The sequence below is a fragment of the Scyliorhinus torazame genome, chromosome 8 (assembly GCF_047496885.1).
Source record: "Scyliorhinus torazame isolate Kashiwa2021f chromosome 8, sScyTor2.1, whole genome shotgun sequence".
In the NCBI taxonomy this organism is placed as follows: Eukaryota; Metazoa; Chordata; class Chondrichthyes; order Carcharhiniformes; family Scyliorhinidae; genus Scyliorhinus; species Scyliorhinus torazame.
Window position 1 is genome coordinate 6,968,578 of NC_092714.1, and position 144,179 is coordinate 7,112,756.

A 144,179-nucleotide genomic window follows, 5' to 3' on the forward strand; every position below is an offset into this window, starting at 1 on the left:
TAAAGAGATGACAGTGGATAGACAATGGCAAACATTCAAGGAATGCAGGGGGGAACTACAGCCCTGTTCATTCCTGTCTGGCACAAAAGCAAAGTGGGTAAGAGGGCCAATCCATACCTTACAAAGGAAATTAGAAATAGTATCCGATACAAGGAAGAAGCATACAGATTGGCCAAGAAAAATAATGGCCGGGATTTTGCAGAAAGGCTCGAAGGGCCAAATGGTGTCGTCCTGCTTCGATTTTGTAAGTTTCTATGTAAGTGTAAGTTGTTGTGTGGGTTAATTATTAGAGATTGATCACTTGTGATTAGTCAACATCTCCAACATCATTACATCATGTGACAACTAGGATTGCATCTTCTACCTTTTATAATCTGTATCATCAAAAATAACTGTGTCCCCTTTCCTTCAAAAAAGAAAGACGTAACTGATAAGAAATAAATTTGAATTAAAATATAAAGTATCGATCCCACAAAGAGAAAATGAAAACATGATAATGTTGTTTATCGACTCCTGTGACCCATTTTAATTCTTTGCAGATCCCAATTGCCACAAAAGACCTAAAATTTACCAGCAGACAACACAGGCCCTCATTCCAGGACTACCTGGCATAGACAGTGAAGCAAACTATATCGATTTTGGTCTTTTGTCATCTAACAATCCGTCTGCCCCTGCGAGGAAAGAGAATCAACAATGAGCGAGGACTCGGAATAGTACACTTCGGTACGGCCATGAAAGGGAAACAGCATCATTCAGTGGCCACACAGAGAGCTACAGTTGTGGGCATGAAAAGCAAACAAAGTGAAAAGAATGTTGAAAATAAGGCAACTTGATCTTTTGATCCTTTGAAATAACAGGCTCCTGGTGAGTGTGTATCTATTGTATTGGCTTCATTGCTGTTCTACTTACTAACTGGGAAATTTGCCATTAATCTGCAACAAGGAAATAAATAAATATTGACATGTTCACTGTTCATCCCTTAATTACATAAAATCCTGAGGGTTGATTTGTGACCTCTTTGTTATTTCTGTATCAGTCAGCTGTTGATAACTCCTTCTTGGAGTTAATCCAAACCTTCAAACCTACTGTTTCGTAAGTATTTGTTGCAGATTATCAACACTTTGCTCTGAAACCATTTAGGGCAGAATTCTCCCATCTGGGATGAAGTCCCTTGCGGGGGCGGGATGGGGACGGTGGGTAAATACACCATAGCTTCCGGCCCTGTTAATTATGCAATCAGGTGTTTTGTGCCGCATTCTGTGAGGGGCAGGCTTGACGGTGTGTTATCCACCACCGTACCCAGGCGAAAAGGCTCCCGGAATCCCGAGTGTCGGTGCCATTTGCCAAGATGTCAGGCAGGGAAGGCCAGGGTCATGCTTCTTTGTTCAATATAACACCTCCCCGGGCATCCTCCTCAATCATGTCGAAGTCAGGAGGGATGTTCTGTACCCAGGAGATGGGAGGAGGAGGCCCAGCAGAGACACAAACCTGGCATCAGCGCAGGCGGCTGATACTATCAGTGACCATGGGGTGCACAGGAGGTTGGCAACTCAGTACCATAGGAACATGAACAAGCTCATTCTCTCCACCAGGTCAAGTCCCGTCCATGGTCGCACAGTGCACACAGACTCCGAAATGTCAGCATCCAAGGACAACTGGTAATGGCGTGTCCTGCCTCACAGCCCCATGTCAGTGCATTCACACTTCAGTGGCGTAACCACTGTGCCCTCTTCACCCTTCAGCAGGCATTCAACACTGCATGGAGGGAGGGTGAGGGGAAAATGCAGGGGGTGGGAACCCAGCGATAGGGCCGACAGAACGATCAGTCCATTAGCACATGCATTTTTGGTTCCTACCTTGTACTCTGCACTCTTGAGGGAACCAGCTCACGATCTCTACCGTATTTGTGCCAGTGATGACTAACCTTGCGAAAGTGGGCTGCCTTACAAGGTGGAAATAATGAATGTTGAGAAATGCAATGGTCCAACCTGTATAACATGCAAAGCCGCCTAAATGTACTCTTCAGTGACCAGAAGAAGCTCTGGCATAACTGGGGGCAGCAAGAGAAGAATGGAGGGGTCTGTCACACCCCAGGCCCCTCACTGAGTTTGAGGAAAGGGCCTCTGAGCTCAGCGGAGTTGAGCAGATGATGGGGAGATGGGCCTTGGCCAGCCATGTAAAAAGGGTTCCTCCAGTGTATGAGGACTTGGGGTCGATGCGCCTCCATATTGGAGGCAGTCGATGCTGTCACTTGCACTCTCATTTATCACCCGCAAGTGCCTCCAGTCGATGAGGTCTGCATGGGTTTCCTCCGGGTGCTCCGGTTTCCTCCCACAAGTCCCAAAAGACGTGCTGTTAGGCGATTTGGACATTCTGAATTCTCCCTCTGTGTACCCGAACAGGCTCCAGAATGTGGCAACTAGGGGCTACGTCAGACTCCTATTTATTGACTGCAGCTTTGCCTTCAACAGCATAATCCCAGCCAAGATCAAACCTCCAAAACCTAGGACTTGGCTCCTCACTCTGCAACTGAATCCTCAACTTTCTGACCCATAGAGCACAATCAGTAAGAATAAACAACAACACCATCTCCACGAGAGTCCTCAATATCGGGGCCCCGCAAGGCTGCATACTTAGCCCCCTACTACACTCCCTATACACACACAACAGCGGAGCAAAATTTGGCTCCAACTCCATCTACAAGTTAGCTGATGACACGACCGTAGTGGGTCGGATCTTGAACAACGATGAGTCCGAATACACGAGGGAGGTAGAGAACCTAGTGGAGTTGTGTAACAACAATAAACTCTCCTTCAATGTCAGCAAAACTAAAGAGCTGGTCATTGACTTCAGGAAGCAAAGTACTGTACACACCCCTGTCTGCATCAATGGAGCCAAGGTGGAGATGGTTGACAGCTTCAAATTCCTAGGAATGCACATCACCAAAAGTCTGTCCTGGCCCACCCACGCGACGCTACAACCAGCAGCGTCTATAGTTTCTCAGGAAACAAAGGTAATTCAGCATGTCCACACTGACTCTTATCAACTTTTACAGATGCACCATAGAAAGCATCCTATCTGGCTGCATCACAGCCTGGTATGGCAACTGCTCGGCCCAGGACCGCAAGAAACTTCAGAGAGTCGTGAACACCGCCCGTCCACCACACGAACCTGCCTCCCATCCATTGACCCCATCTTCACCTCCCGCTACTTGGTGAAAGCGGGCAGCATAATCAAAGACTTCTCCCACCCGGCTTATTCACTCTTCCAACGTCTTCCATCAGGCAAGAGATACAGAAGTCTGAGAACACGCACCAACAGATTCAAAAACAGCTTCTTCCCCACTGTTCCCAGACTCCTAAACAACCCTCTTATGGACTGACCTCATTAATACTACACTGCTGTATTCTTCACCCCGATGCCGGTGTCTATGTATTTGTATTGTATACCTTGTGTTGCCCTATTACGTATTTCTTTTTCATGTACTAAATGATCTGTTTGAGCTGTACGTAGAAAAATACTTTTCACTGTACCTCTGTACACGTGACAATAAACAAATCCAATCCTTTTGGTCTAAAACTATCGCATTACCTCGTCTTTCCAAAGATATTTCCTCAGAAAACTATGTGAACATGTTTTCCACGTCATTCCTACTCTCCTGCCTCACTCCATTATCCTGGAACATATTATATTGCAATAGTGAGGTGCACTCAGCTCACTCTTGTGATTATTTTGCTCAATCTAAATGATCGCCTACTGTGCAACCTTCACCACTGTCGTCCTGTATGACCTCTAAGCCCAGCAATTACTTGTTCTCCAGCTCACCCTTTCAGCTGCAAGCCTTCAAGGCTGAGTACTGGAGCTCTGTGGGATGAAAGATTCAATCTAGACCTCCCCAGTTTGCAATGTATTGCGTTGTCACTCATTATAAAATAAGACTTGCATTTATATCGAAATTTTCGTGACTTTGGAACCTCCCAAACCTTTTCACAGTGTGATGAATGTAGCACTTTCAGATATTATATGTATTTGGTGCAGTAAGGGCCTGGGTAGTGGGTGTAACTGCTGCAGTCCTGTTTTTAAAAATCCTGGTTTGAAAGGCAGTCGGCTTTTTGGATTCAGAGGTCAATTAAAGCATCATAAAAGTTGGGCTAAGAGACCTTCTAACTTATTAGAACATAGAACATAGAACAATACAGCGCAGTACAGGCCCTTCGGCCCACGATGTTGCACCGAAACAAAAGCCATCTAACCTACACTATGCCATTATCATCCATATGTTTATCCAATAAACTTTTAAATGCCCTCAATGTTGGCGAGTTCACTACTGTAGCAGGTAGGGCATTCCACGGCCTCACAACTCTTTGCGTAAAGAACCTACCTCTGACCTCTGTCCTATATCTATTACCCCTCAGTTTAAAGTTATGTCCCCTCGTGCCAGCCATATCCATCTGCGGGAGAAGGCTCTCACTGTCCACCCTATCCAACCCCCTGATCCTTTTGTATGCCTCTATTAAGTCTCCTCTTAACCTTCTTCTCTCCAACGAAAACAACCTCAAGTCCATCAGCCTTTCCTCATAAGATTTTCCCTCCATACCAGGCAACATCCTGGTAAATCTCCTCTGCACCCGCTCCAAAGCCTCCACGTCCTTCCTATAATGCGGTGACCAGGACTGTACGCAATACTCCAAATGCGGCCGTACCAGAGTTCTGTACAGCTGCAACATGACCTCCCGACTCCGGAACTCGATCCCTCTACCAATAAAGGCCAACACTCCATAGGCCTTCTTCACAACCCTATCAACCTGGGTGGCAACTTTCAGGGATCTATGTACATGGACACCTAGATCCCTCTGCTCATCCACACTTTCAAGAACTTTACCATTAGCCAAATATTCCGCATTCCTGTTATTCCTTCCAAAGTGAATCACCTCACACTTCTCTACATTAAACTCCATTTGCCACCTCTCAGCCCAGCTCTGCAGCTTATCTATATCCCTCTGTAACCTGCTACATCCTTCCACACTATCGACAACACCACCGACTTTAGTATCGTCTGCAAATTTACTCACCCACCCTTCTGCGCCTTCCTCTAGGTCATTGATAAAAATGACAAACAGCAACGGCCCCAGAACAGATCCTTGTGGTACTCCACTTGTGACTGTACTCCATTCTGAACATTTCCCATCAACCACCACCCTCTGTCTTCTTTCAGCTAGCCAATTTCTGATCCACATCTCTAAATCACCCTCAATCCCCAGCCTCCGTATTTTTTGCAATAGCCTACCGTGGGGAACCTTATCAAACGCTTTGCTGAAATCCATATACATCACACCAACTGCTCTACCCTCGTCTACCTGTTCAGTCACCTTCTCAAAGAACTCAATAAGGTTTGTGAGGCATGACCTACCCTTCACAAAGCCATGCTGACTATCCCTGGTCATATTATTCCTATCTAGATGATTATAAATCTTGTCTCTTATAATCCCCTCCAAGACTTTACCCACCACAGACGTGAGGCTCACCGGTCTATAGTTGCCGGGGTTGTCTCTGCTCCCCTTTTTGAACAAAGGGACCACATTTGCTGTCCTCCAGTCCTCTGGCACTATTCCTGTAGCCAATGATGACATAAAAATCAAAGCCAAAGGTCCAGCAATCTCTTCCCTGGCCTCCCAGAGAATCCGAGGATAAATCCCATCAGGTCCCGGGGACTTATCTATTTTCAGCCTGTCCAGAATTGCCAACACCTCTTCCCTACGTACCTCAATGCCATCTATTCTATTAGCCTGGGGCTCAGCATTCTCCTCCACAACATTATCTTTTTCCTGAGTGAATACTGACGAAAAATATTCATTTAGTATCTCGCCTATCTCTTCAGACTCCACACACAATTTCCCATCCCTGTCCTTGACTGGTCCTACTCTTTCCCTAATCATTCGCTTATTCCTGACATACCTATAGAAAGCTTTTGGGTTTTCCTTGATCCTTCCTGCCAAATACTTCTCATGTCCCCTCCTTGCTCGTCTTAGCTCTCTCTTTAGATCCTTCCTCGCTACCTTGTAACTATCCATCGCCCCAACCGAAACTTCACACTTCATCTTCACATCGGCCTCCTTCTTCCTCTTAACAAGAGATTCCACTTCCTTGGTAAACCACGGTTCCCTCGCTCGACGCCTTCCTCCCTGTCTGACCGGTACATACTTATCAAGAACACGCAGTAGCTGATCCTTGAACAAGCCCCACTTATCCAGTGTGCCCAACACTTGCAGCCTACTTCTCCACCTTATCCCCCCCAAGTCACGTCTAATGGCATCATAATTGCCCTTCCCCCAGCTATAACTCTTGCCCTGCGGTGTATACTTATCCCTTTCCATCATTAACGTAAACGTCACCGAATTGTGGTCACTGTCCCCAAAGTGCTCTCCTACCTCCAAATCCAACACCTGGCCTGGTTCATTACCCAAAACCAAATCCAACGTGGCCTCGCCTCTTGTTGGCCTGTCAACATATTGTTTCAGGAAACCCTCCTGCACACACTGTACAAAAAACGACCCATCTATTGTACTCGAACTATATCTTTTCCAGTCAATATTTGGAAAGTTAAAGTCTCCCATAATAACTACCCTGTTACTTTCGCTCATATCCAGAATCATCTTCGCCATCCTTTCCTCTACATCCCTAGAACTATTAGGAGGCCTATAAAAAACTCCCAACAGGGTGACCTCTCCTTTCATGTTTCTAACTTCAGCCCATACTACCTCGGAAGAAGAGTCCCATCTAGCATCCTCTCCACCACCGTAATACTGCTCTTGACTAGCAGCGCCACACCTCCCCCTCTTTTGCCTCCTTCTCTGAGCTTACTAAAACACCTAAACCCCGGAACCTGCAACATCCATTCCTGTCCCTGCTCTATCCATGTCTCCAAAATGGCCACAACATCGAAGTCCCAGGTACCAACCCATGCTGCCAATTCCCCTACCTTGTTTCGTATACTCCTGGCTTTGAAGTAGACACACTTCAAACCACCTACCTGAACACTGGCCCCCTCCTACGACGTCAAATCTGTGCTCCTGACCTCTATACTCTCATTCTCCCTTACCCTAAAACTACAATCCAGGTTCCCATGCCCCTGCTGCATTAGTTTAAACCCCCCCAAAGAGCACTAACAAATCTCCCCCCCAGGATATTTGTGCCCCTCAGGTTCAGATGTAGACCATCCTGTCTGTAGAGGTCCCACCTTCCCCAGAAAGAGCCCCAGTTATCCAGAAATCTGAATCCCTCCCGCCTGCACCATCCCTGTAGCCACGTGTTTAAATGCTCTCTCTCCCTATTCCTCATCTCACTATCACGTGGCACGGGCAACAACCCAGAGATAACAACTCTGTTTGTTCTAGTTCTGAGCTTCCATCCTAGCTCCCTGAAAGCCTGTCCCCTTTCCTACCTATGTCGTTAGTGCCAATGTGGACCACGACTTGGGGCTGCTCCCCCTCCCCCCTAAGGACCCGGAAAACACGATCCGAGACATCACGTACCCTTGCACCTGGGAGGCAACATACCAAACGTGAGTCTCTCACGCTCCCACAAAATCTCCTATCTGTGCCCCTGACTATAGAGTCCCCAATTACTAATGCTCTGCTCCTTTCCCCCCTTCCCTTCTGAGCAACAGGGACAGACTCCGTGCCAGAGGCCCGTACCCCATGGCTTACCCCTGGTAAGTCCCCCCCCCCACAAGTATCCAAAGCGGTATACTTGTTTCTCAGGGGAACGACCGCAGGGGATCCCTGCACTGACTGCTTTTTCCCAGTCCCTCTTACAGTTACCCACCTATCTCCAATCTTTGGTGTAACTAATTCCCTGAAGCTGCTATCTATGACCCCTTCTGCCTCCCGAATGATCCGAAGTTCTTCCAACTCCAGCTCCAGTTCCCTAACTCGGTCTTGGAGGAGCTGGAGATGGCAGCACTTCCTGCAGGTAAAATCAGCAGGGACACTAACTGCTTGTTAGTGTTGAGAGAGTGATGCCCACTTAGTCATGGTTGACACCAGCAATTGATTAGTTGCCAATTGTAACTTTCCTTGTTATACATTTGCATATGAAGTCACCAGAGTCCCAGATGACCATAGGGTGAATCCCCCTTTTGAGGGGGAAAGTTGATGCATGTGATTCATCTATGGGGTGTGGGCATTGCTGGCTGGGCCCCAGCATTTATTGCCCATCCCTGAGGGCACTTAAGTGTCAACCACATTGTTGTGGATCTGCTGTCACATGTCGGCCAGGTAAGGATGATAGATTTTCTTCCCTAAAGGACACTGATGAACCAGATGGGTTTTTACAATCGTTTCATGGTCATCTTTGGACTTTTATTTCCAGATTTTTTTTTTAATTGAATTCAAATTTCATCATCGGCCCTGGTGAGATTCGAACTCGAGCATGACTGGATTACAAGTCCAGCGATAATACCACTCCATCACTGCCTCCCCTGTTCCACTGTCCTCGGAATTCACTTATACCAACCTTGGACTTGTAGCCATCTGGGATGGCCACTTACAACCAGGAACAGGGAAGGTCGCAAAGCATAGCGGAAAAATGGACAATGCGAGATTCAGGCAGGCTCAGAGCCTGAATGTATATTTGCGAGTGAGGAATCCAGACGGTATCGAAACCCCCAACCGATTAGCATTTTGATGGCCCATCTCCGCCAGACGAAGGACTGATACTTGAGCGGCCGATACAACCCCAGACATTTCGGCGCCACTCCCTGTACTCGGGAAGCGTAAACAACAGGGTCAATGACTGCTTAGGGCAAGTCCAGCCATCAAGGCACCCGCCCCTTTATTGGTTCGAATCGAACACAGTGATCAGGAGTTACCCAATTAGTGGGGTCCAAACTGAAGGACTGTCCAAATAGCGCAAAACCCCCAAGGATAAAAAGAGAGACCACCATGTGGTTGGCCTCTCTTGGACCCGGCGCCCCGGCAACATCTACTTCCAAGCGCAGCACCACCAGAAGCAAGTTCAAGTTCAACGACGGATGAGTCTAGCTGAGCAACAGTTATTTCTATAGACCCGATAGACCCAGAATCAAACAACAGCCACTGCTCCTCTGATCTAAGCCGGGTGCCCGAAGTTAAGTACAGGTTGTCATAGTCGATAGATGTAGTTTAATAGTCGTGTTTATGTTGCATGACTAATTGTGTGTAAACAAAGTACCATTAATATTGAACTAACTAACTGGTGTTTGGCTCGTTGATCGATATCCGGTTGAACCTTGTGGTGGTATAATTTGATACCTGACGACTCAGAGCAATACAATATAGATACCCAAAGAAAGGAGGGCAACCTCACTGACTGCCACATTTACAGTCAGTAAAAAAGGCAACAGACTAAATCTGTTAACCTGCCCATTTCACTGTCAAAGAACAAAGAACAAAGAAATGTACAGCACAGGAACAGGCCCTTCGGCCCTCCAAGCCCGTGCCGACCATGCTGCCCGACTAAACTACAATCTTCTACACTTCCTGGGTCCCTATCCCTCTATTCCCAACCTATTCATGTATTTGTCAAGATGCCCCTTAAATGTCATTATCGTCCCTACTTCCACCACCTCCTCCAGTAGCGAGTTCCAGGCACCCACTACCCTCTGTGTAAAAGGGTAAGAGGATGAAGTCAGATGAAGGATGAGGATGAAGTAGGATGAAGTGGACGAGTAAGAGGATGAAGCAGAATACTTTCACACATCTTCCTGCCATTAATTCAGTCCAAAGCCATGGAGGGCACTATCCAGCTCTCCGATAACTGCCCGTGTGAATCACCTGCCCATCCTTTTTGAAGCCAGAATTAAACAGACTGGGGTCTAAGCAAGCTCCGTACAACTGAAGCTTGATTTCCTCCTCTTTGTATTCAGTCTGGATTTACAATGATAGCATTCTATTCACATAAGCTTCACTCTCCAAACTCATTGATGAAGTGCGGGGCATATCGGTGAGATTTCTGAAGAAATCTGGCTCCTCGAATACGGTTCTCCCGGGAGTGTTCGCACTTTTAAGAAAAAAAAGGGTGCAACATTTGAAAAACAAGCTTCATTCTTTTTCTCATCAATGTTTAAAAAGTGAATAGAATTCATTCCAGTATTAGAAGCGCAACTTATTTAAGATAAATAGATTGCTGTGTGAAATTCAGACACTGGAATATATTTAACAAAACTAATGTTGGTCCAGGATAGAAATATTACCAATTTATTCAGATGTTGCACAGTGTTTTAATGCTGAATATATTCCCACTTGACTTTGGTTTATTTATGTTGAGAACTGAATGAAACTAGTACCACAGAACAAGTTGAACAGGACTATTTTGACAAAATGCTTTTGAACATGGATATACACATGCACAGACATTCAGTATACACCAGGGAACTTAGAAAATTTCACTTCAGTCTGGTATTGTGCAGCTGATGCATCACAGTGTCAGCTCCTCCACAGCAAGAGTACACACTGGGGAAAAGACAACTTTTCATTCCCACCTGGTAATATACTGCACATGTATATCTCATTGTCAGCTCCTGTACCTATACAGTATACAGCAGGTAATAGAGAATGATTCACTCCAAGTCTAGCACTGTGCAGTCACGTATGTGCCTTCATTGGCTCTGGTATGTGTACAATATCCACATGAGGTGGCCAAAATAGGATCATGTGTATCTAAGTTATATTCACAACAAGTTAAGATAAGAGACAGGTGGAGGGTTTATGAACACAGGTCGCTGCTACAGGTGGACCCTTGTTTGCACATGTTAATTCTCATAAGTATATTCAGTTCCTAACATTTTCCATTCACAAGAGGCTCGTAGCTGGCAATGCTAATTTGTAAATCTACCCAACAAAACCATAGTTGGTTTGTGGGGAATGTTTGCACTGATTAGAATTGTGCATATGTGTTTATCCAACATTCCACACATAGTGAGAAAGATACCTGTAGAATAAATCACTCCCCCACTCCCCCCTCCCCATCAGTGGTCAGTACAAGACCTAAACTGGGATGACCTGCATATGTTAGCATAGCATTAGCATATCCACATGTCATTAGCATACCATTACCACATTGAGGACTCCATTACTGACAGTGATGTGCTACCTAGGTCATTTCCTGTCCTAGGTCGACCAAAGGAGACTCCCTAGGCTAAAGGATCTGTCAACGTGATAAGCCAAAGATGAATCAGTTGCCACTTTCTAACTGAAAATAGGTGGAAATTCATTGCATTAATATTTATTGCCGGTGCTTCTATCCATATTTCCTGCTGTTGGTTTTGATAACAGGAAGCAGCTAGGTCCTTGGGGGGGGGGGGGGGGGGGGGGAGAAATTATATCCCTCTGTGACCCTCCCCACCCTCACATTGCTGTTCTTCATATTCATCGTAAAATCCAAATTTGTCCAATCCCAGGGGATTTGCCCACAATCCGTGTTCAGTGGAGTTTTTGTGATATCCAAGCCAGCCCCATTCCTGTATAGAACAATATGCCGACACAGACAGTAGCTTCAGATATTAAATTGCTGCGGCGCAGTGGACAGCCCTGTTACTTCCCAGCGCCAGGGACCCGGGTTCGATTCCCGGCTTGGGTCACTGTCTGTGTGCAGTCTGCACGTTCTCCCCGTGTCTGTGTGGGTTCCTTCCGGGTGCTCCGGTTTCCTCCCACAAGTCCCGAAAGAAGTGCTGTTAGGTGAATTGGACATTCTGAATTCTCCCTCTGTGTACCCGAACAGGCACCGGAATGTGGCGACTAGGGGTTTTTCACAGTAACTTCATTGCAGTGTTAATGTAAGCCTACTTGTGACAATAAAGATTATTATTATTATTATTAAATGAAAAAACAGTAAAGCAGTAAATGTGTGAAAAAGTCTTTATTCAATTTGTTCACATCTTAAAACGGCCTGACCTTGTAAAAAGCCAATACTTTGCATTGAAAAATGTTGGGAAATAGTTCCGGAAAAAACAAGTCTTTTTCTGTTTAGTGTGCTGTGATTCCGTCCATCCTGTGGCGAATGCGCTCAGACAGAGTTCCTGTCTTTGCACACTGCGGGGTGAAACACCAAACCATCTCCATGGTCTTTGTGCCACTGGGTCAGAAAACAGACATTCACCTGACTCTTCAGGGCCATCAGCCTCCTTGGGCCCCTTGGTTGGAAATCACATTGCAGCTACGATGGCATCATCTATCCTGCAATGCCCAACTCCCTCCAGCTCCTCGTCACTTTCCATGGTTGTCTCTGCTGTAATTTACATGCCAGGTGAGAGAAAAGTGCCTTGCCCCCAGGTTGGTTGTCCTCGCCCTGCTCACCCTCTTTCTCAACCTCTTGAGCAGTTGTAGCGTGTTTGAACCCGGCAGCGGCCTCAGTCACCATCTCCACACCTTCTTCTTCATGAACATAGTGTATTGATGGACGCCCAGTGCAGCCCCACCCAGCTGCCCAGAGCAGCCCCACCCAGCTGCCCAGAGCAGCCCCACCCAGCTGCCGAGAGCAGCCCCACCCAGCTGCCCAGAGCAGCCCCACCCAGCTGCCCAGAGCAGCCCCACCCAGCTGCCCAGAGCAGCCCAGCTGACTGCCCCAGAGCAGCCCCACCCAGCTGCCCAGAGCAGCCCACCCAGCTGCCCAGAGCAGCCCCACCCAGCTGCCCAGCCCACTCAGCTGCCCAGAGCAGCCCCACCCAACTGCCCCTAGTCCCTGCAAGTCTTTTGCCTAAACACTCTTTGGAGAGATTACCCACTCTCAGTCACTATTGGTCCCTCAGGCCATGTGACCCTCTTCTGCTGTGTTGCCCTGAAAGGGACAACCGCCACCAATCACCACAATGGTCTCGAGAACAGTTGGATTGTACTCCTGCTTCTTATCGATGGCCTCGCAAATCTGAGACCAGCTGCTGTTGGTAATGGGTTTTCAGGCTCCAAATCACCCCTGGTCCATTGGCTGAAGCTTGACTGTGATGTTTGAAGGCAGGAACATCAGATTGACGCCCGTGCTGCCAGCGATGTCGGGCTGTGCAGGGCTGGTGTCAGTAACAATGGCAATCCCCGTTTTCTTTCGCTGATATAGCTTTATCCACTTTCCTGATCCATGCCTCAAAGATGCTGGAGGCAACCCAGGGATGTGTTAGTCCCATACTGCGTGGGCATTGTCGTCACATTCACAAAGCACTGAGGCGTCTTGGAATTTCCTATCACAAGAAGAGGCAGTATTTTGGTCCCATCCATGGTGGCGAAGACCATGCGCGACCTGTTACTTGCTCCGTTTTTCCCGATTATATGTTTCACTTTTAAACAAGTGAGATCAGACAGTAACACCATCTGTTGGTTCGTCTTCTCAAAGAATACACTTGGGTCTCCTATTGGATCAAACACCTCAACTGTCTTGGCGATGTCGGTCAGTTGTGCCACAGTGCATGGAGGATGTTTTAGCATTCTGGCCATTTCGCCGGCTAGTGGTGAGCAGATTCATAGGGATGGGAAAATTCTCTGGGGACTCCGATGGTTCTGTCGCCTGGAACAAGGGCAGGGACTCCCACCCATTGTCAGAGTTGGCATATTCGTGGTCTTCCTCCTCTATCTCTTCCCACTCTGCCGCTGGGTCACTAACCCCTGATTCCATTTTAAATGCTCACATTATCTCCTTTTTCATAGATAATTGTGATTTTAATTTTTCAATCTCGCGCAGGCACTTTGAATGGTCTGCTGTGCGGGCTGTATTCTCGTTCCTTTACTGTAGCCTGCAGATTGCTGCATTTCTCTGTTAATTCTTCTCCGTTAATCCTTCTGCTGTCAGTTGAGCTGCATCTCGATCTCGGATCACGTGCTGCTCTTTATGATGCAGCTTCTCGCATTGAGCCCGGAACTGGCTCCTACGTAGAAGGCAGGCTGGCGCGGTTCCTCTGCTCCCGCACCTCCAACTCACCTTTCAACTTCTCTATCTGCTCCTTAGTGTCACCTAATTCCTGTTCAAATTTTAAACTCTCCACCTCTTCCACAGAGCCGCTCCATGCAACTAACGATCGCAATCGCTTTACTCAGGTTCGACACCCAACTCTTTATGGGCGTGGGTTCCAAAAATTATTCAATTTGGATCCCAGATCCGATATTGGGGTCTTACGTAATTCTACCCATTTGAGCTATTTCTTGTTTCGGTATTCCCTCAGATTCTTCCTAATAGTCATGGTTTGCCATTTCTAACACTCTCTCTCTCTCCATCTCTCTCTCTAGGGGTTGTCACAGGTGTGTGGGAATCGGCCGGGGTAGGGGTCTGGCTTTCACTAAATTCCCTCACACAGAGTTTACCCAACTCCTTTCACTGCCATATTTCTGACTACGTAGTTTGTTCACCTCATGTTACAGAAACCTGGGGCGGGACTCTCCGTAATCGGCGCGATGTCCACCGAATTCTCCACATCTTGAGGGGCCGAGCCCTCACCTTGAGGGGCTAGGCCCGCGCCGGAGTGATTTCCGCCCCGCCAGCTGGTGGGAAAGGCCTTTGTTGCCCCGCCAGCCGGCGCAGAAATGACTTTGCCGGGTGGTGCGGGAGCGTTAGCGGCCGCTCACGGCATCCCCGTGCATGCGCAGTGGAGGGGGTCTCTTCCGCCTCCGCCATGGTGGAGACCGTGGCGAAGGCGGAAGGAAAAGAGTGCCCCCACGGCACAGGCCCGCCCGCGGATCGGTGGGCCCCGATCGCGGGCCAGGCCACCGTGGGGGCACCCCCAGGGGCCAGATCGCCCCGCGCCCCCCCCCCACCAGGACCCCGGAGCCCGCCCACGCCGCCTGCTCCCGCCGGTAAGATAGGTGGTTTAATCCACGCCGGCGGGAGAGGGTTGACAGCGGCGGGACTTCGGCCCATCGCGGGCCGGAGAATCGCCGGGGGATTCCCGCCGACCGGCGCGATTCCCGCCCCCGCCGAATCTCCGGTGGCGGAGAATTCGCGACACGGCGGGGGCGGGGTTCACGCAGCCCCCGGCGATTCTCTGACCCGGTGGGGGGTCGGAGAATCGCGCCCCTGGTTTATGGCCCAATTTACTGGTCATTTCGGTGTTTGAGACTCACACTGAACAAGGGCTATTTGAACAACATACCAGAGGCATTCTCAGCATCACTGACACGCAGCAGTGTTGGGAGAGGAGATGGGATTTGGAGGAATGGCGCAAGGTCTTGTACAGCAGCTTGAACAAGCAGAAATTGAATCTCAAACCACAAAAATAGGGATTCTGACAGGTGAAACAAATAACTTTGAAGTAACAATTTAAAGGAAGAGGAAGAGAGATGGAACCATGGAGAGGTTTAAGGAGTGAATTCCGGAGTTTAGGATTGAGGTAGGCACGGCCATCAGTGGTGGAGGGATTCAAATCAGAGGTGTGGAGAGTACAGAATTGACGGAGCAGAGGAATCTCAGAGGATTGTCGGGGCTGGAATGGAATTCACAGATAAGGAGGGAGGAAGGCCGTGCGGGAATTTGAAAACGAGGATGAGAATTTTAAACTTGAGGCTTTACCAGGCCAGGAACCAATCAGCAAGCTCAGAAGGTAAAGTCTAAACCAGCATGAGCTGTTACCAATGCAACATGTTGGGATCCCAGGAGAATGAACAAGACCAGCTCAACCAGCCAAGGTCAGACCAATACCAACGTGGAAAAATAAAATCCTAGAAGGATCACAAACCTTTGCAGAAATTAAGAGAGTTGTCTTCAGTTTAATTGTGTTTTGTACTGTGAGAAACATCGGGACAGGCTATGTTATATTTGTGTTCCCTTGCCATTAAATCATTGAGTTTGGCTGACATGACTGCAGTCGTCTGCGCAGATTAGCCTTTCCCACCTCCTTTGGGAAAATGTAACAAAATCTTTTAAAAACAAAAGCAACAACATTCTGTTTAATTTCAGGTGACCTTTCACTACATCTTCTGCTCAATTAATCTAAGATCCCTTCAGAGACTCCAAATATTTTCACATCATCTTTACGTTCGTAGTAGTTTTCACAACAGACCCTTTTGAACATGGAGCTGAACATGGGGGCGGGATGTGTAAAATTAGCTGCCACGTCTCCTTTGAAGCTTTGCCAGTGCTGGGGGAGTCATTGAAAGGCCTCCTTGCTCATGGGCCAATTGAGGCCTTGAGAGACTTGACCGGCCCCATCGCTGCTGGGCTTTTGCCCACGTTGGTGGCAGGTCAAGGTGGGGATGGGTGGTTAATATCTTTTCGGGTCCCCTTATGCCCATTGGAGGCTCGCCCTAAGTTATCCCCATCCTGCATTTCTCCTCCCATCCAGACAAAGACAGTTACATGGGCAGGTTGGGTATAGAGGGATATGGGCCAAATGCGGGCAAGTGGGACTAGCTTAGTGATAGAAATTGGGCAGCATGGACAAGCTGGGCCGAAGGGCCTGTTTCCATGCTGTAAATGTCATGATATGCACTCATGAACATAATGAGATACAGGCAGGCAGTGACAGACACCCAGTACAGCCAATCAACACACAGGACAGAACACAACCAATCACCAGGCAGAACACTAGAGGGGGGTATCCCACTACAAAACACACAAAGCATCAGCACTCTGCCTCTGTAGTGACAGTCAGGGTGTATATATCAGTCAGCACCTTCTACACGTGGCTGACATCTAGTCTGGTCTAGTTAGTTATAGTGAGCACACTTAGATTAGTAGAGTGTCAAACCCACAGCAAGCTGTGTGCACTGCTCCAGAAGTTCAATAAAACGTATTGAACCAATGTCTAAGTTTGGAGTCTACTTTCCAGTACAACTGCATCCAGTTGCAGTCCGTGTTACCCCAGGGTGAATAAAACGACATGGTACCAGGAGCCTACTTTATCTAAGTGGTTTACCTTGAGTGATTCAGTGACGACCAGCGAGTGCCTTCCAGCAGCCTGGAGAAGATCCAGGCCCCTCCACAGCTCCGGATCTCCGGAATCCCGGCGCCAACTGGCGGATCTTCAAGCAGAGGTTCCTTCTTTACATTGAGGCCTCGGGCCTCGAGGATGCGTCTGATGCCAGAAACATTGCGCTGCTCCTATCAACTGTGGGGGACCAGGCCATCCAAATCTTCAATTCGCTCACTTCTGCCGACGGCGAGGACAAGACCAAATTCAAGACCGTTTTAGCTAAATTCGACAGTCACTGTGAAGTCGAAACGAACGAGAGCTTTGAGCGCTATGTCTTCTAGCAACGCCTTCAGGGTAAGGATGAGTCTTTCCAATCCTTTCTAACTCATCTCCGTATATTAGCGCAATCCTGAAACTACGGTGACATCGCTGATTCCCTCATCAGGGATCAGATCGTGTTTGGGGTCCACTCCGACTCTTTGTGGGAGCAACTCCTCAAAATTAAAAACATGACCCTGCCAGTAGCCATCGAGACGTGTAAAGTTCATGAACAGGCGAGACATCGGTACTCCCGTTGCAAATCGGCAGAACAGGGACAACTTGCCTCCCACGAGGCAGAGAGTGTCCAGGCAATCGCCCGGATGCGGTGCCTCAGTATCGATGAAGGCGGCCATTTCACGCGCTTTTGCCGGAGTCCCACGCATGCGCATCACAGACGGGAGAACGAAGCGGCCGAAGACCACACTGTGCGAACGTCGGCTGACCGCACTGCGCATGTGCGACGACGCACGGAGCGTAACAACGTCAATGTCATGACGTGCCCGAACTGCGGCACCGCCCACTTAAAGCGGCAATGCCCTGCAAAAGGCAGGCGATGTTTCAATTGTGGGAAGCCTGAACATTATGCAACCTTGTGCAGGTCTGCACCACCGGTCAAGGGCCAGCGATCCCATTTCCAACGCAAACGCGTTCGATGTGTACAGCAAGGTCCACTGGATTCTGATCCTGGTAGCACTACGGATCCAGAGGACGACTGCCCGGAGTCCCCCTATCGTGTGGGCATCATCACTACATGTGAATATGCCTCCTCAAATTCAGCAAGACGCCTATCTATCCTCAACGTGGATTCTGCGGACGAATAGCGAGCTGTCATACACGTTAACTAACGCAGCATCCGGTTCAAGCTGGACACTGGTGCTTCAGCCAATCTCATCTCTCAAGCTGATTTTGACCGCATTAAAAAGCAACCCAAAATCCTTCCGCCAGCCTGCCAGCTCCTTGATTATAATGGCAATGCCATAACTGCATTAGGATCTTGTCATCTGTTTGTCTCCAACAAGACCATCAATGCCACACTGCGATTCGAAATCGCCAGGCCTGATAAGGCATCCCTGCTCGGTGCCGATGCATGCAAGCTACTCAACCTCACACAGCGAGTCCATGCCATGTCTTCTTCCAATGTGGATCTTCAGGCTGACATTGATGACATCCTGGCGCAACACCCGGATGTGTTCAGTGGAATGGGTATGTTGCCATACCGCTACAAGATCCTACTCAGGCCTGATGCCACGCCTGTAATCCATGCACCACGCCGGGTGCCGGCTTCTCTGAAGGAACATTTAAAGGCACAGCTACAGGAGCCCCAAGACCAGGGCATTATCTCTAAAGTGACGGAACCGACTGACTGGGTCAGCTCGATGGTCTGTGTGAAGAAGCCTTCAGGAGAGTTGCGGATATGCATAGATCCCAAAGATCTTAACCGGAACTTAATGCGGGAACACTACCCGATCCCGAAGCGGGAGGAACTGATCAGTGAGATGGCACACGCCAAATTCTTCACGAAGCTAGATGCATCACGTGGTTTCTGGCAGATACAATTGGACAAGTCCAGCAGGAAGCTCTGCACGTTCGGTACACTTTTCGGAAGGTACTGTTATAACCGGATGCCGTTCGGCATTGTTTCAGCCTCTGAAATCTTCCACAGGATCATGGAGCAGATGATGGAGGGCATTGAGGGTGCGCGTGTCTATGTAGATGATGTAATCATATGGTCCATGACCCACGAGGAACACATATCTCGACTCAAACAAGTCTTTTGACGTGTCCATGCAAACGGCCTCAAGTTGAACAAGGCCAAATGCTCCTTTGGCATGTCAACCATCAAGTTTTTGGGTGACCAGATATCCCAGCAGGAGGTGCAACCAGATTCGGACAAAGTCAAGGCCATTAATGCCATGAAGACCCCGGAAGACAAGAAGGCAGTACTACGCTTCCTCGGTATGGTAAACTGCTTGGGAAAGTTCATTCCCAACTTGGCCTCACACACCACGGCTCTCAGGCATCTGGTGAAGAAGTCCACTGCATTCCAGTGGCTACCCACACATCAAGCAGAGAGGCTCGAGCTAAAGGCAAAGCTCACCACTGCTCCGGTACTAGCATTTTCTGACCCGGACAGAGAGACAAAAGTCTCCACAGACGCAAGCCAGGACGGCATTGGTGCAGTGCTCCTCCAGAAGGATGACTACTCGTCCTGGGCTCCAGTGGCTATGCGTCAAGGGCCATGACTCCTACTGAGCAGAGGTATGCTCAGATAGAAAAAGAGTGCCTGGGCCTCCTAACCGGCATTGTAAAGTTCCATGACTACGTCTACGGTCTACCTACATTCACAGTGGAGACTGACCACAGACCCTTGGTCCATATCATTCATAAGGACTTGTCAAGGACGACCTGACAGTCGTCGAGGGGATCCTCCTCAAGCTAGATCATATTGTTATTCCTCGCAGCCTGCAGAGCTTAGTGCTCAAACAAATCGACGAGGGACACCTAGGTGTCGAAAAGTGTCGGCGCAGGGCCCGGCAGGCTGTCTATTGGCCTGGAATCAACCAGGACATATCCAACATGGTCCGCAATTGTGCGACCTGCCAGCGCTTCCAGCCTGCTCAAACTTAAGAAACACTCCAGCAACACGAGATCATGACCCCCCTCCGTGGTCCAAGGTGGGAATCAACCTTTTTCACACCAATGGGCGTGACTATGTGCTCATCATAGATTACTTCTCAAGTTACCCGGAAGTTGTGAAGCTGTCAGACCTCACATCAAGGACAGTCATCAAGGCCTGCAAGGAGACATTTGCCAGGCATGATATTCCACTCACTGCCATGAGTGACAATGGTCCCTGCTTCCACAGCCAAGAGTGGTCCAATTTCGCCAAGTCGCACCAATTCAACCACATTACCTCAAGCCCACACTACCCGCAGTCCAATGGGAAGGTCGAAGCAACTGCTCTGCAAGGTTGCGGATTCTGCTTCTGACTTCAACCTTGCGCTGCTGGCGTACAGGGCAACCCCTCTGTCCACCGGTATGTCTCCGGCACAACTCCTCATGAATAGAGATCTGCGAACGACTGTTCTGGCCATACACTTACCAGACCTGGATCATCCCCCAGTGCTGCAAAAGCTGACATACGGTGCTCATGCTACCGATTTGCCTGTGCTCTCTCCGGAAGATGCTGCTCGGATCAAGCTACCTGATGGAGGCTGGTCAGCTCCAGCTGTTGTCGTTCGACAGGCTGCTCCCAGGTCGTTTGTGATTCGCATGACTGATGGATCTATTGTCAGGCGCAACAGGAGGGCACTACGCAAACTTGCCTGCCCACCACCAAATCTCACCTTTCCAGATGTTGTTATTCCTCCTCCGGACACCTCGCACCACGAGGCCACCAATCTGGCAGCAAACCCGCCTGTCAAGGCGCTGTCGTCCCCACCTCTGCCTCTCAGGCGGTCGACAAGGATCTGACGCCAGCCCCAAAGATTGGACTTACAGACATTTATCTTGTAGATATTGTTCTGTATCTGCACGCTAGGCACCTTTCATGTACATATTCATTCACTTGCCATTTAATGTAAATAGTTATACATGTACATACAGTCGCATATGCTCTGAGCAACCAACACATTTTTTTTTTAAAGGGGGGAAGTCACGATGCACTCGTGCACATAATGAGATACAGACAGGCAGTGACACACACCCAGTACAGCCAATCAACTCACATAACAGAACACAACCAATCACCAGGCAGAACACTAGAGGGGTGTTTCCCACTATAAAACACACGAGGCATCAGCACTCTGCCTCTTTCCACTGGTGACAACTGTAGTGACAGTCAGGGTGTATATATCAGTTAGCACCTTCTACACGTGGCTCAGAGCTAGTCTGGTCTAGTTAGTGATAGTTAGCACACTTAGATTAGTAGAGTGTCAAACCCACAGCAAGCTGTGTGCACTGCTCCAGAAGTTCAATAAAACGTATTGAACTAACGTCTAAGTTTGGTGTCTACTTTACAGTACAACTGCATCCAGTTGCAGTCCGTGTTACCCCAGGGTGAATAATACGACAGTAAACATCTATGACTCTATGACCATGCCCACACTGGCCCCCACACCCTCGCCAGGGCCTGCCAATCCAATGAGACTCTGGACTGAAAATTAGGCTCCATTGCAGCTCACTGCCTTGCTGCCGGCCTGATTGTGCCCACTGCGCCTGTCAACACTGCTGGCACCAAGAGCTTCCGGCCATCTGGCTGGCTAATTAAAAGTCCAACAGTCATGCAGCAGGTGAGCTTGGCTTGCCGCTAACATTTATGCCAGGATTTGGCGGGCATCCCACTCCGATGTAAAATTCAGCCGCAGAATGATACAAGGTCTGCTTTCAATGAAACACTCACCTTCGATGTTACCTCGACCCCTTTGTGTACAACACTCAATCTGTAAGGGGCTTGAATAACCTGCTTGATAAAGGGGATGGGAACAGTGCTGAAATGCCATACAATCCTTAAAGTAATTATGGAGTGATTTCATAGAATCATAGACTGATACATTATTGAAAAGGGTTATTCAGGTCATTGTGCCTTTGGTTTCGATATCCAATTAGGCTATTCTCCTGCTGTTTCTCCATGATCAACATTCCCTCTAGTGTTTTTTGGAGTGAATGGGCAATTTATTTGAGTGCACAACCCCTTTTAATATTTCACCTGGACATCCATGTGCAGTAACTTAAAAAGGCTAAATTGTGCGTAACCTGGGGATGGATTTTCAAGTTGATGCACAGCACAGAGGGAACATTGCCCATCGATGTATTACCTTTCCCTTCAAGTATTCATCCAATTCTTTTTTGAACGTTACTAATGCACTGTTTCCACTGGCCTCTCAGGAAGTCCATTGCAGATCACAACAACTTTTGCTGTGTCTAAAAAATGTTTTCTCATGACAAATTTGGTCCTTTAGCCAATCACTCCAAATGTGTATCCTCAAGTTACTGACCCTTCTGCAATGTCAGTTTCTCCCATTGTTACGAGTGGGATGGGAGCAGCGCACAGTTATTTCTAGATCCACTACTCTGCAGGTAGCAACATCAATACAAATATTGAATCCACTCACCAAAATGGCCAATTGTTTACCCTCACTGCCATTAGACCCAGAATAAATGAGACTTTAACCCGGCCTCTTTCAATAAACTGGGAACGATTGATTTATTATAAAACAAAGAATCTTTATCGAAAACTGGTTCAGATACAATTTGTAATCTGGAAATGTAACAATGTTCCCCTTTAAATCCCAACACACACACACACACACACACACACACCTAGGATGGAATAAAGAGAAAGGGAAAAAACTTTCAGATCAATGGAAAAACTTTATGAAAAAGGATAATGTTTGAAGGGTTTTGACGCTGTCAATTGGGTGGCCCATGAAGGCAGATCTCTGGTCACAGTAGTTGATTGGAATTGTTTTCGAAAAGAGTGTCAGTGTGAAGGCGAATAGATCAGGATCAATGTCCTTGGGATCTCTCTCTCTCTCTCTCTCTCACTCTCACTTGTTTCAGCTTCTGAGGCTACCAAGCACAGACGAGTTACTGAGATGAGGATTCCCGGCTGGATACTGAATGTCAACCACGGGAGGGACAGAATGAATTGGGCAACCTTCAACTTTTCAGTTTATTTCCAAAACTGAGTCCCATAAAGAGCCCAAAAGGCATCTGAGTCAGGTGATCTCCAGAAAACCACCAAGGCCCTCACGGCCTGAAAACAGTAGTTTTTTTTCCTCCAGAAATTAAAGTTCAAGCAAAAAAAAAATTCTTATCTCCTCAGGTGCCTTGCTGGTCATTCAGCTGAAGTCATGTGACCAACCAATTAAAAAATAAACAGAGGGTGGATTCTCTTCCCCTTCCACAGCTCGTTGTGTAGTGGCAGAGGGCCATTCGCCAGTGGCCGGAGGTGCCACCTTCTGGACCCTTCCGTTGTCAACAGGGTTTCTTGTTGATCGTACACCTCGCTGCCAGGAATTCCTTGCCTGGGGTGTGCTGTTGGTGGGATAGTAAGATCCCACCAGCGTGGAAGGTCGGAAAATCCTGCCCATATAGTTTTCAACATCTGTATTTATTATGTTATTTACTGTAAAAACCATTCAGAATTTTCAACACCTTTATTCAATTTTCCCGTAATGTGTTCTCAAAATACTTCACAGCAAATGTAGTCACAGGACAAGCTGCAGCCAGTCTGTGCATAGTAAGGTCCCACTGTCGATTTGCCATCATGACCTGGTCATCTATTTTCGTAAAGTTGAATGAGGGATAAATATTGGCCTCGGGCACACAAAACAATTTTCCACTAAGATGTAGTTATGTTCATTTCCCATTACTGAAGCTGTCAAAAAAAGGAAACAAATATATAACTTTGTCACAACTACAGGCTGAGCTCTTTCTGAAGCCTGCTGTTCCAAAGCTTGAATTTTATATTATTTGATGGGATGTGGACTTCGCTGGCTAGGCCAGCATTTATTGCCCATCCCTAATTGCCCTCAGGAAGGCGGTGGTGAGCTGCTTTCTTGAATTGCTGCAGTCCATGTAGTGTAGGTACACCCACTGTGCTGTTATGGAGGAACTTCCTGGATTTCTTTTTCCCAGCGAAAGTGAAGGAATGGTGATATATTTCCAAGTCAGGGTGGTGAGTGACCTGAAGGGTGAACTTTAAAATAACATAATATTTTATTAATGTATTTGAACATTTTTATAATAGTAACATAAACAATGACATTAACATGGTAAAATAAATATTTCCCAACCCCCCCAGCCCAATCTTCACGCACCTCAACCATAAATCAACAATCCACCCCCACCCCCCCTTTGGAATTCTGCTTCTGCTGACATTTTAATTTTCCCCGAGAAAGTCGACGAACGGCCGCCACCTCCGGGGGAACCCAACCATTGACCCCCCTCTCAGGGCAAACTTTATTTTCTCGAGACTGAGAAACCCAGCCATGTAACTGACCCAGGTCTCCACACTCGGGGGCTTCGAGTCCCTCCACATTAACAAGATCCGTCTCCGGGCTACCTGGGAAGCAAAGGCCAAGACGTCGGCCTCTTTCGCCCCCTTAACTCCCGAATCTTCCGACACTCCAAAGATCGCCACCTCCGGACTCAGCACCACCCGTGTTTTTAGTACCGTGGACATTGCCTTAGCGAAACCCTGCCAAAATCCTCTAAGCTTCGGGCATGCCCAAAACATGTGGACGTGATTGCTGGGCTTCCCGCGCACCTCGCACACCTGGCCTCTACCCCAAAAATCCTCTACCCATTGTCTGGCATCTTTGAATCTGTCTATATATATATTTCTGGAACATACCTCTTCATTCACCTGAGGAAGGAGCAGCGCTCCGAAAGCTAGTGTTTGAAACAAACCTGTTGGACTTTAACCTGGTGTTGTAAGACTTCGTACTGTGCTCACCCCAGTCCAACGCCGGCATCTCCACACCAAAAAACATGCTCATCCTAGCCACTGTCATATGTGCCCGGTGGGCTACCTTAAATTGTATCAGGCTAAGCCTGGTGCATGATGAGGAAGTATTAACCCTGCTTAGGGCATCTGCCCACAGACCTGCCTCTATCTCTCCTCCTTGCTCGTTCTCCCACTTGCCCTTAAGCTCCTCCACCGGAGTTTCCTCTGCCTCCGAATGCGCCTGATAAATATCCGATACCTTCCCCTCTCCCACCCAGGTACTGGAAACTACTCTATCCTGTATCCCCCGTGGCGGCAGCAGCGGAAAGGCCGGCACCTGTTTTCTCAGGAAATCTCGCACCTGCAAATACCTGAAACCGTTCCCTGCTGGCAATTTAAATTTAACCTCCAAGGCTTTAAAGCTGGGAAAGCTCCCGTCTATAAATAGATCCCCCATCCTTCCGATTCCTGCCCTCTGCCAACTCCGGAACCCGCCATCTAGCCTACCCGGTACAAACCTGTGGTTGTTATAAATCGGGGTCCAAATCGATGCTCCCTCCACTCTCTTATATCTCCTCCACTGCCCCCAGATCCTCAGAGCCGCCACTACCACTGGAGAATCGGGCCGGCGAGAACGGCAGAGGTGCCGTTACTAATGCTCCCAGACTGGTGTCTTTGCATGACGCCGCCTCCATCCGCTCCCATGCCGACCCCTCCTCCATTACCCACTTCCTGATCATGGCTATATTAGCCGCCCAGTAGTAATTGCAGAAGTTCGGCAGCGCCAACCCACCCTCCCCCCGACAGCGCTCGAGCAACACTTTCTTCACTCGCAGGATTTTACTCGCCCACATAAAGCCCGAAATAACCTTATTCACCCGCTTGAAAATGGCCTTAGGGATGAAGATGGGGAGGCACTGAAAGACAAATCTGGGGAGGATCGTCATTTTCACAGTCTGTACCCTCCCCGCCAGTGACAGTGGGAGCATATCCCATCTCTTAAAGTCCCCTTCCATTTGTTCTACCAACCGGGATAGGTTTAACTTGAGCAGAGCCTCCCATTTCCGGGCCACCTGGATTCCCAGATATCGAAAGCTCTTCCCAACCATTCTAAGTGGCAGCTCTCCCAGTCTCTTCTCCTGTCCTCTTGCCTGGATCGCAAACATCTCGCTTTTCCCCATGTTCAATTTATACCCCGAAAAATTGCCAAATTCCCCCAAAATTCGCATTACTTCCCCCATCCCCTCTGTTATGGGTTAGAGAACCCCAAAGTGTATCATGGAGTTCACCTGACCCACAATTTTTAATAGATTGTGGTATGGGGAGCACAAGGCCCAGTCTACAGGTGTGGTACAGCAGAAATGGAAACGTATTTTTTAAAGCAAAACAATGTTTATTCTATGAACTCAAGTTAACCTTTTTAAAACATACAGTGAACATCGTAGCAACCATCAATTCAAATACAACGCCCAAAGAATACAACACTAAGTAATCCTTAATAACTTCCCAAACAACATCCAGAAGACAAAAGAAACACCTTTTAACAGAAGCACATTAGGCTTACATTCGCTACTGAGAACGTTTAGAATTCTGAATTCACCAAATGATCAAGAGATAGTCTTTTGATGGCAGAGAGATCAACAGTACACCTGCTCTATCTGGCTTCAGCTCCAACACTGAAAACAAAACTAAAACACACCCTGCAGCAAACAGCCTAAAACGAAAGTAAAAAGCTGACAGACAGCCCAGCTCCATCCACTCTCTGACATCACTGTAGTAGTAAACACCCATTTCCTAAAGGTACTCTCACTACAGATATTTATATATACACCCATTTATAAGCACCCATTTCTTAAAGGAACTCTCACATGACATCGCCAATGGGTCTGCTATGTAGAAGAGCAAGTCATCTGCGTAGAGCGAGACCCGGTGCTCCACCCCCAGGAACCAGCCCTTTCCAGTTCCTAGAGGCTCTTAACACCATGGCCAATGGCTCTATGGCCAGAGCAAACAGTAATGGGGAGAGGGGGAACCCTTGCCTCATCCCTCGGTGTAATTTAAAATACCCCCACCTCACCCGGTTTGTACGCACAAATGCTGCTGATGCCTGATAGAGTCAATAAAGCCCTCACCAAACCCAAACCTTCCCAGTGTCTCCCACAGGTAATCCCACTCCACACGATCAAAAGCCTTCTCCGCATCCATCGCTACCACCACCTCCGCCTCCTCCGCCTCCTCTCTGTCTGAGGGCATCATAATAACATTTAAAAGCCTTCGAACATTGGCCGTGAGTTGCCTGCCCTTAACAAATCCCGTCTGGTCTTCCCCTATCACCCCCGGGACACAGTCCTCTGTCCTTGTGGCCAGTATCTTAGCCAGCAGTTTGGCATCCACATTCAGTGGAGAAATTGGCCTGTATGACCTGCATTGCTCCGGATCCTTCTCCCGTTTCAGGATCAATGAAATCGAGGCCTGTGACATAGTTGGGGGGGAGGACTCCATTCTCTCTTGCTTCATTAAATGTCCTCACCAGCAGTAGGCTCAATATCTCTGAAAACTTCTTATAGAATTCCACCAGGTAGCCGTCAGGCCCCGGGGCCTTGCCCGACTGCATGTCCTCCAGCCCCTTGATTATTTCCTCAATCTCAATTGGGGCAACCAGCCCCTCCACCAGGTCCTCCTCCACCTTCGGGAACCTTAACTGATCCAGAAATTGCCTCATCCCCTCCACCCCAGCCGGGGGTTCCGACTCATATAATTTACTGTAAAAGTCCTTAAACACCTCGTTCACTCCCGCTGGGCCCAGGACAGTATTCCCTTCTCTACTCATTATTTGACCTATCTCCCTGGCCGCCTCTCTTTTCCTGAGCTGGTGCGCCAACATTCTGCTTGCCTTTTCCCCGTACTCATAGATCACCCCCATTGCCTTCCTCAACTGTTCCACTGCTTTCCCTGTGGTCAACAGCCCAAATTCCACCTGTAACCTTCGCCGCTCCCTCAGCGTCCAGGGCCTCCGAGTATCTCCTGTCCACCTGGAGTATCTCCTCCACTAATCTATCCCTCTCAGCCCGTTCCACCTTTTCTCTGTGGGCCCGTATCGAGATTAATTCCCCTCTGACCACTGCCTTCAGAGCTTCCCAAACCGTTGCGGCAGAGACCTCCCCCGTATCATTTGTTTCCAGGTAGTTCTGGATGGACTTGTTAACTTGCCCACAGATCGCTTTGTCCACTAGCAACCCCACATCCAGTCTCCACAGCGGGCGTTGCCCTCTCTCCACACTAACCCGTAGATCCACCCAGTGTGGGGCATGATCCGACACTGCAATTGCCGAGTACTCCGTATCCACCACCCCCGGTATTAGCGCCCTGCTCAGAACAAAAAAGTCGATGTGAGTGTATACCTTGTGGACATGTGAAAAAAAGGAAAACTCCTTCGTCCTCGGCCGTGCAAACCTCTATGGGTCTACTCTCCCCATCTGTTCCATAAAACCCTTCAATTCCTTTGCCGTAGCCGGCCTCCTCCCTGTCCTGGATTTTGACCGGTCCAATTCCGGATCAATGACTGTGTTGAAGTCCCCCCCCATGATCAGGTTATGTGACTCTAAGTCTGGGATCTTATCTAACACCCGCCTCATAAATTCGACGTCGTCCCAATTTGGAGCATATACGTTCACGAGTACCACCCGCACCCCCTCCAGCTGCCCACTCACCATTATGTACCTACCCCCCTGTGTCTGACATGATTCTCCCTGACTCGAATGCCACTCGTTTGCTGATCAAGATCGCTACCCCCCTGGTCTTTGAGTCCAGTCCTGAGTGGAATACTTGGCTAACCCACCCCTTCCTCAATCTCGTCTGGTCTGTAACCTTTAGGTGTGTCTCTTGTAGCATTGCCACGTCCGTCTTCAGTTCTCTCAAATGTGCGAACACGCGAGTCCTCTTGACCAGCCGATTCAGTCCTCTCACGTTCCATGTGAGTCACCCTTTTTAGGCCAGCCCCGAGCTCGCGCCCTCCGCTTCCTCGAGTCCCCACTCGGGCTGTCGCCGGCCCCGATCTCCCATTTGTCCCCTAGTAACAATTCCTCCCCTGTCGGCAAAGCAGCTCCCCCCCTCCCTCCCCCCCTAGCAATAGCACGAGAAACCCAATCCCCCAAGTCAAGCTCCAGCTTAACATCTGCTCACCCCCACTCGGCGGCTCGCTCACTCTGGGCTTCCTCGCGAGGACTCTGTGTGCTCTGTCCAATTCCAGGGGCCGAGGGAACGCCCCAGACCCCATCAACTTCTCCAACATGTCCGTCACATAAGCCCTCGCATCCGAACCCTCACTGCCTTCAGGGAGGCCAACAATCCTGAGATTCTGCCTCCTGAACGTATTCTCCAAGTCCTCCAGCTTCTCCTGCATCCTCTTCTGGCGATCGCTCATCATCCCCACCTTGCTTTCCAGCACGGTTATATACTCCTCGTGCTCGGACAACTTTTGTTCCACCTCCTGGATCGCTCTCCCGTGGGTTTCCTGATTCTGAACCACCTGATCAATCGAAGCCTTAATCGGCGTGCTGAAGGGTGAACTTGTGGGTGGTGGGGTCCCAGGTATCTTCTACCCTTGTCCTTCTAGATGGTACCAGTTGTGGATTTGGAATATGCTGCCTAAGGAACCTTGGTGAGTTCCTGTAGTGCATCTTGAGATGGTGCACACGGCTGCCACTGGTCGTCGGTGATGGAGGAAATGAACATTCAAGGTGGTAGATGGGGTCCTGACCAAGTTGTCTGCTTTGTCCTGGATGGTAACGCAATTTCAGGAGGTCGGTTAGCTCTGTTGACTGGATGGCTGGTTCGTGATGCTGAGTGAAGCCAACAGCATGGGTTCAATTCCCGTAGCGGCCGAGGTTAACTCAACCTTCTCAACCTTGCCCCTCGCCTGAGGTGTGGTGATCCTTGGGTTAAATTGCCACCGGTCAGTTCTGAAAGGAGAGCTGCAGCTTCAGGTCCTCTGGGATTGTGGTGATTTTCATTGTGATTTCTGAGCATTGTTGGAGCTGCTCATCCAGGCAGGGGGAGAGTATTCCAACACACTCCTGACTTGTGCCTTGTAGATGGTGGACAGGCTTTGGGGAGTCAGGAGGTGAGTTATTCACTGTAGAATTTCTAGGGCAGATTTTCCTGATTTCTTTGTGTCATCTAATAATAATCTTTATTATTGTCCCAAGTAGGTTTACATTAACACTGCAATGAAGTTACTGTGAAAACCCCCTAGTCACCACACGCCGGCGCCTGTTCGGGTACACGGAGGGAGAATTCAGAATGTCCAATTCACCTAACAAGCACGTCTTTCGGGACTTGTGGGAGGAAACCGGAGCAGGTAGGGAATATACAGTGAATGGTAGAACCCTCAAGAGTATTGAAAGTCAAAGAGATCTAGGTGTACAGGTCCACAGGTCACTGAAAGGGGCAACACAGGTGGAGAAGGTAGTCAAGAAGGCATACGGCATGCTTGCCTTCATTGGCCGGGGCATTGAGTATAAGAATTGGCAAGTCATGTTGCAGCTGTATAGAACCTTAGTTAGGCCACACTTGGAGTATAGTGTTCAATTCTGGTCGCCACACTACCAGAAGGATGTAGAGGCTTTAGAGAGGGTGCAGAAGAGATTTACCAGAATGTTGCCTGGTATGGAGGGCATTAGCTATGAGGAGCGGTTGAATAAACTCGGTTTGTTCTCACTGGAACGAAGGAGGTTGAGGGGAGACCTGATAGAGGTCTACAAAATTATGAGGGGCATAGACAGAGTGGATAGTCAGAGGCTTTTCCCCAGGGTAGAGGGGTCAATTACTAGGGGGCATAGGTTTAAGGTGAGAGGGGCAAGGTTTAGAGTAGATGTATGAGGCAAGTTTTTTACACAGAGGGTAGTGGGTGCCTGGAACTCACTGCCGGAGGAGGTAGTGGAAGCAGGGACGATAGTGACATTTAAGGGGCATCTTGACAAATACATGAATAGGATGGGAATAGAGGGATACGGACCCAGGAAGTGTAGAAGATTGTAGTTTAGTTGGGCAGCATGGTTGGCACGGGCTTGGAGGGCCGAAGGGCCTGTTCCTGTGCTGTACATTTCTTTGTTCTTGTTCTTTGTTCACCTGGAGTAAATCCACACAAACACGGGGAGAACGTGCAGACTCCGGACAGACAGTGACCCAAGCGGGAATTGAACCTGGGTCCCTGGGGATGGGTTGGGGTGGGAGGGGAGTGGGGGAAGCAGAGGGGGGGGGGGAAGTAAGTGGGGGAAGCGCGGGGTGGGGGGGTGGGGGAACGGAAGGACTGCAACCAGCGGAATATTTTTCTCCCTGATTTTCATTGACTCCAGGTTTGCTCGGGCTCCTTGATGCCACATTCAGTTAAACGCTGTCTTGATGTCAAGGGAAGTTACTCTCACCTCACAGGGGCTGGTTTAGCACAGGGCTAAAGAGCCGGCTTTTAAAGCAGACCAAGGCAGGTCAGCAGCACGGTTCAATTCCCGTATCAGCCTCCCCGAGCAGGCGCCAGAATGTGGCGACTAGGGGCTTTTCACAATAACTTCATTTGAAGCCTACTTGTGACAATAAGCGATTTTCATTTCATTTCTTGAGTTCAGTTCTTTTGTCAATGATCGGACCAAAGCTGCCATGATGGTATTTGAACCTGTGACTCTCAAGCATTAGCCTGGGCCTCTGGATTATTAGTTTAGTGACATTACCAGTATGGCAGCTTCAAACTGAATCTGGTGTATCTCTAATTGTCTTTTCATCTATTGTAACTTGTAATCTTTTGCAGCTGACAAAAATTGGCCGTGTAGTTGACAGTGAAGAAGTTAGCTATTGACTCCAGAATAATATCAATGGTTCAGCTGAGTGAGCAGAGAAGTGGTAAATGGAATTCAATCTGGAAACGTGTGAGCTACTGGAGTGGGGAGGGCAAACAAAGCAAGAGAGCACTCAAGAAACGGGAGGATATTGAGAGGGGTTGAGGAATTGCGAGACCTGGGAGTTCGTGTCCACAGATCCCTGAAGGTAGCAGGACCGGAAGACAAAATGGTCAAGAAACTTATGGAATACTTTCCCTCATTGGACAAAGTATGCAATACAAAGGCAGCGATGTAATGCTGGAACTGTATAAAGCACTGGTTCAGTCACATTTGGAGTTTTATGTAGAGTTTTGGTCAATACAATACAGGAAGGACATCATTGCCGTGGAGAGAGTGCAGAGGAGATTTACAAGAATGTTACCAGGGCTCGAAAATTGCAGCAATGAGGGGAGGTTGCATTGGGCGAGGGTTGTTTTCCTTAGAGGCTGAGGGGTGACCTGATTGAGGTGTTGATAATTATGTTGGGACTACTTCTCCTAGCAAAGGGGTCAATTACCAAGGAGCATAGATTAAAGGTGATTGGTAGAGGGATCAGAGGTGGCATGAGGAGATGTCTTTTGATCCAGAGGGTGGTGGGGGTTTGGAATTCACTGCCTGAATTCCTGGTTAAGGCAGAAATGCTCAGCTCAGCTGGATCCGCATCTGAAGTGCTGGAACCTGCATGGCTGTGGTCCAGCTTCTGCAAAGTAGGATTAAAATGAGAGGTTAGTTTGTTTATCTCTTTTTCAGCTGGCTCAGACACGAGGGGCTGAATGGCCTCTTTCGGCACCGTAACGTTTCTTTGGTTCGATGAATATTAATCACACCCATCCTGGTTTGTAGATGGGTATCCTTGTCAATCATCCTGTGCACACACTGTGGTCTCGAAGACAGCACCTAATAAGAGGTTTACAATTCAAAATGGAGGAAGACCTGTTGCTCTTAACTTTAGCCTTAGTTTAATTGCTCTGTTCTATCACCTTTGCTCTTGAGTCGCCAGGTATCTTTCTGATACCGCCACGTGGTTCAAGTCTGAGTAATGATCAATAATCCAACACACCGCTTAGTAAGAGTTAAATCAACGCACATTTATTATATACAGTAATCAATACTCATGCATAAATTCTACTTCTAAGCTACTTCCTACAACTAACAGGCCAATACTTAACTTGGAAATGGCCTACCAGGTCAGGAAAATGAATGGCCTTTCGCTTGGGTTCTGAGCCTGCGGGATTCGAAGCTGGTACAGATCGATAGCTAGGAGCGCCTATCTCGTAGCGAGCGTTGAAGTAAGACTTACGATTTGAGCGGCTGTTGCAGAAGGTCAGCAGAAGGGGTTGCAGAAGGGTGGCAGAGAGGAGAAGGGTCGATTTGAACTTGGACTCTATTCTTATAGTCACCAGGGTTTCCCGCCTTTTGGGGCAGACCCTGTACCTGGTTCCAAGTGATTGGACTTCGTCCCAATCACTTTGTTCGATATTCTCCAATGCTGGAGCGATTCCTTGGTCGATGGGCGATTTTGGGGTGGTCCTTCACCTCTCTTTGTGTTGGCTCCTGTTGGCGCCGAAAAGTCTGGGTTGGCTTTGTATGTCTAATTTTTTGCACATTGTTCCCGGGGATTGCTAATTAATATTCAGATGGCTGGTGTGTTTTTGTGCTGATGGTTGCAGGTATCGATTCTGTCTGGCCTCCCCAGAGGCGAATACACAGTTTTACCTGCAGCTGCTTGTTTGAGTCCTGTTGGCTGATTTTCCCATCAGCCTTTTCCGTTCGCCATTTTAAATCGGGGTTGGCCATTCTAAGTCGGGGGTTAGCTATTTTAACCGGCTACAGACCCCTTCCTTCCCACCAACCCAATTCCAATTACAGTATTCAAGGAAAGCATTCTAGAGACTAAAAGCTGGTATGTTCTCAGGGCGTAATGACCTTAGCTTTTTAAGGAGATAGCTGCAGGGATAGTGAAAGCTCTGCCAATGATGTTCAAAAGTTTCATAGATTCTGGAATGGTCCCAGCAAATTGTAAGTTAACAAATGTTACACTGCTTTTCAAGAAGGGAGGGAGAGAGGGAACCAATTTACCTGACATCAGTTGTTGGGAAAATGCTGGAATATATTGAGGAAGTCCTAACAATGTACGGAGAAAAACACAGTATAATTAGAGCCGGTCAAATTATTTTACTAAAGGGAAATCCTGCTTGATAAATTTATTCGAGTTTTTGAGGGTATAACTAGCAGGGTAGATAAAGGAGAGCCAGTGTATTTCTAATAGATGTTGGATAGGTGCCACACCAAAGGTTAACAGGAAAAATAAGAGATCATGTAGTTGGGAGTAATATATCAGCAAGGGTAGAGGATTGGTAATGATAGAAAGCAGAGAGTTGAGATAAATGGGGCAACAGCAGGTTGGGCAGCTGTAACTAGTGGATCAGTGCTGGGGCCTCAGCTACTTCCATCTGTATTAATGACTCAGATGAAAAGGCAGAGAGTAATGTAGCAAAGTTTGCTGACAGGACAAAGCTAGGTGAGAAATGAAGATGTGAGGAAGACAAGAAGAGGCTGAAAAGTGGTACAGACAGAATAATGAGTGGGCAACAAGATGGCAGAGTATCATGTGGGCAAGTGCCAAGTTATTCACTTGGATTGCAAAAGTAGAGAGGTGGAATTTTTTTTTAAAGTGTGAAATTTGAACATTGTGATGTTCCCAGAGATTTACTGTATTTACACAACGAACACAGAACGTTTGTATGCAGTTACAGCAAGCAATTAGGAAGGAAAATGACATACTGACCTTTACTTCAAAGGGATTGGAATACAAGAATAAATAAGTGTTACTGCAATTATATCGGATTCTGGCGAAAACACACCCAGTTCTAGCCTCCCTGACTAAGTGAGGATATACTTACATTGTAGTGAAGGTTCACAAGATTGTTTTCTGGGATCAGAGGGTTATTCGACGATGAGGGGCAAAGTAAAATGGTCTCTGCTGTCTGAGGTTCCGAAGAATAAGCGGTGACCTCATTCAGAAGGAGCATGACAGGGACAGGGTGAACACTGAGAGGCTGCCGCCCCGACGGGGGAAACTAGAACACGGAAACACAGTTTCAGAGTTGATTAATGAATGCTGAGATGAGGAGAAATCTCACTACTCAAAGGGTTGTAAATCCTTGGCATTGCCCATCTAAGTCGGCTGCGGTTGCTTCTTTGTTGAGTATATTTAAGGCTAAGGTAGACTTTTGGTCTCTCAGAGAATCAAAGGATACGAGGAGTCAGGAAAGTGATTCTGAAGCAGAGGATGATCATAGTGAATGGTATAGTGGGTCAAGGGGCAGTATAGATTATTCCTGTTTCTTATGGTCTTATAGAGGTTGTTCATCGTCAGTTGTTCCAAAAAGAATGAGCCTGCGCTTTTCACAACCTCTGGTTCATAGTCAATAAGGCACAGATAGAAATGTAATTGCTGTTGTAATACGGGAAAGGTGTCACTCAATTTGGACACAGCAAGCTCCCACAAACAGCAACGTGATAATGATCAGATTCTCTGTTTTCATAAAGTTGTGTGAGGGTTAAATATTGGCCAGGGCACCAGGCAGAACCGTTCTCTTCTGCGAAACAGAGCACTCGGCCATGGGGGCACCATACAGTTCACAGCATCACTCAATTCACTTGTCCAAAGCACAGGCTTTGCTTCACCCAGCACAGAAGAGTTTGGTTCTGTTTTAAATGAGGCTGTGTTGGGCTGTAACAGTCGGAACAGCAGCAGGAGATTGGATCAGATGCAGGGAAAGGGAAAACTACATTTGAGATCTTGGGTTTGGACATCAGGAGACCTGCTTTTAAGAGGTGAATAATTCCTGTGCAGCTAAAATTGTTGGAATCATTGGAATTACATCAAATTGCCTCCAGTAAGTATAAATGAGAGATTTTTGGCAGACAATATTGGGAGCCAACATGGGTGGTTGGAGTTATGATTGTCCATGATCTCATTGAAAGGGAGAACAGGCTAAATGGCCGACTTCTGGGCTTATGTTCTTTACCTTTGCTGTTTGGCCTTTGTCATTCTTACTTTTTCCTGAGGAGAGGAAGATGAGAAACCTCAGCAACACGCTGCTCTTTTGAGTCATATTTCTGTATTGAATTGGAACACTGTGGTTCATACTGAAAGATGTTCCAGGGACATCTGGGGCGGGATTCTCCCCTTCTCAGCGGGGCGGGGGGACCCGGCGGGATAGAATGGCGGGAACCACTCCGGCGTCGGGCCGCCCCAAAGGTCCGGATGTCTCCGCACCTTTAGAGGCCAAGCCCTCACCGTGAGGGGCTAGACCCGCGCCGGAGTGGTTTCCGCTCCGCCGGCTGGCGTGGAAGGCCTTTGGCGCCTCACCAGCTGGGGCCGAAAGGACTTCGCCGGCCTGCATAAGTCCACGCATGCGCGGGAGTGTCAGCGGCTGCTGACATCGTCCCCGCGCATGCGCAGGGGAGGGGTTCTCTTCCGCCTCCGCCATGGTGAAGACCATGGCGAAGGCGGAAGAAAAAGAGCGCCCCCAAGGCACAGGCCCGCCCGCGGATCGGTGGGCCCCGATTGTGGGCCAGGCCACCGTGGGGGCACCTCCCGGGGCCAGATCGCCCCCCCCCCAGGACCCCGGAGCCCACCCGCGCCGCCTGCTCCTGCCAGCAAGGTAGGTGGTTGAATCCACGCTGGCGGGAGAAGGTTGACAGTGGCGGGACTTCGGCCCATCGCGGGCGGGAAAATCGCCGGGGGTGGGCCCGCTGACCGGCGCGGCGCGATTCCCGCCCCCACCGAATCTCTGGTGGCGGAGAATTCGGGACACGGTGGGGGCGGGATTCACGCCAGCCCCCGGCGATTCTCCGACCCGGCGGGGCGTCGGAGAATCCCGCTCCTGGAGTTGAACTATCCGTGAAAGATGTTGTAAGACCAGCAATCGAACCTTTCGTACCAGCTGCCGCAGAGACCGTGGGTGTCGACAGGAATTCGCCCGGCTGGCGATGGCTTAGGGAGAGGTGTTGATTGGGACTTCAATGAACTCACTACAACCATCAGTTCTGCTCTTGGTCGGGGAATGTCCAGTAACAGGAGGGGGCGGCCGGAGACAAATGGGCCACGTACAGACCCCCCTCCAGTGACTGCACTTACACCAGAGTGCAGGAAGACTCGTGTGAGAGGACGTTACACTCCCAACTTGGAGGCTCCAACTGACAAAACACCAAGTTCCAATTTATTTACAGCCGCACATCAGCAAATCACTTCGTATAGTTCTATCACTGGAGAAGCACATAGGAGGTCATGGGATCACGTTGTAAAGCATTTCCACCACAAACTATCATCAAAAGAGAACATGTCACTGTCACACTTCCAGATTATTCCAAAATCTTTTTTAATGATACAAATGACATAAAGTACTGTGCTTTGAAATTAAGTGAGTTCAGAACTCATTTGGTAGACTTAAAACAGGCAGGATTTAGGGAAAGATCTGGGCTTGAATTTTCTGCCCATTGGGCGTGCACACTCTGCGGGATAAGACATAGGAGCAGAATTAGGCCACTCGGCCCATTCAATCCTGGCTGATATTTCTATCATCCCCATTCTCCTGCCTTCTCCACATAACCCCAATCCCCTTATTAATCAAGAACCTATCTATCTCTGTCTTAAAGACACTCAGTGATTTGGCCTCCACAGCCTTCTGCGGCAAAGAGTTCCACAGATTCACCACCCTCTGGCTGAATGAATTCCTCCTCATCTCTGTTTTAAAGGATCGTCCCTTTAGTCTGAGATTGTGTCCTCTGCTTCTAGTTTTTCCTGCGAGTGGAAACATTCTCTCCATGTCCACTCTATCCAGGCCTCGCAGTATCTTTTATGTTTCAATACGATCCCCTCTCATCCTTCTAAACTCCGAGTACAGACCCAGAGTCCTCAACCGTTCCTCATACGACAAGCTCTTCATTCCAGGGATCATTCTTGTGAACCTCCTCTGGCCCCTTTCCAAGACCAGCACATCCTTCCTTCGATACGGGGCCCAAAACTGCTCACAATACTCCAAATGGGGTCTGACCACAGCCTTATACAACCTCAGACATACATCCCTGGCCTTGTACTCTAGCCCTCTTGACATGAATGCTAACATTGCATTTGCCTTGCTGTTGAGCGTGCACACTCTGCGGATCGGAAGTGGACATTGGGCTGTGATCGGCCCCGGAACTTAATACCTGATGAGTGAACAATGACGTGGGGACACACGCCTAATGTCTTTTTATGTGATTCCTGTGTTTCTGGCCGGGCGCACATCTTCCTGAGCAGCCTAACATTCTGACCCTGATTATACTGAGTTGGGAGAATAGAATTCCGACAGTGCAGAAGGAGGCTGTTCGGCCCATCGAGTTTGCACTGCCCCCTGAAAGAGCACCCTACCTAGGCCCAGTCCCCTGCCCTATCCCCTAATCTGCATATCTTTGGATACTAAGGGCAATTTATCACGGCCAATCCACCTAACTTGCACATCTTTGCACTGTGGGAGGAAACCGGAGCACCCAGAGGAAACCCACGCAGACACAGGGAGAACACGCAAACTCCACACGGACAGGCACCCGAGGCCAGAATTGAACCCGGGTCCCTGGAGCTATGAAGTAGCAGTGCGAACCACTGTGCCACCGTGCTGACCCGGGTCCCTGGCGCTGTGAGGCAGCAGTGCGAACCACTGTGCCACCGTGCTGACCCGGGTCCCTGGCGCTGTGAGGCAGCAGTGCGAACCACTGTGCCACCGTGCTGACACGGGTCCCTGGCGCTGTGAGGCAGCAGTGCGAACCACTGTGCCACCGTGCTGACACGGGTCCCTGGCGCTGTGAGGCAGCAGTGCGAACCACTGTGCCACCGTGCTGACACGGGTCCCTGGCGCTGTGAGGCAGCAGTGCGAACCACTGTGCCACCGTGCTGCCCTAAATGTTCTTTCAGTGTAGGATATTCACGTGTAACTGGAATGGGATATTTTGGCAATTCAAAAGATGTGAATGAGAAAGTAACTGAATTGCAGTTGTTAAGGGCTTGGTAAAGATGTTTTGAGCACTGCTGCATCACGACGCCGAGGACCCGGGTTCGATCCCGGCTCCGGGTCACCTTCCATGGGGAGTTTGCACATTCTCCCCGTGTCTGCGTGGGTCCCACCTCCACAATCCAAAGATGTGCAGGGTAGGTGGATTGGCCGAGCTAAATTGCCCCTTAATTGGACAAAAAAAGAATTGGGTCCTTTAAATTTATTTAAAAAAAGATGTTGTGGAGGACTTCCGGTAAAGCTCTGTATGGGGAAGATGTGCACGGGCACAGCTCCCACTAAAGAACTAAACTTTCAGGGGTTTTTTGTTTGTTTGTTTAGTCCTGGGGATATTTTTATTCTTGTTTTTTAAAAAAAAGAAAGAACCCACTCAGCTCTCCCTCGAAGGTACGAACCAGGAGGAAAAAAGTGGCAGGGAACGGACCGACAGTAAGCCGAAGCCCATGGGAGAAATAAGTGTGCGAGAGGAGCCAGAGAATATTTTTTTAAAGGTGCGGGAGGAACCGGAGCCGGAGGCTCAGAAGTGGCTGAGGAGAGTCGCGTCTTCGAACAGAACTAGCGCCTTAGAGCGCGAGCCTGCGAGCCTTCCTGACCGAGCCCCCCTCCCCGCGCACAGCAGAACGTGGGTGGCAGAAGAGAAGCCCAGGAGGCGGAGTATAACTGTGTGTGCTCTCCGAGCAGCAGCCATTTCGTAAGCTGCTGTAGGAGGCCACACATCTCTGTGTAATAAAGCCTCGATTACATTCTACTCTCGTCTCGTCGTAATTGATAGTGCATCAATTTATTACACAGAGATGTAGTCAGAACCTATGCCCGTAGCGAACACGTCTCTCATCAGTAGGTTCGAATGTTCAGTGGCCGAAACGGCCTGGCAGTCACAGTCTCTGACCAGGGCGAGCAGGGTACGCCAGAAATCTCCACAGACTCACCGGGAAGTTGGTGCCGCGTGGATAGGAGGTGCCTGGCTTAGATCTTGATGATCTGCTGAGCATAATTCTCCTTCAGTAGCGCCATGGCCTCTGCGTAGGTAGGCGCGTCCTTGGACGAGGGGAAAAACGTTGGAGCTCAGCCGCGTGTACAGAATCTAGAGCTTCTGTGCTTCTGAGATTGGGTCTGGCGCAGACCCGATGTAAGCTTCAAAGCAAGCGAGCCAATGTTGGAAGTCCTTTTTGGCGTTGTCTGCTTGAGGATCCATCTCTGAAAAATCTCTGTGTAATAAATTGATGCACTATCAATTACTACAGTCAGACCATCAATCGGTACACACAGCTCGACGCATACTCCTCACACACATATCTGATATGATCAATCAGATTGCACAGTACCGGGTCTTTTCAACAGTGGACCTGAAATCTGCCTACCACCAGCTCCCCATCTGTAAGGTGAACCGCCCATACACTGCGTTTGAAGCAGACGGCCGCCTTTACCATTTCCTTAGGGTTCCCTTTGGCCTCACCAAGGGGTCTCGGTCTTCCAACGGGAGATGGACCGAATGGTTGACCGGTACAGGCTGCGGGCCACTTTCCCGTACCTGGACAACCATCTGCGGACACGACCAGCAGGACCACGACGCTAACCTTTCCAAATTTCTCCACACCGCCACACTCCACAACCTAACTTACAAGGCGAAGTGTGTGTTCAGCACGAACAGATTAGCCATCCTCGGCTATGTGGTCCAGAATGGAGTTCTAGGGCCCGACCCCGATCGCATGCGCCCCCTCGTGAAACGCCCCCTCCCCCACTGCCCCAAGGCCCTCAAACATTGCCTGAGGTTCTTTTCATATTACGCCCAGTGGGTCCCAAACTATGCGGACAAGGCCCGCCCACTCATTCAATCCACCGCTTTCCCACTGACGGCCGAGGCTCACCAGGCCTTTAACCATATCAAGGCCGACATCGCCAAGGCCGCGATGCACGTGGTCGACGAGACGCACCCCTTCCAAGTCGAGAGCGATGCATCAGCCGTCGCTCTGGCCGCCACCCTCAACCAGGCAGGCAGGCCCCTGGCATTCTTTTCCCGCACCCTCCATGCCTCCGAAATTCGGCACTCCTCCATCGAAAAGGAGGCCCAAGCAATCGTTGAAGCTGTGCGACATTGGAGGCATTACCTGGCTGGCAGGAGATTCACTCTCCTCACTGACCAACGGTCGGTTGCCTTCATGTTCAACAACACACAGTGGGGCAAGATCAAAAACGATAAAATCTTGAGGTGGAGGATCGAACTCTCCACCTACAATTACGAGATTTTGTATCGCCCCGGTAAGCTCAACGAGCCCCCCGAGGTACATGTGCCAGCGCACAAGTGGACCGACTCTGGACCCTGCACGACAATCTCTAGCACCCGGGAGTTACCCGCTTTTACTACTTCATTAAGGCCCGCAATCTGTTCTACTCCATCGAGGAAGTCAGGGGTATCACCAGAGATTGCCAGGTCTGCGCAGAGTGTAAACCGCACTTCTACCGGCCAGACCGCGCGTGCCTGATGAAGGCCTCCCGCCCCTTAGAACGCCTCAGCGTGGACTTCAAAGGGCCCCTCCCCTCCACCAACCGCAACACGTACTTTCTTAATGTGGTTGATGAATATTCCCGATTCCCCTTCGCCGTCCCATGCCCCGATATGGCGTCTGCCACCGTCATCAAAGCCCTCAACACCATCTTCGCTCTGTTTGGTTTCCCCGCCTACGTCCACAGCGACCAGGGATCCTCATTTATGAGCGATGAGCTGCGCCAGTACCTGCTCAACAGGGGCATTGCCGCGAGCAGGACGACTAGCTACAACCCCCGGGGAAACAGGCAGGTGGAGCGGGAGAATGGGACGGTCTGGAGGGCCGTCCAGCTGGCCCTACGATCCAGAAATCTCCCGGCCTCCCGCTGGCAGGAGGTCCTCCCCGACGGACCTCACTCCATTCGGTCGCTCCTGTGCACCGCGACCAACGAAACTCCCCATGAACGTCTCCCTGCCTTCCCCAGGAAGTCCACCTCCGGGGTTTCACTCCCAATGTGCCTGGCTCCTCCAGGACCCGTTCTTCTCCGCAAGCACGTGCGACTCCACAAGGCGGACAAGGTTGAGAGGGTACAGCTACTCCATGCAAACCCGCAGTACGCCTACGTAGCGTACCCCGACGGCCGCCAAGACACAGTCTCGCTCAGGGATCTGGCACCAGCTGGGTCCCCACCCCCCCCCCCCCCCCCCCTCTGCCCCGGCACCACCCTCCCTCCCCCAGCACTCACCCCCCGCTCCAGGACAATCCGTCCTCCCCTTGCTCCCACCCGGAGATGAAGAGGATTTCGACACGCTCCCGGAGTCACCGAAGACCAAGCCGACGCCTGAGTCGCCACCAGCACTGCGGCGCTCTCAACGACAGATCAAGGCGCCTGATCGTCTAAATTTGTAACCTTCTCTGTAATTTTAAAACCAATCTGGATGTATATAGTTTTCCACATCCCCACTGGACTCATTTTTAACAGGGGGGTAAATGTGGTAGTCACCACTGTTGTATTATATTGTATAGATGGGTATTACGGTGAGGCCCCTGTACTACAGGTACGGGGGTAGATCCCTGCCTGCTGGCTCCGCCCAGGAGGCGGAGTATAAATGTGTGTGCTCCCCGAACTGCAGCCATTTCGTCAGCTGCTGTAGGAGGCCACACATCTCTGTGTAATAAAGCCTCGATTACATTCTACCCTCCTCTCGTTGTAATTGATAGTGCATCAGGGAGCGGAGCCAGCAGCCAGTGGGGCCAATGAACAGGGGAGAGAGAGAGAGGGGGGGAACACCGCCCCCACCCCCGCAACGGACCGGCAGCGACCACGTGGTGAGCGGCGAGACAAAGAGAGACTCCGGTCCGCACCGGGAAACGACTCTCCCAAACCCTCCTGACCCAGTGAGAAGGAAGAGAAAAAAAAGAGAAGGAGAAGGGGGAAAAATAAAAGTAAATAAATAAAGAGACAAGGAAAGAGAGAAAGAAAGGAAGGGAGGAAGGTAACCAAACACAACAACCCCCCCCCCCACCGAACAAAAAAAAAGGGAAATCCGAAGGCCGAGGCAGTGCCAGCGGGAGCCGAGGAGCGGGGGAAGGGAGAGCAGCCCCAGGGGAAGGGAGAGCAGCCCCAGGGGAAGGGAGAGCAGCCCCAGGGGAAGGGAGAGCAGCCCCAGGGGAAGGGAGAGCAGCCCCAGGGGAAGGGAGAGCAGCCCCAGGGGAAGGGAGAGCAGCCCCAGGGGAAGAACATAGAACATAGAACATAGAACAATACAGCGCAGTACAGGCCCTTCAGCCCACAATGTTGCACCGAAACAAAAGCCATCTAACCTACACTATACCATTATCATCCATATGTTTATCCAATAAACTTTTAAATGCCCTCAATGTTGGCGAGTTCACCACTGTAGCAGGTAGGGCATTCCACGGCCTCACTACTCTTTGCGTAAAGAACCTACCGCTGACCTCTGTCCTATATCTATTACCCCTCAGTTTAAAGTTATGTCCCCTCGTGCCAGCCATATCCATCCGCGGGAGAAGGCTCTCACTGTCCACCCTATCCAACCCCCTGATCATTTTGTATGCCTCTATTAAGTCTCCTCTTAACCTTCTTCTCTCCAACGAAAACAACCTCAAGTCCATCAGCCTTTCCTCATAAGATTTTCCCTCCATACCAGGCAACATCCTGGTAAATCTCCTCTGCACCCGCTCCAAAGCCTCCACGTCCTTCCTATAATGCGGTGACCAGAACTGTACGCAATACTCCAAATGCGGCCGTACCAGAGTTCTGTACAGCTGCAACATGACCTCCCGACTCCGGAACTCAATCCCTCTACCAATAAAGGCCAACACTCCATAGGCCTTCTTCACAACCCTATCAACCTGGGTGGCAACTTTCAGGGATCTATGTACATGGACACCTAGATCCCTCTGCTCATCCACACTTTCAAGAACTTTACCATTAGACAAATATTCCGCATTCCTGTTATTCCTTCCAAAGTGAATCACCTCACACTTCTCTACATTAAACTCCATTTGCCACCTCTCGGCCCAGCTCTGCAGCTTATCTATATCCCTCTGTAATCTGCTACATCCTTCCACACTATCGACAACACCACCGACTTTAGTATCGTCTGCAAATTTACTCACCCACCCTTCTGCGCCTTCCTCTAGGTCATTGATAAAAATGACAAACAGCAACGGCCCCAGAACAGATCCTTGTGGTACTCCACTTGTGACTGTACTCCATTCTGAACATTTCCCATCAACCACCACCCTCTGTCTTCTTTCAGCTAGCCAATTTCTGATCCACATCTCTAAATCACCCTCAATCCCCAGCCTCCGTATTTTTTGCAATAGCCTACCGTGGGGAACCTTATCAAACGCTTTGCTGAAATCCATATACACCACATCAACTGCTCTACCCTCGTCTACCTGTTCAGTCACCTTCTCAAAGAACTCAATAAGGTTTGTGAGGCATGACCTACCCTTCACAAAGCCATGCTGACTATCCCTGATCATATTATTCCTATCTAGATGATTATAAATCTTGTCTCTTATAATCCCCTCCAAGACTTTACCCACTACAGACGTGAGGCTCACCGGCCTATAGTTGCCGGGGTTGTCTCTGCTCCCCTTTTTGAACAAAGGGACCACATTTGCTGTCCTCCAGTCCTCTGGCACTATTCCTGTAGCCAATGATGACATAAAAATCAAAGCCAAAGGTCCAGCAATCTCTTCCCTGGCCTCCCATAGAATCCTAGGATAAATCCCATCAGGTCCCGGGGACTTATCTATTTTCAGCCTGTCCAGAATTGCCAACACCTCTTCCCTACGTACCTCAATGCCATCTATTCTATTAGCCTGGGGCTCAGCATTCTCCTCCACAACATTTCTTTTTCCTGAGTGAATACTGACGAAAAATATTCATTTAGTATCTCGCCTATCTCTTCAGACTCCACACACAATTTCCCATCCCTGTCCTTGACTGGTCCTACTCTTTCCCTAGTCATTCGCTTATTCCTGACATACCTATAGAAAGCTTTTGGGTTTTCCTTGATCCTTCCTGCCAAATACTTCTCATGTCCCCTCCTTGCTCGTCTTAGCTCTCTCTTTAGATCCTTCCTCGCTACCTTGTAACTATCCATCGCCCCAACCGAAACTTCACACTTCATCTTCACATAGGCCTCCTTCTTCCTCTTAACAAGAGATTCCACTTCCTTGGTAAACCACGGTTCCCTCGCTCGACGCCTTCCTCCCTGTCTGACCGGTACATACTTATCAAGAACACGCAGTAGCTGATCCTTGAACAAGCCCCACTTATCCAGTGTGCCCAACACTTGCAGCCTACTTCTCCACCTTATCCCCCCCAAGTCACGTCTAATGGCATCATAATTGCCCTTCCCCCAGCTATAACTCTTGCCCTGCGGTGTATACTTATCCCTTTCCATCATTAACGTAAACGTCACCGAATTGTGGTCACTGTCCCCAAAGTGCTCTCCTACCTCCAAATCCAACACCTGGCCTGGTTCATTACCCAAAACCAAATCCAACGTGGCCTCGCCTCTTGTTGGCCTGTCAACATATTGTTTCAGGAAACCCTCCTGCACACACTGTACAAAAAACGACCCATCTATTGTACTCGAACTATATCTTTTCCAGTCAATATTTGGAAAGTTAAAATCTCCCATAATAACTACCCTGTTACTTTCGCTCATATCCAGAATCATCTTCGCCATCCTTTCCTCTACATCCCTAGAACTATTAGGAGGCCTATAAAAAACTCCCAACAGGGTGACCTCTCCTTTCCTGTTTCTAACTTCAGCCCATACTACCTCGGCAGAAGAGTCCCCATCTAGCATCCTCTCCGCCACCGTAATACTACTGCTCTTGACTAGCAGCGCCACACCTCCCCCTCTTTTGCCTCCTTCTCTGAGCTTACTAAAACACCTAAACCCCGGAACCTGCAACATCCATTCCTGTCCCTGCTCTATCCATGTCTCCGAAATGGCCACAACATCGAAGTCCCAGGTACCAACCCACGCTGCCAGTTCCCCTACCTTGTTTCGTATACTCCTGGCATTGAAGTAGACACACTTCAAACCACCTACCTGAACACCGGCCCCCTCCTGCGATGTCAAATCTGTGCTCCTGACCTCTATACTCTCATTCTCCCTTACCCTAAAACTACAATCCAGGTTCCCATGCCCCTGCTGCATTAGTTTAAACCCCCCCAAAGAGCACTAACAAATCTCCCCCCCAAGATATTTGTGCCCCTCAGGTTCAGATGTAGACCATCCTGTCTGTAGAGGTCCCACCTTCCCCAGAAAGAGCCCCAGTTATCCAAAAATCTGAATCCCTCCCGCCTGCACCATCCCTGTAGCCACGTGTTTAAATGCTCTCTCTCCTTATTCCTCATCTCACTATCACGTGGCACGGGCAACAACCCAGAGATAACAACTCTGTTTGTTCTAGTTCTGAGCTTCCATCCTAGCTCCCTGAAAGCCTGCCTGACATCCTTGTCCCCTTTCCTACTTATGTCGTTGGTGCCAATGTGGACCACGACTTGGGGCTGCTCCCCCTCCCCCCTAAGGACCCGGAAAACACGATCCGAGACATCACGTACCCTTGCACCTGGGAGGCAACATACCAAACGTGAGTCTCTCACGCTCCCACAAAATCTCCTATCTGTGCCCCTGACTATAGAGTCCCCAATTACTAATGCTCTGCTCCTCTCCCCCCTTCCCTTCTGAGCAACAGGGACAGACTCCGTGCCAGAGGCCCGTACCCCATGGCTTACCCCTGGTAAGTCGTCCCCCCCACAAGTATCCAAAGCGGTATACTTGTTTCTCAGGGGTACGACCGCAGGGGATCCCTGCACTGACTGCTTTTTCCCAGTCCCTCTTACAGTTACCCACCTATCTCCAATCTTTGGTGTAACTAATTCCCTGAAGCTGCTATCTATGACCCCTTCTGCCTCCCGAATGATCCGAAGTTCTTCCAACTCCAGCTCCAGTTCCCTAACTCGGTCTTGGAGGAGCTGGAGATGGCAGCACTTCCTGCAGGTAAAATCAGCAGGGACACTAACTGCATCCCTCACCTCAAACATCCTGCAGGAGGAACATTGCACTCCCTTCCCTGCCATTCCTCTAACTTTCTACCAAGATCTGGCTAAAAAATAATAATAATATAATAAAATATGGTACTTACCTCAGACCAATGGGTTTTATTATTAGGTTAGAGGAGGAGGGCGGGTGGGAGACACTACACGTGTAGTGTCTCGGGTTTCCTCTCCACCAGAATTTATTGGGGAGGGTCTTCCCAGACGTCCGCGGGTCGACTTCCTGTTCCCGCCTAAAAAACTAATTTAAAATAAAAAAAAAAAAAAAAATTCTCAGCTCCTGCTGAAATTGACTAACCAGCCAGCTGTTCTCACGCCGCCGAAATCGACTGGCCTGCCCCTGCAAAGACAAGTGCTTTTAAAGGTTGACTTACCTCCCAGCAACCTCCTTCCGCAATGCTCCCGCTGAAACTGACTCACCACTCACCAGCTGTTCTCACGCCGCCGAAATCGACTGGCCTGCCCCTGCAAAGACAAGTGCTTTTAAAGGTTGACTTACCTCCCAGCAACCTCCTTCCGCAATGCTCCCGCTGAAACTGACTCACCACTCACCAGCTGTTCTCACGCCGCCGAAATCGGGAAGGGAGAGCAGCCCCAGGGGAAGGGAGAGCAGCCCCAGGGGAAGGGAGAGCAGCCCCAGGGGAAGGGAGAGCAGCCCCAGGGGAAGGGAGAGCAGCCCCAGTGGAAGGGAGAGCAGCCCCAGGGGAAGGAACAGCAGCGGGGAAAGAAAGAGAGACAGACAGGTGGCTGGAGGAAAGAAAAACACCGAGGTGAAGGGACAGCGAGGCGCCAGCAGCAGCGAGGGGAAGGCGCGTGGGCGGCGGACGCCCAGGCAGGCGGCCCCACAAGACGAGACGGAGGAGCCTGAAAGGGAAAACGATGGCGGACCAAGCAGCGGAGCGTGAGCAGGACGCAGCGACCAGCATAAAGGAGGCGCTCTGGTCGCAGCTCCAAGCAATGATGAAGGAGACGGCGCACAAACTGCATCAGACCATCGAAGGCCTGGAAAGGGAAGTGAAGGAGCAGAGAAAACGATTCTGGAGTTGGCGAGGGCCGCCTGGGACCAGAGCGACAGGGTGATAACCCGAGAATACGAGGTCACAAGGTTAGTAACGGCCCAGGGGAGCCTAAGAGGGAAAATAGGTCCAGACAGCAGCACATTAAATTAGTGGGTCTGCCAGAGGGGATAGAGGGCAGAGACCCAACAGGCTACATCACCCAAATGATGGGCAAGCCAGTGGGAAAGGAGGTATTCCCAAACCCACCGGAAATAGACAGGGCGCACAGGTCGCTCCGACCCAAGCCCAAAGCCGGGGACCAGCCCACAGCAATTATTGCGAAGCTGCCCGGTTCCAAGACCGGACGAGAATCCTGAAGTGGGCCCGGCAGACGAAAGCGAGCGTGTGGGAAGGGAAGACCATAAGGGTGTACCAGGACATTGGGGCGGACCTGGCCAAAAGAAGGGCTGAATTGGGGCTGGTTTAGCGAGGGAAATGGGGGGAGTGGAGCGAGGGCAATGGGGGGAGTGGAGCGAGGGCAATGGGGGGAGTGGAGCGAGGGAAATGGGGGGAGTGGAGTGAGGGAAATGGGGGGAGTGGAATGAGGGAAATGGGGGGGAGTGGAGCGAGGGAAATGGGGGGGAGTGGAGCGAGGGAAATGGGGGGGAGTGGAATGAGGGAAATGGGGGGGAGTGGAGCGAGGGAAATGAGGGGGAGTGGAATGAGGGAAATGGGGGGGAGTGGAGCGAGGGAAATGAGGGGGAGTGGAATGAGGGAAATGGGGGGGAGTGGAGCGAGGGAAATGAGGGGGAGGAAAGGAAACAGGAGGGCAAGACAAGGGCCAGGAGGAGAAAGGTTAAACAGGGCCAGAGCTGGGCAAATACTGGGAGAACCACATTACTAGCGAGGAGGGCCAGCACGGGAGGGCAGGAAGGCAGGAAGGCAGGAGGGCCGCGGCGCCCCTCTTAGGGGAGGGGGGGCGTCTGGCACAAGGAGGCGAGGGGGGGGGCAGAATGGGGGGGGAGAATGCAGAGGGGGGACAAAGGGACAGGGGCTGGGGGGGGAGAGGAGTCTGGGGGAGAACGCAGAACAAAAGAGAAGCAGAGCGAAGGGTGAGATAGTGAATCTGTACAGACGTAGGCCTCGGCGGGCATGGAGCAGGGCGAGGAACCAAGAGAGCGCCGCAAACAGCCACTCGAGAGGGCATCAGGGCGGAGGGAGACCCTGGAGCGCAGGGGCACACCCGTGTGGCGTACACACTGCTGGTGGCCACATTGAGTGCCCCCTGGGCAAAGGGAAACCCCTGAGCGTGGGGTCCGACCCCATGGTGAGAGCGGTGACCCTGACCAGTTTAGACGGCCCCCTAGCAAGGGGAAACCCCGGAGTGCAGGGCCGGATCCACCAGGTAAATATGTGTAATCCCACAGGACCGGGGGGGTCAGAAACCCCCCACCAGGACTGTTACCTGGAATGTAAGGGGACTCAACGGCCCAGTGAAAAGATCCAGTCTTCACCCACCTACGAAGCCCAAAAACCGACATAATCTACCTACAAGAGACGCACCTGAGGGAGAAGGACCGACTGCTGGTAAGGAAGGGCTGGGTGAGACAGACGTACCACTTAGGCTGTGGGACGAGGGCTAGCGGGGTAGCAATATTAATTAGCAAAAGGACAAGGTTTACAGGAACCAAGACAGTTACGGACCCAGGGGGACGGTACGTCATGGTCAGCGGTGTCCTGGAAGGGGCACCGGTCGTACTGGCAAATGTGTACGCTCCCAACTGGGACGACTCAGAATTCATGAAGAAGACCATGGCAGAAATCCCCAACCTTGACACACACCAACTGATTATGGGGGGCGACTTTAACTGCGTGCTGGACCCACTGACCGACCGATCAAACCCCAGAACGGGAAAAATATCTGGCATGGCTAGGGAGCTAGGAGCCTTCATGGAGCAGATGGGGACAGTGGACCCATGGAGGTTCCTGCACCCGGGAGAAAAGGAGTTCTCGTTCTTTTCACAGGTGCACAAGGTATAAACCCGTATCGACTTCGTAGCTGTGGGGAAATCGGTGCTTCCTGGGATCACGGGAACGGACTACTCCGCGATCGTTATCTCTGACTACACTCCCTATTATATGGATGTGAGGTTGGAGACAGGCCATGCCCAGTGCCCCACATGGAGGCTGGACACGGACCTCCTGGCCGACAAGGCTTTCTGCCAAAAAATATCGTAGGTCATCGGCGACTACGTGAGTAACAACCAAAACGGGGAGGTCTCACCCTCCATGTTCTGGGAGGCACTGAAGGCCGTGATCAGAGGAGAGACCATAGCCTACAAGGCAAATAGAGATAGGGAAGAGAGGGTGGCCAGGCAACAGCTAGTGGACTCCATTCTGGAAGTCGACAGAAAATACTCCGAGGCCCCGACTGTACAGCTGCTGGCGGAGAGGAAAAAGCTGCAAATGGACTTTAACCTGCTATCCACCAGGAAAGCAGTGTACCAACTCCACCAGACACGGGGGACCTTCTACGAACACGGAGACAAGGCTGGCCGCCTATTGGCTCACCAGCTGAGAAAGCAGGCAGCCACGAGGGATATAACGCAGGTTAACGATAGCAAAGGCAAACTAGGGAGATAGGGAACAAAAGGGCGGTGAGGGGAATCTGGTTGGGTGATTCGGTCGGGGTGAATAAGGCGTTTAGAGATTTCTACAGCAGGCTGTACAGGTCGGAACCCCCTACGGGGCCGGAGAGGATGAGGCGCTTCTTGGAGGGGCTGAATTTCCCAACGGTGGATGGAGAGCGGGTAGAAGGGCTGGGGGCTCCAATTGAGCTGGAAGAGATAGTGGAGGGTCTGAAGGCCATGCAGGCAGGTAAGGCCCTGGGTCCCAGGCACCCAGTGGAGTTTTATAAAAGGTTCTTGGGGGTACTGGGGCCGGTGTTGTTGAGGATGTTCAATGAGGCGAGGGAAAGAGGGGTGCTGCTCCCGACGATGTCACAGGCAACAATTTCGCTGATTCTTAAGCAGGACAAGAACCCGGAATTGTGTGGGTCCTACAGGCCGATTTCCCTGCCAAGTTGCTGGCCAAAATCTTGTCCTCCAGGATTGAGGACTGTGTTCCAGACGTTATTGGGGAGGACCAGACAGGGTTTGTTAAGGGTAGGCAGTTGGTGGCCAATGTAAGAAAGCTGTTAAATGTGATCATGATGCCCCCAGAAGGTAGGGAGGTTGAGGTAGTGGTGGCAATGGATGCAGAAAAGGCTTTTGATCGGGTAGAATGGGATTATCTGCTCCACCTCCTCCTGCGCAAGGCTAAGCCTAATGCAGCTCAAAGTGGTGCACAGAGCGCACCTGGACCAGAACCCGAATGAGCAGGTTCTTCCCGGAGGTGGAGGACAAATGTGAGCGGTGCCAGGGGGGCCCGGCCAACCACGCCCACGTTTTGGACAGCCTTCTCCGAGGCAATGTCCAAGGTTGTGGGGGTGAGGGTGAAGCCATGCCAAATAGTGACAATCTTCGGGGTGAGCGGAGCAGCCAGACGTACACATGGGGAAGGGGACCAATGCTCTCGCTTTCGCTTTCCTAATCGCGCGCCGGAGAATCCCGCTCGGCTGGCGATCGGCAGCACCACCCACAGCTGCAGACTGGCTCGCTGACCGCTCGGAATTTCTCCTCCTGGAGAAGATTAAGTACGCCACCCGAGGGTCAGAGGAAGGCTTCCTGGATACTTAGCGGCAATTTGTCGGCCTGTTCCAAAACCTGTTCGAGGCCAACAACGAGGAGTAAGCCAGGGAAGAAAAGAAGGTGAAGAACCAAAGGACTGTGCAACCGGAGGGGAGGGGGGGGGGGGGGGGGGGGGGGGCGGGGGTGCAGGGGGGGGGGGGAGAAAAATGGGAAAACCGCAAGAGATGAGGAAGGGTGCTGAAACCAATGGTGGAGGGGGGTGCGAGGAGGAAGGAGGGATATCATAGACCAATCCAGAGGGCAGCAAAATGTATGGACAAGTAGTCAAATGAAGGAAATGAAATGAAAATGAAAATCGCTTATTGTCACAAGTAGGCTTCAAATGGAGTTACTGTGAAAAGCCCCTAGTCACCACATTCCGGCGCCTGTTAACAAACCTCTTTGTAAAATAAAGCAAATTAGCGCGGGCAAGAAAAATGTAATGTATATAAATAACAACTGTTTATAAATATGAGAAAAGCCAATAAAAAGATTTTTTTAAAAAAGATGTTGTGAGGAGAGTTGATTCAATCAGAGGATGCGATTTAGAGGAGACAAACTCGTCAGTGAAAGTTGAGGCGAGTGTCTCTGGCAGCTGGAAACATCTCCTTCAGCCATCAAAATGTCAATCTCCTCTCGCTGTGCCAAGTTGTTTTGTTGTTGGTGTTGTTCCTCTCCCTCTTGTGGGTGCCCCATATTGTTGCCTTATTGGATGCCATCATTGTGTAGCATGCCGTGAATTCCAATCATCCTGAAGACATGGGTGGGTGGCGACTGTCGGATTCCCCCTGAGCTGTCCAGAGTTCTGAATCTGTGAATTAACATTCCTGCAGAATGTTCCGTGCTCAAATGTTGAAAGCACAACGCAAGAGAATTATGGAGGAGTGGAATACTTCTCTCTTTTTTATTCATTCAGGTATTGAATATTACCGGTAAAGCCAGCATTTATTGCCCCGTCATAATTGCCCCAAAAAGAGCTGGTGGACGTCCTCCCTGAGCTGCTGTGACCTGTGAGGTAGGTGCAATGCTTTGATACAATGGTGTGAATTGCTTCGCCACTTTGGAACATAGGAACAGTGGTAAGCCAATTAGCCTCTTGAAACTGTACTGCTTTTCAATGAGATCATGGCTGATTTGTAACTTCACTCCATCCACACTCCTGGTTTGATATTCTTTTATTCTCTTGTCGAGCAAAAACCGATCAATCTTTAATTTAAAATGACTAATTATTATTAAAAGTGTACTGCTTTTGGTGGGGGAGAGTTTAATGTTGCACAGAGTTGAGGTACAAGTTCAACCATGATCTAATTAAAAGGCTCAAGGGGGGTGAATGACCTAATCTTGTTCCTGAGTGAAACAGGTGAAACACTTGCATATTTGAATACATGACGTTTTTGCCTCAGGTTTTTTAATTATTATACATTATGAAAGATTACCAGGATCAACTGCTAAACCTTTCAACACAGGCGAATGTACAGCCGAACCGTGTGTGGCTCAAACACTGTTTCCGCATATTTAATGATACTTGATTGAATGAAGGATGTGTACAAAGAATGTCTGGGTATGGAGTGGCTTGTTTTCTATCTGGGATTCCACTTGGGATTTCCTGCAACAGAAAATGATTCCCCCAAAAGTCCTTCATTTTTAAAAATTTTTATTGGGTCTGTGCTACAAAAAACAAATCAATATAATGGTACCACTGGCAGATGGTATTCCCACAAGGCTAATAGAAATGTTGGGCTCTAAGCTGGCTACTGTGGGCTGATTGACAGCAATAGACCAGGAACAAATTAAATATGGCACCCGTGTCTTTTCAGCACGAGAATGTCTGAGGTGGAGAGACATTGAACAGCGAGAGAGCGGGTCAGAGACAGAAACAAATTAAGAACAAACATCAACTGAATTTCACTCTTCGCTCTGAAATGGAGAGAGGACAAATGAAGAACAAAGGATTTCAGACGTACGTGCAGAGGTAAACCTTTCAGCCCTTCTGTCCTGCTCTGCAAGAGAAGAAATTGTGGGAGAAACATAAAAGGAACAAATACTGAGAAGTTTCCACATTTGGAGCACTGAGCACATTATAAAAAAGATATCGAGATACTGGAGAAAGTACAGAAACTATTCACAAGGATGATATCGGAACAGAGCAGGTGAAACTCTCAGGAAATATCAAACAGGTTGTGGTTCTTTCCTCTTGAAGACTGAGGGTTATTCTGATGGAGATATTCAAGGATATGGGACTGGATTCGCCGATTTTCAGGCTATGTCTGGAGGATCCGTGGCGTTTTACGTCAATAAAATCGACGCTGCTGCAACACTGATGCTCCGATCGGTGAGGGGCGACCAGCCACGCAACGTAAAACTCCCGGCCTCCACAAAATAAACAGCCGGAGAATTGCTGGGTCCGTGGTCGCGCATGCGCACGGCGACGACCTGCAGCGGTCACAGCGTACAACATGGCGGCGTCCGTGAGCGGACCCAACCTGCCAGATAGTGCCCCCCTGGACACCCCCTCACCACCCCTTGGCCACCCCCCACCTGTCCCCCCCCCCCCCCCCCCAGCCAAAGCCCCCTAGCCAGCAGCTCCCACCGACTGTGGCAGCGCTCGACACTGTCCGCAGCCACCACGCAGGGTTCCCGGTCGCTGAGACCATGAGTCAACCCCGTGGTCGAGAACTCGCCCCATCAAGGATGGAGCATCGGGGGAGGGCCTTCAGGTGACGTCCTGAGGCCTTCCCAGTGGCGTGCTGCATGCATCGCGATGACGCCGTTTTAGAGGGGGAGGAGCCAGTAAAACAGACGCCCCCCCCGAGTAAGTCTTAAAAAGGGATTTTCCACCCGATCGGCTATTACAGATTCAGCGTGGGGGAGAATCCCGCACATGGTTGATCAGGTTAACATGGAGTAGATTTTTCCACGTGTGTGTGAGAGCAGAATTAAATATAAGTCGTTACTAATAAATCGTTATTTACCCAGAGAATAGTTAGACAGTGAAGCTTGCTCCAACAGGGAGTCATTGAGGAGGAAGTATTCAAGGCCGAGTTACTTAAATACATGGGGGAGAAAGGAATGAGAAGATATGTTGATAGGGTGAGCTGAGACGGGTTGGGAAGAAGTTTGTGTGGAGTCTGAATGGGCTAAATGGGCTGTTTCTGTGATGCTAATTCCTTGTAAGTAAAAGGGGAGTGAGGTGAAGGGAGGTGAATGGCAAGCAACATAAAATATAATAATGAAGATTTATTTTGCATAGGGTTGGGGAAACTGTTCAAATACTTCCATATTTTTGATGGTGTTTCAATACATTTATACATTTTGTTGATATATAGAAGGCAGCCACGGACAATACAAAGCAAAATGCTGCAGGTGCAGAAAGTCTGAAATAAAGCAAGAGAGTACTGGAGTTACTCAGCTGGGCTGGCAGCATCTGTGGAGAGAAAAACAGAGTTAATGTCATTGACATTTTATCAGAGGACAAAGCTTGAGGGAGGTTAGTGTGGTAAGTATGGAAACTATCGCACTGATAAAAGAGAAAGATAGCGGTTGCCAATTCCTTCAAGAGAGAGCTGATTTTTACATGGGGCACATCATCTTGGACATGAGGTAGAGATTGTACGACAATAATCAGTGACAATAACCACTTCAGTGGTCAGAGGGGAATTTTCCAGTTTTTTTATCGCTTGTTCAAAGGATAAAGGAGTGAAATTATGTGTAGAACCAAAGGAAGTAGGTGAGATCTTTAATGAGTATTTTGCATCAGTATTCACAAAGGAGAGGGACCTGTTGATTGGCAGTGTCTCAGAGGGATGTGTGAAACACTTTAGAACAGGTAATTATCACGAGGGAGGAAGTGTTAGATGTGTTAAAAAGCATTAAGGTAGACAAATCCCCAGGCCAGATCGTATTATTCCCAGATTACTGAGGGTGGCAGGAGATGAAATCGCTGGGCCTCTGACAGAAATCTTTGTGTCCTCATTGGCCACAGGTAAGATCCCAGAGGATTGAAGAATAGCCAATGTTGTACTGTTACTTAAGAAGGGTTGCAAGGATAATCCAGGTAATTATAGGCCAGTGAGCTTAACGTCAGTGATAGTGAAATTGTTGGAAAAGATTCTCAGAGATAGGATAAATGCACATTTGGAAGTGAATGGTCTTATTAGTGACAGACAGCATGGTTTTGTACAAGGGAGGTCATGTCTCACTAATTGAATTGAGTTTTTTGAGGAGGTGACGAAAATGATTGGCGAGGGAAGGGCTGTGGATGTTGTCTACATGGACTTTATTAAAGCATTTAATAAGGTCCCTCATGGCAGGCTGGTGCAAAAGATTAAATCACATGGGGTCAGGGGTGAACTAGCTGGATGGATTCAGAACTGGCTTGGCCATAGAAGACAGAGGGTAGCAGTGGAAGGGTGTTTTTCCGAATGGTCATCTGTAAATAGTGGTGCTCCGCAGGGATCAGTACTGGGACCTCTGTTCTTTGTAACATATATAAATGACTTGGAAGAAAACATAGCGGGTCTGATTAGCAAGTTTACGGATGATACTAAGACTGCAGGAGTTGTGGATAGTGATGAAGATTGTCAGAGAATACAACAGGATATAGATCGGCTGCAAAATGGGGCAGAGAAATGGCAGATGGAATTTAACCCGGGTAAATGTGAGGTGATGCATTTGTTAGATCCAATTCAGGTGGGAGCTATAAAATAAATGGCAGAACCATCAGGAGCAGAGAGACACAGAGAGATCTGGGTGTGCAGGTCCACAGATCCTTTGAAGTGGCAGCACAGACGGAAATGGTGGTAAAGAAAGCATATGGCATGCTTGCCTTCATAGGACGGGGTAGCGAGCATAAAAGCTCGAAAATTATGTTACAATTATATAGAAGGACGGTTTAGGCCAATTCTGGTCACACACACTACCAGAAAAACATGGAGGCTTTGGAGAGAGTATAGAAAAGGTTTAACAGAATGTTGCCTGGTATGGCGGGGATTAGCTATGAGGAGTGATTGAATAAACTGGGATTGTTCTCCTTAGAGGGACAGAGGCTGAGGGGCGGCCTGATCAAAGTTTATAAAATTATTAGCGGTATAGATAGGGTGAACAGTTGGAGGCATTTTCCCAGGGCGGAAATGACAATTACAAGGGGGCACAAGTTCAAGGTGAGAGGGAACAGGTTCAGTGGAGATGTGTGGGGGACGTTTTTTTTTTACACAGAGGGTGGTGGTGGCCTGGAATGCACTGCCAAGTGAGGTGGTTGAGGTAGATACGTTAGCGATCTTTCAAGACTTATCTGGATAGGAACATGAACAGACAGGATATAGGATACTGGCGGCTGGTCGAGATAGGACACGTGTTTGGCCCAGGCATGGAGGGCCGAAGGGCCTGTTCCTGTGCTGTATTGTTGTTTGTTCTTTGTTCCTCTGATTTTCTTTAACCTTGAAATTTATATTTTCACCCCTTCTCGGAGATTACATGGTTTCCTGATGCAGGAAACATATGAGGCAGGTTGGATAAATCATTTCAGCAGGTTTGGCAGCATCTGTAGGGAGAGAAAAGAGCTAATGTTTGAGTCCAGATGACCCTTTGTCAAAGTTGACAGGGTCATCTGGACTCGAAACGTCAGCTCTTTTCTCTCCCGACAGATGCTGCCAGACCTGCTGAGATTTTCCAGCATTTTCTCTTTGGTTTCAGATTCCAGTATCCGCAGTAATTTGCTTTTATCCAGTGGATAGATCAGTTGTTACTTTCCAGTATTTCATTTGTCATAAGTTCATATGAGTCAATAGTCACATGTCCTGTCATGGCAATGATGATGGATAAACCGTGAAGAGCAGTAACACATGGGGAAATGCGACTGTCACCAGGTTGTACTTCATCCATTGAGGATGCAAATACTTCTCATCGTATACACCAGTGGGTAGGTTGGGGAGAACGGCTGAGGAAAATGAATCACTAAGGGCGGGATTCTCCGCTGGCGGGATGCTCTGTTTTGCCGGGGCCCGGGGGTTTCCCGAGGGCGAGGGGCTGCCCCACAACAGGAAACCCCGTTGACCGGCTGGCGTAACGGAGAATCCAGCCCTAAATATTTCTTCCATGTTTCGTGATTTCTTATTATTTACTGACTGTCAGTGGGGTGATCGGAATGGTGGGCTCTCAGACATGGGCATTGGCCGGACTGAATGGTAATTCTGATTTGCTACTTTGAACCACAATCCGTGTTTGTAGCCACCCAACAGAGGAGCTTCAAAATTACATCCAGTGTAGCCGGAGGATTAGTTCAAACACATTAAGATGCTGTGGCTCCTTGGCCCTTGAATGCTAATTAGACTAATATTGACGTGTGGCTCATGAGAGTGTGGTGAAGGATGAGAGAGGAAGATAGATCCACAATGAAGCAAACTTACAAAGAAATAAACCCCTCCAAGGCACAAGCCTGACACCAGAAGATAGACGCCTATCAGCAGAGGGAGGTGGAGACCGTCAGGGCTGAGTTTAAAAAAAATAAATTTAGAGTACCCAATTCGTTTTTTCCAATTAAGGGGCAATTTAGCGTGGCCAATCCACCTACCCTGCACATCTTTAGATTGTAGGGGCGAAACCCACACAAACACAGGGAGAATGTGCAAACTCCACACGGACAGTGACCCAGAGCCGGGATCAAACCTGGGACCTAACCACTGCACCACCGTACTGCCTTGTCAGGGCTGAGTTTACACTAAGTTTGATAATACCATTAGAAAAACCTGTCGTCCAGATTACCTCCCCTGGGTGCACACACGGGGCATTCAAAGGATAAGGAGAAAAATACAAAGTAGGAATTCAGGGAATATTCAACAGCTGACTCTGGGTGTTATGTCAGGAAAATGGTGCCAAATTGGGTACATAGAGTTCAGGTACAGGTAAGCTGTGATCTAATTGAATGGTGGAGTGATCTTGAGGAATGGAATGGTCTTCTCCTGTTCTGCTCTTCTCCTGCAAGTGGACGATGGTGTTAAGGATGACTCAACTGGTGATCTGTTGACTTTAAATTTGAAATATATACATTTTTCATATTTGAAGCTTTCGAATTATCTCATCCACACAAGCATAACGCAATTCCAAACAAAATCTATTTGTAGTGACACTGAGCTGGTTCACAAAAAGGGCGCTGTTTAGTTGAAGGGCTGATCGATGTGACATTTTGGACAACTCTGACACTGAACACGTCTTTCTTTGATACTTGCATGCTGAATTTTGGTCTTCAGGTAGATTGATTCTTGTTGAATTGTCCCATGGCTGTATTCCAGCTGAAATATATACCATCACTTTTCTCCTTGATCCCAGTTCCTGTCAGTCCACTTGGCCTTTCTCACCACAATTACTTTTTAAAAAAATTGTAGCGTATCCAATTCTTTTTTTCCAATTGAGGAGCAGGGTAGTGTGGTCAATCCATCTACCCTGCACATGTTTGGGTTGTGGGGGTGTGGCCCAAGCAGACACGGGGAGAATGTGCAAACTCCACACGGACTGTGACCCGGGGCCGGGAACGAGCCCGGGTCCTCGGAGCCATGAGGCAGCAGTGCTAACCATTGTGCCACCGTGCCACCCTCAATTACCTTTCACTGAGTGGATTTCAATAGTGATTTTTATACACGCCATTTTTAGTAGTCACAGCATCAGGCACAAATAGAGCTATATGTGCAGTAAGGCTTTCTCTACACTGTCCCACCAAAGCTCCCAGGACAGGTACAGCACGGGGTTAGGTACAGAATGAAGGCTCCATCAACATTGCCCCCATCAAAACTTCCAGGACAGGTACAGCACGGGTTTAGATACAGAATGAAGGTTCTCTCTACACTGTCCCCACCAAACACTTCTTGATGAGGGCTCATTGTAGTAAACACTTGCACAGTTGGTAAGAAGGGAGAGAAATTCTCTTGCAATATGGGCCATATCCAAACACATGTCCTCGAAGTGAAAGTGTGAACAACCTCAGTTTGATGATTTCCAAGATTAAAGTTCGGTAATTGCCCTGTAAGAATTCACCTCTAACTTACCTTGGTTTCTGGCATGACAATGTCTCAACTTTGAAATTCAAAGTTGATTTCAAGCCCTTTCATATCCTACAATCTTCTGTGATCTCTGTGCCTTGCCAGTTCTGGGTGTCGTGTTGGGTGTTCTGATGCACAAATGATCCAACACGGCTGTAGATGGTACAACTCTGTTTTATTGTCTAATCAACGGTAACAACTAACTACTGGCTTGGGTACGTGCTTCACCAGCTAACCTGTGGGCCCAGCCCTATCACTATCTTAGTGAGGCACTCAGCACATGGTCTATGTCTGAGTGGCACGCTGTGAGCTCTGTGCTCTGAGCTATCTCCTGGTAGAATGAGCAGGAACTGTGGTGTTCCCTGTTTTATAGTGCGTGTGCTCTCACTGGTGATTGGCTGCAATGTTATGTGTGTGCTGGTTGGTCCAACTGCCTGTCCATCAGTGTGTGTGTGATTGCACCATGATATGCTGATCTGGATATCATGACACTGAGCTTTACCCATCCCTGACTTTAATGACTCCATTACTGGTCTTCAGCTGCCTGGCACTTCAATACTCTCCCTAAACCTTTCCAGCTCTTTACACCTTCAAATATTCCTTAAAACTTTATGGCCCCCCTCAGTGCTCGATGCTACATTCTGTTTGATAATTCTCCTGCGAAACACCTTGGAGCATTTTGTTATGGGGTAGGTGTTATATAAATTCAGGATGTTGTTGTTGAATGGTCTACTGTCTGGGTACCATGTCCAGATACAGCTCCAGACTTCAAAGCAATCACTCCATCTCATCTATGCTATAAATAATGTATTTTAGGATAATGTTTGTTATTTATTAATATATAAATTATTTCTCTAAGTCATGGGTGATGCTGGAGAAATAGTCAATGATTTTTGCCTGTGTCGAGTTGGAAACTCTTTACACTGGGGATTCATCAGCAAGACCAGGCGCAGCCCAGCACAATTTGATCAATTCGACTAACTGAATAATTGATCAAGCAACGCTTCGTTGAAATGCCTGACTAGCAAAAGCTGAGCCATCAGCTTATTGACAGAAGACAGGCAATATCTAATGCAGCACTACATCAGATAGCATGCTAGCCCACCCAGGTTTAATGTTGCTATGCTTATCAGTATTTTCTCTTTCTTATTCTCAGTCACAATTCTAGGTGGCTTCACGGTGAGCCCTTCCTTCAAAATCAAACTGATTCCAGTGACTCTCCAATTAGATACACATCTCAGAGCCAGACAGAATGAGACTTGTCTGTTTCCTTTTCCTCCACTAAATCTTCTGTCCGTTCTCTTTAGAAGATTGTGGGAAGATTAACGAACAAGCTTTTAAAATAAGGAACGTGAGATAGGTTGGAGACATGTTGTCCAGAGGTCAGCGCTGATAAGGTGCATGCCAAATTTACAAAAGGGAAAGCAGCAACAATCTAAACTTGGGTAAACTTCAACATTGACACTGGCTTCAGCTGGGGAATGGACTGACAGGCAGTGCGGTAAATGCTGACTGGGTCAGACAGACTCACATTCACTTTGAGCAATGCTCTCCACTGTGGCGTCAGGGTAGAATTAAGAAGTTCTCAAGGGAGTGATTTTTCACTTTGGTAGCCTAAGAGGGATTGAACCCTTTTGAGAAAGCAGCTGATGTGAAATTGGAATTGGAATTCTGCTCCCCACACCACCCACTCGAAGAACGTAAGGGTTAACTCTATATCTATCACAATCTAGCTTGTTTTTAAAAAATTGTTCTTGGGTCATGGGCATCGCAGGCTGTGCCAGCCCTTATTGCCCATCCCAAATTGCCCTTGAGGGGCAGTGAAGGGTAAACCACATTGTTATGGGTTTGGAGTCACATGTAGGCCAGACCAGGTAAGGAGGGCAGATTTCCTTCCCTAAAGGTCATTAGCGGACCAAGTGGGCTTTCACGACAATTGCTAATGGTTTCATGATCATCATTAGACTTTTAATTCCAGATTTTCTTTTATTGAATAAAATGTCACCATCTGCAGTGATGGGAATTTGAACCCAGGTCCCCAGAACATGGTTGTGATGGTATAACTAAGAGTCTGAAACTGCATTGTGCACTGTTATGCTTTCCATGCCATTAACAGGGAGGCACGGTGGCACAGTGGTTAGCACTGCTGCCTCACAGCTCCAGGGTCCCAGGTTCAATTCTGGCCTCAGGTGACTGTCTGTGTGGAGTTTGCACGTTCTCCCCGTGTGTGCGTGGGTTTCCTCCGGGTGCTCCGGTTTCCTCCCACAGTCCAAAGATGTGCAGGTTAGGTGGATTGGCCATGCTAAATTGCCCTTAGTGTTCAAAAAGGTTAGGTGGGGTTACTGGGTTATGGGGATAGGGTGGATGTGTACATTCCAGATCCTAATCAGTCACTGTGTGAATCTGTCTCCACCATTCCCACAGACAGTACATTCCTCATGCTAACCACTCGCTGTGTGAATCTGTCTCCACCACACTCACAGACAGTACATTCCAGATCCTAACCACTCACTGTGTGAATCTGTCTCCACCACACTCCCAGACAGTACATTCCAGATCCTAACCACTCGCTGTGTGATTCTGTCTCCACCCCACTCCCAGACAGTACATTCCACATGCTAACCACTCACTGTGTGAATCTGTCTCCGCCACTCCCACAGACAGTACAATCCAGATCCTAACCACTCACTGTGTGAATTTGCCTCCACCACACTCTCAGACAGTACATTCTACATCCTAACCACTCGCTGTGTGAATCTGTCTCCACCACACTCACAGACAGTACATTCCAGATCCTAACCACTCACTGTATGAATCTGTCTCCACCACACTCACAGACAGTACATTCCACATCCTAACCACTCACTGTGTGAATCTGTCTCCACCACACCCACAGACAGTACATTCCACATCCTAACCACTCACTGTGTGAATCTGTCTCCACCACACCCACAGACAGTGCATTCCACATCCTAACCACTCACTGTGTGAATCTGTCTCCACCACACCCACAGACAGTACATTCCACATCCTAACCACTCACTGTGTGAATCTGCCTCCACCACACTCTCAGACAGTACATTCCACATCATCATCACTCACTGTGTGAATCTGTCTCCACCACACTCACAGACAGTATATTCCACATCCTAACCACTCACTGTGAATCTGCCTCCACCACACTGTCAGACAGTACATTCCACATCCTCATCACTCACTGTGTGAATCTGTCTCCACCACACTCACAGACAGTATATTCCACATCCTAACCACTCACTGGGAATCTGCCTCCACCACACTATCAGACAGTACATTCCACATCCTCATCACTCACTGTGAATCTGCCTCCACCACACTCTCAGACAGTACATTCTACATCCTAACCACTCGCTGTGTGACTCTGTCTCCACCACACTCACAGACAGTATATTCCACATCCTAACCACTCACTGTGAATCTGCCTCCACCACACTCTCAGGCAGTACATTCCACATCCTCATCACTCACTGTGAATCTGCCTCCAGCACACTCTCAGACAGTACATTCTACATCCTAACCACTCGCTGTGTGAATCTGTCTCCACCACACTCACAGACAGTATATTCCACATCCTAACCACTCACTGTGAATCTGCCTCCACCACACTCACAGATAGGACATTCCACATCCTAACCACTTGCTGTGTGAATCTGTCTCCACCACACTCACAGACAGTATATTCCACATCCTAACCACTCACTGTGAATCTGCCTCCACCACACTCTCAGACAGTACATTCCACATCCTCATCACTCACTGTGAATCTGCCTCCACCACACTCTCAGACAGTACATTCTACATCCTAACCACTCGCTGTGTGAATCTGTCTCCACCACACTCACAGACAGTATATTCCACATCCTAACCACTCACTGTGAATCTGCCTCCACCACACTCTCAGACAGTACATTCCACATCCTCATCACTTACTGTGATTCTGTCTCCACCACACTCTCAGACAGTACATTCTACATCCTAACCACTCGCTGTGTGAATCTGTCTCCACCACAGTCAAAGACAGTACATTCCAGATCCTAACCACTCGCTGTGTGAATCTGTCTCCACCACACTCACAGACAGTACATTCTACATCCTAACCACTCGCTATGTGAATCTGTCTCTACCACACTCACAGACAGTACATTCCACATCCTAACCACTCACTGTGTGAATCTGTCTCCACCACACTCTCAGACAGTACATTCCAGATCCTAACCACTCGCTGTGTGAATCGGTCTCCACCACACTCACAGACAGTACATTCTACATCCTAACCACTCGCTGTGTGAATCTGTCTCCACCACACTCACAGACAGTACATTCCACATCCTAACCACTCACTGTGTGAATCTGTCTCTACCACACTCACAGACAGTACATTCTACATCCTAACCACTCGCTGTGTGAATCTGTCTCCACCACACTCACAGACAGTACATTCCACATCCTAACCACTCACTGTGTGAATCTGTCTCCACCACACTCACAGACAGTACATTCCACATCCTAACCACTCACTGTGTGAATCTGTCTCTACCACACTCACAGACAGTACATTCTACATCCTAACCACTCGCTGTGTGAATCTGTCTCCACCACACTCTCAGACAGTACATTCTACATCCTAACCACTCGCTATGTGAATCTGTCTCTACCACACTCACAGACAGTACATTCTACATCCTAACCACTCGCTGTGTGAATCGGTCTCCACCACACTCACAGACAGTACATTCCAGATCCTAACCACTCGCTGTGTGGATCTGTCTCCACCACACTCACAGACAGTACATTCCACATCCTAACCACTCACTGTGTGAATCTGTCTCCGCCACTCCCACAGACAGTACAATCCAGATCCTAACCACTCACTGTGTGAATCTGTCTCCACCACACTCACAGACAGTACATTCCGCATCCTAACCACTCACTGTAAAGTTAGTCTTTACTTGCTTTGCTCCTTTTGATAATCACCATAAATTTGTGCCGTCTCGTTCTCATTTCCTCTGCCAATGGGAGTAGTTTCCCCTCTGTCCAAACCCTTCATGATTTTGAATTCCTGTCATAAATATCTTCTTATTTCCCATGGCGAGCAGGCGCTGCTTCTCCAAACTACATTCATAACTCAAATTCCTCATTCTTGGAATCATTCTTGTCACTTGATGTTCAGTGCAATTTAATGTCAGAGAGGAGAGGGGGTGGCACAAGGATATTGTCATTGAACTAGTAAGCCAGGGTCACAGAATAATTCCCTGTGATTATTATTACCTGGTCAGAAAAAGGTTCAAATCCTGTCACTGGAGGTGGTGACATCCTAATTTAATAAAAATCTGGAATTGAAAATTTAACAATGTCCATGAAACTTTTCCGATTGTTGTAAAAATCAATTTGGTTCACTAATGTCCTTTAAGGAAGGAAATCTGCCGTCCTTACCTGGTCTGGCCTACATGTGACTCCAGACCCACAGCAATGTGGGTGACTGTTAACTGACCCCTCAAGGGCAATTAGGGATGGGCAATAAATGCTGGCCCAGTCTGCAACGCCCACATCCCATGAACGAATAAAAAACAACTTGGTGGCTATGAATTGATAAACACTTTTAAACAGGAGCTTGTTGAACATCTGGCCAGAAACAAGATTAAGGATTTATGGAGATAGGTGAAGTTTTTCAGGTTTCCGACTAGATTTTATTCCGGTGGGGAAGAAGTTATTGTTCCTCCTTTGGACTCTTCACATGAATGAGCATAAATCCAGGCCCAGGCCTGTATTCTGACTGGGCCTTCACCAAACAGCAGCTGCCACTGTACAGTGTACAGTGCGTGGAAGCGGCTGACTGTGCTCGAGAACGATCTCCGAGACTGCAGGAAGCCATTCCGAGGGCATTGTTTTTAAAAAAGGTATGTGTTTTCTTTTCATTTTACTTGAACCTTTTAATTTATTCTCTGTAAAGGTATTGGAGATAAAGGAAAAATGTTCATTCTCGCTGACAATAAGGTTAATCCATCACGACAAGAAACCATCTGTTCACTTTCCAATGAACCAATGGAAAGGTGGTGCATCTGGAGAATGCACCTGTGGTGGGAGTTCAGGGATGAGGCAGTTCAAGCCGGGGGGGGGGGGGGGGGGCAGGGTTTAGAGAACCCCAAAGTGTAGCATGGAGTTCACCTGACCCACAACTTTTAATAGATTGTGGTATGGGGAGCACACGGCCCACTCTACAGGTGTGGGACAGCAGAAATGGAAAAGTAATTTTTAAAGCAAAACAATGTCGATTCTATGAACTCAAGTTAACCTTTTTAAAACATACAGTGAACATCTTAGCAACCATCAATTCAAATACAACCCCCAAAGAATACAACACTAAGTAATCCTTTAAACTTTCCTTTTAACATCCATACAACTTAAAACACCTTTTACCAGAAGCACATCAGGTTAAAGTCATTTCTGTTATTAGTTTTAAATCACCAGGATCGATTTACAGTCTTTAGATTACAGAGAGAGATTCATACACCTTCTGGCTGTGACCGCAGCTATCCAGATCTGAAAACTAAACTAAAACACACCCTGCAGCCTGCTCAAAAACAAAAGTTAAAAGCTGACAGACAGCCCAGCTCCACCCACTCTGACATCACTGCAGTAATAAACACCCATTTCTTAAAGGTACTCTCACTACAGATATTTATATACACACCCATTTATAAACACCCATTTCTTAAAGGTACTCTCACATGACAGAGGTCAGGTGATGAAACGCCAGAAATGTCCCAACAAGGGCTGGGGGCTAGTCAGGATGTGGCTGGAATAGTGCGACAAGGTCAATATTGCCATTTTACATCAATGGCCAGAGTTAAAACAAACCCCAATGAATCAATTGGCACAAATTAAAGAGGTTATTGATTATCTATAGACTTTGGGGATCATTTTACCTTGCGCGATGGGATTGAGCCAAGTTACGTTGCTGATTAATTTACTTTATTATGACAGTGTAGATTGCTGAGTTTGATTTATTTCAAACTGAAGAGATTTTTGAAGTGATCATAATCGAAGTTTTCAAGGTTACAAAGAAGATTGGCAAAGTCAGCCCAGACAAATTGTTCCCTTCTCGTGAAGTATTCAAATCCCATTTTGAGAGAAGATTTTAACCCTGAGCGATTGGGGGGGCGGGGGGGAGTGGGGTGAGAAAGTTGACCCCAATTTCAGGTATTTGAACTTCCAGGCCAAATTGTGATCTCCCAGGATGCCATGTAGCTGCCAATGGGGTAGATCAGCTCGATTAGTAAAGAGTTGGGGATGGGATTTCAGGAAGATCTTGCTGGGCAGAAGTAGATTGTGGGGGTTAGGAGGATAGACTCTGGGATAGCAGATATCATGATTTCCCTTGAGGGCCCTGAGGAGGATACCCTCTTCCACTGGTCCCTACAAAGTAAATGTCTGATCTACACAGGAAATTCTCTTCATCTTTTCCACCAGCTGCTGGTCCACTTTGACATTCTTCGATAATAGTTTCGAGTTGCAAGTCAACCATGGAACCTGATACATGACTGAGGGATCACAAATGTTGTTCTTATATATTTGGGTGCAGAGAAGGCTCAAGCGGAGACGAATCACTACAGTGCTCTCGGAATAGAGAAATTGCCATTTGGAAAAAGAAACAAGGTCTATCTAATTTGTTTTCTATCACACAGGCATGATGTGACAATGGAATTGTAAACTAATCAGGGAAATTAATCTCTATTAAAAAGTCCACAACATATTAGACAAGAGGTTAGGGAAAACCCTCCTGGCGGTGAGACTGGGGTACCAAAGTCACATGTTCCTCCCAAGCACACACCGCAGGTCACGTCTCAAACTGCTCATCTTTATCCCAAAATATTAATTTCTGAAAGAAATCTAATTTGTATTTGAGTGAATCATTACTAATTGCTTCTAACATTTCCCGAGGGAGCCTGTTTCATAGATTGACCAGTCACACAGTTTAAGCATGGTGAAACTGTTGACAGAGAGAACAAATAGCGGAGTGAATTATTGCAGATTAGTTTTGAAGTTTCCCCCTTTCAAACACAGGCTGTCCTCGTGACATTACTGCTGTGGACAAGGTGAGGACATTTGATGGTTGAAATTATTGGTGCCTTTAGAATACATAAAGTGTGCTCTGTGAAGAAAGTTTATTACGTCAGGTAACTTTCACCCTGTAAGTCCCTCTTCAAAGAAGAACAATAGAAAGAAAGAGAGAGAGAAAGAGAGAAAGAAAGAAAGAGAGAAAGAGAGAAAGAAAGAGAGAAAGAGAGAAAGAAAGAAAGAAAGAAAGAAAGAAAGAAAGAAAAAAAATTGTGTCTACATAGTGCCTCAAAGTACTTCACAGGAACAATTATTAAATGACATTGACACTGAACGACATCAGGATATATTAGGACAGGTGACTAAAAGCTTGGCCAAAGAAATAGGTTTAAGGATTGTCTTAAAGGCAGAAAGGTCCAGGGAGGGAATTCCAGAGCTCCAGCAGTAAAGATATGGCGCCCAATGTCGGATTAAATTCGGGGAGACACAAGTCGCCGGAAATGGAGGAGCGCATAGCTGTCATTCTGGAGGCAGCTGCTGAGATTGGGAGCCAAGACCATGGAGGGATTTGAAAACAATGATAATGTGAAGTTCCTGTGACTCGGAACAGAATGAAAAGTGCACGGGAATCATGGTTTCTTTTACTAAGACATCTTCTTACACTCTCTGGCTAGAATTCTCCGGTCGCTGCGTTTCACTTTCCCCGCTGACAGTGCACTCCTGCTTGTGGTTTTCCTAGTGGGGTGGGGTGGTTACAATGGGAAATCGGGTTAACAAGCAGCAGGAAGATAGAATCCCACTGCCAGCGAATGGTGTGTGGCTGAGAAATAGGTGGCTGGGGGCCGGAGAATCCCACCTTCCTGCTTGCAGACTCCCTCTGCTGGTTCAATTCTGAATGGTAATTTCAAGTGAATAATTTCTGCAACGTTGCACTTTTCATAACACAAATACATTATGGGCAGAATTTTGAGCCCACGTTAGCCCTCAGTGTAATTGGCAATGTGGGCCACGAGAGTCGAGAAACGCGATTCTCGCCGGCAAGATCCCATTTTGTGAGTTTCGCCGGCGCTCGCCCGTGACGTAATGAGGTTCCCGTACAGGAATGTCGGGAACCTCATTTAAATGTATTAGCATCTAATTAGTGAGCTCACTGGGAATTCTATCCACCCTGAATAGGCTGGTGTGATTTACAGTAGCTGTATGAAAGCGAGAACCTGGTGACCTTACCTCCCAAGAAGATGATGGAGGTGAGCGTTCAGATTGCAATTCCCCTCCAGGGTGTCTATTGGAGAGGGGGCACCAGGGAGGATGTGGGTGAATCAGCTAAGTAATTATCGGGGGGCAGTGAGTGAGGTTGAGTCTCAGTTTTTGGGGGTGTTGTGTATTCATTCTGCTTTTAGTTTTTTCTCACAAGACGTTGTGGAATCTGTCTGAGTCGAGTTGAGAAACCACAAGGGACAAGAAACATTCGTAGGGCTGGCATACAGACCATCAAACAGCAGTGGTAATGTTAGCAATAGGTTTAGACAGGAAATCAGAGATGCATGTGATAAAGGAACACCTGTGGTTTATGGGTGACTTTAGTCAACAAATGCGATTGCGCAGAAAATCGGTTCTGACACCGAAATCGTGGCGGCCGGCCGGTTCACGGAAAATCACAATTCTCTCGGTGCCTCGATAGCGGTGTCAATGTGTTCCACACCCCACGTACAGGAAACGCTGTCGGAATATCATTAGTGGGCCTGACCTGGTGTACTCCCGGGCCTCCACGATTCTCCATCTCCATTGGGAGGATGAAGATGTTCTGCACACTGCCTGCGTATCGGGCACGGACGTGCGTGATGAGCATCTGATGATCATACACAAGCTGCATGTCCATCGAGTGGAAACCCTTTCAGTTTGTGTAGAGTGACCTGTCGTCTGCAGATGCTCATAGGGGGACATGCATCCCGTCGATCACTCCCCGGACCTGGAACATGTCGGCGATGGTAGTGAGCCCGCCGCCCGGGCATCCTGGTGAGCTCAGTCCACATTGAAATGGATGTATTGAGCCACCTGGGCATAGAGGGCCTCCATGATGGTATGGATGCACCTGTGCACCGGGGTCTGTGAGGTCCCGGACAGATCCCCACTAGGCGCCTGGAAAGACCCCGTGGTTCAAAGGTTCAGGGCATCCGTCACCTTGACGACCACCGGGAGCGGTCGAGGAGGAGGAAGCTACAGCAGCTGCCCCAGAGGAACAGGAGGCAGCCACTGAAGATGGAGAGCCGGCCGCCCAACAGGCTGAGGCGGAGGAGAAGGTGCAATGAGGCCTCACGTGTACCGGCAGTGCTTGTCATTCGAGGACCTGCCGGACCAGGTAGGCATTCGAAGACTGCAGCTGAGCAGGGGAAAGTGCGCCATTTCTCCCAGATCATGGCACATCTGACACCGCGGGGGAATGTGGGAGGACACCTGCTCTCAGTGAGCATCAAGGTGATGGTCACTTGAACCAGTTTGTCAGCCTCCTGAGTGTCAATCGTGAACCCGGATTGGATTGGATTTGTTTATTGTCACGTGTACCAAGGTATTGTTCTGCGAACAGGCCGGACAGATCATTCCGCACATGAAAAAATACATAGGACAGACATAAAGACACAATGTAAATACATAGACACAGGTATCAGATGAAGCATACAGGAGTGCGTCTGGCAGGTGTTACTCATAGTGCTTACAGCCTCTGCCGCCTGTGCCATGGCGCGGCAAATAGTGGCGGCTGGCAGCCTTCTCCCCGGGTCAGAGTATACAGTCGCCTGCCTCTCCTCTACGGTATCGAGCAGGGTCTCAAGCTCGGCATCCGTAAAATGGAGTGCCGGTCTCCTCGCTGCCATCTTGTTGGCTGGGGTGGTGTGCCGGGAGTGAAGTGAGTATATGCGGTTGGCAGCGCCGACAACATTCTCTCTGGTACACTCGCCGAGACCGACATTTAGAAACTGTATCAGAAAATTGTGTCCTACATTCCACCCCCCCCCCCAACTTAATAAATAATAGCATGTTTCAATAATTTGTCTCCAAAGGGTAAACAATAAACTTAAGTATAACTTGAACATTGAATTTGTAATGATATGTAGAATACCATTTGTGTATAATTTAGTAAGTAAAGATAGATGCCGTATGCATTGACTGTGATTCTAGCACATAGTCACAGAATCTGGACAACAAGCACAGAATACAGTCGCATATCGAGCAGCTCTTGAGTCGACAGCGATTAATAAGAGTTAACCGTAGTTGTTTGTATTTAGCCGTAATATCCAACCGTGATCTTACATCATAAAAACCATTTAATGATTTTGTTAATTAATAAACAATTTCAAAGCCGTATATTCTCTGATCACTTCAACTACAAAGAACTCGCCATGCGTGCATACGGAGAACATTACAGAATTGGTTACATGTTCCAACTTTTGTATCAATTTAACAATGTCAGATAAAAAGAGATGAAAGATTTGTTCACCAAATGAAGATAGCTCCCTCTGGCTGGAATTCGCTGGCCATTCGTTGGTGGGAGGGATCTCTGCTCCTGCGGATGGCGCACTCCCGCTGGTTTCCCGATGATGTGGGGGGAGGGGGAGGATTCAATGGGAAATCCCATTGACAGTGACAGGAGCAGAGAATCCCGCTGACAGCGAGTTGCGCACCGCCTCCCGCTGCGCAGCCACACGCGGCTGGGAGGTGGAGAATACGGCCCTTTGTTACATAATCGCTTAAGCATGGTGGATATTTTCTCTCTCAAATAGGATATTGTCTAATATCAGGTGTGGTCTCATTTAACTCATTTTCGTCATCTGAGATGTTGATGTCAGAATCAGGTCGATGATTAGAAACAGTGTTTCAGGGCATTGCAGAATGACGTGTTTTGTGCGATGGTTGTAAGCCACACTCAGTAATGATCATTGATATCAGGAGTTGTTTTCTTTCCAACATGACCCTCACCTTTACACAAGCACTTTATCTCCTAGTTTTAGTGGTGAAGCTGCGAATTTCAAATTTCACTTTGCAATTACTCTTGTTCCATCCATCTGCGCTCGATCAAGGTGTCACTCTGTAATTGCAAAGAGAGCGATACAGTTCTTGTTTCCGCAATTTGCTTTCAGCTGTAGCTGAGCATATCACGTTTTTCAAGGAGTATGTAAATCTCTCGACTTCTCCACTAGCGCTTGGCTAAGGGGAAATTATTTTTCGATGAATGAGTGCGAGAAAGTTCACAAATTCACTGACCTCATTTTTGTTGATGGGGATCCATCTCACCATTTGAGAGATTCCAAACGAGGTGAAAATCTGGTCAAGCTTTGAGCTTTCTGCTTTCGTTGAAGTAGATGTAACTGGTTCTATGACTGAAAATGTGCTGTCGTTGTCAGTGACAGATGTGTAAAATCAACTCCAGACTTAATCCATGGTTCTGGAAGTAGTTCAGACATCTTCAGAGTATCACAAAGGTGTGACATTGTGATTACTTGCCATGGAAAACATGGATTGATTTTGTGTTTGACCACACAGTCAATTCCTGGACAATTTAAATTACTGTTTTTCGTGCAAAGAATTGGTTGAACCCTCCAGAAAGATTCATACCATCTTATTTTGCATTATTCTCATAAATCACTGTGATGTTCTTGGGATTACAAATAGCCAAACAGTCAGAATGTAAAGTGCTTGAGCATCATGGCTTATTTTATTGAAACAGCTTTTTCAGACTCCCTGTTTCTGCTTGCAGACTCCCTCTGTTGGTACAATTTTGTACAGTGGCTTCAATAAAACAAAATGTACACTTTGCATTTTTCAAAGCATTAATGACAGCTGAGTATCTTAAAATAAAAGATCAATAACTGATGAAGTAAATGTAGTCACTTGGCCGTGTAGTCATGTGTAGGAAATGCAGCAGACAATTTACAAACAACAAGTGTACTTAAACTGCAATTTTTTAGTGATAAAAACAGAAAATGCTGAAAAACTCAGCATATCTGGCAGCATCTGTGCATAGGGAAAACGAGCAAACCTTTCAAATCCAATATGACTTTTTTGGAACTGGAGAGAGGCAGAAATAAGATGGGTTTTGTGCTGTCAAAAGGTCAGCACTGTCTGAAAGCAGAATAGCAGAATGTGTTAAAAGCACAATAAGGTTAACAGTCTGAAAGTGAAAACATGAGAACAACGTTTAGGCTGGCATTGAGGGAAGAAAAGTTCCAAGTGGAGGACAGAGTTCATGGTCTGAAGTTGTTGAACTCAATGATGAGTCCAAAAGACTGGAAATTGCCTAGTCGGAAAATCCGATGCTGACACTCCAGCTTGTGTTGGGTTTCACTGGAACATTGCAACAGGATGAAAACAGAAATGTGGGAATGAGGGCAAGGCAAATGACAGGAAGGTCTGGATCATGCTTGTGGACTGGAGCGACGGTGTTCAGCAAAGTCTTCAGCCAGTCTGTGTTCAATCTCCTCAGTGTCAAAGAGATCACATTGCGAGCAGCGGACACAGTCGACCTAACTGAATGAAGTCCAAGTAAATGTTTAATGATGCTGGTTGGGGAACATACACCAACACCAGCGAGAACTTCTGAATAATGCACTGAGGTTTTTTTTAAATATCTACCTGATATTTTTAACCAGGGGCTGGTTTAGCACTGGGCTAAATCGCTGGCTTTTAAAGCAGACCAAGGCAGGCCAGCAGCACGGTTCGATTCCCGTACCAGCCTCCCCGAACAGGCGCCGGAATGTGGCGACTAGGGGCTTTTCACAGTAACTTCATTGAAGCCCACTCGTGACAATAAGCGATTTTCATTTCATTTCATTTCATATGGCAGCTTACCCAAAGATCGGCACCTCCAGTTTTGCAGCACTCCCTCAGTCTCTCGAGTGGGACCACAACCTCCTGACCTTGATGCAAGACTGCTACCCTGTGAACAATGAATGAAAGACCACCTGTGCTAAAACCAAAACAGCAAGTTGACAATTCCTTTCTTACTGGAGACGCAGTAACACAAAGAGATGTCGACAGACTGTGACAGTGACCTGCTGCTGGCTTGGCTAAAGGCATTGTATTAGCTAAATACAAGGCATTGTATTTCACCTGTGAGCTATTGAGATGCTAGAAAATGCGAAGGCTTCAGATGGGATTAATATTTTATGAGTTTCAACTTCTGTTTTGGAGATTAAAAATTAAATACCTCAACGAATGCCCTGACCCATCACCCGTCTGAGCAGAGTTTGTGTCTTTTGTTTATTGAGATGGTTATAATCAGCTTCATCACAGTACGGGTTTTAATAAGAGCTGAATATGAAGAGGTAGAGCAGGCACGGACGATACAATATAAAATCTTTATTGGCTGGTACACCGTGAGGCTGGGTTGGTCCTGTGAGGAGGATAGATGAGTTCATCATTTCCTTACACCATCCTCTCTCCTGAAACTGCTGAGTCATATGAGGGAAGGGGAGGTGTGAGGGAGGGACAAGGGACAATAGTATGGGGAGGGATTGAGAGAGGGACCATAGAGCCATAGAAAGGGTACAACACAGAAAAAGGTCATTCAGCTCATCATATTGCACCAGCCAACAAAGGGAGAAAGAAAGAAGCTGGCTGTCCAGCAGCTGGTCCGTAGCTTTGCAGGCTACAGAATTTCAGGTGCAGGTCCAGCTACCTTTGAAATAAGTTGACCATTTCTGTCTCAACCACCACTTCAGGCAGTGAATTCTGAATGCCCACCATCCTCTGGGTGAAAAAGTTTTTCCTCTAATCCTTCAACGATTCACCTGAATCCTCAGCTGGGGAAATAAGCCTTTCCTGTCCACCCTCACTCAGCCCCTCACAATTATTAACACCTCACCCCTCAGCTACCTCTGTTCCACGGAAAACAACCCTTGCCCATCCAAACGCTTCACGTAGCTGCAATTTTCAAGCCCTGGTAACATTCTCGTAAATCTCCTCTGGACTCTCTCCAGAGCAATTCTGTCCTTCCTGTAATGTGATGACCAGAACTGTGTGCACAATCGAGCTGTGGCCTAACCATTGTTTTATCCAGTCCCAACGTTCCATCCCTGCCTTTGTATTCTGTACTTGGCCCCATAAAGGAACCCATTCCATATCCTTCCTTACCACCACCTTATCTACTTATCCTGCTACCCTTCAGGGAACTGTGGACATTAACCTCAAGGTCTATCACTTCCTCAACCCCTCTCAATCTCCTCCTGGTTATTGAGTTATTCCTTGTTTTGTTTTCCCTCCCCGAAAGCAATACCTCACACTTTTCCGGATTGAATTCCATTTGTCATTTCTCTGCCCATTCAACCAAATCATTGATAACATTCTGGAGATAACATCTATCCTCTTTGCTATCAACTACAACTGTCATCTGCAAATTTCACAGTCATGCCTCCCACATTTATTCCAAATCGTTAATATATACAACAAATAGCAAGGTCCTCAACATTGAGCTCTGTGGAACACAACTGGAAATAGATTTCCATTCACAACAACATTCATCGACCATTACCTTTTGTTTCCTGTCACTGAATTGATTTTGGATCCAACCTGTCACCTTCCCTGTGCCATTTCACTTTATGACCAGTCCGTCATGTAGGATCTTGTCAAATGACTTACTGAAATCCAAGTAGACAACACCCACTGCAGCACTCTCATCAATCCTATTTCTTACTTCCTCAAAAAACTCTATTAAGTTACTCAGGCACGATCTTCCCCGAACAAAACTATGCTGACAATCCCTGATCAATCTATGCCTTTCTAAGTGACAATTTAAGCAGTTTCTCAGAATGGATTCCGATAATTTGCCCACCACTGAAGTCAGACTGACTGGCTGATCCCTCACACCCTATTTAAATAATGGTACACCATTCACAGACCTCCAACCCTCTGGGACCTCGCCTGAATCTAGTGAGGATTGGAAAATGATGTTCAGAGCATCACTATTTCCTATGTGGCTTCCTTCAACATCCTGGGATAGAATCCAGCTAGCCCTGGTGATTTATCCACCTTCATGGATACCAGTCCCTACAGTACTTCCTTTCTCACTTTGTTTATTGTCTTTAATATTTCACACTCTTCTTTAATAGAATGTCTCTCCGTACTGAAGACAAAGTACTCACTGAGAATCTGCTCACATCTTCTGAATCAATGCACAAGTTACCAGATATATCTCTGATAGGCGCTACCCTTACTCAGTTATTCACTTGCTTTTAATGAAGTGGTAAAACATCTTTGGGTTTTATTTGATTGATCTGCCAAAACTTTTCCTGAACTTTTTGCTTTTCTTATTTCTTTCTGACTTCACCCTGTACTTTCAATAATCCTCATGACTTTCTACGTGTGTTGTGATTGTCATGGGACAAGGAACAAAATGATGGGGAGGGGGGTGAGTTAGGAACAGGACACGGTGGTGCAGTGGTTAGCACTGCTGCCTCACGGTGCCGAAGACCCAGGTTTGATCCTGGCCCTGGGTCACTGTCCGTGTGGAGTTTGCACATTCTCCCCGTGTCTACGTGGGTCTCACCCCCACAACCTAAAGATGTGTAGGATAGGTGGATTGGCCGCACTAAATTGCCCTTTTATTGGAAAAAAAAAATTGGGTGCTCTAAATTTTTATTAAATAAATAAACGGATAGATTGATAGATAGATAAATAGATAAATAAATATAAAAAGATGTATAATTTCTCCAGGATGAGTAACTCACCTCCTGACCCCCCAAAGCCATCTACAAGGCACACGTCAGGAGTGTGATGGAATACTCTCCACTTGCCTGGATGAGCGCAGCTCCAACAACACTCAAGAAACTCGACAGCATCCAGGACAAGGCAGCCACTCGATTGCGCCCCCTTTCACAAATATTCAAACCCTCCACCATTGACGAATAGTAGCAGCCGTGTGTACCATCTACACGATGCACTCCAGTAACTCGCCAAGATTCCTGAGACAGCGCCTTCCAAACCCACGACTGCTGCCATCTAGAAGGACAAGAGCAGCAGATACCTGGGAACCCCACAACCCTCTACATCACACACCACCCTGACTTGGAAATATATCGCCGTTCCTTCAATGTTCCTGGGGCACAATCCTGGAACTCCCTCCCTAACAGCACAGTGGGTGCACCTACACCTCAAGAACTGCAGCGGTTCAAGAAGGCAGCTCACCACCACCTTCTGAAGGGCAACTAGGGATGGGCGATAAATGCTGGGCCTAACCAGCGACGCATTCCATAGGACCAGGAAAAGTCCCAGAGGATTGGAAAATCGCTGTTGTAACCCCCCTGTTCAAAAAGGGAACAAGGAAAAAGATGGAAAATTATAGGCCAATTAGCCTAACCTCGGTTGTTGGCAAGATTCTAGAATCCATTTTTAAGGATGAGGTTTCTAAATTCTTGGAAGTGCAGGGTCGGATTAGGACAAGTCAGCATGGATTTAGTAAGGGGAGGTCGTGCCTGACAAACCTGTTAGAGTTCTTTGAAGAGATAACAAATAGGTTAGACCAAGGAGAGCCAATGGATGTTATCTATCTTGACTTCCAAAAGGCCTTTGATAAGGTGCCTCATGGGAGACTGCTGAGTAAAATAAGGGCCCATGGTATTCGAGGCAAGGTACTAACATGGATTGATGATTGGCTGTCAGGCAGAAGGCAGAGAGTTGGGATAAAAGGTTCTTTTTCGGAATGGCAACCGGTGACGAGTGGTGTCCCGCAGGGTTCAGTGTTGGGGCCACAGCTGTTCTCTTTATATATTAACGATCTAGATGACGGGACTGGGGGCATTCTGGCTAAGTTTGCCGATGATACAAAGATAGGTGGAGGGGCAGGTAGTATGGAGGAGGTGGGGAGGCTGCAGAAAGATTTAGACAGTTTAGGAGAGTGGTCCAAGAAATGGCTGATGAAATTCAACGTGGGCAAGTGCGAGGTCTTGCACTTTGGAAAAAAGAATAGAGGCATGGACTATTTTCTAAACGGTGACAAAATTCATAATGCTGAAGTGCAAAGGGACTTGGGAGTCCTAGTCCAGGATTCTCTAAAGGTAAACTTGCAGGTTGAGTCCGTAATTAAGAAAGCAAATGCAATGTTGTCATTCATCTCAAGAGGCTTGGAATATAAAAGCAGGGATGTACTTCTGAAGCTTTATAAAGCATTAGTTAGGCCCCATTTAGAATACTGTGAGCAATTTTGGGCCCCACACCTCAGGAAGGACATACTGGCACTGGAGCGGGTCCAGCAGAGATTCACACGGATGATCCCAGGAATGGTAGGCCTAACATACGATGAACGTCTGAGGATCCTGGGATTATATTCATTGGAGTTTAGGAGGTTGAGGGGAGATCTAATACAAACTTACAAGATAATGAATGGCTTAGATAGGGTGGATGTAGGGAAGTTGTTTCCATTAGCAGGGGAGACTAGGACCCGGGGGCACAGCCTTAGAATAAAAGGGAGTCACTTTAGAACAGAGATGAGGAGAAATTTCTTCAGCCAGAGAGTGGTGAGTCTGTGGAATTCATTGCCACAGAGGGCGGTGGAGGCTGGGACGTTGAGTGTCTTTAAGACAGAAGTTGATAAATTCTTGATTTCTCAAGGAATTAAGGGCTATGGAGAGAGAGCGGGTAAATGGAGTTGAAATCAGCCATGATTGAATGGTGGAGTGGACTCGATGGGCCGAATGGCCTTACTTCCGCTCCTATGTCTTATGGTCTTATGGTCTTATGGACCATAGACCATATGACATAGGAGCAGAATTAGGCCACTCGGCCCATCGAGTCTGCTCTGCCATTCAATCATGGCTGATATTTTCTCATCCCCATTCTCCTGCCTTCTCCCCATAACCCCTGATCCCCTTATTAATCAAGAACCTACCAATCTCTGTCTTAAAGACACTCAGTGATTTGGCCTCCACAGCCTTCTGAGGCAAAGAGTTCCACAGATTCACAACCCTCTGGCTGAAGAAATTCCTCCTCCATCTCCAACTCCTCAGAAACCGAGTTAGGGAACTGGAGCTGGAGCTGGATGAACTTCGGATCATTCGGGAGGCAGAGGTGGTCATAGATAGTAGCTTCAGGGATGTAGTTACTCCGAAGAATCAAGATAGATGGGTGACGGTGAGAGGGGCTTGGAGGAAGCAGTCAGTACAGGGATCCCCTGTGGTCGTTCCCCTCAGTAACAAGTATACTGTTTTGGATACTGTTGAGGGGGACGACCTACCAGGGGTAAGCCACGGTGAACGGATCTCCAGCACTGAGTCCATCCCTGTTACTCAGAGGGGAAGGAGGGGGAGCAGGAGAGCAATAGTTATTGGGGACTCGATAGTTAGAGGGACAGAGAGACGGTTCTGTGGCAGCGAAAGAGACTCACGGATGGTATGTTGCCTCCCGTGTGCCAGGGTCCGTGACGTCTCGGACCGTGTTTTCAGAATCCTTAAGGGGGAGGGGGAGCAGTCACAAGTCGTGGTATGCGTCGGTACCAACGACATAGGTAAGAGATGGGACGGGGATTTAAAACAGGAATTTAGGGAGCTAGGGTGGAAGCTGAGAGCCAGGACAATCCATGTTGTCATCTCTGGGTTGTTGCCGGTGCCACGTGCTAGTGAGGTGAGGAACAGGGAGAGAGTGCAGATAAACACGTGGCTGCAGGGATGGTGTAGGAGGGAGGGTTTCAGGTACATGGATAATTGGAGCACATTCTGGGGAAGGTGGGATCTGTATAGACAGGACGGTTTGCACCTGAACCAGAGGGGCACCAATATCCTGGGAGGGAAATTTGCTACGGCTCTTCGGGGGGGTTTAAACTAATTTGTCAGGGGGATGGGAAAACGAGCTGTAGTCCAGAAGCCAGTGTTGAGAATCGTGAGGTACTGAGGAGGGTATCAAGGTCGCAGGAGTGTACCGGCAGACAGGAAGGTGGGTTGAAGTGTGTCTACTTCAATGCAAGGAGCATCCAGATTAAGGGGCGAAATTCTCCGGAAACGGCGTGATGTCCGCCGACTGGCGCCTAAAACGGTGCCAATCAGACGGGCATCGCGCCGCCCCAAAGGTGCGGAATGCTCCGCATCTTTGGGGGCCGAGTGTGGAGGTATGTATTAGGGGTCATGTGGGACTGTGAAGCCATGATGCTATTGGCTGACAGATCCCGGGTCCTGGTTGGCTGTTGACAACTGCCTCCGCCCTGAAGGCGGAGTATAAGAACCCGAGCTTCTCCCCGCCGCTTCATTCTGTTGCTGAACTGCTGGGGACAAGTCTTGCTTAATAAAGCCTCATTGACTTCATCACTACTCGTCTCTCTCGTAAGTCATTGTGCGCTACAATTTATTAAGCGAGCTTAAAGGACTATGGAGCTCTGGATCGCCCCGGAATGCCTGCGGATCAGCCCCCACGCAGCGAACTCGGCAGCAGTATTTAAACACTGGCAAGCATGTTTTGAAGGCTACCTCAGAACGGCCCCCGGCCGGATCACAGAAGACCAGAAAATGCAGGTCCTGCATTCGAGGGTAAGCCCGGAAATTTACCCTCTCACAGAAGACGCAGAGGATTTCCCGACGGCGCTCGCATTACTGAAGAGCATCTGCGTTCGCCCCGTGAACCAGGTCTACGCGCGCTACCAACTCGCAACAAGACGGCAAAGTCCCGGAGAATCGCTAGAAGAATTCTACGCCGCGCTGCTAATTTTGGGACGGGGCTGCAGCTGCCCGCCGGTGAACGCGATCGAACACACGGACATGCAAATTCGCGATGCGTTTGTGGCAGGTATGAACTCTCCCCAAATCCGCCAAAGACTTTTAGAAAGAGAGTCGTTAGGACTCTCAGAGGCACGGGCCCTTGCAGCTTCCCTAGATGTGGCCTCGCAAAACGCCCACGCCTACGGCCCCGACCGCGCGGCAGCCCCTTGGGCTCCATGGACCCCCGTCGCGACAAAACCCCCCCCTCACAGGCTTGCGCGGTTAAAGCGCCAGACCATCCCGGGGGGGGGCCCGCTGCTATTTCTGCGGGCAAGCGAAACACCCCCGGCAGCGCTGCCCGGCCCGCGCAGCTATTTGTAAAAGCTGCGGCAAGAAGGGCCATTACGCGGCTGTGTGCCGGTCCCGGGGGGTCGCTGCAATCCCCGGAGAAGAACGAGCCCAGCATAGCCCAAACGCTCCCCAACCCTCCCAGCGCCCCATGTGCGACCCGCGGGCGCCGCCATTTTGGGTCCCGGGCACCACGAGGGGAGGATGGGCGCCGCCATCTTGTGACCCCCCAGCCACGTGCGAGTCATGGGGGCGGCCATTTTGTCCACCCCCGACCACGTGCGATCCATGGGGCGGCCATTTGTCCACCCTGGCCGCGTGCGATTCATGGACGCCACCATCTTGGATGACAACAAAGGACCCCAGCATCGACAGCTCCACGGGGTCCGAAAAAGACGCCGCGACACTACGACCACGACTGGCTTCGGTGACTCTGGATCAATCACGGCCCCGGAAGCTCCAGACGACGACAACAACGGTGCTGATCAACGGACACGAGACATCATGCTTGATCGACTCCGGGAGCACCGAAGGTTTCATCCACCCCGACACGGTAAGACGCTGTTTTCTGACCATCCATCCAAGTACGCAAAAGATTTCCCTAGCTGCAGGATCCCACTCCGTAGAGATCAAAGGGTTCTGCATTGCGAACCTAACGGTGCAAGGGAGGGAGTTTACAAACTACAGGCTCTACGTCCTTCCCCAACTCTGCGCCCCCACATTACTGGGATTAGATTTCCAGTGTCACCTGCAGAGCCTAACATTTCAATTCGGCGGCCCAATACCCCACTCACTATCTGCGGCCTAGCAACTCTCAAGGTTGAACCGCCGTCCTTGTTTGCAAACCTCACCCCGGATTGCAAACCCGTCGCCACTTGGAGCAGACGGTACAGCGCCCAGGACCGGATATTTATTCGGTCTGAAGTCCAGCGGTTGCTGAAGGTAGGCATAATCCAGGCCAGCAATAGTCCCTGGAGAGCCCAGATGGTAGTAGGAAAGACCGGGGAGAAGCAAAGGATGGTCATAGACTATAGCCAGACCATCAACAGGTACACACAGCTAGATGCGTACTCTCTCCCCCGCATATCCGACATGGTAAATCGGATTGCCCAGTATAAGGTTTTCTCCACCGTGGACCTCAAGTCCGCCTACCACCAGCTCCCCATCTGCCCAGGTGACCGCAAGTACACAGCCTTCGAGGCAGACGGGGGTCTATACCACTTCCTAAGGGTCCCATTTGGTGTCACAAACGGGGTCTCGGTCTTCCAACGGGAGATGGACCGAATGGTTGACCAGCACGGGTTGCAGGCCACGTTCCCGTATCTCGACAACGTAACCATCTGCGGCCACGATCAGCAGGACCACGACGCCAACCTCCAAAAATTCCTCCAGACCTCTAACGCCCTGAACCTCACATACAACGAGGAAAAGTGCGTTTTTAGCACAAACCGGTTGGTCATCCCGGGATACGTAGTGCGCAATGGGATAATAGGTCCCGACCCCGAACGCATGCGCCCCCTTATGGAATTTCCCCTCCCCCACTGCTCCAAAGCCCTGAAACGTTGCCTGGGGTTCTTTTCATATTACGCCCAGTGGGTCCCCCAGTATGCAGACAAGGCCCCCCCGCTAATACAGACCACTACCTTCCCCCTGTCGACAGAGGCTCGCCAGGCCTTCAGCCGCATCAAAGCGGATATCGCAAAGGCCACGATGCGCGCCATCGACGAGTCCCTCCCCTTCCAGGTCGAGAGCGACGCATCCAACGTAGCTCTGGCGGCCACCCTTAACCAAGCAGGCAGACCCGTGGCCTTTTTCTCCCGAACCCTCCACGCCTCAGAAATCCGCCACTCCTCAGTGGAAAAGGAATCCCAAGCCATAGTGGAAGCTGTGCGACATTGGAGGCATTACCTGGCCGGCAGGAGATTCACTCTCCTCACCGACCTTCATGTTCGATAATGCACAGCGGGGCAAAATTAAAAATGACAAGATCTTAAGGTGGAGGATCGAGCTCTCCACCTTCAACTATGAGATCTTGTACCGTCCCGGAAAGCTGAACGAGCCGTCCGATGCCAACGCACAAATAGACCGTCTCCAAGCCCTCCACGAGGACCTCTGCCACCCAGGGGATCACTCGGTTCTCCCATTTCATAAAGTCCCGCAACCTCCCCTACTCTGTGGAGGAGGTCCGTACAGTCACCAGGAACTGCCACATCTGCGCGGAGTGCAAACAGCACTTTTTCAGGCCGGATAGAGCCCACCTGATCAAGGCTTCCCGCCCCTTTGAACGCCTCAGTCTGGATTTCAAAGGGCCCCTCCCCTCCACTGACCGCAACGCATACTTCCTGAACGTGGTGGACGAGTACTCTCGTTTCCCCTTCGCCATCCCCTGCCCCGACATGACAGCGGCCACAGTCATCAAAGCCCTTAGCACCATATTCACATTGTTCGGTTGCCCCGCATATATCCATAGCGACAGGGGGTCCTCCTTCATGAGTGACGAGCTGCGCCAGTTCCTGCTCAGCAAGGGCATAGCCTCGAGCAGGACAACCAGCTACAACCCCCGGGGGAACGGGCAAGTAGAGAGGGAGAACGGCACGGTCTGGAAGACCGTCCTGCTGGCCCTATGGTCCAGGGATCTCCCAGTTTCTCCCAGTTTCCCGGTGGCAGGAGGTCCTCCCGGATGCTCACCACTCCATCCGATCGCTGCTGTGTACCACCACTAACCAAACGCCTCATGAGCGCCTCCTTGTCTTCCCCAGGAAGTCCTCCTGGCTGGCGGCCCCAGGGCCCATCTTGCTCCGGAAACATGTGCGGGCGCACAAATCGGACCCGTTGGTCGAGAGGGTTCACCTTCTCCACGCGAACCCGCAGTACGCCTACGTGACGTACCCCGACGGCCGACAGGACACGGTCTCCCTGCGGGACCTGGCACCCACCGGCAACACACACACCCCCCCGACACCGATCATCCCCTCCCTACCACCGGCGCACCCCGCGACCGCCCCCTTCCCGGGAGGATCGGTCCTCCTCCCGTGCCCGCCCAGGAGTGAAACAGGAACGAACACCGAAATGCTCCCGGAGACGACAACGCCTGAACAAGCACCTGCACCACCACCGGGGCTGAGGCGATCGACGAGGAAGACCAGACCGCCCGCTCGACTCGTGGCATCAGCGTGACACCAGGAATGTTGTTGGATTGTAACAAAACATTTTTTTTCTCTTACGAAGATTGTAAATAGTTTCACAAACTTTGTACATAGCCCAGTGTAGGGCTAAAACTGTAGTAACATGCCCGAAATTTTCCTCCCAGGACCAGCCTTGTAAACCCCTACCACCATGCGAACCACCACCCCGCCGAGTTCCTTTTTAACAAGGGGTGAATGTGGTGGTATGTATTAGGGGTCATGTGGGACTGTGAAGCCGTGATGCTATTGGCTGACAGATCCCGGGTCCTGGTTGGCTGTTGACAACTGGCTCCGCCCTGAAGGCGGAGCATAAGAACCCGAGCTTCTCCCCGCCGCTTCATTCTGTTGCTGAACTGCTGGGGACAAGTCTCGCTTAATAAAGCCTCATTGACTTCTTCACTACTTGTCTCTCTCATAAGTCATTGTGTGCTACACCGAGCCCCAACATTGAGGGGCTAGACCGACGCCGGAGGAATCTCCGCCCCGCCAGCTGGCGGAAACGGCCTTTGTTGCCCCGCCAGCTGGCGCGGAAATGACATCTCCGGGCGGCGCATGCGCGGGAGCGTCAGCGGCCGCTGACAGTTTCCCACGCATGCGCAGTGGAGGGAGTCTCTTCCACCTCCGCCATGGTGGAGACCGTGGCGGAGGCGGAAGGGAAAGAGTGCCCCATAAGCCCGCCCGCGGATCGGTGGGCCCCGATCGCGGGCCAGGCCACCGTGGGGGCATCCCCCGGGGTCAGATCACCCCGCACCCCCCCAGGACCCCGGAGCCCGCCCGCACCACCTTGTCCCGCCGGTAAGGTAGGTGATTTAATTTACGCCGGCGGGACAGGCAATTTATCGGCAGGACCATCCGGGCCAGAGAATCGAGCGGGGGGGCCCGCCAACCGGCGCGGCGCGATTCCCGCCCCCGCCGAATATCTGGCGCCGGAGACTTCGGCAACCGGCGGGGGCGGGATTCACGCCAGCCCCCGGCGATTCTCCGACCCGGCGGGGGGTCGGAGAATGTCGCCCAAGGTAGGTGAACTTGGAGCGTGGATTGGTACTTGGGACTACGATGTTGTGGCCATTATGGAGACATGGTTAGAACAGGGACAGGAATGGTTGTTGGAAGTTCCAGGGTATAGATGTTTCAGTAAGAGTAGGGAAGGTGATAAAAGAGGTGGAGGAGTAGCATTGTTAATCAAGGATAGTTTAACGGCTGCAGAAAGGCAGTTCGAAGGGGATCTGCCTACTGAGGTAATATGGGCTGAAGTTAGAAATAGGAAAGGAGCGGTCACGTTGTTAGGAGTTTTCTATAGACCCCCAAATAGTAATAGAGATGTGGAGGAAGAAATTGCAAAACAGATTATGGATAGGTGTGGAGGTCTCAGGGTAGTTGTCATGGGTAACTAACTTTACAAATATTGATTGGAACCTCTACAGGTCGAACAGTTCGGATGGGGCAGTTTTTGTACAGTGTGTGCAGGAGGGTTTCCTCACACAATATGTGGATAGGCCGACAAGAGGGGGGCCACATTGGATTTGGTACTGGGGAATGAACCGGGCCAAGTGTTAGATTTGTTTGTGGGAGAGCACTTTGGAGATAGTGACCATAATTCGGTGTCTTTCACTATTGCAATGGAGAGGGATAGGGCCATACGGCAGGGCAAGGTTTATAATTGGGGGAGGGGTAATTATGATGCGATTAGGCAAGAATTAGGGAGCATAAGATGGGAACAGAAACTGTCAGGGAAAGGCACAAATGAAAAGTGGAGCTTGTTCAAGGAACAAATACTGCGTGTCCTTGATAGGTATGTCCCTGTCAGGCAGGGAGGAAATGGCCGTGTGAGGGAACCAGGGTTCACAAAAGAGATTGAATGTCTTGTCAAGAGGAAAAAGGAAGCGTATGTAAGGATGAGAAAACAAGGTTCTGTTGGGTCACTTGAGGGTTACAAGGTAGCAAGGAATGAGCTAAAAAAAGGGGCTTAGGAGAGCTAGGAGGGGGCATAAGAAGTCCTTGGTGGGTCGGATCAAGGAAAACCCCAAGGCTTTTTACTCTTATGTGAGAAATAAAAGAATGACCAGGGTGAGGTTAGGGCCGGTCAAGGACAGTAGTGGGAACTTGTGCATGGAGTCAGAAGAAATAGGAGAGGCGTTGAATGAATACTTTTCTTCAGTGTTCACCAAGGAGAGGGGCAATGTTTTTGAGGATGAGAATGTGATACAGGCAGGTAGGCTGGAGGAGGTAGATGTTCTGAGGAAGGATGCATTAGCAATTTTGAAAAACCTTAGCGTCGACAAGTCCCCTGGGCTAGATGGGATATATCCAAGGATTCTTTGGGAGGCAAGGGATGAGATTGCAGAGCCTTTGGCTTTGATCTTTGGGTCCTCACAGTCCACGGGGATAATGCCAGAGGACTGGAGAGTGGCGAATGTTGTTCCTCTGTTCAAGAAAGGGAATAGGAATGACCCTGGTAATTATAGGCCTGTTAGTCTTACTTCGGTGGTCGCTAAGTTAATGGAAAAGGTCCTGAAGGATAGGATTTATGACCATTTGGAAAGATGCAGCTTAATCCGGGATAATCAACACGGATTTGTGAAGGGTAGGTCTTGCCTCACAAATTTGATTGAATTCTTTGAGGAGGTAACTAAGTGTGTAGAAGGTAGAGCAGTTGATGTTGTGTACATGGATTTTAGTAAGGCATTTGATAAGGTTCCCCATGGTCGGATTATGAAGAAAGTAAGGAAGTGTGGGATAGAGGGAAATTTGGCCAATTGGATGTAACTGGCTATCACATAGAAGACAGAGGGTGGTGGTGGATGGAAAATTTTCAGACTGGTGACCAGTTACCAGCGGTGTACCACAGGGATCAGTGCTGGGTCCTCTGCTATTTGTGATTTTTATCAATGACTTGGAGGAGGGGGCTGAAGGGTGGGTCAGTAAATTTGCGATTGACACCAAGATTGGTGGAGTAGTGGATGAGGTGGAGGGCTGTTGTAGGCTGCAAAGAGACATTGATAGGATGCAGAGCTGGGCCTAAAAATGGCAGATGGAGTTTAACCCTGATAAGTGCGAGGTGATTCATTTTGGTAGAAAAAATTTATATGCAGATTACAGGGTCAACGGCAGGGTTCTGAGGAATGTGGAGGAACAGAGAGATCTTAGGGTTCATGTCCACAGATCTCTGAAGGTTGCCACTCAAATGGATAGAGCCGTGAAGAAGGCCTACAGTGTGTTAGCATTTATTAACAGGGGGCTTGAGTTTAAGAGCCGCGGGGTTATGCTGCAACTGTACATGTCCTCGGTGAGACCACATTTGGAGTATTGTGTGCAGTTCTGGTCACCTCATTATAGGAAGGATGTGGAAGCATTGGAAAGGGTGCAAAGGAGATTTACCAGGATGCTGCCTGGATTGGAGGATAGGTCTTATGAGGAAAGGTTGAGGGAGCTAAGGCTTTTCTCTTTGGAGTGGAGGAGGATGAGAGGTGACTTAATAGAGGTTTATAAGATGATGAGGGGGATAGATAGAGTGGACGTTCAGAGACTATTTCCTCGGGTGGATGTAGCTGTTACAAGGGGGCATAACTATAAGATTCAGGGTGGGAGATATAGGAGGGATGCCTGGGGTAGGTTCTTTACTCTGAGAGTGGTTAGGGTGTGGAATGGACTGCCTGCTGTGATAGTGGAGTCGGACACTTTAGGAACTTTCAAGCGGCTATTGGATAGGCACATGGAGCACACCAGAATGATAGGGAGTGGGATAGCTTGATCTTGGTTTCGGACTATGCTCGGCACAACATTGAGGGCCGAAGGGCCTGTTCTGTGCTGTACTGTTCTATGTTCTATAGGAATAATATGATCAGGGATAGTCAGCATGGCTTTGTGAAGGGTAGGTCATGCCTCACAAACCTTATCGAGTTCTTTGAGAAGGTGACTGAACAGGTAGACGAGGGTAGAGCAGTTGATGTGGTGTATATGGATTTCAGCAAAGCGTTTGATAAGGTTCCCCACGGTAGGCTATTGCAGAAAATACGGAGGCTGGGGATTGAGGGTGATTTAGAGATGTGGATCAGAAATTGGCTAGCTGAAAGAAGACAGAGGGTGGTGGTTGATGGGAAATGTTCAGAATGGAGTTCTGTCACAAGTGGAGTACCATAAGGATCTGTTCTGGGGCCGTTGCTGTTTGTCATTTTTATCAATGACCTAGAGGAAGGCGCAGAAGGGTGGGTGAGTAAATTTGCAGACGATACTAAAGTCGGTGGTGTTGTCGATAGTGTGGAAGGAAGTAGCAGGTTACAGAGGGATATAGATAAGCTGCAGTGCTGGGCTGAGAGGTGGCAAATGGAGTTTAATGTAGAGAAGTGTGAGGTGATTCACTTTGGAAGGAAAAACAGGAATGTGAAATATTTGGCTAATGGAAAAGTTCTTGAAAGTGTGGATGAGCAGAGGGATCTAGGTGTCCATGTACATAGATCCCTGAAAGTTGCCACCCAGGTTGATAGGGTGGTGAAGAAGGCCTATGGAGTGTTGGCCTTTATTGGTAGAGGGATTGAGTTCCGGAGTCAGGAGGTCATATTGCAGCTGTACAGAACTCTGGTACGGCCGCATTTGGAGTATTGCGTACAGTTCTGGTCACCGCATTATAGGAAGGACGTGGAGGCTTTGGAACGGGTGCAGAGGAGATTTACCAGGATGTTGCCTGGTATGGAGGGAAAATCTTATGAGGAAAGGCTGATGGACTTGAGGTTGTTTTCGTTAGAGAGAAGAAGGTTAAGAGGAGACTTAATAGAGGCATACAAAATGATCAGAGGGATAGATAGGGTGGACAGTGAGAGCCTTCTCCCGCGGATGGAAATGGCTAGCACGAGGGGACATAGCCTTAAACTGAGGGGTAATAGATATAGGACAGAGGTCAGGGCTAGGTTCTTTACGCAAAGAGTAGTGAGGCCGTGGAATGCCCTACCTGCTACAGTAGTGAACTCGCCAACATTGAGGGCATTTAAAAGTTTATTGGATAAACATATGGATGATAATGGTATAGTGTAGGTTAGATGGCTTTTGTTTCGGTGCAACATCGTGGGCCGAAGGGCCTGTACTGCGCTGTATTGTTCTATGTTCTATGTTCTATGTTCTATATTTATTTTAAAGGATCATCTCTTTAGTCTGAGATTGTGCTCTCTGGTTCTAGTTTTTCCTACAAGTGGAAACATCCTCTCCACGTCCACTCTATCCAGGCCCCGCAGTATCCTGTAAGTTTCAATAAGATCCCCTCTCATCCTTCTAAACTCCAACGAGTACAGACCCAGAGTCCTCAAACGTTCCCCATATGACAAGTTCTTCAATCCAGGGATCATTCTTGTACATCCTATAAATGAATAAAAAAATATTTAAATATTTTATTTAGCAATGCTAATTTTCTTTAATTTTCCCTTCTCATTAGACCCTTGACTCTTTATCATTTCTGGGAAATTATTTGTTTTAATTTCTCTGCCATTTACTTGTTCTCCATTATAAATTCACTTATTTCCAACTTTAAGGGACCTACATTTTTCTTCACTAACCTTTTTCTTTTGACATACTTATGGAAGATTCTATAGTTCGCTTTTATGTTCCTTGTAAGTTTACACCACACTCTATTTTCCCTTCTTAATCAATCGCTTTGTCCTCCTTTTCTGAATTTTTGAACTTTCCCTAAACCCCAGGCTTGCTACTTTTTCTAGCAACTTTATATGGCTCCTCTTTGAATCTAATGCTATCCTTGATTTATTTTGTCAGCCATGGTTGGGTCACTTTGTCTGTTGTATTTCTGTGCCAGAAAGAAATGAATAACTGCTGCAATGCATACATTTGTTACTTAAATATTAGCAATTGCCTATCCACCATCATACCTTTTAATGAGGTTCCCCAACCTATCTTAGCCAACTTCTCCCTCATACCTTTGTAGTTTCCTTTGTTTAGATTTAGGATCCTAGTTTCAGATTGGGCTACTCCACTTTCCATCCTAATGGAAAATTCTATCATGTTATGGTCACTGTTACCTAAAGGACCCACCAAACAGGATTATTAATTAACCCCTTCTAATTGCATCACACCAAATCCAGGATAGCGTGTTCTCTAGTTGGTTCCTCAACATACTGGTCCAGGAATTAATCCCCGACAGTATTGTTTCTAAGTTGATGAAAGTCATACATGATTACTGTAGCACCCTTGTTACACGCATCTCTATTTTATGTTTAATGCCACCCCTTTCCTTGCCACGACTATTTGGAGGCATATGGACAACTCCCACTAATGTTTTCTGCTCCTTGTTGCTTCTGAGCTCCACCCAGACTGATTGTATATCTGTATGTTCCGAGCCAATATTTTTTCTCACTATTGTACTCATTTGAGGGCAGCACTCAGTTGCTAGCACTGCTGCCTCACCGCACCAAGATCCCAGGTTAGATCCCGGCTCTGGGTCACTGTCCGTATGGAGTATACACATTCTCCCTATGTCTGCATGGGTTTCGCCCCCACAACCAAAAGATGTGCAGGGTAGGTGGATTGGCCTCGTTAAATTGCCTCTTCATTGGAAAAAATGAATTGGGTACTGCAAGTTTCTTTAAAAAAACTATTGTACTCATTTCATCCTTTGGTAACAATACCATCCCACCTCTTTTGCTTTTTTGCCTCTCCTTCCTAAATATTAAATCCCCTTGGACATTTAGTTTCCAGCCTGCTCTGCTGTTCAATGAGCTCATGGCTGATTGATTGTGGTCTTAATTCCATTTTCCTGACTACTCCCACAACCCTTGACCCTGACTCAGCCTCGGGCACATTCAGAGACCCAGGGCGGGATTCTCCGACCCTCTGCCTGCCGGAGAATCTCCGGGGGGGCGGCGTGAATCCCGTTCCGCTGCCCCGAAGCCGGCTGGCGGATTCTCCGGCGCCGGCTTTTCAGCGGGGGCGGGAATTGCGTCGCGCCAGTCAGGGGCTGTTAGCAGTGCCCCCCCCCCCCGGTGATTCTCCGCTCTGCGATGGGCCGAGTGGCCGCCCGTTTTCGGCCAGTCCCGCCAGCGTAAATCAAACAAGGTCCTCACCGGCAGGACCTGGCTCTGCGGGCGGCCTGCGGAGTCCTCGGAGCGGGGGGGGGGGGGGTCCAGGGAGGGCCCCACGTGGCCTAGCCCGTGATCGGGGCCCACCGGGCGGGCCTGTGCCATGGGGGCACTCTTTCCCTCCGTGCCGGCTGCTGTAACAGTCCGCCATGGCCGGTGCGGAGAAGAACCCCTCTGCGCATGCGCTGGGATCACGGCAGAACACGCTGGCGCTCCCGCACCTGCGCTTTCAAATTGATACTCTCCTTAAAACCCTTAGATAGCCACGGATGGTGCAACCTCCGTATTGAGTATTTCTTTCCCAATGGAATTTGTCTTTGTTGAGAGTTAGAAAATATTTCCTTAAACATCTGTCACTGCCTCTCTACAAATTACCGTTTAACCTATTTCCCAATTACACTTTAACCAACTCTGTCTTCCGAGCTTGTAATTGCCTTTATTTAAACTGAAGACACTAGTTTCAGACCCAAATTTCTCATTCAAACTGAATGTGAAATTCTATCAATGTTATGATCAACTTTACTGAGAGGATCCTTATTATAAGGTCATTAATTAATCCTGTCTAGTTACACATTACACATGACAACCCATGGGGTTTACTTCTTCTGTAGGTATTGTGACAATGACACTCTTTAAAGCTTTTCGCTTCTTGCTAAACTCTCCTCTCACAATCCAGATAAAGACAAAACTTCCGTGCACGGGATCGAGGCACCTTACAAAGACTTGAATCAGTATTTCATTCTATTGATATTATTTCCTCTTTCAAAGCTTCCGTGTTTAAATTATATGGAGCTTATATTCCCTGGAATGTAAAAGGTAAAAGGATGATTTAATTTAGGATTTTGAGAGGAATTGATCAGGGTGAGAGAAACCTTTTTCCATTGGTGGGGAGTCTAGAACATGGAGATGTAACAATTAACCCAAAGCCAGGCCATTCAGTCGAGTGGTTCGAAGCAATGCTTCACCCAAAGGGTTGAGAACTCTCTTCACCTAAATGAAATAGATACAAATTCTCTTCACAATTTAAATCTAAGATTGATTGACTTTTGCTGGGCTAGAATATGAAAGGATCTGGACTCAAGGTGGATGGAGTTAAGCTACAGGCCAGCCATGATCATATTGACTGGAGAACAGGCTTTAAGGATCGAATGTCCTCCCCCAGTTCCTATGTTTTTTCCCTTGGCCATGCACAATACAGGAGCTGAGGGGTTGTCCAGTTGCCTTGTTTCAAGTGTCTATCAATGTCCTTTGGTTCAGCTGATAGTCATTCACGTCCATCAGCGATCTGGCTCCTCGTCCAGTAACAGCCTGGCTTTCAAATTCTTAACTCGGTTTTCAAATCTCTCCCTTGCCTTGCCCCTCCCAATCTCTGTAATCTCCTCCAACCTCACTGTTGTGATATGCATGTACACATCAATGTATATAGTTGTCTATCAGTGCACATAGTTATTGGTACAACCTCTGACCAGCAGGCGGCATTGGAGATCTATCACGTGACTCGGACTCTCGCCATTTGGTAGTAAGTCGTACAAGAAGGGAGTCGCACTTAGAGCAGCTCCTGCAGAATTCACTGAATTCATTTAATAGCCTTCGTCTGTACTATAGTTCACTGGTTATCTTTTCCACGTGTTTGTTAACAAATTATCTTTATAGTTAAACAATTAGATATTCTGTGTAAATCATTACAATGGCCATATCACAGATCACAACACCCACAACCCTCCGAGATTTCTGCACTCCTCTGATTCTGGCCTCTTGAGCATCCCTCATTTTTATTGATCCGCTATTGGTGGCTGTGTTTTCAAATGCAAAATCCCCAAAACTCTGGGATTTGTGGAACCTAGGTTTGCATAAATTACCAGCCGTGTCACAACAATAATCTCACTTGAAAAGTAGTTAACGGATTGTAAAGCGGATTGGGAGACCTTGAAGTTGCGAAAGGCAGGATATAATTGCAAGTCCCGCTTTTCTTTTTTTTCCTAAATTTAGAGTACCCAATTTTTTTTTTCCAATTAAGGGGCAATTTAGCGTGGCCAATTCACCTAGCCTGCACATCTTTGGGTTGTGGGGGTGATACGCAGACACGGGGAGAATGTACAAACTCCACACGGACAGTGACCCGGGGCTGGGATTCAAACCCGGGTCCTCAGCACCGCAGTCCCAGGGCTAACCACTGCGCCGCCTTGCTGCCCAAGTCCCACTTTTCATTTATATTTCCTGTCTTTGAGATCTTAAAGCCTTAAGCGAACATCAGAATGTAGCCAACGTCTGGTTAATTTTTAAAAAATATCTGCAAATACTTTAAAGACTTAACTGAACAAAAATTGTAGCCTCCTGTCTGTAATGTGCCTATAATTGGTGATGGGAATATTTGATGTGACTGTGCCAAATCTTATTGTACATCCCAGCAGGGTGTAGGGATTGCGTAAGGCTCCTTTGTAGAGGGAGCTCTATTATAGACACGTTCGTGATCTCATGCTGTGATGTGCTGTGACTCTGTACCAAACACGAAGAGCACTAAAACAGTCATCCACCAGTTTTCAAAGAAACCAAGGTCACTGCCCTGATAATATCTGATTTGTTACAAACTTCAGACAAAGTGAGGTCCTGCCTCTGTGGTAGTGCCTGCTGGGAGACAGAAAGGTACTTTAAAAGTGTAGCTCGGTTGCTTAAGCTCTGAAGAGAATGTGCTGCCTTGTTCTGAGCACGAGCTTTATTCGCCTGTTCACAGAAAGCTGAGGGATTTGGCTGTGGGCTTATGGCGAGTCCATTGTTCAGTTTCCAGTGGGAGCCGGCCTTCTTAATGCTTCTCCTTCCCCTTTTATCCATTTGCAGACAGCTCCCCCAACGTGGCCTTGGATCTTGGAGGGAGAGTTCTGAAGCTCTTTGCATTCATTCCCAGTGACACTTTTTATCCGGGCCTTAGGAACCTCCGTGAGGCCTTTCGTCATCCATCTGCCAGAATAAACTGTTTTTCTCCAAATTAGACAACTAAAGAAGCATGACCATAATGGGTAACGACCTCTCTCCATCCAGCCTGCAAGCTTGAGTCCAACCTGTTGTTTGACCAGCTACACACTAACCCAGTATCTGCTAGCTCCAGAGAAAAAATATAAATTGTCCAACACAAGGTTCCAGAAAAAAAATCCAAGTCATCAATGTACAAGATCTGTATCCCGTGTCTTAATTGTGTGTGTCTGTATGTTTGTGTTTGTGGGTGTTTTTGTATGTGCGTGTATGTGTGTGTTTTTGTGTGCCTGTTCATGTGTGTTCGTTTTTGTGTGTGCATGTGTATGTTTTTGTGTGTGTGAGTGAGTGTATGTTTGTGCGTGGGTGTTTTTGTGTGCGTGTGTCTTTGTGTGTGTGTGTTTGTCTGTGTTTTTGTATGTTTTTGTGTGAGTGTGTATATTTTGTGTTTGTGTGTATGTGTGGGAGTGTATATGTGTATGTTTGTGTGTGTGTTTATCTATGCGTGCATGATTCTGTCTGCTTTTGTTTCTGTGAGTGCATCTGTGCGTATGCGTACATGTGTGTCCTTGGTCGTTTGTGTTTATGTGTGCTTTTGTGTGTGTTCATGTATGTTTGTGTGAGTGTAGGTGTGTTTGTATATGTTTGTCTATGTGTGTGTAGGTGCGTGTGTTTGCGTGTGTGTGTGTTGTCTGTATGAGTGTGTATGTGTGAGAGAGTGTGTGTGTGTGAGTGTGTCTATGTGTGTTAGAGTGTGTGTAAGTGTGTGTGTGTGATTGTGTGTGTGAGAGATAATGTGAATGTGTGTGTGAGAGTGTGTGTGAGTGTGAGTGTGTGTGAGTGTGTGTGTGAGAGAGAATGTGAATGTGTGTGTGAGTGTGTATCTGTGTGTGTAAGAGAGTGTGTATGAGAGCGTGTGCATGTGAGAGTGTGTGCAAATATGAGAGAATGTGTGTGTGTATGTGAGAGTGTATGTGTGTGAGAGTGTTTGTGTGTGAGGGTGTGTATGTGTGTGAGAGACAGTGTGTGTGTGTGTGTATGTGTGTGTGTTTGTGAGAGTGTGTGTGTTGGGCAGCACAGTAGCACAAGTGGCTACACTGTGGCTTCACAGCGCCAGGGTCCCAGGTTCGATTCCCCGCTGGGTCACTGTCTGTGCAGAGTTTGCACGTTCTCCCCGTGTCTGCGTGGGTTTCCTCCGGGTGCTCCGGTTTCCTCCCACAGTCCAAAGACGTGCAGGTTAGGCGGATTGGCCGTGATAAATTGCCCTTAGTGACCAAGGAGGTTAGGAGTGGTTATTGGGGTATGGTGATAGGGTGGAAGTGAGGGCTTGGATGGGTTGGTGCAGACTCGATGGGCCGAATGGCCTCCTTCTGCACTGTATGTTCTATATTCTATGAGTGTAAGTGTGTGAGTGAGTGAGTGTGAGCGTGAGAGAGAGTGCGTGTGTGCGTGTGAGTGTGAGTGCATGTGTGTGCGTGAGTGTGTGTGTGAGAGAGAGTGTGTGTGAGTGTGTGTGAGTGTGTGTGAGAGAGAGAGTGTGTGTAAGTGTGTGTGTGCGTGTGTGTGAGTGTGTGTGTGTGTGATCATTTTTAAAATATTGCTGTCTTCTTTTCAAAACACACAAGGACATCTGTCTGTGTTGTGTCTTTCACAGTTAAACACTCATTGAATCAGCATGAATAACCTTGTTAAAAAAAACGTGCTGTGCTCAAACTAGGAGTGGGAAGTGAGGGGAGCCATTCTCTCCCTTCTCACCTGGTCTTAAAAATAGAACAAAGAACAATACGGCACAGGAACAGGCCCTTCGGCCCTCCACGCCTGCGCTGATCATGATCCCTGTCTAAACTAAAACCTTCTGCATTCCCAGGTCCGTATCCCTCTTTCCCATCCTATTCATGTATTCATCAAGATGCTTCTTAAACGTCACTATCGTATCTGTTTCCACCACCTCCTCTGGCAGCGAGTTCCAGGCACAAACCAAGCTCTGTGTAAAAAAACTTGCCTCGCATATCTCATCTAAACTGTCCCTCTCGCACCTTAAACCTATGCCCCCTAGTAATTGACTCTTCCACCCTGGGAAAAAGTTTGAATATCCACTCTGTCTATGCCCCTTATAATTTTGTAGACCTCTATCAGGTCGCCCCTCAGCCTCTGTCCTTCCAGTGAGAACAAACCAAGTTTATCCAACCTCTCCTCATAGCTAATGCCCTCCATACCAGGAAACATCTTGCTAAATCTCTTCTGCACCCTCTCTAAAGCCTCCACATCCTTCTGGTAGTGTGGCGACCAGAATTGAACACTATACTCCAAGTGTGGCCTAACTAAGGTTCTACACAGCTGCAGCATGACTTGCCAATAATTTTGATATGTGGATAAGAGCATTAAAAATAGACCCAAATTTATGACGCATTTAGGGGAGCGGTTATTTTGGGGGATTTTAAGGATTCACTTCCCGCCGTAGTGACAATTCATGTGGAAGAGAAAAAGGTTAAAACTGTTAGACTGGCAGCAGAAATGGCAGCTGACTTTGAATTAGTTCATCAATTACGGTCTGGTTTTCCACAATAATTTTGATCTATGACGGATAGAAACTGGGAAAATGAGAAATTCACAGGTGGTCAAGGCAAAGGAGGCCCAGTTGGAGATATTAAGGAGAATTTGCCTCAGATTAAAAATGAAACTTATGATAATGGAAGAAAGAGAAGAAAACTTAGTTGTTTTCATTGTAATAATGTTGGCCACACAAAGTCTCAGTGTTGGTGGCTTAAGAAAAGGACTGGGAAGTCAGGCCCGTTAAGACAAGGTAAGCCAGTTGGGATAATCAAAGTGGAAAAAAAAACCATGGTTTCAACTGAAGAACTGCAAGAGAGTGCAGAGGTTGGTCGACAAGCAGGTGTCAGGGGCGTGATTCTCCGACCCCCCACCGGATCGTAGAATCGCCGGGGGCTGGCGTGACTCCCGCCCCCGCCGTGTCCTGAATTCTCCGCCACCAGAGATTCGGTGGGTGCGGGAGTCGCGCTGCGCCGCTCGGCGGGCCCACCCCCGGCGATTCTCCGGCCTGCGATTGGCCAAAGTCCCGCCACTGGCAACCCTCTCCCGCCGGCGTGGATTGAACCACCTTTTGAACGGCAGGACAAGGCGGTGAGGCCAGGCTCCGGGGTCCTGGGGGGGGGGCGCGGGGCGATCTGGCCCCGGGGGGTGCCCCCACGGTGGCCTGGCCCGCGATCGGGGCCCACCGATCCGCGGGCGGGCCTGTGTCGTGGGGGCACTGTTTTTCTTCCGCCTTCACCATGGTCTTCACTATGGCGGAGGCGGAAGAGACCTCCTCCCCTGCGCATGCGCGGGAATGCCGTCAGCAGCCGCTGACGCTCCCGCGCATGCGTCGCCCGGCGAAGACCTTTCGGTGACGGCTGGCGTGGCACCAAAGGCCTTTCCCACCAGCCGGCGGAGCGGAAACCACTCCGGCGTGGGCCTAGCCCCTCAAGGTGTGGGCTTGGCCCCTAAAGGTGCAGAGAATTCCGCACCTTTGGGGCGGCGCGATGCCGGAGTGGTTCTCACCATTCCATTACGCCGGAACCCCCCCGCCCCGCCGGGTAGGGGAGAATCTCACCCCAGATCTTTTTCAAGACTTTGTGAGGGTAAGGTTTACTTGTGTGTACAAGGTGGAGTCGGTATAAATAAACAGTAATTGTGTTTCAACTTACAAACCTATTGACTGTAATGAGTGGGCAGCCAAGAGTCAAAGATTGTGGGTATTTTTATGAGAATTATTGGTTAATTCACTTGTGTTGTGACTCCAGGACGAGTGGGGCTGGAATTGGCTACGGATTTGCCCTGGGTGTTGTAATACCAGATTATAAATCTGCTAAAGCTGTGATGAAGGGGTTAGCAGTGAGGCAGGTTGTTATTTCGCTCATGGGAGGGCTGAGATTATTTTGAGTTTCGTTTTCAGCCTTGCCCTCCGCCTGTTATTTTTAGTTTCATTTTGAGATTTCTGCTCTGGATTCCGAGGAAAGGAGGTGCGTTTCTCAGACTAACTTCTGAAAGCTTCTCTCCCAAGGACTTTGTGGATAAATCTGTAAGACACTGAGTGTTAACTTTATTAATAAGTGGCATTTGACCTGTGTGTGTGGATTTTGCTTCATTGAAAGTTTAGGAGTAGATGGGAAAGAAACTCAATAACATTTCTTAATTTTTTAGAATGCTTTAACTGTTAATTGAAGAACTGTTTTGTTTTCCCTGGGTGTCAATGGGGTTAATCCTGTGTTAATAATAACGTTTATTTTAATATAATGAGTCACACAAAGTTGGTTTACAGGTGCAACAGATGATTAAGAAAGGCAAATGGAATTTTGTCCTTCATTGCTAGAGGAATGGAGTTTAAGGATGTACTGGCACTGGAGGATGTGCAGAGGAGATTCACTAGGTTAATCCTGGAGCTGAAGGGGTTGGATTACGAGGAGAGGTTGAGTAGACTGGGACTGTACTCTTGGAATTTAGAAGGATGAGGGTGGATCTTATAGTAACATATAAGATTATGAAGGGAATAGATAGGATAGATGCGGGCAGGTTGTTTCCACATTCTCCTGCCTTTTCCCCATAACCTTTAATCCCCTTATTAACCAAAAACTATCTATCCCTGTCTTCAAGATACACAGCCTTCTGCGGCGAAGAGTTCCACAGATTAACCACCCTCTGGCTGAAGAAATTCCTCCTCATCTCTGTTTTAAAGGATCGTCCCTTCAGTCTGAGGCTGTGTCCTCCGGTTCTGGGTTTTCCTCCGAGTGGAAACATCCTCTCCACGTCCACTCTACCCAGGCCTCGCAGTATACTGTAAGTTTCAATAAGATCCCCCCCCTCATCCTTCGAAACAACAAGTACAGACCCAGAGTCCTCAACCGATCCTCATACGGCAAGTTCTTCATTCCAGGGATCATTCTTGTGAACCTCCTCTGGACCCTTTCCAAGTCCAGCACATCCTTCCTTAGATACGGGGCCCAAAACTGCTCACAATACTCTAAATGGGGTCTGACCAAAGCTTTATACAGCCTCAGAAGTACATCCCTGGTCTTGTATTCTAGCCCTCTCGACATGAATGCTAAAATTGCATTTGCCTTCTTAACTGCCGACTGAAACTGCACGTTAACCTTTAGAGAATCGTGGACAAGGACTCCCAAGTCCCTTTGTGCTTCTGCTTTTCTGAACCCTTTCCCCATTTAGAAAATAGTCTATGCCTCTATTCTTCCTACCAAAATGCACAACCTCACACTTTTCCACATTGTTTTCCATCTTCCACTTCTTTGCGCACTTCCCTCACCTGTCCAAATCCTTTGCAGCCCGCCTGCTTCCCCAATACTACCTGTCCCTCTACAGATCTTTGTATCATTTGCAAACTTAGCAACAGTGCCTTCAGTTCCTTCTTCCATATCATTAATGTATATTGTGAAAGCTTGTGGCCCGAGCACTGACCCCTGAGGCACACGGCTAGTCACCGGATGCCATCCTGAAAAAGACCCCTTTATCCCCACTCTCTGCCTTCTGCCTGTCAGCCAATCCTCTATCCATGCCAGGATCTTACCCTTAACACCATGGGCCTTTAACTTATTTAACAGTCTCCTATGTGGCACCTTGTCAAAGGCCTTCTGGAAATCCAAATAGATCATGTCCACTTGTTCTCCTTTGTCTAACTTCCTTGTTACCTCCTCAAAGAACTCTAACAGATTTGTCAGGCATGACCTCCTCTTGACGAAGCCATGCTGACTCAGTCCTATTTTATCATGCATCTCCAAGTACTCCGCTATCTCTTTTATAACCCTGGGGTGTAGTCCATCCGGTCCAGGTGACTTATCCACCTTCAGACCTTTCAGTTTCCCCTGAACTTTCTCCTTAGTGATGGCCATTACACTCACTTCTGCCCGTGTTTCTAATAATAATAATCTTTATTGTCACAAGTAGGCTTACATTAACACTATAGTGAAGTTACTGTGAAAAGCCCCTAGTCGCTGCAAACTAGCGCATGTTCGGGTACACAGAGGGAGAATTCAGAGTGTCCAAATTACTTAACAGCACACCTTTCGGGACTTGTGGGAGGAAACCAGAGCACCCGGAGGAAACCCACGCAGACACGGGGAGAACGTGCAGACTCCGCGCAGACGGTGACCCAAGCCGGGAATTGATCCTGGGATCCTGGCGCTGTGAAGCAAAAGCGCTAACCACTGTGCTACCGTGCCACCCATCTCCTGACGTTCTGGTAAGCCTCTGATGTCTTCCCCCGTGAAGACTGATACAAAGTAACTCTTCCGTTCCTCTGCCATTTCTTTATTTCCTATTATTACTTCTCCAGCCTCAGTTTCCAGTGGTCCAATGTCTATTTTTCTCTCTCTTTCCTTTTATATATTGAAAAAAACTCTTGCTATCTTCTTTTTATTTCTCGCTAGCTTGCTCTCATATTTCACCTTCTCCCCCTGAAGTAAACAGCAAAAGGGGAGTCCAAAGAGATCATAGGAAAGACATTTATTCAGCTTAACAGCAGTATTTACACAGGACCCGGTTACACACCTCAGGGTTCTCACTCCTTCCTGTCAGCAGCTACAGCTGCTGACCTGTTATACAATGCTTATTAACTCATAACCCAATCAGCGCAAGGGAACAATCATCCCCAGCTGGATGAGTCCCATTCAGCATTATCCATCTTTTTTAGTTGTCATCTGCTTGTTTTTAAAGGCTTTGGAATCCTATGGCTTCCCACTAATCGTCGCCACTTTGTATACTTTTTCTTTTTCTTTCATGCTTCCTTGACTTCCTTCATCAGCCATGGATGCCTCATCCTCCCCTGAGCATGTTTTCTCCTCCTTGTGATGAACTTATGGCTCCTGCCATATCCTTTTGGAAAACTTGACGCATTACCTGAACAGTGTGGAGTGAGCAGCTGGCTGTGAATGAAGGAAATCTATCTGATGAAACACAAAATAAACAAATCCTGTAAAAGGAAAGTAAAATGAGTTCGAAAAATGGTCATATCAGAACTGAATTGGAAGATTTGAAACTCAAGATTCAAGCTGAGTACATACCCTTGAAAACGCATGAGACACAAAAATTGTTCATGAACTAAACTGTTCAGGATCAAAACAAATACATTTTTGAGATGTCACAGAGGTAAAAAGCAAAGAGCTGAAGAAAATGATCAGACATTTGAAGAAAACGTGGAAAATCGTTATGGGTACGATTCAACGGAAAAAGTTCAAAGTGCCATTTCGGGTGTGTTTGGTGGGTGTTTTGTGATGACTGCAATGTCTTAGGCCTTGCGGAGTTTCTTGTGGTCAAGGCCACACTCTGACATTTTTCTGGCTCTGGTGGGTGACCTCGCCAGCTAGACTGGCACCTCAGATACCAGGGCTCTAATTTTAAAGGCTGCCTGGTCTCTAAGTGAGATTGGGGGTGGCCCATCTTCCCCCTTTCAGAAACCCACCCTTCACTCCCCAACCATTAACAACCAAAACTGATGAACTTCTTGAACTTCGGTCCAATCCGAACAACACGATGGGTGAGGTACCCAGTATGGAAGAGCAAATCCAGACTTTAAAAGCAGAAAAGGTGAATTCTAAAAAACAGATTGAGGATTTAATGAATGAATTGATAGAGTCCAAGGAGCAATCAGTGACCATGGAAGAAATATTCAGAAAGGAACTGAATGTCTAGGTAAACTTGTTAAACTTATAGAATAATTCTGTAAGAAACTCTGAGACAAAACAACTCAACTTATGAATTGAGCACTGAGCTGAATGAAAAGATTCAAAGGGTCGTAAACAACTGGAAAAGAAGAAAATGATCAAAAAGGTTAAAATTGTGAAATAAATGGGAGTGAAGATCCCGCTGTTGAGACATGAACTTCCAAACGCATCGCAGTGAGTCGGGCGCCGAAAGACGAGGAAAAGACGCGAAGGGGATGAGCGCGGCATCCGTCCATCACAAAAAACAGGAGAAATCAACAACTATCTTTCATCACAACTGACAAAGCAACAAAGAGCAGAGTGGAGAAAGAAGATGAATAAATACCCAGGTGTGAGAACAATCACCAAATCAATAGACTACCACTCCTCCGACAGTGGTGTGAACGAGATATGGAATGGTTATAAGGTCTGAATCTATGAAGATTCAGTGACTTGAAATGGGGAGATGGGGCTAATAATAATGCAAATACAAGGGGTGAACTAGAATAACTTTAAATGCATTGAAATACATTGGATGAAGACTTGGGGGGAGGCATAGCTTAAGGGTTTGGCAGATATGGGCTTAACGTGGGACCTATACAGTTTATTACAGAGATGTAAGGGAGCATATTACCCATACCTAGTGGTCAGTCAAGTGTTGGACAGGGCCGTGTGTAGCAGCCAGCACGGAGACAGTTCCTGGCGTGTACTCTTCACTGTATATATGCATCTAGTTCTTGGAATTAATAAAAACAAAACTGGAGCCAATGGGAATCAGGGGGAAAACTCTCCGCTGGTCGGAGTCATACCCGGCACAAAGGAAGATGTTTGTGGTGGTTGGAGGTCAGTTATCTCAGTCCCAGGACATCACTACAGGAGTTTCTCAGGAGAGTGACCTAGGCCCAACCATCTTCAGCTGCTTCATCAATGACCTCCCTTCCAATATAAGGTCAAAAGTGGGCATGTTCGCAGATGACTGCACAATGTTCAATACCATTTGCCACTCCTCAGATATTGAAGACATCCATGATTTGAGCTAATAAGTGGCTAGTTACACTTGCATTATTCAAATGCCAAGCAATGACCATCTCCAAGAGAGAATCGAACCATCATCCCTTCTCATTCAATTGCATTACCATTGCTGAATCTCCCATTACAACATCCTGCGGATTACCATTGACTGAAAATGAACTTGACTAGTCATATAAATATTGTGGCTACATGAGCAGGTCAGAGGCTGGAATCCTGCATCTGACTCCCTAAAATCTGTCCACCATCAACAAGGCACAAGTCAGTAGTGAAATGGGATACTCTCCACGTACCTGGATGAGTGCAGCTCCAAGAACACTCAAGAAGCTCCACACCATCCAGGACAAATCAGCCCACATGATTGGCATCTGTGCCACAAACATTTACTCTCTCCACCACCAACGCACTGTCACAGCCGTGTGTACCAGCTACAAGATGCACTGCAGGAATTCACCAAGGTTTCCTTAGGCAGCACCTTCCAAACCCACGGCCACTACCATCTGGAAAGAGAAGGGCAGCAGATACTTAGCAAAACCCGCCACCTGGATGTTCCCCTCCAAACCACACTGACTTGGAAATATATCGCCGTTCCCTCACTGTCGCTGGGTCAAAATCCTGGAATTCAATCCCTAACAGCACTGAAGACTGAAAAGGTTGCAGAAAGTTTTAGAAAATCCAGTTGCTGGATATGGGCATTGCTGGTTAGGCCAGCATTTATTGCCCATCTCTATTTGCCCTTCAGAAGATGGTCTTGAACTGCCTTCTTGAACTTCTGCAATCCCAGAGGTGTAGGTACATCCACTGTGCTGTTAGGGAGGGTGTTCAAGGATTTTGACCCAGCGACAGTGAAGGAACAGTGGTATATTTCCAAGTCAGGGTGATGAGTTGTGCCTAGGACACTACCCTGAGGAACTCCTGCAGTGATGTCCTGGAGCGGAGTTGATTAACCTCCAACCACCACAACCATCTTCCTTTGTGTCAGATATGACTCCAACCAGCGGAGAGTTTTCCCCCCGATTCCCATTAACTCCAGTTTAGCTCGGGCTCCTTGATGCCACACTCCGTCAAATACTGCCTTGATGTCAAGGACAGTCACTCTCACCTCACCTCTGGAGCTCAGCTCTTTTGTCCATGTTTGAATCGAGGCTGTAATGAGGTCAGGAGCTGAGTGATTCTGGCGGAACCCAAACTGAGAGTCCGTGAGCAAGTTATTGCTGAGTAAGTGTCGCTTGATAGCACTGTTGATGACTTCATCCATCGCCTTGCTAATGATGGAGAGTAGACTGATAAGGCAGTAATTGGCTGGGTTGGATTTGTCCAGTTTCTTGTGTACTGGACACACCTGGGCAATTTCCACATTGCTGGGTAGATGCCAGTGTTGTAGCTGTACTGGAACAGCTTGGCTGGGGGTGCGGCAAGTTCTGGAGCACAAGTCTTCAGTACTATTGCTGGGATATTGTCAGGGTCCATCGCCTTTGCAGTATCCAGTCCCTTCAGCCGTTTCTTGATATCACCTGGAGTGAATCGTATTGGCTGAAGACTGACAGCTCTGATGCTGGAGACCTCCGGAGGAGACCGAGATGGATCATCCACTCGGCACTTCTGGCTGAAGATTGTTGCGAATGCCTCAGCCTTGTCTTTTGCACAGATGTGCTGGGCTCCTCCATCATTGAGGATGGAGATATTTGTGGAGCCTCCTCCTCTAGTGAGTTGTTTAATTGTCCATCACCATTCACAGCTGGATGTGGCAGGGCTGCAAAGCTTAGATCTGATGCCTTTGTTGTGGAATCGCTTAGCTCTGTCTATTATTTGCTACTTATGTTGTTTGGCACAGAAGTAGTCCTGTGTTGTTGCTTCACCAGGTTTACACCTCATTTTTCGGTCTGCCTGATGTTGCTCCTGGCACGCTCTCCTGCACTCTTCATTGAACCAGGGTTGATCTCCTGGCTGGGTGGTATTGGTAGAGTGGGGGATACGCCGGGCCATGAGGTTACAGATTGTGGGTGATACAATTCTGCTGCTGCTGATGACCCACCGACCCTCATGGATGCCCAGCCTTGGATGTCCAACGTTGGGTTGCTAGTTCTGTTCAAAGTCTATCCCATTTAGCACTGTGATAGTGCCACACAACACGATGGAGGGACTCAATATTACCTTCTCGAGGGTAATTAGCAATGGGCAACAAATGTTGGCCTAACCAGCAATGCTCACATCCCCAGAACAAACAAAAACAATAGGAAGAACAATCTAAAAGTAACAGATAAACTTTTACTTGAAATTTCTACAGTAACCTCTTGTTCAGAATGACAGGAGGAGATGCTTGCCTTGGTATTGGAGAATCTCTCAGTAGCAAGGCACTATCGCATTGACTGATCCCAATCGATTCCATAGTTTTTTTTCCGTCTTGGGTTTTTAGTTAATGCTGACAACATCCTGATATTGGCATCCTTCCTCATACCTTCCCATCTCTACTCCCACCTGTTCTACTGGCACAGACTTTGCCTTTGATTCTTGGTGATGTTGATGTATTGGTCTGATCATCAATCACACCAGAAAACTATCCAGCTACCTTACAGCATGGGACAAAGTGGAAAGAAAATTCAATAAGTTAGAACGGAAAATAACAGTCGAAGGTGTAAAGGGGTAGTTTCTTCCACAGTTTCATTCTGTCTTTTGTTTGCATTACTGATCTTTGTCATTGTACACTTTGCTGAAGCTGATTTGTTCCACAGCATTAGTTACACAAAACTCACATTTCTAACCAGCATGGTTGAAATGTACAGCAGGATACACGTCACAATGTTATACCATGTTTGGCCAGCCCAGCAACATAATTTACAAGGAACTGATCAAATTTGTGAGAGATTATCAGCTTCACCTTCTTAACTGTGACACAGAACATTGGGCTGCTTTTGGTCATCTCCCTTTCAGTTGTATGCGTTTACGTGGATGGATGTACCTGTTTGTGTGCATCAGCTCGAGACTATGAGTATGTTTGTGGGTCCATGCATGGGTGTGTATATGACCATGTGCACGTGTTTGTGTATGTGAGCTTGTGTGATCTGTGTGCAAACATGTGTGTAAGAACCTGTGTGGGTCTGCGTAAGTATGTGTGTGTGTTCCTGCACTTCTGGGTGTCTGTACAAATGTGTGTTCATGAATTGATGAGTGTGCGTGTGTGTGTATGTGTGATTGTGTGTTGAGTTTGTGCGAGTGTGTGTCTATTGAGTTTGTGCGAGTTCGAGTGTGAGTTTGTGCGAGTGTGTGGGTGAGTGTTTTTTTTATCTGTGTGAGTGCGAGTGTGTATGTGTGAGTTTCTGCGAGTGTAAGTGTGTCACGATGATGGAGAAAAAAAGCACAAAATACATACGGATGTATTGAGTTTTTAAATAAGACATGTGTTCTTAAAAATTGCCATGCAAGTCAAGGGTAGGTACAAGGATTACGGTAGAATGATGGGGTGTAGATTCATTTGTTCTCAATCTAGGATAAAAGGTCGGCACAACATCGTGGGCCGAAGGGCCTGTTCTGTGCTGTATTTTCTATGCTCTATGTTCAAGGTTGTAAATTATGGGAATGTAAATTCAGTCACCATCTGAATTGCTCGGGTGGGTGATACTGAGAGAGACAATGGAAGTCACACCCTGTCTCAGACCGACATTTGAAAGGAAGAACCCACGTAGACATGAACTGCCAACTCATATGGAGATAATGGAATCTGATTATAACTTTATCTGCTCATCCACACTGCCAAGTATCTTACCATTAGCCCAGTACTCTGTCTTCGTGTTATTCCTTCCAAAATGAATCACCTCACACTTTTCTGCATTAAACTCCATTTGCCACCTCTCAGCCCAGCGCTGCAGCTTATTTATGTCCCTCTGTAACTTGTAACATCCTTCCGCACTGTCCACAACTCCACCGACTTTAGTGTCATCTGCAAATTTACTCACCCATCCTTCCACGCCCTCCTCCAGGTCATTTATAAAAATGACAAACAGCAGTGGCCCCAAAACAGATCCTTGTGTAACTGGACTCCAGTCTGAACACTTCCCATCAACCACCACCCTTTGTCTTCTTCCAACTAGCCAATTTCTGATCCAAACTGCTAAATCTCCCTGAATCCCATGCTTCCGTATTTTCTGCAGTAGCCTACCGTGGGGAACCTTATCAAAGGCTTTACTGAAATCCATATATACCACATCAACTGCTTTACCCTCATCCACCTGTTTGGTCACCTTCTCAAAGAACTCAATAAGGTTTGTGAGGCACGACCTACCCTTCACAAAACCGTGTTGACTATCTCTAATCAAATTATTCCTTTCCAGATGATTATACACTAGTGGCGAGATTCTCCGTTATCGGCGCGATGTCCGCCGATCGGCGCCCAAAACAGCGCAAATCCGACCTGCATCGCGCCGCCCCAAAAGCCGCAAAGTCTCCGGCCCGGAATGGGCTAGCAGCGACGTGACGCTATCCGCGCTGGCTCACGTCGCGCGGCGTGACGGCGCATAAGATGCGCTGCTCCCCTCACCCGACCAGAAGACCCGACCGGATGGCCGCCCGCCGCTCAGCCCCGAGGTTCCAGTCCCGCGACGTTGAGGTGCTCCTGGGCGCAGTGGAGCAGAGGAGGGAGGCCCTGTATCCCGGGCACGGCCGCAGAGTCACCCCGCGCCACAGCCGGCGTCTGTGGAGGGAGGTGGCAGAGGCCGTCACCGCTGCGGCCCTGACACCACGGACAGGCACCCAGTGCCACAAGAAGGTGAACAACCTCGTCAGAGCAGCCAGGGTGAGCCTCCCCCCCCTGCCCGATATCCATGTCCCCATCCCCCATATCCCCCCTCCCCCATATCCCCCATATCCCCCCTCCCCCATATCCCCCCTCCCCCATATCCAACAAAACCCCCCTCCCCCATATCCCCCCTCCCCATATCCCCCATATCCCCCCTCCCCCAAATCCCCCTCCCCATATCCCCCCTCCCACATATCCCCATATCCCCCTCCCCATTCCCCCGTATCCCCCCTCCCCATATCCCCCATATCGCCCCTCCCCAAATCCCCCATATCCCCCCTCCCCCATATCCCCCCTCCCCATATCCCCCATATCCCACATATCCCCCTCCCCATATCCCTCTCCCCCATATCTCCCATATCCCCCTTCCCCATATCCACCCTCCCCATATCCCCCATATCCCCCCTCCTCCATATCCCCCATATTCCCCCTCCTCCATATCCCCCCATATCCCCCCTCCCCATATCCCCCATATCCCCCTCCCCATATCCCCCCTCTGTCATATCCCCCCTCCCCTATATCCCCCCATAACCCCCCTCCCACATATCCCCCATGTCCCCCTCCCCATATCCCCCATATCCCCCTCCCCCATATCCCCCTCCCCCATATCCCCATATCCCCCCTCCCCCATATCCCCCCCTCCCCCATATCCCCCATATCCCCCCCTCCCCCATATCCCCCAGTAGATCCAGCCCTAACCTTAACCTCTGCAATACACACGCAACCGATGGCGTGCATTCATATACCTGTCGAACACTGTTGCCTTTTACCCCTGCCACCACCCCCCACAGGAGAAGCGCGCACACAACACCAGGGAGCATGTGAGGACTGGAGGAGGCCCAGCTGATGAGAGGCCACTGACCGAACATGAGGAAAGGACCCTGGAACTGGCTGGCGGACCTGAGGACCGGGAGGTTGCTGATGCAGAGGTCGGGGGCCCACCAGCAAGACAGCCCGTCCCCATATCCCCCTTCTCCCATATCCCCCCTCCCCATATCCCCCCTCCCACATATCCCCCCTCCCCCATATCCCCCCTCCGCCATATCCCCCCTCCCCCATATCACCTGATCACTGCCTGATGTCTAACCATGCATGCTTCATTGTGTATCGCAGGACCAAACGTCCAGGCACCCATCCCCGCAGATGCAGACCGTCCGCATGATGCCCCTCAGAGACCACGGGAGACGGAGAGACCCGGACCCTCCGGCATGCGACGCCCGCAGGATGCCCCTCGGAGACCACGGGGGACGGAGAGACCCGGACCCTCCGGCATGCGACGCCCGCACGATGCCCCTCGGAGACCACGGGAGACGGAGAGACCCGGACCCTCCAGCATGCGATGCCCGCAGGATGCCCCTCGCACACCACGGGAGACGGAGAGACCCGGACCCTCCAGCATGCGACGCCCGCACGATGCCCCTCGGAGACTACGGGAGACGGAGAGACCCGAACCCTCTGCCATGCGGCGCCTGCACGATGCCCCTCGGAGACTACGGGAGACGGAGAGACCTGGAGCAACAGGGAGACGGCGCCCCCGTCTCATGCAGGTGCGGCGACGCAGGCGTGTGCCACCCAGCGACGAGAGGGGCAGCCACAGGCCCCCGTCACAGCCGAGCCACGAAACCACAACCCAGGACACCCCTACCCAGGAAACTGAAATACCGGACAGTGACACAGATTGGATGGGTGGAGACGAACCCCCACCCCAAAGTGCCATGGACTCAGAGTGGGACGATGCGCATGACACAACGCCACTGCTGTCGCCAACACCCTCCACCATCGCAGAGACGCTCACCTCGGTTGGGCACTTTAGTGATGAGCGTCTGGTACACTCACTGGGGCGCACAACACAGCCGTCCCGGTACAGCAGGTGGAGGTCGGAGCAGCAGAGGGGCAGGGCAGTCGAAGGGCAGCCCGGCGCAAGCGAACATCTGCCGCCCAGATGGATCCCGGGTTCCTGCAGTTACCACACCCACACATAGATCCGATGCAACCACCGAACCGGAGACGAGCAAAGAGGGTGACGGCCAGCTTGCGGCGGCTGCAGTCGCAGGTGGAGGAGTCCACCCGCGTCCAGGAGCTGGGAGTGGTGCCGGTCATACGTGCCACCCAGGCCGACACCGCACGGGTGGCGTCCGCGGTGCAGGCAATGGGTGCGACGGTGTCAGACATGGGGAACGGTTTGCGAGGCCTCGGGCTTTCCGTGCAGGCGGCGTCTGTGGCCCAGGACATGGCTGCCCTCTCACAGAAGGCCATGAGCCAGCGCCAGCGGCAGATGCCAGAGGCGCTCAACGCCATGGCCCAGTCTCAGCAGGCCATGGCCCAGTCTCAGCAGGCCATGGCCCAGCCTCAGCAGGCCATAGCCCAGTCTCAGCAGGCCATGGCCCAGTCTCAGCAGGCCATGGCCCAGTCTCAGCAGGCCATGGCCCAGTCTCTGCAGGCCATGGCCCAGTCTCAGCAGGCCATGGCCCAGTCTCTGCAGGCCATGGCCCAGTCTCTGCAGGCCATCGCTGAGGGCATCGGCGCCATTGGCCATGTGCGAGCCGGCGTCGCACAGTCACAGACAGGGTTTGCCAATCCCCTGAGCTCCATGGCTGCAAACGTGCAGACCCCTGTCGATGCCAGCATGGGCCTCCAGGACTGGCAGTGCCAGATGTCAGGGGGGCGTCGGATGGCCAGTCCATTTGCATCCCCCACCCATGTAGAGGCCTGGGGGCCATCGGGCACCCCGAGGGAGGAGGAGGTGCTGGGGCCCGTTCCTCGGGTTCCCCCCCTTCCGTCCCAGGTGCATCGGGTGGGCAACGGGCAGGACAGGCTGGCAGCTCGCCATCCCAGTCGCCCGGGCCGCAGCCTGGCCCATCTAGGCCAGGACGCCCCAGGAAACGGCCGCCAAAGGGATCCCGTGTCAGAGGGCAGGAATCACAGGAGTCCACCTCCAGTTCTGCTGTACCGTCTGGGGAACCACCTAGGCAAAGGGCCCGTAAGGCCAAACAATTAGACACTGAGTAAGTTGACACGGGTGCAGGGCACAGATGAGTTTTAGGGGCTAGGGCACGTGCATGAACTCCTTTGGTTATTAAAGTCAATGTTACACATACAGAAGCTGCCTTTGTGCTCTGTCCAAAATGTGCGGGGGTGTCATGTACATTGAGCGCAAGTGTGTGTGTGACGGGTGGTGTTACCTCAGCCCCAGGTGAGTCTGCCCCCTTCCCCCTGGGCCGCCATCAACACCCCCCGGGCAGAGGACGGGACCGTGCGCTGCAGTGTCACAGCCGCATGCAGGGATGGTCCGGGTGGGTGGTGGTACTGTGGCCATGGGTCAGACATAGTCCAACGATGTGGTGCCAGGAGCTCACCGCAGGGTGGGTTGTCATCATCTTCCATGGCCTGCAATAGACACGCGTCCACCCGCAACTGGGTGAGCCCGGCCCGTTGTGCCGCAGGTGGATCGGCAATGGGGGGGTGGTGTGCATGCGGGTGGGGTGGGTGGGGTTGGGGAGGGGGGGTGAGGGTGCTGGGTGGGTGGATGGGTGGGGGGTGTGGGTGGTCGGCTGTTGCTATGGTGTGCAGTCTGTGGCCATACTACCCGATTCCCACGCCCATCTAGTCAGTGAAGCGGGCGTCTATCAGCCAGTCCCGTGCCCGCTGGCCCAGCCGGTAACGGTGTACAGCCACCCGCCCGTCTGCCCTGACCATTGCCCTCATCTGGGAAGGACTGCGCCTCTTCCTGCTGCTCCTCCACTACGCCGTCCTCTGCCTGCGGCACATTGCCCCTCTGCTGGGCGATATTGTGCAGGACGCAGCACACCACAATGATGCGGCCGACCCTATCTGACCGATACTGGAGGGCGCCCCTAGAGAGGTCCAGGCACCTGAAACACATCTTCAGCACGCCAAAGCACCTGTCTATCACTCCCCTTGTCGCTACATGGGCATCATTGTAGCGGTTCCCCGCCTCATTGCGTGGCCTCCGTATTGGCGTCATCAGCCACGATCGCAATGGGTAGCCCCTGTCGCCCAGGAACCAGCCCCTCAGCCGTGGATGGCGTCCCTCGGACATGCTGGGGATGTATGACCGCGACAACATGTATGAGTCGTGTACACTGCCCGGGTAACGTGCGCAGACGTGCAGGATCATCATGCGGTGGTCGCAGACCATCTGTATGTTCATCAAATAGGTCCCCTTCCTATTGGTGAACACGGCCCTGTTATCTGCAGGTGGCCGCACGGCGACGTGCATCCCATCAATCGCACCCTGGACCATGGGGAACCCGGCAACGGCAGAGAAGCCCACGGCCTGGGCATCTTGGCTGGCCCGGTCCACGGGGAAGCGGATGTAGCGGTGCGCCATGACATATAGGGCGTCTGTCACTGCCCGGATGCACCGATGCACCGATGTCTGCGATATGCCGGACAGATCCCCACTCGGTGCCTGGATTGACCCTGTTGCAAAAAAGTTCAGGGCCACCGTAACCTTGATGGACACGGGGAGAGGGTGTCCCCCGCCAGTGCCACGCGGTGACAGATGCGCCAGCAGGTGGCAGATGTGTGCCACGGTTTCCCGGCTCATCCGGAGTCTCCTCCTGCATTCCCGGTCCATGATGTCCTGGTATGACTGCCTGGGCCGGTACACACGGGGCGCCCTCGGGTGCCTCCGTTGCCGTGGGGCTGCGACGTCCTCCTCCCCCTCCTCGTCCTGTCGGTCAGGTGTCCCTCCAGCCTGGGCGGCTGCCGCCTGCCCCTCTGCGGAAGCCTGCGCCGCCTCTCTGGCATGCTCCTCCTCCTCCTCATCCAGGGCAACATGGACATTAGCGGCTGCCGCCATGGCGGCCAACATCGCTGGATGATCGGAAAACATGACGGCCTATGGGTGGGGGGGGGGGGTGGGGAGAGGACATGTCATCATTGCCCATACCCCCTCCTCCCCCCAGCCAGGTGGCATGGACCGCATGGGTCTGACTGTTGGAGGCTGGCACCTGGCCAGGTGGACCAACTCACTTGCCCTCGCACCCCCCGTCCCCGGCACGGGCCCCCCCGCCTCCCTCCCCGGCACAGACCCCACCCCCCGTCCCCCTCCCCGGCACATACCCCGTCCCCCGTCCCCCTCCCCGGCATGGATCCCCCCCCCCGCGTCCCTCCCCGGCACGGACCCCGTCCCCGTCCCCCTCCCCGGCATGAACCCCCCCTGTCACCCTCCCCGGCACGGACCCCCCCCCTTCCCCCTCCCTGGCACGGACCCCCCCCTGTCCCACTCCCCGGCACGGACCCCGTCCCCCTCGCCGTCCCCCGTCCCCCTCCCCGGCAGTCATCCTCCCATCCCCGGCACTCCCCCGGAGCCCAGCCCACTCTAACCCACCCCCCCCCCCCCCGCCGCACACACACAACCCTACACACACCTCTCCCCCACACATACAGACTGCGGCCACGCCATCGCCTCTCCAGTGGCCAACCCCCCAGGCCGTCACCCACCTCCACGCTGGTCGGCGTCAACCATGAGCACCGGTTGACGCCAATTAATAGGTGGTTTGATTTACGCCGACGTGACCCGTCATCACGTCGGCGGGACTTCGGCCCATCCGGACGGGAGAATATCAGCAGCCCCGAAATCCATTGCCTTGCGCCCACCCGTGCCATTCTCCGAGGTGTGCGGTGCGATTGACGCCCCGCCGACTTTTCTCCCTTCGGAGAATTCGGCGGGCGGCGGGGGCGGGATTCACGACGGCCCACGGCGATTCTCTGACCCGGCGGGGGTCGGAGAATCTCGCCCCCTATCTCTTATAAACCTTTCCAAGACTTTGCCCACAACAGAAGTAAGGCTCACTGGTCTATAGTTACCGGGGGTTGTCTCTACTCCCCTTCTTCAACAAGGGGAGAACATTTGCTATCCTCCAGTCTTCTGGCACTATTCCTGTTGACAAAGATGACTTAAAGATCAAAGCCAAAGGCTCAGCAATCTCCTCCCTAGCTTCCCAGAGAATCCTAGGATAAATCCCATCCGGCCCAGGGGACTTATCTATTTTCACACTTTCCAGAATTGCTAACACCTCCTCCTTATGAACCTCAAGCCCTTCTAGTCTAGTAGCCTGAATCTCAGTATTCTCCTCGACAACATTGTCTTTTTCCTGTGTGAATACTGACGAAAAATATTCATTTAGCACCTCTCCTATCTCCTCGGACTCCACGCACAACTTCCCACTACTGTCCTTGACTGGCCCTACTCTTACCCTAGTCATTCTTTTATTCCTGACATATCTATAGAAAGCTTTAGGGTTATCCATGATCCTACCTGCCAAAGACTTCTCATGTCCCCACCTGGCTCTGCTTAGCTCTCTCTTTAGGTCCTTCCTAGCTAACTTGTAACTCTCGAGCTCCCTTACTGAACCTTCATGTCTCATCTTTACATAACCTCCTTCTTCCTCTTGACAAGTGTTTCGCCTGCCTTAGTAAACCACGGTTCCCTTGCTCGACCACTTCCTCCCTGCCTGACAGGTACATACTTATCAAGGACACGCAGTAGCTGTTCCTTGAACAAGCTCCACATTTCCATTGTGCCCATCCCCTGCAGTTTTCCTCTCCATCTGATGCATCCTAAGTCTTGCCTCATCGCATCATCATTGCCTTTCCCCCAGATATCTTGCCCTGCGGTATATACCTATCCCTTTCCATCACTAAAATATACGTAATTGAATTGTGCTCACCTACCTCCAAATCTAACACCTGTCCTGGTTCATTACCCAGTACCAAATCCAATACGGCCTTGCCTCTCGTTGGCCTATCTACATACTGTGTCAGGAAACCCTCCTGCACACATTGGACAAAATACGGACCCATCTATAGTACTCGAACTATAGTGTTTCCAGTCAATATTTGGAAAGTTAAAGTCTCCCATAACAACTACCCTGTTGCTTTCGCTCCTACCCAAAAGCATCTTTGCAATCCTTTCCTCTACATCTCTGGAACTTTTCGGAGGCCTATAGAAAACCCCTAACAGGGTGACCTCTCCTTTCCTGTTTCTAACCTCAGCCCATACTACCTCAATCGACGGGTTCTCATCAAACGTCCTTTCTGCCACCGTAATACTGTCCTTGACTAACAATGCCACCCCTCCCCCTCTTTTACCACCTTCCCTGAGCTTACTGAAATATCTAAACCCCGGCACCTGCAACAACCATTCCTGCCCCTGCTCTATCCATGTCTCCGAAATGGCCACAACATCGAAGTCCCAGGTACCAACCCATGCCGCAAGTTCACCCACCTTATTCCGGATGCTCCTGGCATTGAAGAAGACACACTTTAAACCACCTTCCTGCCTGCCGGTACACTCCTGCAACTTTGAAACCTTACTCATGACCTCACTACTCTCAACCTCCTGTATACTGGTTATGCCCCTGACTGGTTTTTAAATTCCCGTCTTCCAGGAGACTGGGATAAAAGCCATCTGCAAAACTTGGTCAGTTTGGACAAGTGATGGGTGTGTCAGAGTGTGTGTCACAGAAATAAGAAGATAGCAGAGCTCCCGTACCCCCATCCACCGTTCTGGCTGGCTGGTAAAAATACAAGTCTCTCTCTGATGGCTGAAGTGAGCCAAATCAGCAAAGCCACAGCTTAAAGGGAAGTCGGATGAATCCTCAGCTAAATTGCAGGACCCTGGAATCTCGAAACCAACTATTCAACTGCTGAAGTCAGCGCTACTGGGATCACGGATCAACGGCCTTGTTTCATCATCTATTCCTCAGACAATCAAAGACTGATCCTATTTCTTTGCTTTATTTAGTTTCAGACTCTATTCTCATTTCGAGTCTGGGTGAATGTGTGCATGTGTTTATTGATTTTCTCACATTTAAAAGCTAATAAACTCGTTCTTTCTTTCACTCCAGAAAGTCTGGTTAAATTGCACCTTTTCATAGGGAACATTTTTGATGTGTTATTGTTACAACCAACTGAGGGGGTTGAATAAAGATGAGGGGGTTCATCCCTCCTCACCCGGGGGCAAAACATTTCGACGGTAGCCCAACAAATTGAGGGATCTTGTGCTGGATAACAGATTTGGAGGATCTCATCTGGGACCGCTCATAGCCAGTGCGAATGTGAGTCTGTATCTGAGTTTGTGTGTGTGTGAGAAAAGTGTTTGTGTGTGAGCGAGTACATGTCTTAGTTTGTGTGTGTGTTAGAATGTGTATATGTGTGTGTGTGAGTATATGTCGGAGTTTCTGTGTGCTTGTGAGAATGTGTATATGTGCGTGTGTAAGTATATGTCGGAGTTTCTGTGTGCATGTGAGAATGTGTATATGTGCGTGTGTGAGTATATGTCGGAGTTTCTGTGTGTGTTAGAATGTGTGCGTGTGTGAGTATATGTCTGAGTTTGTGTGTGTGTTAGAATGTGTATATGTGCGTGTGTGAGTATATGTCGGAGTTTCTGTGTGTTAGAATGTGTATATGTGCGTGTGTGAGTATATGTCGGAGTTTCTGTGTGCGTGTGAGAATGTGTATATGTGCGTGTGTGAGTATATGTCGGAGTTTCTGTGTGTGTTAGAATGTGTATATGTGCGTGTGTGAGTATATGTCGGAGTTTCTGTGTGCGTGTGAGAATGTGTATATGTGCGTGTGTGACTATATGTCGGAGTTTCTGTGTGTATGTTAGAATGTGTATATGTGCGTGTGTGAGTATATGTTGGAGTTTCTGTGTGTGTGTTACTATGTGTATATGTGCGTATGTAAGTATATGTCAGAGTTTCTGTGTGCGTGTGAGAATGTGTATATGTGCGTGTGTGTGTATATGTCGGAGTTTCTGTGTGTGGTAGAATGTATATATGTGCGTGTGTGAGTATATGTCGGAGTTTCTGTGTGTGTTAGAATGTGTATATGTGTGTGTGTGTATATGTTGGAGTTTCTGTGTGCGTGTGAGAATGTGTATATGTGCGTGTGTGAGTATATGTCGGAGTCTCTGTGTGTGTTAGAATGTGTATATGTGCATATGTGAGTATATGTCGGAGTTTCTGTGTGTGTGTTAGAATGTGTATATGTGCGTGTGTGAGTATATGTCGGAGTTTGTGTGTGTGCGTTAGAATGCGTATATGTGCGTGGGTGAGTGTTGTCAGAGTTTCTGTGTGTGTGAGAATGTGTATGTGTGCGTGGGTGAGTGTATGTCAGAGTTTCTGTGTGTGTGAGAATGTATATATGCGTGGGTGAGTATATGTCAGAGTTTCTATGTGTGTGAGAATGTGTATATGTGCTTGGGTGAGTGTGTGAGAATGTGTTTATGTGCATGTGAGAGTATATATTGGGGTTTGTGTGTGTGTGTGTGAGAATGTGTAGATGTGCGTGGGTGAGTGTATGTGCGACATATCTGCTAGATCATAGAATCATAGAATTTACAGTGCAGAAGGAGGCCATTCGGCCCATCGAGTCTGCACCGGCTCTTTGAAAGAGCACCCTACCCAAGGTCAACACCTCCACCCTATCCCCATAACCCAGTAACCCCACCCAACACGAAGGGCAATTTTGGACACTAAGGGCAATTTATCACGGCCAATCCACCTAACCTGCACATCTTTGGACTGTGGGAGGAAACCGGAGCACCCGGAGGAAACCCACGCACATACGCGGAGGATGTGCAGGCTCCGCACAGACAGTGACCCAAGCCGGGAATCGAACCTGGGACCCTGGAGCTGTGAAGCAATTGTGCTAACCACAATGCTACCGTGCTGCCCACAGATCATGGCACATCTGGCACGGGGCATGGGGGCCGACACCCGCTCCCGGGGGCCATCAAGGAGATGGTCTGTCTGAACCTCTACACCACAGGGTCCTTCCAGGTGCCGAGTGGGGACCTGCCAAGGATCTCACAGACCTCGGAGGATGTGGAGCTCAGCCAGCCCAGTCACAACATCTGCCCATTCCCCTCACCTCCTCACCCTCCAATCCCTCTCTGGCCACCCCAGCTCAGCCCTCTCACCCATCTGAGAGCACTGAGGCAGGTTGTAATAGATTATAGATCATAGCTCATAGAATTTACAGTGCAGAAGGAGGCCATTCAGCCCATCGAGTCTGCACCGACCCACTTAAGCCCTCACTTCCGCCCTATCCCCGAAACCCAATAACCCCTCCTAACCTTTTTGGTCACTAAGGGCAATTGATCATGGCCAATCCACCTAACCTGCACATCTTTGGACTGTGGGAGGAAACCAGAGCACCCGGAGGAAACCCACGCACACACGGGGAGAACGTGCAGACTCCACACAGACAGTGACCCAAGCCAGGAATCGAACCTGGGATCCTGGCGCTGTGAAGCCACAGTGCTAACTACTGTGCTACCATGCTGCCCTCATCGTGTGAACAGGTGTTCAATCTGACAACATATATACAGATTTGTTTCCTGCACCCATGCCAACTTAACTGGTGTCTAACTTTCTGGCCTTACGGGCCCTAAAGCTACATCTAGGTGGTTCCCCAGACGATACACCAGGAGTGGAGGCAGCCTGGGGGGGGGGGTGGTTGTTGGTTTCAACGTGTTGCCCGATTTTACGAGGCCAGTCCTCCTGGTCACACCGCCCGAGCTTACAGCTGATGCCACCTCGCCCCAGGCAGCACTGGCTGCCTTGTGGCTCACCCTCCGGGACCCTCGGGGGAACAGGACACCCCTCCTGGCCTCCACCGCATTGAGGAGCCATCCCAGGTCAGCATGCCCGAAGCCTGGGCCCGGTCTTCTCGGCACAGTAGCACAGTGGTTAGCACTGTTGCTTCACAGCTCCAGGGTCCCGGGTTCGATTCCCTTGAGTCACTGTCTGTGCAGAGTCTGCACGTTCTCCCCGTGTCGGCGTGGGTTTCCTCCGGGTGCTCCGGTTTCCTCCCACGAGTCCCGAAAGATGTGCTGTTAGGTGAATTGGACATTCTGAATTCTCCCTCTGTGTACCCGAACAGGCTCCGGAGTGTGGCGACTAGGGGATTTTCACAGTAATTTAATTGCAGCAGTGCTAATGTAAGCCTACTTGTTATAATAATAAAGATTATTATGATTAGCTGAGTAGGGTTGGCGATGCAAGTGCAGTTTAAGCGGTTTAAGTGCTGCTCAACCTTGTTTACGGGAAAAAGTCCATGGGGCCTTTTTAAGTGGACAAACTAACGTTGAATTGCGTTGCCGACCTCGCCGGGCCGCGCGCTGGGGCGCTCGCGGTAGTTCCTGCTCGCTACCACACTGAGAAATCCTTCCAGCGAATCGTGGCCTGAGGTTGAAGCCCCGGAGATGGCTGAGAATGGAGTTAGCCACTGACAGCAATCGCTGCAGGGGGTTTCTCTAAGTGACAAGGGAGATTCTCCCTGTGTTTCCAGACAAGATACTTCTAAAAGAATCTAAAAGCTATTACTATCCCCATCATGGCTATCACATCGAAAGGACCCTGGGGGTAATTGCCTGCACGGACTGTATCTGGAATATACAAGAGGGGATTAAATGCTAAGAGTTCTGCCCCAGGACCTGTCTGTGTGTCGGTATGTCCCGGGAGGAATAGCAGCTGGAAGTTTCCCACACTGAAGGTGTGCATTCTGTAACAGGAGCAGTGTCTCTGCAAAGAGATAATAGCCGTCTTCTGCAGGAATATCTCACATCTCCCTCTCGGAAAAGTAAAAAGGTTGCAGCTGAAACAAAACAGGAAGTTCTCTGACCAACCGCAGAAAGCTGGGGCGTCATTCTCCGACCCCCCAGAGGGTCGGAGAATGGCCGTTGGCCGCCGTGAATCCCGCCCCTGCCCCCGCCGAAGTCTCCGAAGGGAGAAAAGTCGGCGGGGCGTTAATGTCGCCGCTGCCGCGGAGAATGTCACGGGTCTGCGCAAGGCAGCCAATTTTCGGCCTGCCGATATTCTCCCTTCCGGATGGGCCGAAGTCCCGTCGACGTGATGACCGTTCACGTCGACGTAAATTAAACCTCCTTTTCATCGGCGTGACCCGGTGCTCCAGGCTCACGCCGACCAGCGAGGAGGTGAGTGACGGCCTGGGGGGTTGGCTCTGGGCAGGAAATGGCGTGGCCGCAGTCTGATTGCGTGAGGAGAGGTGTGTCTCGGGTTGTGTGTGTGTGTGTGCGGCGGGGGCGGGGGGGGGGGGGTGGTTAGAATAGGCTGGGCTCCGGGGGAGTGCCGGGAGGGGGTCCGTGCCGGGGTGGAGGTTGGGGGGGGGGTCCGTGCCGGGGAGGGGGATGGGGGGGGTCCGTGCTGGGGAGGGGGATGGGGGGGTCCGTGCCGGGGTGGAGGTTGGGGGGGGGGTCCGTGCCGGGGTGGAGGTTCGGGGGGGGGGTCCGTGCCGGGGAGGGGGATGGGGGGGTCCGTGCTGGGGAGGGGGATGGGGGGGTCCGTGCCGGGGAGGGGGATGGGGGGGGTCCGTGCTGGGGAGGGGGATGGGGGGGTCCGTGCCGGGGTGGAGGTTGGGGGGGGGTCCGTGCCGGGGTGGAGGTTGGGGGGGGGGTCCGTGCCGGGGAGGGGGATGGGGGGGGGTCCGTGCTGGGGAGGGGGATGGGGGGGTCTGTGCCGGGGTGGAGGTTGGGGGGGGGTCCGTGCCAGGGTGGGGGTTGGGGGGGGGTCCGTGCCGGGGAGGGGGATGGGGGGGTCCGTGCCGGGGTGGAGATTGGGGGGGGGTCTTTGCCGGGGAGGGGGATGGGGGGGTCCCTGCTGGGGAGGGGGGTGGGGGGGTCTGTGCCGGGGTGGAGGTTGGGGGGGGGGTCCGTGCCGGGGAGGGGGATGGGGGGGGGTCCCTGCTGGGGAGGGGGATGGGTGGGTCCGTGCCGGGGTGGAGGTTGGGTGGGGGTCCATGCCGGCGGGGGGGGTCCCTGCTGGGGAGGGGGATGGGAGGGCAAGTGAGTTGGTCCACCTGGCCAGGTGCCAGCCTCCAACAGTTGGACCCATGCGGTCCATGCCACCTGGCTGGGGGGAGGAGGGGATATGGGCAATGATGACATGTCGTCGTTCCCCTCCCCCCACCAGGCCGTCATGTTTTCAGACCATCCAGCGATGTCGGCCGCCGTGGCGGCAGCTGCTCATGTCTATGTTGCCCTGGATGAGGAGGAGGAGGAGCGTGCCAGAGAGGCGGCGCAGGCTGCTGCAGAGGGGCAGGCGGCAGCCGCCCAGGCTGGAGGGACACCCGGCCGACAGGACGAGGAGGGGGAGGAGGGCGTCGCGGCCCCACGGCAACGGAGGCACCCGAGGGCGACCCGTGTGTACCGGCCCAGGCAGTCATTCCAGGACCTCACGGACCGGGAATGCAGGAGGAGACTCCGGATGAGCCGGGAAACCGTGGCACACATCTGCCACCTGCTGGCACACCTGTCACCGCGTGGCACTGGCGGGGGACACCCTCTCCCCGTGTCCGTCAAGGTTACGGTGGCCCTGAACTTTTATGCAACGGGGTCATTCCAGGCACCGAGTGGGGATCTGTCCGGCATATCGCAGACATCGGTGCATCGGTGCATCCGGGCAGTGACAGACGCCCTATATGCCATGGCGCACCGCTACATCCGCTTCCCCGTGGACCGGGCCAGCCAAGATGCCCGGGCCGTGGGCTTCTCTGCCGTGGCTGGGTTCCCCATGGTCCAGGGCGCGATCGATGGGATGCACGTTGCCGTGCGGCCACCTGCAGATAACAGGGCCGTGTTCACCAATAGGAAGGGGACCTACTCGATGAACGTACAGGTGGTCTGCGACCACCGCATGATGATCCTGCACGTCTGCGCCCGTCACCCAGGCAGTGTACACGACTCATTCATGTTGTCGCGGTCATCCATCCCCGGCTGAGGGGCTGGTTGCTGGGCGACAGGGGCTACCCATTGCGATCGTGGCTGATGACGCCTATACGGAGGCCACGCAATGAGGCGGAGAACCGCTACAATGATGCCCATGTAGCGACAAGGGGAGTGATCGAGAGGTGCTTTGGCGTGCTGCAGATGTGTTTCAGGTGCCTGGACCTCTCTGGGGGCGCCCTCCAGTATCGGTCAGATAGGGTCGGCCGCATCATTGTGGTGTGCTGCGTCCTGCACAACATAGGCCCAACAGAGGGGCGATGTGCCGCAGGCAGAGGAGGGCGGAGTGGAGGAGCAGCAGGAAGAGGCGCAGTCCTCCCCAGATGAGGGGGATGGGGGTAATGGTCAGGGCAGACGGGGTAGACACAGGCGGGTGGCTGTCCCACCGTTACCGGCTGGCCCAGCGGGCACGGGACAGACTGATAGACGCCCGCTTCACTGACTAGATGGGCGTGGGAATCGGGTAGTATGGCCACAGACCGCACACCATGGCAACAGCCGACCACCCACACCCCCCAACCATCCACCCACCCCCAGCACCCCTCACCCCCCTCCCCAACCCCACCCACCCCACCCGCATGCACACCACCCCCCCATTGCCGATCCACCTGCGGCACAACGGGCCGGGCTCACACAGTTGCGGGTGGACGCGTGTCTATCGCAGGCCATGGAGGATGATGACAACCGCCCTGCGATGAGCTCCTGGCTCTACATTGTTGGACTATGTCTGACCCATGGCCCACAGTACCACCATCCACCCCGGACCATCCCTACATGTGGCTGTGACACTGCAGCGCACGGTCCCGTCCTCTGCCCGGGGGATGTTGATGGCGGCCCAGGGGGAAGGGGGCAGACTCACCTGGGGCTGAGGTAAGACCACCCCTCACACACACACTTGCGCTCAACGTACATGACACCCCCGCACACTTTGGACAGAGCACAAAGGCAAGCTTCTGTAGGTGTAACATTGACTTTAATAACCAAAGGAGTTCATGCACGTGCCCTAGCCTCTAAAACTCATCTGTACCCTGCAACCGTGCCAACTTACTCAGTGTCTAATTGTTTGGCCTTACGGGCCCTTTGACTACGTCTACGTGGTTTCCCCAGACGGTACAGCAGAACTGGAGGTGGACTCCTGTGATTCCTGCCCTCTGACACTGGATCCCTTTGGCGGCCGTTTCCTGGGGCGTCCTGGCCTAGATGGGCCAGGCTGCGGCCCGGGCGACTGGGATGGCGAGCTGGCAGCCTGTCCTGCCCGTTGCCCACCCGATGCACCTGGGACGGAAGGGGGGGAGTCCGAGGTGTCGCGGTGTACCGGGACCTCCCCTACAGAGGGAGCCGGGACGGACCACACCACCTCCTCCTCCCTCGGGGTGCCCGATGGCCCCCAGGCCTCTACATGGGTGGGGGATGCGAACGGACTGGCCATCCGACGCCCCCCCCGACATCTGGCGCTGCCAGTCCTGGAGGCCCGTGCTGGTATCGACAGGGGTCTGCACATTTGCAGCCATGGAGCCCATGGGGTTGGCAAACCCTGTCTGTGACAGTGCGACGCCAGCTCGCACATGGCCACTGGCGCCGATGCCCTCAGCGATGGCCTGCTGAGACTGGGCCATGGACTGCTGAGACTGGGCCTTGGCCTGCTGAGACTGGGCCATGGCCTGCAGAGACTGGGCCATGGCCTGCTGAGACTGGGCTATGGCCTGCAGAGATTGGGCCATGGCCTGCTGAGACTGGGCTATGGCGTTGAGCGCCTCTGCCATCTGGCGCTGGCACTGGCTCATGGCCTCCTGTGAGAGGGCAGCCATTTCCTGGGCCACAGACGCCGCCTGCACAGAAAGCCCCAGGCTTCGCAAACCGTTCCCCATGTCTGACACCGTCGCACCCATTGCCTCCACCGCGGACGCCACCCGTGCGGTGTCGGCCTGGGTGGCATGCATGACCGGCACCACTCCCAGCTCCTGGACGCGGGTGGACTCCTCCACCTGCGACCGCAGCCGCCGCAAGCCGCCCATCACCCTCTTCGCTCGTCCTCCGGGTCGGTGGTTGCATCGGATCTATGTGTGGGTGTGGTAACTGCAGGAACCCGGGATTCATCTGGGCGGCAGATGTTCGCTTGGGCTGGGCTGCCCTCCGACCGCCCGGTCCCTCTGCTGCTCCTACCTCCACCTGCTGTACCGGGACGGCTGTGTTGTGCGCACCAGTGAGTGTACCAGACGCCTCATCACTAAATTGCCCAACCGAGGTGAGTGTTTCTGCGATGGTGGAGGGTGTTGGTGACAGCAGTGGCGTTGTGTCGTGCTCTTCGTCCCACTCTGAGTCCATGGCACTTTGGGGTGGGGGGTTCGTCTCCACCCATCCACTCTGAGTCACTGTCCGGTATTTCGTCTTCCTGGGTAGTGTTGTCCCGGGTACTGCTGTCCTGGGTAGTGGTGTCCTGGGTAGTGGTGTCCTGGGTAGTGGTGTCCTGGGTAGTGGTGTCCTGGGTAGTGGTGTCCTGGCTCGGATGTGACGGGGGCCTGTGGCTGCCCCCCTCATCGCTGGGTGGGTCGCTCCCGCACGTGACGGGGGTGTCGTCTCCCTGTTGCTCCAGGTCTCTCCGTCTCCCGTGGTGTGCGAGGGGCATCCTGCGGGCGTCGCATGCTGGAGGGTACGGGTCTCTCCGTCTCCCATGGTCTCCGAGGGGAATCCTGCGGGCGTTGCATGCTGGAGGGTCCGGGCCTCTCCGTCTCCCGTGGCCTCCGAGGGCATCCTGCGGGCGGTCTGCATCTGCGGGGACGGGTGCCTGGACGTTTGGTCCTGCGATACACAATGAAGCATGCATGGTTAGACATCAGGCAGTGATCAGGTGATACGGGGGAGGGGGATATAGGGGAGGGGGGATATGGGGACGGACTGTCGGTGGCTCACTTGCTACTACGCCCCCGACCTCTGCATCAGCAACTTCCCGGTCCTCAGGTCCGCCAGCCAGTTCCAGGGCCCTTTCCTCGTGTTCGGTCAGTGGCCTCTCATCAGCGGGGCCTCCTCCAGTCCTCACATGCTCCCTATTGTTGTGTGCGTGCTTCTCCTGTGGGGGTGGGGGGTGGGGGGGGGGGGTGGCAGGGGTAAAAGGCAACAGTGTTAGGCAGGTATATGAATGCACGCCATCGGTTGCGCATGCATTGCCGAGGTTAAGGTTAGGGCTGGATTCAATTGGGGATATGGGGAGGGGGGGGATATGAGGGATATGGGGGAGGGGGGGATATGGGGGAGGGGGGGATATGGGGAGGGGGGATATGGGGGAGGGGGATATGGGGGAGGGGGGATATGGGGAGGGGGGATATGGGGGAGGGGGGATATGGGGGAGGGGGGATATGGTGGAGGGGGGGATATGGGGGGAGGGGGATATGGGGGAGGGGGGATATGGGGGAGGGGGGATATGTGGGAGGGGGGATATGGGGAGGGGGGATATGGGGGAGGGGGGATATGGGGGAGGGGGGATATGTGGGGAGGGGGGATATGGGGAGGGGGATATGGGGGAGGGGGATATGGGGGAGGGGGGATATGGGGGAGGCGGGGATATGGGGAGGCGGAATATGGGGAGGGGGAATATGGGGGAGGGGGGATATGGGGTAGGAGGGATATGGGGGAGGGGGGGATATGGGGGAGGCTCACCCTGCCTGCTCTGACGAGGTCGTTCACCTTCTTGTGGCACTGGGTGCCTGTCCGTGGTGTCAGGGCCACAGCGGTGACGGCCTCTGCCACTTCCCTCCACAGATGTCGGCTGTGGCGTGGGGCAACTCTGCGGCCGTGCCCGGGATACAGGGCGTCCCTCCTCTGCTCCACCGTGTCCAGGAGCGCCTCCACATCGCGTGACTCGAACCTCGGGGCTGAGCGACGGCCAGCCATCCAGTCGGGTGTTGCGGTCGGGTGTTCCGGTCGGGTGGGGGGGGAGCTGCGCGGCCTTATGAGCCGTCACGCCGTGCGGCGCGTATGACGCTGCACGGCGTGAAACACTGCGCAAGCGCGGATCCCGTTACGTCGCTGCTAGCCCATTTCGGGCCGGAGACTATCGACCCATTTTTCCGACGTGACGCAAGTCGGATTTGCGCCGTTTTTTGCGCCGATCGGCGGACTTTCCGCGATAACGGAGAATTTCGCCCAGGAAATCGAAGAACCAGTTGCCACCTGCAGGAGGCAACTGTACTGGAATCAATTCGCAATGGCCGCTCATTCATCATCTACTCCCTGAAGTCAAGGACTGTTCTGTAGAAACTTTTACTTATATTTACTTACTATTGGACTCAATTTTTACTTCTAATTGATATAAATGTAAGTGTACGCGCTTTCCCAGTTCCCCTTACCTTGTTAGTGAACAGAGAAACTAGGATCAGGAGTTGGCCATTCGGCCCTTCGAGCCTGCTCCGCCATTCAATGTGATCATGGCTGGTCCTCGATCTCAATGTCATATTCCTGCTTTCCCCCATACCCCCAAGGCCATTAAAATGTAAAAATGATCAGTCTCTTTCTTGAATAGCGAATTCCACAGGTTCACTGCCCTTTACGAGTGAATGCATGTTTCCACATCTCAGTCCTAAATGATCTACCCTGTATCCTGAGACTGTGTCTCCTGGTTCTGGATTCCCTAACCAGGGAAATCACCCTCCTGCATCTCGTCTGTTCCACCCTGTTAGAATCTTATACGTGTCAATCAGGTTTCTCTCATCCTTCTAAACTCCAGTGAATACAGGCCCAGTCAAATCAATCTCTGCTCATAGGACAGTCCCACCAACCCCGGTATCAGCCTAGTGAACCTCCGCTGCTCTCCCTCAATGGCAAGTAAATCCTTTCTTAGCACACAATACTCCAGGTGTGGTCTCACCAAGGACCCTGTATAACTGCAGTAAGACATCTCCACTTCTGAACTCAAGTCCTCTCGCAATGAAAGCCAGCATACCATTTGCCTTCTTAATTGCTTATAATAATAATAATCACTTATTGTCACAAGTAGGCTTCAATGAAGTTACTGTGAAAAGCCCCTAGTCGCCACATTCGGGCGCCTGTTCAGGGAGGCCGGTACGGGAATTGAACCCGCGCTGCTGGCATTATTCTGCATTACAAGCCAGCTGTTTAGCCCACTGTGCTAAACCAGCCCCTATCTCTCCACTTTCATTGACTGGTGTACAAGGACACCCAAATCCCTTTGTGCATCCACACTTCCCAATGTATCACTATTTAAATAATACTCTTTCTTTCTGCTTTTCACACCAAAGGGGATAACTTCACATTTAACCGCATCGTACTGCACCTGCCGTATGTTTCTCTATTCATTCAATTTCTCTAAATCTCCTGAAATTCCCTCACACCCTCCTCACCGCTCAGAATTCTGAGCAGTTTGTGTCATCAGCAAACTTGGAAATGTCACAATTGGTTCCCTCATCCAGGTTTTTGAGATATATTGTGAACAGCTGTAGCCCCAGCACTGATCCCTGTGAGACCCACTGAGTCACTGTCTGACACTCAGAAAAAGACCCATTTACTCCCACTGTTTCCTGTCCGTCAAACAATTCTTGATCCATGGCAATACATTAGCCCCAAATCCCATGGACTTTAATTTTGGCCATTAACCTCTTTTGAGGGAGCTTATCAAAAGGCTTGTGAAAGTGCAAATACACCACATCCACTGGTACTCCCTTATCTATTTCCCTAGTTACATCCTCAAAAACCGCAGTAGATTTGTTCAGCTTGATTTACCTTTCATAAACCCACGTTGGCTTTGTCCAATCCCATTCATGCTTTTCAAATATTTTGTTATCACGTCTTTTACAATACGTTTAGCATCTTCCACATGGCTGATGTCAGGATACCTGGGGCTTGATTCGCTGTCCAGGTTTCTGATTCAGCACTCGGCGGGATGCTCCGTTTCTCCGGCTGGTCAATGGGGTCTCTCATTGTGGGGCAGCCCCACGCCGTCGGGAAACCTCCGGGCTGACGGCAAAACGGAGCATCCTGATGGCAGAGAATCCAGCCCCTGGTCGGCAATTCTCCCCTTTTTAAATAGCGTAGTTACATTTGCCACCTTCTAATCTGTAGGAATTGCTCCAGAGTCTGTAGAATCCTGGAAGATGACCATCAATGCAGCCACTATTCCCAGGGCCACTTCCTTTAATATTCTGGGATGTAGATTATCAGGACCTAGTGATTTGTCAACCAAAAGGCCATAAGACATAGGAACGGAAGTAAGGCCATTCGGCCCATCGAGTCCACTCCACCATTCAATCATGGCTGATTTCAACCTTTAACCTCATTAATTTCCCCAAACACCATTTTCTTAGTAATACAGGTTTTGTTCAATTCTGCCCTCTCACTAGACCCTTGGATCCTTGACATTTGTGGGGGGTCATTTGTGCCCCCTTTTGTCAAGACAGAACCAAAGTGTGTTCAATTCTTCTGCCGTTTCTTTGTTTCCCATTATGAAATGAAACGAAAATCGCTTATTGTCACAAGTAGGCTTCAAATGAAGTTACTGTGAAAAGCCCCTAGTCGCCACATTCCGGCACCTGTTCAATTTATAATTTCCAGTTTCTGACAGTAAGGGACCTACGTTTGTCTTTACTAACCTTTTTCTCTTCACATATTTTTGGAGGTTTTTACACTCAGTTTCTATGTACCCGGCAAGTTTACTCTCAGACCCTATTTCTCCCTCTTGATAAATTGTTTGTCGCCTTTTGCACAATCCTAAAATTCCCCCAATCCTCAGACTTGCTGTTTTTTCTGGCAATTTTCTATGTCTCCCCTTTAGATTTAATATCATTCCTAATTTATTTTGTCAGCCACGGCTGGGCCACCGTTCCTCTTTGATTATTGTGTCAGACAGGACTGAATTACAATTCTTTTTCCAGCTATTGCCAGTTGAGAGTTTTAGACATTCCTGCAAAGGATGGCCATGTTGGCAGGCACCTGCGTTAGTTACTGTATCAGTGTGGAAAACTTCCAACACAGACACACTTACACACACACACAGCCACACACACACAGCCACACACACACACAGCCACACACACAGACACACACAGCCACAGTCACACAGCCACACACACACAGCCACACACACAGACACACACAGCCACAGTCACACAGCCACACACACACATCCACACACACACAGCCACACAAACAGACACACACAGCCACAGTCACACAGCCACACACACAGACACACACAGCCACACACACAGACACACACAGCCACACACACACAGCCACACACACAGACACACACAGCCACAGTCACACAGCCACACACACGCAGCCACACACAGAGACACACACAGCCACACACACAGACACACACAGCCACACACACACAGCCACACACACAGACACACACAGCCACAGTCACACAGCCACACACACACAGCCACACACACAAACACACACAGCCACACACACAGCCACACACACAGACACAGTCACACAGCCACACACACAGCCACACACACACAGACACACACAGTCACACACACACAGGCACACACACAGACACACACAGCCACAGTCACACACACAGCCACAGTCACACACACACACAGCCACACACACACACACACACACACACAGCCACACACACAGACATACACAGCCACACACACACAGACACACATAGCCACACACACAGGCACACACACAGACACACACAGCCACAGTCACACAGCCACACACACACAGCCACACACACACAGACACACACACACTCACACACAGCCACACACACACTCACACACACACACAGCCACACACACACACAGACACACACACTGCCACAGTCACACAGCCACAGGCATACATACTCACACACTCACACACAGACTCATACTCACACTCACTCATACAGACACACACACAGACACACACACACAGCCACAGTCACACAGCCACACACACACAGACACACACACAGACACACACACACTCACACACAGCCACACACACAGCCACAGTCACACACACAGACACACACACAGCCACACACACACACACAGCCACAGTCACACACACACACAGACACACACACAGCCACAGGCATACATACTCACACTCACACATCGACACATGCGTACACAGACACAGCCACACACACACAACACACAGCAAGCCGTTAGCAAGGAGGCTTTTAATCCCATGGTCTTTTTAAATCCAATATTTGTGGTTGTAATTCCATAGTTTTCCTCCTTCATACCAGGTGAGTGCGTGTGAGAGTTTATGTCAGACCGAATGTGTGTGGGACTTTATATGTGTTTGTCAGCTTGTGTAAGTGTGTATGTGTTTATGATTGCGGGGTTGTCTGTGACGGTGTAAGTAATTTGAGTGTACGTATGTTAGTGTGTGTACGTTAGTGTGCGACTTAGTGTTTGTGGGTCTGTGAGATTGTGAGTGTGCATGTGCGTGAGATTTTGGGTATGTGAGCGAGTCTGTGTCAGTGAATCTGTGTCAGTGAGTATGTGTGAGTGTGTGTGTGCCTGTGTGAGTGTGTGAGTGTGTGTGTGAGTGTATGTGTTCGTGTGTGCGTGTCTATGTAAATGTGAATATGAATGTGTGTTTGAGTGTGCGCGCGTGTGTGTGTCTATGTGAATGTGAGTGTGTGAGAGTGAGTGAGTGTGTGTGTGTCTTTGAGTGAATGTGTGAGTGTGTCTGTGTGAGTGTGTGTGTGAGTGTGTGTGTCTGTGTGAGTGTGTCTGTATGAGTGTATCTTTGAATGTGTCTGTGTGAGTTTGTGTGCGTGTGTCTGTGTGAATGGGTCTGTGTGAGTGAGTCTTTGTGAGTGTGTGCTTGTGTGTGTGAGTGTGTGTGTCTGTGTGAGTGTGTGTGTGTGTGAGTCAGTCTGTGTGAATGTGTCTGTGTGAGTGTGTGTGTGAGTGTGTCTGTGTGAGTGTGTCTGTGTGAGTGTGTGTGTGAGTGTGTCTGTGTGAGTGTGTGTGTGTGAGTGTGTGTGAGTGTGTGTGGGATGAATGTAAAAATTTCAGATATACTGGACGTGATTCTGAGTGTGATGGGGTGTTAGACTGGGTGTGTGAGTGGGTGTGTAAGGGGGTGTTTGACTGAGTGGGTGTGTGAGGGAGTATATGAGCGTCTGTGTGAGTGTGTGTATCAGGGGGTGTGTACCCTCTCCAGTGGGTCAGTAGCAGCTAACACATTGTGTGGAATCACATTGGGGAAGTGAGTGAGGAACAGAGCTATGTCCAGTGAAGATTCATGTCTGGAGTTGTGCTCAAAATTCACACTTTTATTTTTATAAACAGAAGCTGGAATCTTTATTCACGGTTCTGGAGGCAGGAACTCCAGTCATTGAGATTCCAACACCAACTGTTTCCTTTATGGAGATTTCTGAGGAAGCGGTGAGAGGGGATGATGGAAGGAACCTGGTCAGACTGAGTTTGCACTGTGCTAGATCAACTCAAGGACATGAATATTTTAAAGAAAGAATATTATTTTCATAATTGCTTTGGAATTGTATACACGTTCATCTTTTGGTACATTTTACTCTCTGGATATTTACAGGGAGTTGCACAGAAACCAGGAGATATCAGACTGAATCCACCATGCAAAAACGGAACGTGGTTAATTAAATATTTGTTTCCTTACCATATCGGAAGTTATTTTCTGTAAAGATTTTTTGAAAAACGTAACAGAAATCCGAGCAGGAATCACTTGAAGGTTTGGAAAGCTGGGTGCCGGCACCTTTATTGAGGCTGATGTGTCTGTGTTTCGCTAACCGTGTTCCCCAGCACGGTGGCACAATGGTCATTACTGCTGTCTCACAGCTCCAAGGTCCTGATCCAATTCTGGCCTCAAGGGTGACTGTGTGGAGTCTGCACGTTCTCCCTGTGCCTGCGTGGGTTTCCTCCGGGTGCTCCGGTTTCCCCCACAGTCCAAAGATGTGCAGGTTAGGTGATTGGTCACGCTAAATTGCCCCTTAGCGTCCAAAAGGAATAACTGGGTTATGGGGGTAGGGTGGAGGTGTGGGCTTAAGTGGGGTGCTCTTTCCAAGGGCCAGTGCAGACTCGATGAGCCGAATGGCCTTCTTCTGCACTGTAGGAATCCTATCCTATGATTTTTTTTCTTTAAAATTTAGAGTACCCAATTCGTTTTTTCCAATTAAGGGGCAATTTAGCGTGGCCAATCCACCTACCCTGCACATCTTTGGGTTGTGGGGGCAAAACCCACGCAGACACGGGGAGAATGTGCAAACTCTACACGGACAGTGACCCAGGGCCGGGATCGAACCTGGGACCTCGGCGTCATGAGGCAGCAGTGCTAACCACTGCGCCACCGTGCTGCCTCCTATCCTATGATAACATCGGGTGGAAATGTGTCGATTAAGAACAGGGTCAAACCCAATATGATCACACTCACACACTCACATTCACTCTCGCTCACACACCCACTCAGGCTCACACACTCACATTCACTCTCGCTCACACACACTCTCGATCACACTCACTCTCATTCACACTCGCTCTCGATCACACTCACTCTCGATCACAATCACTCTTGATCACACTCACTCTCGTTCACACTCACTCTCGATCACACTCACTCTCGATCACACTCACTCACATGCTCATTCTCAAGTACTCAGTCAGACTTATGCACACTCACTCATACACTCACTCCCCCACACACACGCTCGCCTACACACAGGTCCGAGGAGGTTTTCCAGCTTTTTTTGGCCGCCCTTGGCTGGAAAGAATTAAACTGACCTGGAGCTGTAAACAACTTAATTGATTCAAAGTCGGACCTGCAGACCATCATGAAAAAAATAGAGCGGTGTTTTGAAGACATCCTGGCATCCATGAAGATAAAGGAAAATAGCCAGGCGAAGTGTCTCAAGGTCAGAGCATAACCCTATGCTAGATGTTCAGAAGTCAAATCTGAACTACTGAGACTTGTAGAACCAGTGACTACTAGTGACTGGGAAACTCCTATTGTGCCTGTCATGAAACAGGATGGTACAATTCATATCTGCAAAGATTTTAAGAGAACAATCAATCTGGTTCTATTCACGGATCAACATCCGCGACCATTGGGCTGGTTTAGCACAGTGGGCTAAACAGCTGGCTTGTAAAGCAGAACAAGGCCAGCAGCACAGGTTCGATTCCTGTACCAGCTTCCCCGAACAGGTGCAGGAATGTGGCGACTAGGGGCTTTTCACAGTAACCTCATTTGAAGCCTAATTGTGACAATAAGCGATTTTCATTGTTTGAAGATTTGTTCGCAGGCCGAGCAGGAGGACAGAAGTTCAGCAAGATTGACCTACTAGGCCTATCTCCAGCAGGCCTATCTGTAGCAGCTGAATCTCAGCACCTGCTCACCCATCATCATTCACAAAGGCCTATTCGGCTACAGGCGATTGCCTTTTGGAATAACTTCAGCACCAGCTTTATTTCAACAGCCAATCCTGAATGACTTACAGGCAGTACAATGTGACCTAGAAGATATATTGATAATCAGCACCAATGAACAGGAACACCTACGGCACTTAGAGGCCACACTGAAATGCTTTCAGATGCACGGGCTTCTTGTCAATAATATCTCGGAGATGTAATTGGCAGTAAGGATCTACACAAAGCTCCTAAAAAGAGGACCTTGTTACGGAGCCTCCATGACCAAAGATTGTCAATTTAGGTCATTCCTAGCATTAATCAACCACTATGAAAACTTCATCCAGAATCTGGGAATCCTATTGAAACCATTACGTACCCTGCTGTGTTCAAAACAGGAATGGCAGTGGGCACCAGAATGTGAAAAAGCAAATCACCTGGAAAGGAAGCTCAGTAGATGTCCAAAGTGTTGGTACATTTCAACCCAAAGTTACCATGACAACTTGCCTGTGGTACTTCACTGTACGGTGTTGGAGCAATGATGTCACAACACTACCTTCAGAAGCAGCACGGTAGCACAGTGGTTAGCACTGTAGCTTTACAACGCCAGGTTCCCAGGTATGATTCCCGGTTTGGGTCACTGTCTGTGCGGAGTCTGCACATTCTCCCCGTGTGTGCGTGGGTTTCCTCCGGGTGCTACAGTTTCCTCCCACAGTCCAAACATGTGCAGATTAGGTGGGTTGGCCATGCTAAATTGCCCCGTAGTGTCCAAAACACGCACAAACTCACACAGACACATACGCACAAACTCACACACACAAACTCATTGACACACACACACACACAAACTCATTGACACACACACACACACAAACTCATTGACACACACATACAAACTCACTCAGAAACACACACAAACTCACTCCGACACAAACACAAACTCACTCCGACACACACACAAACTCATTGACACACACACAAACTCACTCAGAACGACTCACAAACTCACTCTGATACACACTCAAACTCACTCCGACACACACACAAACTCACTCCGACACAAACACAAACTCACTCTGACACACACTCAAACTCACTCATACACACACACAAACTCATTGACACATACACACACAAACTCATTGACACACACACACAAACTCATTCAAAAACACACGCAAACTCACTCCGACACAAACACAAACTCACTCCGACACACACACAAACTCACACAGCCACACACACAAACTCATTGACACACACACACAAACTCACTCAGAAACACACACAAACTCACTCCGACACACACACAAACTCACTCCGACACACACACAAACTCACACAGACACACACACAAACTCATTGACACACACACAAACTCATTGACACACACACACAAACTCACTCATAACGACTCACAAACTCACTCCGACACAAACACAAACTCACTCTGACACACACTCAAACTCACTCAGACACACACACAAACTCATTGACACATACACACACAAACTCATTGACACACACACACAATCTCACTCAGAAACACACGCAAACTCACTCCGACACAAACACAAACTCACTCCGACACACACACAAACTCACACAGCCACACACACAAACTCATTGACACACACACACACAAACTCATTGACACACACACACAAACTCACTCAGAACGACTCACAAACTCACTCCGACACACACACAAACTCACACAGCCACACACACAAACTCATTGACACACACACAAACTCATTGACACACACACACAAACTCACACAGCCACACACACAAACTCATTGACACACACACACACAAACTCATTGACACACACACACAAACTCACTCAGAAACACACGCAAACTCACTCCGACACAAACACAAACTCACTCCGACACACGCACAAACTCACTCAGACACACACACAAACTCACTCAGACACACACACAAACTCATTGACACATACACACACAAACTCATTGACACACACACACAAACTCACTCAAAAACACACGCAAACTCACTCCGACACAAACACAAACTCACTCCGACACACACTCAAACTCACACAGCCACACACACAAACTCATTGACACATACACACACAAACTCATTGACACACACACACAAACTCACACAGCCACACACACAAACTCATTGACACACACACACACAAACTCATTGACACACACACACAAACTCACTCAGAAACACACGCAAACTCACTCCGACACAAACACAAACTCACTCCGACACACGCACAAACTCACTCAGACACACACACAAACTCACTCAGACACACACACAAACTCATTGACACATACACACACAAACTCATTGACACACACACACAAACTCACTCAAAAACACACGCAAACTCACTCCGACACAAACACAAACTCACTCCGACACACACTCAAACTCACACAGCCACACACACAAACTCATTGACACATACACACACAAACTCATTGACACGCACACACAAATTCACTCAAAAACACACGCAAACTCACTCCGACACAAACACAAACTCACTCCGACACACACACAAACTCACACAGCCACACACACAAACTCATTGACACACACACACAAACTCACTCAGAAACACACACAAACTCACTCCGACACACACACAAACTCACACAGCCACACACACAAACTCATTGACACACACACACAAACTCACACAGCCACACACACAAACTCATTGACACACACACACACAAACTCATTGACACACACACACAAACTCACTCAGAAACACACGCAAACTCACTCCGACACAAACACAAACTCACTCTGACACACGCACAAACTCACTCAGACACACACACAAACTCACTCAGACACACACACAAACTCATTGACACATACACACACAAACTCATTGACACACACACACAAACTCACTCAAAAACACACGCACACTCACTCCGACACAAACACAAACTCACTCTGACACACACTCAAACTCACTCAGACACACACACAAACTCACTCAGACACACGCACAAACTCACTCAAAAACACACGCACACTCACTCCGACACAAACACAAACTCACTCTGACACACACTCAAACTCACACAGCCACACACACAAACTCATTGACACATACACACACAAACTCATTGACACACACACACAAACTCACTCAAAAACACACGCAAACTCACTCCGACACAAACACAAACTCACTCCGACACACACACAAACTCACACAGCCACACACACAAACTCATTGACACACACACACAAACTCACTCAGAAACACACACAAACACATTCCGACACACACACAAACTCACTCCGACACAAACACAAACTCACTCTGACACACACTCAAACTCACTCAGAAACACACACAAACTCACTCCGACACACACACAAACTCACTCCGACACACACACAAACTCACACACAAACTCATTGACACACACAAACTCACTCCGACACACACACAAACTCACTCCGACACAGACACAAACTCACACAGACACACACACAAACTCACTCAGAAACACACACAAACTCACTCCGACACACACACAAACTCACTCCGACACACACACAAACTCACACACAAACTCATTGACACACACAAACTCACTCCGACACAAACACAAACTCACTCCGACACACACACAAACTCACACAGCCACACACACAAACTCATTGACACACACACACAAACTCACACAGCCACACACACAAACTCATTGACACACACACACAAACTCACTCAGAAACACACGCAAACTCACTCCGACACACACACAAACTCACTCCGACACACACACAAACTCACACAGACACACATACAAACTCATTGACACACACACACACAAACCCATTGACACACACACACAAACTCACTCAGAAACACACACAAACTCACTCCGACACACACAAACTCACTCAGACACACATACAAACTCATTGACACAGACTCACTCAGACACATACAACCTCCGTGGCACACATAAACTCACTGACACACACACAAAGTCACTGACACACACACAAACTCACAAACAGTGAAAACAGCGTGGGAGGAGAGACAGCCGGCACATTGAAAACAGCGCGGGAGGAGAGACAGCCGGGACAGTGAAAACAGCGCGGGAGGAGAGACAGCCGGGAGATTTAAAAAGCGCGGGAGCTGCGAGTCAGAGCGGAGATTTTAAAAGATCGCGGCCTAGTTTCGGGAGCCGTTCGGAGGAGGAGGAGCAGTCTCTGTCAGGGAGAGAACCTGAGAACATCTAAGACACTCAGAAGGTAAGAAGGTAAGTAAGTGATTTTTACTCATTTTTACTTTTATACCTTTTTCAAATTGTGTGTGTGTCGGGGGGGAAACTGAAGTGACATCACAGAAAAGCTGTGACCTGAGTGGCTGGTTGGGAATCTACACTAAATTAAAAAAATTAAGCATTGGGAACTAATTAAACATAATTACTTAATTATAATTTAGAGGGGTATCTAAGCCAGAGATCGGAGAGTACTATATTTAGCTTTCGCATTTATATTAGAAATCTAGTGCTAGGAAACAGATAGTTAACAGTAACTTTAAAATATATAGAAATATAAAAATGTTTTTAAAAACTTTTAATTTTAATTAATTGACGCAATGTCAGTTAGAGGGGTGCAGTGCTCTGACTGTGAGATGTGGCAGGTCCGGGAGGCTTCCAGCGTCCCGGATGGCTTAATCTGCAGAAAGTGCACCCAACTGGAGCTCCTCACAGACCACATGGTTTGGTTGGAGCAGCAATTGGATGCACTTAGGAGCATGCAGGTGGCGGAAAGCGTCATAGATCGCAGTTATATAAATGTCACACCCAAGGTGCAGGCAGAGAAATGGGTGACCACCAGAAAGGGCAGGCAGTCAGTGCAGGAATCCCCTGTGGTTGTCCCCCTCTCAAACAGGTATACCCCTTTGGGTACTGTCGGGGGGGATAGCCTATCAGGGGAAAACAGCAGCAGCCAGAGCAGTGGCACCACGGCTGGCTCTGATGTTGAGAAGCGAGGGTGAAAGCGCAGAACAGCAATAGTAATAGGGGACTCTATAGTCAGGGGCACAGATAGGGGCTTCTGTGGACGTGAAAGAGACTCCAGGATGGTATGTTGCCTCCCTGGTGCCAGGGTCTAGGATGTCTCCGAACGGGTAGAGGGCATCCTGAAGGGGGAGGGCAAACAGGCAGAGGTCGTTGTACATATTGGTACGAACGACATAGGCAGGAAGGGGCATGAGGTCCTGCAGCAGGAGTTCAGGGAGCTAGGCAGAAAGTTAAAAGACAGGACCTCTAGGGTTGTAATCTCGGGATTACTCCCTGTGCCACGTGCCAGTGAGGCTAGAAATAAGAAGATAGAGCAGCTAAACACGTGGCTAAACAGCTGGTGTAGGAGAGAGGGTTTCCGTTATCTGGACCACTGGGAGCTCTTCCAGGGCAGGTGTGACCTATATAAGAAGGACGGGTTGCATCTAAACTGGAGAGGCATAAATATCCTGGCCGCGAGGTTTGCTAGTGTCACACGGGAAGGTTTAAACTAGTATGGCAGGGGGGTGGGCACGGGAGCAATAGGTCAGAAGGTGAGAGCATTGAGGGAGAACTAGGGAATAGGGACAGTGGGGCTCTGAGGCAGAGCAGACAGGGAGAAGTTGCTGAACACAGCGGGTCTGGTGGCCTGAAGTGCATATGTTTTAATGCAAGAAGTATTACGGGTAAGGCAGATGAACTTAGAGCTTGGATTACTACTTGGAACTATGATGTTGTTGCCATTACAGAGACCTGGTTGAGGGAAGGGCAGGACTGGCAGCTAAACGTTCCAGGATTTAGATGTTTCAGGCAGGATAGAGGGGGATGTAAAAGGGGTGGCGGAGTTGCGCTACTGGTTAGGGAGAATATCACAGCTGTACTGCGAGAGGACACCTCAGAGGGCAGTGAGGCTATATGGGTAGAGATCAGGAATAAGAAGGGTGCAGTCACAATGTTGGGGGTTTACTACAGGCCTCCCAACAGCCAGCAGGAGATAGAGGAGCAGGTAGGTAGACAGATTTTGGAAAAGAGTAAAAACAACAGAGTTGTGGTGATGGGAGACTTCAACTTCCCCAATATTGACTGGGACTCACTTAGTGCCAGGGGCTTAGACGGGGCGGAGTTTGTAAGGAGCATCCAGGAGGGCTTCTTAAAACAATATGTGGACAGTCCAACTAGGGAAGGGGCGGTACTGGACCTGGTATTGGGGAATGAGCCTGGCAAGGTGGTAGATGTTTCAGTAGGGGAGTATTTCGGGAACAGTGACCACAATTCAGTAAGTTTTAAAGTGCTGGTGGACAAGGATAAGAGTGGTCCTAGGATGAATGTGTTAAATTGGGGGAAGGCTAATTATCACAATATTAGGCGGGAACTGAAGAACATAGATTTGGGCGGATGTTTGAGGGCAAATCAACATCTGACATGTGGGAGGCTTTCAAGTGTCAGTTGAAAGGAATACAGGACCGGCATGTTCCTGTCAGGAAGAAGGATGAATACGGCAATTTTCGGGAACCTTGGATGACGAGAGATATTGTAGGCCTCGTCAAAAAGAAAAAGGAGGCATTTGTCAGGGCTAAAAGGCTGGGAACAGACGAAGCCTGTGTGGAATATAAGGAAAGTAGTAAGGAACTTAAGCAAGGAGTCAGGAGGGCTAGAAGGGGTCACGAAAAGTCATTGGCAAATAGGGTTAAGGAAAATCCCAAGGCTTTTAACACGTACATAAAAAGCAAGAGGGTAGCCAGGGAAAGGGTTGGCCCACTGAAGGATAGGCAAGGGAATCTATGTGTGGAGACGGAGGAAATGGGCGAGGTACTAAATGAATACTTTGCATCAGTATTCACCAAAGAGAAGAAATTGATAGATGTTGAGTCTGGAGAAGGGTGTGTAGATAGCCTGGGTCACATTGAGATCCAAAAAGACGAGGTGTTGGGTGTCTTAAAAAATATTAAGGTAGATAAGTCCCCAGGGCCTGATGGGATATACCCCAGAATACTGAAGGAGGCTGGAGAGGAAATTGCTGAGGCCTTGACAGAAATCTTTGGATCCTCACTGTCTTCAGGTGATGTCCCGGAGGACTGGAGAATAGCCAATGTTGTTCCTCTGTTTAAGAAGGGTAGCAAGGATAATCCAGGGAACTACAGGCTGGTGAGCCTTACTTCAGTGGTAGGGAAATTACTGGAGAGAATTCTTCGAGACAGGATCTACTCCCATTTGGAAGCAAATGGACGTATTAGTGAGAGGCAGCATGGTTTTGTGAAGGGGAGGTCGTGTCTCACTAACTTGACAGAGTTTTTCGAGGAGGTCACTAAGATGATTGATGCAGGTAGGGCAGTGGATGTTGTCTATATGGACTTCAGTAAGGCCTTTGACAAGGTCCCTCATGGTATACTAGTACAAAAGGTGAAGTCACACGGGATCAGGGGTGAGCTGGCAAGGTGGATACAGAACTGGCTCGGTCATAGAAGGCAGAGAGTAGCAATGGAAGGATGCTTTTCTGATTGGAGGGCTGTGACCAGTGGTGTTCCACAGGGATCAGTGCTGGGACCTTTGCTGTTTGTAGTATATAGAAATGATTTGGAGGAAAATGTAACTGGTCTGATTAGTAAGTTTGCAGACGACACAAAGGTTGGTGGAATTGCGGATAGCGATGAGGACTGTCAGAGGATACAGCAGGATTTAGATTGTTTGGAGACTTGGGTGGAGAGATGGCAGATGGAGTTTAATCCGGACAAATGTGAGGTAATGCATTTTGGAAGGTCTAATGCAGGAAGGGAATATACAGTGAATGGTAGAACCCCCAAGAGTATTGAAAGTCAAAGAGATACAGGAGTACAGGTCCACAGGTCATTGAAAGGGGCAACACAGGTGGAGAAGGTAGTCAAGAAGGCATACGGCATGCTTGCCTTCATTGGCCGGGGCATTGAGTATAAAAATTGGCAAGTCATGTTACTGGTAGAATGGGAGCAAAAACTTTATGGTGAAACAGTTGAGGAACAGTGGAGAACCTTCCAAGTGATTTTTCACAGTGCTCAGCAAAGGTTTATACCAACAAAAAGGAAGGACGGTAAAAAGAGGGAAAATCGACCGTGGATATCTAAGGAAATAAGGGAGAGTATCAAATTGAAGGAAAAAACATACAAAGTAGCAAAGATTAGTGGGAGGCTAGAGGACTGGGAAATCTATAGGGGGCAACAGAAAGCTACTAAAAAAGCTATAAAGAAGAGTAAGACAGATTATGAGAGTAAACTTGCTCAGAATATAAAAACAGATAGTAAAAGTTTCTACAAATACATAAAACAAAAAAGAGTGGCTAAGGTAAATTTTGGTCCTTTAGAGGATGAGAAGGGAGATTTAATAATGGGAGATGAGGAAATGGCTGAGGAACTGAACAGGTTTTTTGGGTCGGTCTTCACAGTGGAAGACACAAATAACATGCCAGTGACTGATGGAAATGAGGCTATGACAGGTGAGGGCCTTGAGAGGATTGTTATCACCAAGGAGGTAGTGATGGGCAAACTAATGGGGCTAAAGGTAGACAAGTCTCCTGGACCTGATGGAATGCATCCCAGAGTGCTAAAAGAGATGGCTAGGGAAATTGCAAATGCACTAGTGATAATTTACCAAAATTCACTAGACTCTGGGGTGGTCCCGGCGGATTGGAAATTAGCAAATGTGACACCACTGTTTAAAAGAGGAGGTAGGCAGAAAGCGGGTAATTATAGGCCAGTGAGCTTAACTTCGGTAGTAGGGAAGATGCTGGAATCTATCATCAAGGAAGAAATAGCGAGGCGTCTGGATGGAAATTGTCCCATTGGACAGACGCAGAATGGGTTCATAAAGGGCAGGTCATGCCTAACTAATTTAGTGGAATTTTTTGAGGACATTAACAGTGCGGTAGATAACAGGGAGCCAATGGATGTGGTATATCTGGATTTCCAGAAAGCCTTTGACAAGGTGCCACACAAAATGTTGTTGCATAAGAAAAAGATGCATGGCATTAAGGAGAAAGTAGTAGCATGGATAGAGGATTGGTTAATTAATAGAAAGCAAAGAGTGGGGATTAATGGGTGTTTCTCTGGTTGGCAATCAGTAGCTAGTGGTGTCCCTCAGGGATCAGTGTTGGGCCCACAACTGTTCACAATTTACATAGATGATTTGGAGTTGGGGACCAAGGGCAATGTGTCCAAGTTTGCAGACGACACTAAGATAAGTGGTAAAGCAAAAAGTGCAGAGGATACTGGAAGTCTGCAGAGGGATTTGGATAGGCTAAGTGAATGGGCTAGGGTCTGGCAGATGGAATACAATGTTGACAAATGTGAGGTTATCCATTTTGGTAGGAATAACAGCAAAAGGGAATATTATTTAAATGATAAAATATTAAAACATGCTGCTGTGCAGAGAGACCTGGGTGTGCTAGTGCATGAGTCGCAAAAAGTTGGTTTTCAGGTGCAACAGGTGATTAAGAAGGCAAATGGAATTTTGTCCTTCATTGCTAGAGGGATGGAGTTTAAGACTAGGGAGGTTCTGCTGCAATTGTATAAGGTGTTAGTGAGGCCACACCAGGAGTATTGTGTTCAGTTTTGGTATCCTTACTTGAGAAAGGACGTACCGGCACTGGAGAGTGTGCAGAGGAGATTCACTAGGTTAATCCCAGAGCTGAAGGGGTTGGATTACGAGGAGAGGTTGAGTAGACTGGGACTGTACTCGTTGGAATTTAGAAGGATGAGGGGGGATCTTATAGAAACATATAAGTTTATGAAGGGAATAGATAGGATAGATGCGGGCAGGTTGTTTCCACTGGCGGGTGAAAGCAGAACTAGGGGGCATAGCCTCAAAATAAGGGGAAGTAGATTTAGGACAGAGTTTAGGAGGAACTTCTTCACCCAAAGGGTTGTGAATCTATGGAATTCCTTGCCCAGTGAAGCAGTAGAGGCTCCTTCATTAAATGTTTTTAAGATAAAGATAGATAGTTTTTTGAAGAATAAAGGGATTAAGGGTTATGATGTTCGGTCCGGAAAGTGGAGCTGAGTCCACAAAAGATCAGCCATGATCTCATTGAATGGTGGAGCAGGCTCAAGGGGCCAGATGGCCTACTCCTGCTCCTAGTTCTTATGTTCTTATGTTCTTATGTTGCAGCTGTATAGAACCTTAGTTAGGCCACACTTGGAGTATAGTGTTCAATTCTGGTCACCACACTACCAGAAGGATGTGGAGGCTTTAGAGAGGGTGCAGAAGAGGTTTCCCAGGATGTTGCCTGGTATGGAGGGCATTAGCTATGAGGAGCGGTTGAATAAACTCGGTTTGTTCTCACTGGAACGAAGGAGGTTGAGGGGCGACCTGATAGAGGTCTACAAATTTATGAGGGGCATAGACAGAGTGGATAGTCAGAGGCTTTTCCCCGGGGTAGTGAGGTCAATTACTAGGGGGCATAGGTTTAAGGTGAGAGGGACAAGGTTTAGAGTAGATGTACGAGGCAATTATTTTACGCAGAGGGTAGTGGGTGCCTGGAACTCGCTGCCGGAGGAGGTGGTGGAAGCAGGGACGATAGTGACATTTAAGGGGCATCTTGACAAATACATGAATAGGATGGGAATAGAGGGATACGGACCCAGGAAGTGTAGAAGATTGTAGTTTAGTCGGGCAGCATGGTCGGCACGGGCTTGGAGGGCTGAAGGGCCTGTTCCTGTGCTGTACTTTTCTTTGTTCTTGTTCTCACTGACACACACACAAACTCACTCAGCCACACGCACAAACTCACTCCGACACGCACACAAACTCACTCAGACACACACACAAACTCACTCAGCCACACGCACAAACTCACTCCGACACGCACACAAACTCACTCAGACACACACACAAACTCACTCAGCCACACGCACAAACTCACTGATACACTCACACAAACTCACTCCGACACACACACAAACTCACTGACACACTCACACAAACTCACTGACACACTCACACAAACTCACTCAGACACACACACACAAACTCACTCAGACACACACACAAACTCACTCAGCCACACGCACAAACTCACTGATACACTCACACAAACTCACTCCGACACACACACAAACTCACTGACACACTCACACAAACTCACTGACACACACACACAAACTCACTCAGACACACACACAAACTCACTGACACACACACACAAACTCACTCCGACACACACACAAACTCACTGACACACTCACACAAACTCACTGACACACACACACAAACTCACTCAGACACACACACAAACTCACTGACACACACACACAAACTCACTCAGACACACACACAAACTCACTGACACACACACGTTAATGGGCTAGCACCGGCGTCACGTACAACACGAGCGATGCTAATGAAAAGCAGTGTCGGATTTGCTGGGGTCGGGATTTAAACTCGAGAGACTGACAACCTACAGCCACATATCCGCATTCTCCACACACACTCACCCCAGCCAGCAAGATAGCAGCACAGAGAACGGTACCCAGTGTGCGGACACGGAGCTGGAGATCTTGCTGGATGCTATGGAGGAGAGTTGGGCCACCCTATTCCCCGGAGTGGGAAGGAGGCTGCCACCCGCTGTTGAACACTGGGCCTGGGTGCCGCTATCAGGCACCCTGAGCACCATGGGCCCCACCACCAAGACATCCAGCAGTGTCAAAAGGAGCTGCACAACCCCTCAGGGTGGCTAGC